The sequence below is a fragment of the Colias croceus genome, chromosome 25 (assembly GCF_905220415.1).
Source record: "Colias croceus chromosome 25, ilColCroc2.1".
NCBI classification, from domain to species: domain Eukaryota; kingdom Metazoa; phylum Arthropoda; class Insecta; order Lepidoptera; family Pieridae; genus Colias; species Colias croceus.
The window spans coordinates 1,289,903-1,397,926 of record NC_059561.1 but is presented as its reverse complement, the minus strand read 5'-3'; the positions used below and the strand labels follow the sequence as shown (position 1 = coordinate 1,397,926).

Genomic DNA, 108,024 nt, shown 5'->3' with positions numbered 1-108,024 from the left:
TAATTAACTTCATGAATTACAATAATTACCTAATGTAAATTATCTTTGATTAAATATTAGTGAAATATGCATTGGTTATATATTTGATATTCTATTGGTCAATTCGATTAGACAGCAATTTGGCTATTACGTGATTGGCTTATTTTAAATGTTTAAACTGGCCTTGAAAATTTTCTTTGTTACACTGTTAGGTCACAATTTTATAGTGATAAATTTTTACATTTTAAATTATTAGTAAAAGAGTTGAGAAAATAAGGAGACAGTATTCGTGCGATCTAAATAAAAGTAGGATCGACTCAGCGCCATAATGCGTCATAGTTGTGAATTCAAATTGAAAAACAAAGGTAAATCCTATTTATCAAAAGAATTAATAGGTATTTCACACAAAGGCGTTGACGTTCCTATTCTAAATATATATTATAGATCGTTTTAAAAATATCCACTCACCAAAAAATCCTGCAATTTTCATTTAATTTATATTACCTATGTAGTTTTGCCGCCTAAATTCAAAAACTGCAAAACGATTTAAAATTCATTATTTCTACAAAAAGTGATCAACGTAAAGGCATCACAGTATCAGTTAGTGAGATTTATTTTACTATTTATTTGATTTGACTAGTAAAAACTTACTATATCTTACATGGGAAATGGGAATAAAAAGAGATGAAATTCTAAAAAAAAAAATATATGAGCTGGTTAAAATGAATTGGTTTATTTTTTTTAAATTCCGAATGTTGTTCAATTTTATCAATGGTAAATGTCCGTCAATTTTATACATTTGTGTTGGTTTTAGATGGCTAATATTGTTGAGCCGTTTGAATAATATGCCTTATAATTTCATAAATAAATATACAATATTATTTTAGACTAAGCATTTATGTGTTTTATTGATTGTGCCTGAATGGTCCTGACAGAGACCTATGAAGATTTTTTTTTGAGTGTGGAATAAAGGATTTTTTTTTATTTTTCATGCTATATCTATTCTAATATTATAAAGCTGAAGAGTTTGCTTGTTTGTTTGTTTGAACGCGCTAATCTCAAGACTATCTACTCATATCATCACGCTAAGACCAATAGAAGCTGAGCTACGCGGCCGCGGGTGAAACCGCGGTGCGCAGCTAGTTAACTATCAATACAAAAATAATAAATAGAACTAATCAATATTCAATTTTCAAATATGAGGCTACTGGCCAATTCAAAGGCCGGAAAGATCGCTCTTATCGACACAGATAATAAACCTAACATTATTTTCCTAAAAGGAAAGACACTTCCGATTTCCGGACGAAACTTGATCTAATTAACATGTTGAGTGTAACGAAAATCTTGATATGTAATTACTCATTAGCTGTATAACTTCATTTGCTTCAGTTACTGATTAAAAGCATAATAATATGCAGAAACGCCAGTTATTTCTACTAAATTATTTAAATAAGTGTTTATATACAAATTTGATATTTTGAACATACATAATATATTTTTATCAATTGACACTATAAATAGATTCAACATGGATTCAACAATATACCTACCTATTTAAACTTCATTGGACAGTGTTCCATCTTCTATTCAATTTAATAAAATACCAAAATAAACATAATATGACAACCTTAGATTACAAAATAAAATATTTTGTAATCTGAGGTGACAACATTACTAAAGCGGGAAAACCTTGCACAGGGTTCACAGCGTAGACAGAGAAACTGTTCACAGGTAATTTTTTTAGACACCTAATAGGTATATTTAATAGGTAGGTATGTTATTGAGAAAAATAGGTATATTATATATGCTGTACCTATGCATCGTAGACCATGATCGACGATCGTAGAACATAACGTATACTTTCAGTTCCTGAATTTAATGAACCTGAATATCTAATAATTAACAAGGTGATTGCACTACACGATTAAAATTGAAGTTCGATTACTTCATATACATAATATCCTAGTGTTAAATCATTATTTTAATCGTTATGCAATTATGCTAAATTACTTACCTTAGTTAAACACAAGCTAATATCGTCTCTAAAGCTTTCAAGATAAGGTTGAAACATTTAGCAATGTTTTGGTTACGGTTTGAGTAAAATTTTAACGAGTGTGAATGATTAGGATGCGAAAAACGACGCTAGCCTTGCAGGCTGAATTTCGATGGAAACTTTCCCTTGAAGTCTTATTCTGGTTTCTTATAATAGCAATTGAATAAATGTGAAAGTTTGGTTGGTAAGATGTTTGAATATTTGTCATATTTTATGCATGCAAAACGAAGAATCGATTTGGATGAAATTCGGTTTGATTATGATTTAATATATAATTTTATGAGTGGATTTCCGCTTTTATTTTAAAATGTAACGTTTCGTTTCACTGTGCTTATGCACCTAAGTACCTAGTGTTTTTTTTATTCGATTTTTATTTTTTACTAGCATCATAATGAAAATTTATTTTAGTATCCAAATGAACACGTGGACGCCACATGACATTAATTAAATAAAATCATATTATCTTCATCGACATCTTAATACAATTATTAGAAAAATAATCTTAAGTTATTTTAAAGTAACTTCAATAATGCGTAACTATAATAGACCAAAATTATTACCCGCGATTGTCCACGGTTACCCGTAGCACAGCGACATAGAAACGATATCGCATCCGCATTGCAATAAATCATCAGAATAATGCAGTTTTATAATAATTTACAATAGAACCCTAGCTTATATGAAGGGAGTATGATTTGCGCGGGCCAGTGTACTTTGTAGTTCATTGGTTATCACTCGCCATGAAGGCTTTTATTTTTGTAAGTACATGTTATTATTATTAAAATCTGTTAATAAAAATAGTTAAAGTCCTTTTTTAAAAAATAAGTGTAAGTAGGTGGTTCGTTCGTTATTTCGTTCGTTCGTTCCAGCCTTTCAGGACCGCGTTCACTGCAGACAACTGCAGACTTATGAAGTAGGCAGAAATAAAATTCTCATTGAGAATTCTTTCTAAGTAGGTATCTAAATATATTCCTATGAGAGTTGTGTTAGTTAACTACACTATATTTTATAACTGAAGAATGGCTAAACCGATTTAATTATTTTTGGCATAGAATTTATACTCTTTTATAAGTACTTTTGGTTCGTTGGTTCGTCTTCGCGAGTAAAAAAACTGAAAACATATTGAAAAACAAAAAATAAAAATGGTATATATACTACCTACTAATAATTATTTGTCCGTGTTAGGATATTTAAAAAAATTGTAAAAGTGCCCTTAAAAATAAATCGTTATTTTGTGCATACCTTTTTCTTCTTAGAGCAATAAAATGCTCTAAGTTTTTATTTATGATAGTTTTATAATTATTGTAAGTACCTACCCATATCATTTAAAAATGTTTCGAAAATAAAAGCGGCAATGTTCAAATTCCTATAGTAGTATTTTAACTTGCCATATAATTTTTTTCAAAATTTATTTTCATATAAATCGTTTTTTTACAGATAACTCTATTGCTACTACACCTAGCAACATGCCACCTGCAATTCGATAAAGTTGCTGAAAAGGTTCAATCCGGGCTGAAACATCTAAAAGAAAAAGCCGTGTCCAAACTGCACAGACTGACAGCTGACCTGCATAAACAGCATAAACATGTTCCGGTTCCATACGCAAAGCATTATGTTAAGGAACATTATACAAGGAAGACTCCTTTCGTCATTGATCCTTACCAAATTGAAAGATTGAAACATTATTTCGAGCCCCCACATAAGCCTGTGACGTATCATATCCCACACTATCCATAGATAATTAACTGTTAAGGCCTCTTTAAACAGATTAATTTTTGGATGAAACTTGCGATTTCTATAAATTAAAATAAAACAACATTCGTGAGTAGTTCATTAAAACTTAATAAATAGACGATATTATAATACGGATGTCCGTATTTTTAGAAATTGCAAGTTTCCTTACCACATGGAAGTCGTTTATAATAATTAAGAATGCTTAATTTCTAGGCATAATAAATGGGGCAGTGATTTAAGAAATAAGTAACAACGTATTTAAATAGATTTAACTTATTTCATTATAGTACCTAATGCTTTATAGATTGCATTCCAATTTTGTATTATTAATGTACTATCTCTGTACCATGAGAGGATTTAATTTCAATTTGACTTATTTAAGACTGGAATAAAATATCGATTCTTTGATAATAAAATGACAACCAGGGGACAACAATGTTATGGTAGACTGTATAATATTAGATATGGTTATGGTGTAGTATTGTGTGTTTGAAATATCTTGATTGGTAAGAAAATAAGTACAAAGCTCAAAGTGATCATCCAATAAAAGTCTTGTTAATGAAACTGATTTTAATTTAATTACCTCCATTATTCCAAAAAAATATCCCAAGGACAGATTAAAAAGTCGAAAATTACTCATTAATATTTTATTTAAGAATAATAATAACATATAAACATTTATTTATCACACAATCATAACAAATTCTTAAACTATTGTATATTCAAATCACTCAGCAATTTATCAAATACGTCATCATTCGAGTCTTTCGAACCGAATTCGTTCATTCCATTTTGAAAATCGCCAAAATCGTCCTTCGTGTCCGCCAAACCTAGTTCTGTCAAAAGTGACAGGCTGTCTGCTGTCATGCTGTCATTTTTGGAGCTGTCAGTGTCATTTTTGACGTCTGTCAAACCGGGGAGAAGTTGTTCTGTCAGATCGCTGTCAATGTCTTTCGTTTGCCGCCTGTTTGATGGTTTCGTTGTATCCTCGTCAGAAAGATCGTGGTATTCTTTTAGTTCTTTGCCGAATTCAATTTCTTCTTCGTCATCTTGACTGTCCTGTATGAAAATAGCTTTGATTACTTACTTATTATTATTTAGATTTCAAATTATTTATTCATAACATACATATAACATCTTTTATTATTTAGTCTATCTGTGTTTTCTTTCTATTTTATTATTTTTACCTGAATAATCTGCGCCGTGGATTTGTACTGAAAAGCATTTTGTGATAAATCTACTTCGACTGGGAACAATGAGGCGTTCTCTTGCAAATGTTCTACTGTTTCACTGAAAGTAGCAAAAATTATTATTAATTTATGTTTAGTCATTTTGATCATTACTCCATCCACAAAACTTCGACTAGATTATTTATTAACACACGTTTAATAGCTTCACTTGTTTGTTTGTATGTAACCGACTTCTGTAGAATCGATTTTGACCCCCTTTAAACGGACAGATTTAATTCAAACTTTGTACATTATCAAGGAACGGACGTGACAATATAATAATTCATGAGTTTTAGTATTTTCAATTTTTTTTAATACCTATCTTTTTTAAGCTTTTGAAGTGAAACTTCTTTATCGGGGTTGGAAAAAATTTAGTGTCACATTTTTTCGGTACGCGCCATCTATTTCTTATCCCTACCACGCGTGATTCGACGTATTTCTGTAAAGTTGCATATAGTAAATTATTAAAAAAAAGGGTTATAAAGAAGTTTCACTTCTTACGTGTGTACACTAATACACGCACACATTTTTTTAAACTACATACATAAATTAGGTAAACTCACTTATGATAAACAGCCAGACCCTGTATAAACCTCTTCAGCTGATACGCCACGTCCTGTGTCTTTTTATTGTCAAGGAGTTCCAATTTAACCAGAACATCGGATCGAAGTCTGGCGAACCTCGTTCTGGCGTCTTGACGGCAACGGAGGATTAGTCTGGCATGTAAAAAGTGTTAAAAATTATTTTAAAATACTTTTATATTTAATATATACTTGATTCTTATCAGTACAGTGTAAAATATTGAAAACAGAATTGAGCAATAATCTTATAAAATGCCATACTAATAGACTGGAGCGGTTTTTTCTATGTAGATGATACAAAAAAATCCTATAATTTCTACAAAATCTTAGCCATATAATATATACGAGATATATGTATCAGCAAAAAACAACAAAAAGTAAAAAAAAAATCATAAAATACAACAAAAAATCCCGCAAAAATCTCACCTATATTCATAATTCCCAGTTTCCACTCTATACAAAGGTTCCTGTAATGCATTATATCCATATTCTTCGTCGTCCATTTCTTTAACTTTCAAACAGTAGGATAAATACTCGAATTTCGTATCTGCGTACTTGCGTATGGTAAGTTTGGTATCTGGTATCGCTTTATGTAGATATGTTCCCATATCCGCTAATATCTGAAATAACAGTTATTTAAAAATAATAGGACTTTTCGATATTTTTACCGAACACACATTTTGAAACAAAAATAAAACAGTATTTTCGTAAATTTTTGCACGTCCTAGTGTTGAAATTTTTTTAAGTGTACTCTATATTGTTAATTATTTCGTACGCCACAGAACTAAGTGAAATTTTTCACTATAGTAACAAAAAATTACAGGTACATTTCAAAATTTTTTTTAAGAAAAAACAATTTTTTAAAATCAATTGTATTACCAAAATTGCATTAGCATATTATTCAGTTAACTAGTTATAGTTAATTATAATTTATATTATGAATGATACTTTTTATAAATTCCTCTAATATAATAACAACAGTTTTATTTCAATCAAAAACTTACAGGTTTCAAAGTCTTCAGCATTTTAATGCCATCTCTTTCCAATAGTCTATGGTATTGACCGAATTTAGTGAACGCCTCAGACGCTCTCGCTTGCGGCTCTCTCACTCCGATGGACGCGAATATGTCGCCAAGAGATTTAAATGTTTGGAGCAAATCGAAATAGGATTTTAGCATTCTGAAATTTATTTTATTTGAAAGTTGTGAGTGTAAATAATTTGATATCAACGTTGAGGGTGGAAAAATTAACGACACTATTTTAATCGGTGAAAGAAAAATTCGTTACCTCAATAATGAAAACAGAAATAGGTTGATGAATGATGCATGATTATCTATGCTTACAAAAATAAGTGAAATTAACGATTACCGAAAAATTAGGAATATTAAAAACAGTTTTATTAATAGGAAAGGTAATAAATAATGTAGAAGTACTGTAAGTTAAAAAGTAATAAAATAGAATCAAGATAGGACAGTACCGAACTAAATATGTATTATATAGCTAAAAATAACAATTTTCGAACACACTTTTCCCAATAAATATACGAACGAAAGAATGAATGATAGACCCAACGAGTGACCATAAAGCATAGAGCGAAAGACCAACGATCCAATTTTTAAATCATGAAAAACAAATAACCATACCTTTTAGCCAACTCCACAAGTCGTTTATACGTAGTTTCTGTATCTCTCATTTCATTTAGTTTCGCTACTAAAGTATCATTGCAAAGTATAGCTCTAGATAATCCTAAGGCATCAGCCGTTCCAGACGACATGTTTTCAACTAAGCGATGTTTCATTTTCTTCATTATAATGTCTAGAGATTTGCCTTGTTTTGGATCTGCGTGTAGTTTGTTGTAGTTTATTGTTACTTGGTCCTGTAAAATATTTATTTTGTATATTAAATAATGCTATATTTGTGGACTAGTTAAATTCAACAGAGTTATGTAAAAAGTACTTACAGAAATAATTTTTTAAAGTATAGAAAAAAATGCGATCAGCGGGATTCTTACTCGCATCACAGTATTACCACAGTATTACACTAGCCTCGCGACCACCCGTGATCTCGCCAGAGCAATCGAATTTATTCTACTCTTTCTGGATTTTATGTGCTTAGGTGACATTAAAAATTTCTCATTTATAAAGCATTTGAAATTTAAATGCTATAAAACTAAATATTCAATTTAAGAGAAACCTGGTTGTCATTTATAAAAACTAAAAGGCGGGTTAAATGCCATCCAAGTCTTCCAACATATGAAGCATTATAAATATTACGATTATAATAATTTTAGACTATGACTATGTATGACTATGACTATGTATGACTATGACTATGATATTTATTACCTTAGCAGCTTGTATCATCTTAGCAACCTCCACTTTAGTCTTTCCCTTCACAGTCTGACCATTTACCCCTACAAGTTCGTCCCCACTCTGTAAAGTGCCATCTTTGGAAGCCGGCGTGTTGTCGAATATCTGAAATGATTTATAGTTTTTTGCAAATGTAAATATTTTGTAAGTAGGTACGTACTTATATCTTAGACTTCTTTTATGTCTCATTTTAAACATGGTCATTTTTTAATTACATATAAAAAATTGCGCCTCACGATCAATTTTTTCCATTTTTTAATCTTTTCATTTATTGCTGTATAACTAAAAATTAATTCGAATTTACCTGTACAATATAAAGACATGGGCACAACGGAGCGCCGCCTCCTATACTAATTCCTATGAGATTTTTTTCATCTTTTGTCAATACAACGCTACCTGATGTGACTGTCATTCCCCTGGAATGGAAAATATTATATAAATATTGTATTTTCAACTCATTTTTCTTTAATGCAAATCGTGTGTCAATCGAGCTTAATAATATTATAATGATCGAGAAAGCTAAATAAATACATATACCTATTAATCGTGTGAAGAATAGGTGATATTTTTCGAGTGAAAATAAAAGGATCGTCGCCTAGTCTACACTCAAGTTGAATATTATGACGTTTAGTACTCAGAAGTCCCAAATGGAATTTACATAGAAATAGTGAAAAACTAGGCCATATAATCCCGCAACCTTTATTCAAGTTAGGTATTTCATTACATACATATGGGAGGTATGTACTTGATAAAATAAACTTTTTTTGGGTAGGTACTTATTGAACTTTTACTAGGCGATAGTGTAGGGTAGTGTCATGTTCATTATGTATACAGTATGTATGTAGGTATGTATAATGTTTTGAATTTATGTTATAATAGCCTAGATGATCATAGCTTACTTAAATGATGTATTAGGGTCAATCAATTTTTAAAGGTCCCGATCATAATTTTCTCGTATTTTTTTTTTTACTTAATTTTCAGCATTTTACTATTTCATTTAGAAGATAATTCTTCGTAGATTAAGATTATATAAGCAGCAGTGATGTTGATTAAATACATTTGTGGATTTAACTTCACGAACCGATCTATTCACGGGAAATAATATCCTTTGGACAACTTACACAATAGTACTTTTTTAAATGTTAAATTCCCTTAAGAATTAAAACAAATTCTTCTAATATTAAATAATAAATAATATTTTGATATTTGTTCTATTTACACCCAAAATACGAAATATTTTTATTAAAATTGAAACGAATGATGTCTTTTGAACAACCAAATAATGTTTCATATATAAAAAAGTTTCAGTAAAGCGGAAATAGTGATATTTTTTACAAAAAAACTATTAAGGCGAGGTTGTTACGTATCGTATTATTGATTTTACTTAATTAAAATGAACTGATTCTCGATAAAACTGAATGAATGAAGTATAATGTGATTTTCATATGGGGACATCTTAGTTGTAGTAGTAGCGTCTTGATTTTTGAAATGTTAAAATTACAATTAAACTAGACATAAAATCGCGTAATAAAAATGTGTTCCCGAAACAGCCGAGTAATAAACAAAACATGAACTATTTAACTGTTAAAGTATAAGTTTTATATAATTATTGTCCTAGGGACAACCAAATTGTCCATGGTACAACCACTTTGGTTGACCAAGTGACTGGTTGTCCGCGGGACATTTTTTAAATTTTGAGCCGCCAAGCAAATACTATTGTTATTTTATATATTAATCTCAGCTCACACTAAAATATAGACGAAAGCTCATCTCGTGTAGTATAATTGATAACAATGCATCAAGTACTTACGTTTTAATCACAGTTGTCTGACGGACTGACAAAAAAGCCACCCCACACTCACCAACAACGCTCGGACGACTATTGCCGTGATCTTATACAAATCAAAGTGGCGTTTGAGCCCGACAGTTAATTATTGTGTTTAGCTTGTTGTTTAGGAATCTACCGCGCCATATGTGTTTTGGTTTCATAACTAAATTACGGTTGTCTGTGAGACCTGTGTCATGTAGGTGATTTATGGGGACAAAAGTAAAATGCCTGAAAATCGTATTATATCCAATAAAAAAAAAATGGTTTGTATGTTTGGATGTGTTTGGATGTCAATAATTATGTACTGAAACAAGGAGTGTATTTGGTATTTATGGTCGTGATAGTATGTGTTCGTGATGCGAAGTTTGTTAATGCATTGTGGCATGGGGACAAATGTGATAGTACTGGAAAATTGCATTTAGTCCCTCGACAACCATGAAACAACGCACAAATTAATAAAACAAGTAAAATATTGTTCGCAATAATGCTAGAAAATATTAAAAGGAATATAATTAAAACGAATTTAACTCTTTATGATTTCATGTTTATTAATTATCCTTCAGGGACATGATCCGTACACGTCGGACCAATAAAAGTTGATCGACCCATTAGCTTATTTTTATAGCATAAATCGATGATACATGAAAGGGTAAAATAATTAAAACACAATAGCTTTTCCATACGTTTTAATACTTTTGAAATATTTACAAGAAATAATTTATGTTCTTTACAACAATAAAACTATAAATCTAGCCTCTAGCAATTAGTTACAAAACTCGTAAGAATATACAATTTTTACACTATTTAGCTAGTAAATAGCAATGAATGAATGAATGAATGAAAAATTCTTTATTTACACCTTAAAGGACAATTTAAAACACATAATAACTTATTTAGCAATGTCGAATGTATTAATTTAATATAATAACAGTTTTCTTTTTCATTCTTCTACTATACTATTTTAAACTGTTTACTTTTTAGGCCGGTTGCAGAGCTTCACCGACCATCAGACCTTCAGCGTACGTCAGTCGCGCTTGTCATATAATTATTATGTATGGAAATTCATAAAACCGTTCATAGCTAGACCGACCATACGCACGCGTATTTCCATACCTACATAATATTATGAAAGCGCGACTGACCGCTGACGTACGCACTGATGTTCGGTGAAGCTCTGCAACCGACCTTAGGTTGCAAACTAGAATATAAAATAATTGAGCTAAATACTAGGAAATAATATTAGGTTTTCTTTGGTACTAGCAATAATGCCCTAGATTTCAACTTACATAAGATTCTGGTACTGTAACATGTATCGTTCTTTTCTTAAATCGTTGTAAATACATTCTGTATTTTCCGTATCTTCTATTCTGTAGAAAAGCTCTATTAATTAGTACCTACTTTATTTATTGTTATCCAAGTTAAAACTAAGTTTTTCATAGGTAGGTATTTATTTTGTACGTTGAACGATGCCAGTTGCCACGCGGCTTCGTTCGTAACCGCGGATCTATCTTCGTGCTACATTTCATCTCGATCTGTTCAGCTGTTTTGACGTGATTGAGCAACAGACATTTTTCACTCCATTTGAAATTAGCTATTAGGAGGAAAAATTCATTTGCACTACACGGGCCAGTTTCACGACTTTCTGATAAAATTCACTAATAGCGTATATTATCTGACACTTTTTTATAATTATCATAATATCTGTTAATTTAACTGATAGTTAAGCTAATCAGAACATATCCAGACTTAGTAACCAGAACTTGAGACTGCCTACTTTTATAATAATTTATTTAGCCAAATAATTAAGCGATAAATACTTACATTTCGAGTCGTATTGGAATATCTGGTATTTTAACATCTTCAATAACCACAGAAGCACTGAATAGGTATAACAAATATAAAAAAGAAAAATAAACAATAAATAATTGTAACAATGAAAAGAAAATATAAGTATAATAATAAATAGAAAACAAATTGTTACCTTTCATCGATGGGAATTAAAAGATTGGTCGTTTTCGGTAAATCCGTTTTAGGTTTGCTAATAAATAAATAAACAAACAAAAAATAAATAAAATATTATAGAATATTTTTCCCGTAGGATTGTTGGCCTATCTATGAACAGCTGTTCTGTGTTTATGCAGAAAAAAACAATAAAAATAATTACATTTTATCTTCAAACATACTGTGTCCAATAGTCAACATTTTCGGCGAATAATTAGAATCGTAAAAAGGATGGATTTGCACTCTCTGGGACATAAGCCTGGTCACAAAAACATGAACTAAATAAACAGCCAACTCAAATAAAACATATTCTGCAACACAAAAGGGAAGTACACTGATAAACATTGATAAAACACATTTAAATAAGTGTGTTGTTTAAATACGCACATTTTGTCCTCTTCGAAAAAAAAATCGTCGTCATATTCTTGCATCATTTTTTAAACTTCTCGTACAAATATAGGTATTATTTTATGAGTAAAACTAAGTACAAAATACGGATTGTTGCTTGACAGTTTCATCGATTTTATTTATTTACGTGGGACTATGTCGGTAAAACAGTTGCGCATGGCAACGAGCAGGACACTGAGGAACCAATCAAAAATGGAATAGCAGGACGAGCAGGACCAATGTCAAAATTTTGCGCGCTTTTTGTATGATCACTGAAATATTTTTTTTAAAGTTTTTTTTTTTAATTGAGTTTAGTGTCACAGATTATGAGTAGGTACTGACAATATGAAAGAATATTATTTTATTATATCAATCATTCGTAAAAGAGATATCTGTGTGGTGATAACTGATAGATGTAGTAATTATTTTGATAATTTCATTTAAATGGCTAGTTTCACTGGTTACGCACATTTAATTTCTCTGTACGAGCTGTGCAACTGTTGAAAGTGCAACTACTTAATTTGCAAATCCTGTTATTATGTCTAATACGTGTTTAGAATTAACCATGTTAAAAATGTTAAGCGAATTGAGAGAAACTCATAATGTTATGCGCTTATTACACTACACTGAATTTAGTTAATTCTGTGAATTTGATAAAAATAATATAATAAAGGAGAGTGATCAAAAGCTCCTTATATTTTCTAAAGGTGCGCGAGAATTTAGCGAATTCTGAAGTAAATTGAATGAAGTAATAAGTGCTCTACAAACAACACGTACAAATAGATTTTTGTAGCAGCTCTAGTAATTTTATGACTCTACCGTTTATAATTGTATGCAAACTAAATGTATTATTTCATACAATATCTCGAAATAATATCGCAGTCCGGAGGTATGAAGGTTCTTCTATCAGTAAAATGCTAATTTTAATATTTTTCTCAGTTGCAAAAACTGCACTCTGACCTCTATTTAGCTTTCTGTATAAATTAAAATATTAACCTTATGTCACGGTTACATAGCTTTAGTATGGAGAGGTATGCTATTTAAAATTAAATCCTTAATATTATTAATGTGAAAGTGTGTATGTTTGTATTTCTTACACGATTTTATCTCGTCAAATTTTACACAACGTTGATCAGATTTCAAAATTACATCTATGATATAAAAATTAATCACAAAATGTGATTGTATATAACTCGAGAACAGCTGAATTCATTTCGTTAATTATTTTTTTGTAATGTTCTTTGAAGTACGAGGATAGTTCTTATGGCGAGAAAACGTAAAAATGTACGGGAGGAGCCGGGGCGGACTGCTACTTACTTAGAAAGAAAAAAAAAACCATTTTGACTTAAAATGTTTAAACCATTACTAAAAACCGTATACAACATTAAATCATAATGTTTAAACCAAAATTTCAAGCCATAAAAATTAACTTGCGGCAACTCCTACAGTCATTGTCATGCCACGAAGTTAACATTCATACCAAGACAATTATGTCACAACGAACCAAATGACGGACTATATTATTTTGGCGGTCGAGTGTTGCAAGTATAAGTAATTCGACATTTTAATCCGGTTAAGTAAGTCCGTTTGCAAACAGTTGTATATCTGTTGGTGGAGGGTGTTGACGTTGAAAAAATGAGAGCTGTTACTATAGTGAGTGTAGTGTTTTTTTTGTATACCGTGTATATTTTATATTTATTTTAAAGATTTCTCCATTCACGCGAGAAAAATGATTTAATAATGTCTATAAATGCGCTTTCTATTATTTTTTATAAATTCATATTAAAAATGTGTTCTAAATAAAGGCCATTGGGCGAAAATATTCAAGCGTTTATGATAACAATTTATTGAATTGGATATCACACGAAACTGTTTCGGTACCAGTTAGGTACCACACTCTTAGCATTTACCTAAGTATCTGATATATTATATTTTATTCTTTTATTACACTAAATTTACCTTCATGTGACATGGTACCTTTGCCTGACACAGTTCTAAAAAAAACAAATTTGAATACCTAATCGTACTTAAGCTGCTTAAGCTCACGTTACCTGAATATTTTCTTACAAATATCGTTAAATAATTTCAGATTTTTTAAATATTTAGTAACTGAATTAATAAAACTAAAACAGTGTTAAATAAGGTTACAGTTTATAACTACGAATTACTATGCCATATAAAATATAGATGTAGACATATTTAGACATTAGACAACACATTTAGTGAGGTGCTAATACGTCGATAATTTCTGATTGTGGACATAATATTATATTATTATCAATTTGCAGTACATTGTTTAACATTAATTTGGATTTAAGCTTTTACTTTACAGAATTTATTAATCATGGTATTCAATTACTTAATTATGTATATTAATAATTATTTCTAATGGAGACAGAATTTATTAATCATGGTATTCAATTACTTAATTATGTATATATTAATAATGGAATAATTAGTAGATCATTAATTAGGCACTTGAAATGAAAATACCTACGGTAATTTTTTCATTTTAAATATTTACAAAAAATAAATCATTAACGTATTTAAACGATAATTTATGATATGTAAGGTTGAAGTTAATTACTTAGGTAATTATTTATTTTCGTAATAAAAAATATTTAATTCATTCTAAAACTGGCACATAGTCATTTCTTCTGCCATGAAGAAAAAAAATCATTCTAACGTTTCCCGCCAAAAATTTGACAACTACAAGTTAATATCTACTCTCCCACAGGTGGCGCTCCTGTGTGTCCTGTTTTACCGACATTCGCTAGCTGCCGGGCCCATTGGAACTTTCATACAAACGAACGCTATCGGATTCCCTGTATTGCATGAACATCAAACATGGATATTTGATCCGGACGTCGGGTTGAGGAGAAGGAGGGAATTTATCGAATTAAATGGAGATAAAGGAGAGAAGTTAATTGAAAGACTAGGGTTGGGCATCGATGGGTATTCTGAAGAACGGCTTAGACAACAGAGGTTGCGGGATCAAGGACATTTGGGAGGATTGAATGCGCTAAGGCCATAATTTTTTTATTGTTACAGATGGTTTGGTTGTCTTGTGATGTAATACAATATTATGCTAGTTAAGTGTCATCACACTTTTATAGAGCATTTTTGAGAAAAAAGAATATTTTAGTCTGGAAAATGCACGGCCAAACAAAAATATGTATGCCTTCAAATACCTATTTAAATTTTGTTTTTGTAAGATCTAACTCAATTATGTGTAATACTCGTACATTTTCGTCAGAGTTGGTCACGCTCTGACGCATATCACCACAACACGACACTCATCCGACCTAAATTGTTACTTTTAAAAGATTTTGTATTTAAAAGATAGGTAAATTGGTAAAATCTGGTGGCAATAGAGTCTAAGTAAAATAAATAATGTAAGTACATTAATAAATTTAATGGTTTATACCAAAGAGAAAGGAAACGAAGAATCACTATTGAAACAATAAATATTTTTTTATTTAAAAACTTCAATTATCTACCTAACTATTATGTTACTTGATTACCGAATAGTTTTTTTGTGCCTATTTATTTTCACAGCACGAACGGATACTTCTATTTGTATACGTAGTATATTATTATTAGTCTGTGCTTCTATATTATATTTACTTAATTTTGAGAGCGTATCATCATGACATTGAACTAGTTAATAAGAAATAAAACATGAATCACATAAATGGGTATTTTACATTTATATTTCTTCGGAGCAGTATAGAAAGGTGTTTGAAACCGACCTTGCAATGTAACCTAATAGGTATGGTATCTATGATTGTTAGTTAGTGATTTAAATTATTATAAAAATACTAGGTTTGCTCCGCGTCTGCGTAGTTTTATGTAACTAAAACATTTTATTAGATGGGACTTCGTTTAGAATCGAAACGTCTTTAAATATAAAAATTAGTAAGTAATTAGGACCGGTTCGAAATAAATGTGATAGACGGCCAAGTTCGAGTTAGCCTGTTTTTTATGGGTTCTATAAAGTAAGATTTGCAAAAGTTTAAAATAAAATGTAATTATAAATATTGTCTTTTATTTCATATACCTACCTAAGTACCTAGTTACGAATCACTTCGATACACATTACACAGTCGCATTACATTTTGGAGTAAGTAGTATAAACTGTACTACGTAGTGTGTCTTTAGTATATCGATGATCGATCCCTTCAACAAAAGAAATCCGTATGTATTCAAGTCTAATTCATAAATTATTAGGTATATATTATAGCAAAAAAATATCTAGATACCTTAATAATTGTTTCCTGCTATAAGAACCCTCAACTTACAAGTAATAGCATTTATAGTTTATACTATGGTATTTAAATAGATAAATCTGTGACTGTTTCTGATAATCAATGAACACATATGCAATAAAAAAAAACAACAATGGTCTCTTTTGTTTTACAACAATCAACCCTATAGGTATTTTGTTGAAATCCCATGAAGGTTTTGCCCGTGGTTGCGTGGTGTGTAAACTACGAGTTTATATAATTATGTTATGATAAAACCACGTAAATCCAACTAGAATATGCTTTCTGTAGGTACCTTTTGGCTTTCTGTTTGCACAACATCTTGACTAATTATACGAGTGGTCCTTCTGAATGATTTGTCAATGTTATCATAAATTGATTGCGGGTTGGGTCACATGGCGTGATGCAATATTATAAATACGGTAAATGAATATTTATTTTGCTAAAGGTATGGTAAGTAGGTATGTTGTATAAATATTGTTGGGATAGCATTCTATCTTTTCGTTTATATTATGATTTATCTTTCAATATTTATATTATTAATACTGCTATTATTTTACAACTTTATAGAAAAAAATAAAAATAAAAAAAACCAACTGCTAAGGCCCAGGAAAAATAAATAGAATTTTTTAATTAGGTATTTATGGTTTAGCAAAAATTAAAAACAATAATTTCATAGTTTCTGAGCCAAATTCGTTTATGATTGTAGGAAGGTTTAAAAAACGTATTTTTACTTTGAATAAATCATAAAATAACTATGAATCCATGGTAGCACAGACTAATAATAATATACTACGTAGTACGTATACCCTGTTCTGTGACGTATATGTACAAGTGGTAGACCGTAAACTCTGTTATTGATTTGATATTTAAAATACCGCCATCTATTGGTGAAAACTTGAACTAAGTGTAATCGGTCGTAATAAAGACAACTTTTAAGTAGTACAAACACAAATATAGAGATGGCGCTAGTGATTTATTCCAAATTGCACATTTTCCTCAAAAATATAAAGTTGCGAATACGATGCAGTAGATTGATATTTATTTAAAATTGAACACAAATTATCATAATGGCTTATTAGGATGCATCGTATGAAAAATAGCGAATACATAATGTATTATATATTACATATTTTATTATTATGCGAATAAAGTTTTTAACGTTCGTGATTTATTCCACTCAACACTAGATGGCGTGCTTTCAATACAAAATTTTATTTATTTGAAAACTATAGTAAAGAAATAATAATATCATAAGCTACATATGTATGTCTTTACATCACAGTTAAATAGTATATTGTGTTGGTCACCATATATTAAAAAATTAGGTAAGGAGTATGAGAAATAAGACACAAAATATAATTTGTATTTCTGTTTATTCAAGTATTACAATATCGAGACTATTCAAAACTTATTCTAATGACAGGTAAATATAAAAAGTAGGTAATTAAATCAGGGAACTTAATCTACGGAATATTTGGAGTATAAAAATTATTTTTGTGATATTTTCTTTGCTTTTATGTTTATGCACCTGTTTCATTTGATTTGAGAATAATATTCAAATTTTATTTATATAAATTTCAAAAAAAATTCAATGTTAACTTTATTTTCTTTTATTCATTTTATTTAACTTTTCTTACATTACACAAAAATGAATTACTAACAAAACATTAATTACTGACCGATTAAAAATGGTTTGTTAAACGTATAAATAAATTCAAATATTATTGTCAAAACAAAATAGTACCACAAATTACAAATTATAACAGAATTGAAATAAAAACGATAACTTTGTTAAAGATTCAAAAAAATAATTAATTACAATATTTGAACCTCCAAGAAAATTATCATTGTGTAACATCTAATAGATATAACAGTATTTTATAGATTTTGATAAAATTCGTTAATATTGGTTATTAATTAAGACAATTAACAATTTTATCAAAAACTATAATCAGCTCTTAAAATACATTTGTTTTAAAATACCATAAATGCATATTAAAGTATTACAACTATAAAATTGTGACTCATTTAATAATAAGATTAGACGAAAAGGTGATTTTAATTTATCATAATATAGTAAGGCACCTCAAGATTTTGGTATTTTGAAAATACGATTAAACATTAAAAGGGAAATATACTAGGTATTTAGGATAATTCTTAACGCTAAGAACACCGAAGCTTTACCTTAATATGGCATTAATATAAATAGTAATTATTATTAAGAGATCAAAATGTATTATCGGCCATATTGGATGATTTTTTTTCGAACTGTCAAATTTGAAATTTTTGACGTCCAACTTCGAAGCGACTGTCAAATGTTTCTTTTTTCGGTAAGAAAATAACAATTAGACATTTAATATAATTAGGAATCTTTGAAAAATAAATACCAATATGATTTTACAATTTGACAGTTCTCGTCATTTTGGGTATTCTTTAGGCCTTTTGTGAAATGTCATGTTACGCGTTCGATTACAGGTAGGCTAGGTACAAACGAGGCGGAAAAAGGCAACGTTTTATGCGCGTTTTCTTTGTTTCTTGGGATACGATATTCATTGCAATGTTTCAAAAAGTTATTAGGTATCTCAATATTATAAAAATAATTCATTTTAACTCACATATACTAAACAGCGACTTGTTTTTGATCAATCACTCTATAAATTGAATTTCAATCAATTCAATTTACTTTGGTGGCAATTTAGTAATTTTCTTATTAAATTCTGTAAGGATTTAAGTATATTTGCGAATTCACTGATAAAGTTGTACTTTTTGTACACAACATAATTAATCTCGAATGCAAGATGTTTAACAATTTTTGTCGCTATTTAGTACAGTTGAACTAATGCCTAAGGATCTGTCTGCATGCAGTATGTTGCTCCTCAATGGCTAAGGGTCTGTATGCATGGTTGCTCCAAAACTTCACACGCAAATCCCGCTCGATGTACCCATAGCCTTATAAGTGTCGCCCTTGTTATCCCGCTCCATGACGTGTCGCCTATGACAGCGTGGACCTGTAAGTAAAATGAATTAGAATTAGCTTAATTTTCGAAATTTGTTTAATTTTAAAATAGACCTTTTTTTTTGGTTTTAATGGGTAAAAAATATTTTAATTACATAAATAAATTATAATAGTGGCCCCTTACAATATTTCCAATACGGATTCGGGCAATAAATAAAAATATGAAGCGAGAAAATTTTCCAAAAAACGTCGATAAAGACAAAACTTAGTTTAAAACAGATTCGTTTGTAACCTTCTTAATAATAAACCCTTTTATACCTAAAAATTATTGCCATTTAGATAAAGAAACCGTTCATTCTTTATTTTTTTTTCTTACATCCAAGACATTATTAAATATGCATTCTACTTTGCATAATTAAAAAATATATTTTTGACGTGCTAAAATAGTTGCTCATAAATTATTGTTTGTTTGTTTTATCCTTGAATATAATATTAATGTGTTAATATTATTCACTATAACATTATGTGCATTGTGCCTGAAATTCTTTCAACCACACCCGTAGCGCCCGAGGCAGAATATAAATTATTCATTCATTTCTTAGTACATGCAAGTGGATGTATTAATTAATTTTTTATTCTGTACACGTGTTTGTTTTTTGAACATGCAATTTCAAGGTATAGATAATCTATGGTAACTTGTAATTCACTATAAAGTTATTTATGGTTATCCTAACCTTTGCAAAAAGATATAAAACCTCTTTCGTGGTGCGGAAAAAAAATAACTATTTTTAGCGCCATAAAATATTTTTAATCTGTATTCCGTTAAACGGTAACCCATGACTATAAGTAATAAAAACAAAGGTGTATGCCCTATTATACAGTATACCCGATACGCGATTCAAACCTTATTTATAGACGTTGTGCTGCCACATTTATAAAAAGAACGAAATACAGTTCCATAACTCCATTGCTGCTTTTCTTACTACGTTTAAAAGGTATCATGGTTCGCAGCAAGCAATGTATATTACGCAATGGTGATGACACAAGTTTGCTGGCTTGATAGATAAAAAAAAATATTGAAACTTTTTGTTGGGTGGTTGTAACTATTAAAGCGTTACATGCAATATGATTTTTATGATATGAAACATGTTCTCGACGTATAGGATTACAATTTATGTGATGGCTTATAAAGTAGCTTGAAGGAAGTTGGAGGTGGTATTTTATGTAATAAGTTTATAGATATAATTGATACCGTTATGAATACCTAAGTTAGAAATGAATGAAAAACATCGTTATTTTTAGTGCAAAGTGCACCAAAAATCTCAAATATTTATTTCAAGCAATACGTTTCCAATTTACCTAGACTTCTTTTAAAAGCGCATATGAATCTGAATAAATATAAATATTTACCACTGGGTTTGCAATAATGTACAGTGCACACTAGTACACGCACACATTTTTTAATTCTAGTATTTACGGACTGTAATTTACGGGGTGAAACCGCGCGTCATAGCCAGTCAATAATGAAATTCTACTAGATAGATATTTGACTTTATACAATGTTATTAGCATATGCATAGGTACTTAGTAAATGTATTTTTCCATCATAAGCTCCTCCATAAATTACAATAGCGTGATGTTACACGGAAAGCACAAAAAATCTTAGGCGTGGTTCGCATGTAGCCGCACCTCTGACAATTATTAGTCCCTTAATGGATGGTGATGTAAATTACTTGGAATTGCGCATTTTTGTCAATATTTGAAGAAGGCTTGGTTGACCGACTGTGGAAAGGGGTGGTTTATTTTTGTTCGTCGATGACGTAGGTATGAAAACATGAAGTGGGGAAGAGATAATCAGATTAACTGCAGAATATGGGATTAGTAATAAATAATAATATTAAAATAGCATTGTTTTTTAAGTGTAATAATATTGGACAGGTTATGTAAAAAAAAATGGCGGGCGAAAACATTTTCCCGCGTATTAGGTACAATCACGAACGAACTACCGTGTTGATAATAATTAATGTGTGTTAATGTGATTGCAAAACAACAAACAATAATATTCAAGAAAGTATGTTAAATGGAAAAAGTATTCGTTTATTTAAATAAAACAAGCCACAATATTAATTAACATTGTTTTCATATAAATTTGATTTGATTTGAAGGTTCGTGATATTAATGTATCAGTAACTTTATGATAGGATGCCATATCCATTCTACGATAAATTATTGTTTCGCGTTACTATGATATAGGTACCCTAGGGACAAGTATAAAACTGTTATTTAGATTAAAAAGTAATTTATCACTCAAGTTAATAAAATAATAATTATGTGTTTTGTTTGTTTTTAAGGAATTACTTTGTGTTGAGTTTATTCTTAGAAGGGAATTACAATTGGAAAAATGGATCTTTGACTTTGTATCGATTTCTGTCTTTATTTTTTTAAGTATAATTAATTATATTATTATAATTTAACTTAACTGCTCGAAATAGGTATATTTTTGGATACTGTATCTTTTACTGTAAAGTTTTTAAACCAGTGATTTTTTCTCTTATTTTAATGGTTGTCTGTATATATATCCAATATCATTCGATACTCGTACCCATTAGATTATTATTTCTGTAAGGTAAGTATTGCTATTTACTTCAATTCTATACCTATCACTATTTCAAACAAACTAAGATAACTTTGTAATAATTCGACGAATCGAAAAGGTTCATCCTACGTTTTGCAACGGTCGTGATATGCCATGTATGCAACTAAATAGCTAAATGTTACTAACGATTAAATATAGCTTTGACAAGGCCGAAAGGAAATGCGTGAAATTCTATTAATTGATACTGATTGATACGTTTGGGCATTTTGAGGTTATAAAAAGCGCGGGAGATTTGACGCGTTCTTTTTTTTTCAGTTGACAGTTTTTGAGGCTATGGAAGTTTTGCGTATGTTTTTTTTTAATTAATTGACTATGGAATTGTTTTCTTTTTTTAATTTAAACTTTATAAATTGTAGATACAAGTATATCTTTATGGAGTGGTAATATTTTTGATGTAGAAATAGGATACAAGTTTTCGCGTGTTTTTTATAATAGTGAATATTAATTCAATTATGAAGCGCGTGAATTTCATTAATGTTTTTTTGTTTGTTAGTTGTTACTAAATGATACTACATATTCAGTTGTCGGTAATATTTCACAAAACGGTTCTGGCTAAATGTATTTTAGATTAATTATAATATTATCCTCATCAAATTGTTTATTAACATAAATTAATGTCAATTACATGTAAATTCTACATTAATTTTCATTATATTATTATGTTATAAATGACTGTTTTATTACATTTAATTGATTTACATTACGTTCTTAGCCGATGAAACTACTAGGTTATACTTATAGATATGTCTATGAATTTAAAATGATAGTTAGAAAATGATAGAACTTACCAGAATAACTAAAGATACAGCGTGGGAACTCTCTTCTGCGCTCCCAGAGACAACTTGTTCCCAAGTTTCTTGTAACCCTCGTTTTTAATTCTACATTTTGGTTTCTCATTCGTTTCAACGGGACAGCCTTTCAGCTCCCACACTAGATTCGTCAACGACTTTGGCCTGCTCAGTTTGCGCGAACGTTTTTCTGGCAATTTTGGCCCGTTGCCAGAATCACCAGACGTTCTGCCGCCGGAGTGACTCGAGTCCAAAGTACCATCTAATTCCATAGCTTGGTGTATGTTCGACAGACTTTTGTAACGTATATTAAATATCGGGGAATCACCTTTCGTCAACGGTCTTATTGGACTAGTTACTGGACTAGGGGTCTCTTTCGTCGGCGAATGACTCTTCTGTGTGAACAACATTCTACTCTTCGTGTTGCTCACGTTGTTCTTAATGTACAGCTTAGGTAGATTCGGTACTGGCGCTAATACTTTCTCCTTTATCGGCGTGGGCGTTATGGCAGTTTTACGAGATCGCTTCTCTGCTTTTTGGTTCAGCGGTTTCTTTGTTGGTATTGTCTCTATGGGCGGCGGTTCTGGTTTTATTTCGGTTATTAGAGGCATGTGTATAGGTGTCGGAGCGGGTGATGACGGTGCAGATTCGTGACGAGATATATCATTGCAATACGACGCTTTTATAGTCTTCGGCAGCGGGGCAAAACCCCGTACGTAATCGTAGATTTGATCTATTTCATCGTACTCATCGGGGATGCTATTCTCGTCTCTATGGCTGCTGTAAATATGGTTGTGTTTGTTCATGTGCTTGTGGTGATTAGCTGAATCGGAGGAAGCGCTTCGTCGTAAGAAATAGCCAGTTTTGATTAACGGTGGTGCGTGAAGGGGCGCGTTCAAGAGCCTCTTAGGATCACCGAGTTTTCCGTCTAGCACGTGGATTCTATCAACTACATCTATTAACAACCGATTGCACTTTTCCACCAGCCTCGAAAATTCCATGAAATTCTTAATTTGCTCCTCGTTTTTGCACCTAAGCATTTTCAAAGGTGCCGCTAGAGGTAAAGCAATGAGCGAGTTGCCTTCTTTTTGCAAAGGCAATGCGAAGACGTGGTCTTCTTCGAATATGGATAAGAGGCGTATCTCTGGTACGAAATGACTGGCACTTTTCAAGCCTCTTGGTGGCGTTCCGTGAACTAATCTCACTGTTATTGGCAATCTTTTAGTCAATAAAGTTTTAGCTGTGTGAACGCCACTTATGTTTTCTTCTTTCGCAATGGCCGAGAACTTTCCCCGCTGATCCAAACTTAATAATACCGTATCACCTTTCGAGTCAGTACATTTCAAATATTTACTCTTTCCTAAAAAAACTTCTCCTCTGGGCATTAATACTTCACCAGCTGGCAGATTCCTCGCGCCATCAGCTGTTATGTTTCCATCTAAATCTGTTTTAGCGCATATAACTCTCACTGGTTCTCTTACTAAGCAGCCGTCGTCTAGTTTTCGTCTAGCTAGTTCTGATACTGACTCTATACACCTCACAGCCCTGCCTTCTTCACTGAGTAGTTCGAAATATCCTTTATACGTGTCGGGGATAGCGATTCTCGGTCCAATACTGACCATGCGTCTGCCTTCTTTCAATTTAATGGCTTGAGCGATGATCTTCTTTCTTTTTCCCGCGGAGACGACGAGGGCTGTGCTCTGAAGGCCGGGGCTGGGCAGTGTGGGTACACCGAGCCCTCCGTACTGTCCTTTGATGATCTTGGCGACATTTGGGAGGCGGTTCTTGACGACGAACTCCCGGAGGTAGAGGCCTTCCTCAGACCAGCGCGATGCTGCAACTACGACTTGCCCGTCAGTGGCTGCCATTGTTATGTCACATCTGGAATGGAGAAAGGAATAGTCAGTAAATTGATTTGATATATTTATAACTTAATCTGTTGGAAATGAGAAAGTACGAAATAATTTTTAATTGAATTCTCAACCAAACTGCAATGCGTATGAACGCATAAATTATAAATATAAATCATAATGATGTTTCATTAATAACGTCACCGAAACTATAAAATATGTAAACGTAAGCATAGTTATTATGGCGTACGGCCAATACAAAGTATGGTAGAGTTACAAATCACAAAGTAAAAGAATTCAACGACTCTTAAATTAACTAACAACTTACATAGACAATATAAGATAAAAGATACCGTTCGAGAGTCTCAAAAGAAAGAGCAGGTTCTTTATTTCACGAAGGTCAGTGCTTCGCCAAAGTGTTCAGAGATTTAGACCAGAGATAACACTCGAGACAATATCTTTTATGGTCTATGCATCATAGAGCTGAGTGGACTTAAAGTCATGGCCGTTGATAGATACAAATTGAAAGAGGAAAAATATTCAAGACTTGAAACTTATTAGATTAAGTTTTCTGAGAGATGAATGTTAGAAATAAAGAGAGATGGTATCTAGTAAAGTAAAGGATTTGCGAAATTAGGCCAATTTTTATCAATGATACTATATAACTATATTATTATGATTTATGTTACTACCGTCTAAAATTAAATAGAAATATGTCTATACAGTGTAAGTCTATAGATTTTTGTGTTTTAATTTCACACAGATACTATATGCGTCGTGTTGCAATGATACCGTTTCAGATTGTTAATATGATGAATATATGAGATGTAATAAATTAGTTGATACAACAAAACATAAACTATTGATATTTTCATGCTACACAGACCTCATTTTATAATCTTAAATTATGTAGGTTTTATTATAAAAAATTACTCATTAGAAAAATCAATCTACCATTCCAGCCAAATGATTTATTTACACGTAATATAATACAACAGTAATCCAAACACAAAACAGTTACATCAATTTCATAACAGTTAGGGAATGCACGTAAAACCGCGTGAACCAATAAGTGTGGACGGACCGCAATGTTTTTATCCATTGCTCTGATAAAGTACAGTTACGTAAAATGCAATGATTCACTTCTAAAAAGTTGTGCGTATGCTGGTGGTACAGTGGGCTTAATTTAACTAATTTAAGAAACAAGTTAATAGATTATCTCTGGAGTAAGAAATCCTGCACATATTAAAGTATCTTTTTTTACAGGCTGCATTTACTCCGGTCGGAAGTTGGAGTGTAAATATTCATAAGAATTAGATCATTTATTAATACCATCCTAAAAAGAAGAAGCAGTAGTGGAATATTAACCAACACTCTGCTACTAAATATACCTAGTAGTAGTTATAATTTTCCTAAGTTTGAGAAATACATATTTATAACTAGATCGGAGTTTTATTTATTAACTTTTCCCTATTTACAAATTTTAGTTTAAAGAATTAGATTTTTATTAAAACTGTTTTAAGTCCATGACATTATTATTATTAAAAAATTATATCAATATAACACGTATCATCCAACATTTTTGTCTATTTATCGCACAACAAAACTCAGACAACATATGAATAAAGTATTTATTAATATCAAAACTGTCAGTTAACATATGAATAAAATATTCATTCATTCATAAATATATTTTTCTAAGCCCTTGATCCCAGTGTGCCACCAGTGTTACGTAATGCGGAACGTAATGTTATTCGGCATAAGCCATTGTTTCTGTACGTTGAACTTCATACGTTATATAACCGTTTAATTAAGCTTTGCCTTCTGTGGGGGGTCATGTGCCATAAGCAATGTTATCTATACTGGTATTATAGGAGTTTGTTTGAACGCGCTTATCACGGGAACTACTGCACCGAATGAAATTAGGTATCTTTCGCCATTTAATTTGTTTGTGATCCCTGAGTGGTATACTAGTCATGGAGCGTGACGAGGGAAGGAAGATATTATGAATGTTTGTTTGAATTCAATCCTAAAAACTACTGAACATAGTTGATTTTTACGAGCAGAAAGCTAAATTATTACAGAGTGACTCTTCGTACGTCCAAAGTCACCACTGCCCAACAACGATTCAACACCACGGCAATACATTATTTAAGTCGCTGCTTAGTTATTTTTAAATTCTTATACTATAACAAAATTAATCATGTTTATGAAGTCATTATTCAATGAATTGTCCAGCTTTAAATCTTTAAATTGCAATAATCACAATATCAATTCTACGGACCAATTATTCCTACATTCTACAAATTGTATAAACGATATGAGATTAGACATATCTATTTTGTTCTTTCAATCAAAAGCAGATGATACGGCTTATTAATCAAAAAACAATTGATCGCATGTAACGGTTATAAACTCTGCACAAGTGAATCCGTTCACACAAGCTAGTCCACAAACACTGTCCAGTCATCCGTTATTGACAAAACAAACGCCTGTCCATTTGATTCAGCGATATCGACACAATAGGAGAATCGATAAAAAAATATAATTTTTCGACTCGATCACGACTCGATGGCACGATTAGTTTTGTACCTCGGGGTATAATATTGTAGATAACTGTACTGGAACTCAGTTAGACAAATAAGGCTCGTCTGGTAGGGCTCTTGCGTAAGCGGGAATAGAAAAAAGATACCTAATCTATATACTTAATAATATTATAAAGCTTGAAGAGTTTGTTTGTTTGTTTGTTTGAAATCGCAGGAACTACTGGTCCGATTTGAAAAATTATTTCGGTGTTAGATAGCCCATTTATCGGGAAAGGCTATATTATATCATTACGCTAAGACCAACATGAGTGGAGCCACGCGGGTGAAACCGCGAAGCGCAGCTAGTCAAATTTAAAGTTGGTTCAAACACGCGATTTTTCGCGAAACTTAACAAAAGTACATATATGGAACCAAAACTAGTAAAACAAACTTATAATCCAGAGCAGTGTGAAAAAAGAAAGATTCCTCTTTTTTGATGTTGGTTAAAAAGTTATGGACATGCCAAGATTTATGTAACCTATATATTAATGACAGAGTTATTTTAAGACAGCGTTCGTTAAATATATGCTATCCATTAATTTAAGTTTTAATTTATTTTAGCCATTAAAATTCTTGCGCTAATTTAAGTGTTTTGAAAGGAACCAAATTAAGATTTGTAGACTTTTTCTTTTACATCATTAGTAATATCACTTGCATTTGATAAAGAAACCAGTTTTGAATCCCAGTGATTTGGTAAAATATGTTTATTTCTTTATGTTGGGACAGTTTTATTATGTATTTTTAATACGTTTTTATTAGCTTCGAGTGTATGTTTGTGACTCCTCCTTTACACTCGATTTTGTCCAACTTTAAACTGTCAGATTCAATTTAAACATTGTACACTTTTCAAGGATTGGTGACAATACAATAAGATCATGTGTCTATGCGTGTTTGTTAAACTCTATTTATTATTAGCTTTCCGCCCGTGTTCCAAAAAACCCGCATAGTTCCCGTTCCTGAAGATTTTCCGGGATAAAAACTATCTCTATATGTGTGTGCAAAATTTCATGATGCCGTATTTGAGTGAAGGAGTAACAATATGCAATCTTTCTGACTACGAGAATTTAAACAGGACTTTACATAAATAAAATTACATTACCCATTTTCTATGACTATTAAATAATTTATCATTTAAATAGCTCGTTTTCTGGCCTCCACCGTCTCCCTGATGGAGTCGCATTTCCCATGTTCTTGTTATTGATGTCGGTTCTGTCTCGCCTTGTTAGGACAAGGTATATTACAGATCTGATTATGGGAAGTATTTTTAATATGCTTACAAAACAATGTTTATATCTAAGTATCTATTTTGCTTAATGTTATCGTCTTTATTAGTAGTGAATTTTATCAAGATAGAGCCTCCTTAAGTTATAAGCCTTTTGTGGATTTTGCCAATTTCTTTACGATACGATATTTATTACAGTTATTTATTACTTGAACTACGCAATATGCAGGCTAATTTAAAATAACACTCGTGTTAATTTCATTATTAAAGATTTGTGTAATTATCTGCATATTGTCATAATTCCAATCATAATATTGTGTAGTTCAATTTACCATATTTGGCCAGAGCATGGTAGCCGGTAGGTAATGTCCTAAACTATCCTAGGTCACTGTAGAAAATAATAATATTTATTCATAAAGAACTGTTAGTATGTATATAGAAAATATATAATCGTATTCATTCTTATAGTAAATGTTTTAAAAATAGCAGCCACACAATTAAAAATACCTTTATAAATAAATAAAACATTTATAAAATAAACAATGATGAAAAGGCAGAATAAAAAGTTACATTTGAGACGATAAATAAAATGGACCAAATCGTAAAAAATGTCGTCCAATTAAAGAATTGTGTTCGTGTGATAATTGGACAAGCAAATCGTGATGTTCTTTAAAACAAAATTACTAAGATGAGTTGCGTTTTAACCGACTGCCGTTTAAGAGAGTAATGTTTATATATATAATACTTATTTAATACGTTTATTTTCACGAAGTGTGGTTTGTTTGTTTCTGTAATTCGTTACTTAAGTTACGAATAAGAGGATTTATACTGTAGCTGTAGCTGAAAATAATATGTAATGCATTTTTGTAAATTGTCTTCTTGTTTTTTTAGAAGACTAACCGATATACACGCTATCGCAATAGAACGTTATGTGAAGAAAGTTAAATCATAATTTATAAAATGCATACAAAAATAGTTCTTTTAAAATAATTGTAATTGATATAAGTGGTTTTGCAAGTATGCGTGAATGAATCTATATTATATCGGAAATAATGAAATAATAATCTTATATCACGAATAAAAAATACATTAATTTCACTGTTGTGTATAGTGCGTAAACGTCACCTAAATCGAATAGAATTTCTTGAAATAAATTGATCAGCCGCTGAAAGGCGAGAACACTTCGTGACAGTTGATGTAATGATAGCCCAATTAGTACATTTTATTACAAACTAGTTGGTTGCCCCGGCTTCGCTTGAATAGATTTTTAATTAACTTGGTTCGAAATTTGTATAAAAAATCAACACATAAGCGATGCAGGGCCAAAAAAGCTACTAGTTTTATTAAAAAATCGACTCATAAAAAGTTAAGGATTTTCCCATGATTTTGCTAGCTTGAGAAACATGCATGATCATGATGTATAGAAGTTAATAGGAAAGATATAAATAGGTTTAGAACCTATTGCACGCCTCATAAGCGAAGCGTTGAGGTGGGTACTACCATTATCTGTTCCGTGGGTACTACTGTCACTTCGTGCAAAACATCTGATTTTTCAAACTTAAAATGTCTTTATGTATCATACATTGCACTTGTAAGATAATACATACACACACATATTAAGAAAAAACACTATTTTTAACATTCATGATATTTTTGATGTCATTTTTGTTATTTAAACTAGTTAAAAAACAGTTTAAAAAAGTTCTGTCTTGGACGTCCGTGTGTCTGTATGTGCGGAGGATTTTCTTGTTAACACGATAGCGACCGAAATACTTTACTAATCGAGTCTTTTTTTTTCTCTTACGCTTGAGTATGCTCAGGATTCAGGAATAGAACCCTTTCATTTTTCAGGGTCTGATTCGATGTGGTTTAATTGTTATTAAATAAACAAAAAAAATATCGACTTTTTTTTATATTTATAGTGTACTCAAAATTCACCAGGTTTAAAAAAATAAGTTGGTAGTCAGTCCCTTAAACCTGCGCAGTTTCACATCTAGGTGGGGCCACAAGAAAAATAGCTCAATTATTACGGTACCGCTTTCTTTACTTTTCCAACTGTTTTGAGACAGTACAAGAGCATTGGCACATGAGAACAAGTGTATCTACATACTTATATTATATACACCTTTATAAATAATCAATTTTATTGTAAAGGATGAGATTATGAGGCGTGCACTTTTGGATTTTCCAAACTTTTTATATCTTTACGGGCTGATTTTTCAATCCTTGGTTAAAACTTATTCGTCGAATAATGTATAAAACTACCATTTTATAAACGCAAGAAGCTTATATCTAATACACTGGAGATTTCGGTATGAACATTGACGTGTAACAAGAAAATATTGCCCAGTTTATGTTTTTTATCACTTTCACACCTAACTTGGTATTGCCACTGTTAATACGAAGTTTTCCCAAGGCTACTATGTATGCTGTAATATTCTGTGCAAAAGGTTAGTTTTTGTACATGAGTTTGTTGATAAATTGCCAACAACGTCATTCAGAAGCATTGTTGGATGAGACAATTATTATTTCAAACTCAAACTCAAACTCAAACATTCATTTATTCAATTAGACTACTATTTAGTAGCACTTTCGAATCGTCATTACATAATTATTTTAACATTTACCACCGATTCGGAAAGCAGTATCTATGGAGAAGAATCGGCAAGAAACTCCATAGTTGCTCTTTTAAAATCATGTCAATATTACATAATATGTAACTTATATCTAACTTATACATAATATATCATAATATGCCAAAGAACTGTCCTGTGGTTTTTACGCGACAACCCTCCATGGGTCTTTATCGTCCATATTATATTCCTGAATACTGTAGTACGCTCTCTGAACTAGTACATTTTTTATATAAGTTTTAAATTTAGAACTACTAAACTCTTTAATATTGAGAGGAATTCTATTGTATAAGCGTATACCTTGACCCATAAATGAATTTTTAACTTTAGCTAATCGGAAAAATGGCATTTCAATTCTATTCCTGTTCCTTGTGCCATAATCGTGTCTATCTCCTACTCTTGTGTGTAAGTCGGCGTTTTTGTGAACATGCAAAATATTATTAAATATATACTGTGATGGTACAGTAAGGATACCAGTATTCTTAAAATGATCTCTTAGTGAGTCCCGAGCACGTAAATTATATATAGAGCGAATGGCTCTTTTCTGTAAGATAAATATAGTTTCTATATCTGCAGCCTTGCCCCACAGTAGAATTCCATAGGACATAATGCTATGAAAGTAGCTGAAATAAACCAATCTAGCCGTATCTTCATCGGTGAGATGCCTTATTTTTCGGACTGCATATGCAGCTGAACTGAGCTTACCTGCAGCGGTGTTGACATGGGCTCCCCACTGTAGTTTCTCATCCAATGTTAACCCTAGAAATACAGTAGACTCAGTAGGATGCAATACCTCCCCGTTCAAGGTAATATCTCTGTTCAACTTTTTTACATTAGGAAGTAAAAATTCAACACAAGTGGTTTTTTTGGCATTTAATAATAAATTATTGGCAGTAAACCATTCAGATATGTGTAAAAGAGCACTGTTCACTTCGTCAACATTTGGGTCATGCCTATCCACATTAAAAATTAATGAGGTATCATCTGCAAACAGAACTATTTCACACCTATCCTGCAAATAATAGGGAAGATCATTGATATATACCAAGAACAAGAAGGGATTTATGCTAGATAAACAACGTGATTTATGCTAAATAAACTAAGTATCAAAAAAGTGATTTATGCTAAATAAACTAAGTATCTGAACCAATTATTAAAAAGCGATACTCCCTGATTATGGGCAGTCACCATAATAAAATTGTAGCAACTCTCACTTTGTCAATATGGCATGTGTGTCAAAAAAATTGCGTCGCTTCGAATATTTAAGTTAATATTGTTGCTTATTTAATGAATATTTTCCGAATATAAAGAATGCATTGTATTGTGCAAAATTGCAGAAGTCACAAAATTCTGGCATAGAATTTCACAGGCAAGTGTATATTTACGTTATTTACAATATTCCTCAATACTCCTGCATTTACCTGTTTAGAATCATTTCAATGGCAAAAATTGTCTAATTTAGCATCATTTTAGTAAGCAGTCATGTTAAATTTGTTATTTCCCTAATACTTTATCATTTTTCAACAAGTTTTCAATAAACAGATTTAACAAGTAAGGTAACCATGATGACGAGTTTTTATGGATAGCGAAGAGAATATATTGTAATAACAATATTATGATGAAAATTTAAAAGATTGTTACTAGTAATGAAACAACACATGACATCGGTATTGCACTCACAAATAAGATTGTTCGTTTTTACATTGAAATTTATACTTTTTTAACTTACCTCATATTTTTTTGTTTTACGTATTTCAGCTTTCCAAAAAGTAAAATAAAAAGAAATATATGTGCCCATCAAGGTTACTGAGGATTACGACCCAGAAAAAAATACCTTTTGAAAAATAAACTTTGTAAAGTTAGCTGAAATTTGTGCAAGGCTGCTATAAACAGTTTTTCTTTGATGATTCTGGCTTGAAATTGACCCGTCGAAGCAACGCGTTTAAAAAGAAGATCTGAGTAGCTAACAATTTGGTAAACAGCATCTGATGCAAAACACAACTTTCCTCTATTTACAAAGGATGTTAATGCTATATATCGGTTCATATCCAAGCTTTGTAGCCAAAAGTTATTTATAACTATCATTCTATACCAATTAAAATTGTATGTACCTACCTATAAAGTATGACCATTATATTATAATATAAATACTGTTAAAAATATATGTCGTTATTATTTATAGACCATGATTTTTAATTTTTTCTATTTTGAAAAATCCTGAATTTACAAACCAGCGTGGTCACTCGACAGAAAGAGACAAATAACATGACTGACGTCATTGAATGTCATAGTTTCTTGTTTCAAGTTAATGGTCATAGTGCAATCTCCAGTGTATTAGAGGATATAAGCTTCTTGTATAAACGTATTCTAATTGCCCGTATTTGACAGTTTAGGTGACATTTTAATATTATCGTGTAATACTTTATTGGACGGATAAGTTTTAACCAAGCATTGAAAAATCAGCCCTTAGTCACATATCATCTATTTTATAAATAAATATTTAATTAAGTAAGCTTTTTTTCGTTTTACAGTAGGTACATAGTAAAGTCTGACTCCTAAACTAGGAAATATCTTGTATGTAGGTACATAGTGCAATTTCTATTTGTGACATATTTTCTCAATATCTTTAGCACAGATAATATACGCTTTGGGAAATATTAGTCACTAAATATTGTTTAAGAAAAACACAAACCGTTAAAACTCAAATTCATAACCGCTAATTGTTTTGTTAATTGACAAATAAAATTTAAAAGAGTTTGTCAAGTGTGATTTAAATAAGTACTTATGCATTTAGGCTTTATGTATTTTTATATTTATTGAAAAAAAGTTTTAAGAAGAAAGTATGGTGTATAAACGAAGGAAGGATATCTTCATTGAAGTGAAACTTCTTTATCTCTTAAAAATTTTCCATACACATTCTCCATAGAACCAAAAGGACAGTAAACAGACAGTATTGACCACCTCGTATCGACATATTTGACCGGTTTTTTACGCTATTTCCATACAGGAAGGGAAGTACCGTTGATACCGTTATGTTTCTAAACCTGTGACATCCATTTACATTCTGAACGCGTAGATGGCTAACGAGACTGGTTGGTGCCTGGCTTATGTATAGACTAGCTGTGCGCCGCGGCTTTGCCTGCGTTTTTAAAGAAATGCCCGCATAGTTCCCGTTCCTGTAGGATTTCCGGGATAAGCCTAAGTCTTATTCCAGGTCTTCAGCGTCAGCTTCAGTGTAGCTAACACACCAAATTTCGTTGTAATCGGTTCAGTAATATTTGCGTGAGAGAGTAACATTCATCCATACATTAATCCATCGAACTTTCGCATTTATAATATTAATAGGATATTTATCTTAATATATATAAATCTCGTGTCACAATGTTTGTCCTCAATGGACTCCTTAACCACTTAACCGATTATAATAAAATTTGCACACCAACTTGAGAGATAGGATAGTTTAAATCTCAAATCGTTTTAGGGAAAGCGGGCGAAGCCGCGGGCGGTAAGCTAGTGTTGATATAAAATTTGTTGTAAATCCGTACAGTTTGAGTTTAACCCGAACATACCGGCTAACTTTAGTTTTTACCTAATGTTTCAATGAATTGCCCAAAGGCGCGAACAGCCATTTAATGAAACAGCTAGGCAATCTAGCTCATAATCATATTGCACCTTCTAAAATCAATTATCTTATAAAATCCTAATATAATCTTTGATAAGCACGGAAGTTTATGCATAGAAATAAGAAAAATATTCAAGTTTATTTACCTTGACCTAACATTTCCAATTAATAGATATAGATATTTGATAAAGAAAGGTCAAATGATTGACTTTTAAATTATTTTTTGTATAAACGGATGTCGCTATGGTTAATGATATTATGCAGTCAGGTATTGGAAATAGGGTTGTCATCTGATTAATTATAAATTATAGGGTTGTCACCAATTTTTATAAAATATATTAAAATTGGTGACAACCCTATACTTTCCTATTTTACAGTTTCTTAAAACCTATTAATGGTATCTTATATTATTGTTAAAGTCATATATAAATTTAAAATAAAAGCAGAGAAATTGTGATTTATTTCTTATTTACAGATTTAAAATTTAAATTAATCTTTTAATATTTCGTAGGCAATACCCCTTTCTTTTATGAATTTCACGTAATATTTTTAACTAACTTATGTTAATAAGTGCTAAAAGGCATTAATTACAGCCAAACGTTACATATTCCTCGCTTTCTACCATAATCAAGAAATATATACCAGACTAACAAAATCACCGTGAAATCACCGTTTTATCTAACACTTTGCGGTTGCTTAGCAACGGTTAGCACATAAAACAAGTGTTATAACGTGTAAGCCTAATTGAAGTGCTAAAACTATATGAAATTACGTTATATTTAGTTGTTAAAACCGTTATATAAACTTGATGGGGTTGTTGCGTACAGTTGCGTGCATATTAATAGAAAGAATAAAAAAATACCTATATATTTGCTAAAAACATGGTAGGTCATGAGACAGAGTAGACATGAGATGTCAAAAAATGTAATTGGCCATCATGTTTTGTTTAGTATAATTATAAAGCATGCAAATATGCGTAAAATTAAATTACATACAATCAAGTATTAAAGTAAAATTCCAGTATAATTAATTGAAAAATCATTCAATATTTATTAGAACTTTTTAAATCAGCAACACTTTAATATTAATAAATAAGGTAAAAACACATCATTAGACTATAACTAATCATAATAACGAACAATGAATAGAAGACATTAATGAATCGTAAAAGATTATGTTTTTGAACCTAAATATCATAATATGTAAATTATATCCTTAGAAGTATATCATACATTCTCGTTCAGTCCAACGCCATAGAGCTAATAATAATACGCCAATCGGCAATCAGTTCCCTAAAAATGCTGTCTTATCCAAAACTATGATAATGTGATTGAAGTATTTTTGTTATTAAAAAATAACATTACATAAACAATAAATTATTAAGTGGAAATAAATGATTATATTGCAGAAATAAAGAAACTTTTCTTTACTTGTAAATTGGACCTTAGGACTTTCTTCTGGGAATACCAGAATTTAGAAAATAAACAAAATTTGCTTCTGCCATACTTGAAGTGTAAACTTTTATATTTAATACAAACTTATTAATATCTCTTCCAATTCAATATCAAACAATTCTGTATGCAATAAATGTGTCAGATTAACTTCGATACTTTTTCTTTTTATCACGTGTGAATAAAGCTTCTTTTTTATACATTTAAGTAACAAAAGGTGTCCCAATAAGTTAGTTCGAACTGTAAATCTTTCTCATGGGTGAACGTCCTGCCAGGACCTACTGAGATTGAGACAAACTTGCATTTTAATGGCGTGTTCCGTTATTTACGGCCATAATTGTAAATTGACGAACTGTTATTAATGATTGTAAATACTTTATTAATTGATTTTATGATTTGAAAATGATGGAAGGTTATTCGGCTTTGAGATTTGTTTTTATTGTTTTTTGATGTTATGTAAAAAGGTTTATAAATCACATTCATAAATATGAAACTTACAAAGATTATTCCACCATCTTACTTGGATGGAGTTTTGCTTGAAAAATACTTTTTACATACACTCGCTTTTTGACAAAGTCGGGTAAAACTTACCATATATATTATGTCTAGAACAGTAAATGCTAGTGCTAATTGCGTCTAGTTTTGTATGTATGTTACTCAATTACGCGAAAACAGCTATAACCAGAAGTAGGTCTATTATTAGTCTAGACATCATCATCAATCTATATGTTTGTTTGTCTAGATGTAGATAAGGAACGGAAATGTTCATAACATCAGACATGCCAATGTTTGATTTATGCAAATTTAAATTATTGCTGGCGCCTAATATAAAACGAATTAATACAATTATAATTATACTAGCCTTCCGTTGATATTTTCTTACATATGCCAGCATAAAAATGTTATATTACAGATTTCAAAATACACATTAATGTGAAATTTCTACCTTTTGCTAATTAAACAAAAAATAGTTCAAATACTTCATGTAATTATGATCACTCTAACAACTCATATATAAAAAGAGATCACTCTTTAGCTTCTCTTTAGTGATAAGGCCGCCCTCCGTGCTAGTTTAGCTATAAGTTTTAGTTTTATGTTATTTGTATAACTAGCATAGTAAAGTGTCATAAATAAAATAAAATAAATAAATAAAAAATAACTTAAAATCAATAAAAGTAAAACCAAACATATTCAAGGCGTTACTTTATAATTTTGGTCACTAGATGGCACTGAAACCAAAAATGTCAAAAATCGAAATGTTCGTCACTACGCTCGTGACTTGCGTCGTAATTGATTGAGATGGTTAAACCGCGTTAATTGAACTGGAGTTTAACGGATCGCATTAATGTGTAGTAGCGTTATAGTGGCTGTGAAACGGGCGATTAAGTAAACGTTTGATCTGACTTTGTTTGGGTTAAAAATCAAAGAAACTCCTCAACCAAGGAACATAGGCTAGTATACAAAATGATGGTTAGGTTTTAGAGATACATAATTCGTAACAAACAAAAAAAAAGACGTGTGGCACTCGGGGACTGCCGCGGTAAAGCTATTGCATGCTATGCCTTCAAGCCACACCTCCGCCCGTCGGAGTGGGGAGCGTGAGGTTTTTTCGTTACGGAATTTCTCGATTCGGTCCCCGCGCTCAAGGCCCGCGATAGAAGCTATGCAATAGCTTAAAAATAATATAGCCTATGTTACGATATTGCTTATGGTTATGGTTTGTTGTCTATTTATTACAGATACATACAGTATTAATTTCAAAGTTACGATTCATTCATATAATTTGTTTAACTGCATCAATAACGAAGCAAATAGTTGAAAAATGTGAGCTTTTTTACTATTAAGCTATTGCATTGCTTCTATCGCGGGCCTTGAGCGCGGGGACCGAATCGAGAAATTCCGTAACGAAAAAACCTCACGCTCCCCACTCCGACGGGCGGAGGTGTGGCTTGAAGGCATAGCATGCAAATTACAATGCTTTACCGCGGCAGTCCCCGGCGGCCGGCAGTGCCCGTGTGGCAACACGTCGTTTTTTTGATATAATAATTATTGTTGCTTTAAAACGCCCTTTTACTGGCCTATTATTATACATCGTAACCATTACGTGTATTAGTCTTCATGACTAAAGCTTAGTTCAAGTGATTTTTAATTTATTTCAATTTTAATTTAGATTGATGATAACGTGATTACATATTGGTTATTGGATGGATGATTACATAATCGTATAGGAATAGGTATAAGTAGGTACTTGGAGTCATTGACTCCGAACTTATAAGTTTTATGTATTTTTTTTGTTAAGCTTCTCTAGTATCTATTGTTTTTATGACTAGAATTTCTGTTTTATAAAATAATTATTTTTTTAATTGTAATTAAAAATTCGATACAAAACTAGTAGGTACCATTTTCTACAATATTCACACCAATATTTAGGAAAATAGATCCTGTGTAGTGTATACTGTACGTAATTATTGTAACGAACCTAAATATTTTTATACCTTTTAAATCTATATTACATAAACTATACATAAATCCAATAAATTATGTCCTTATATACCTGCAGTAAGTTGTACATTAAATTAATCTAATCCAATCAAATAACTACAATTTATCAGTTAAACGCATTAATAGTAATACGATTAAACAAGCAGAATCAAGTGGCGCCAGGGCGGCAAGCTAGTTAATAAGATAAAATCTAATACATTAGCTTAGATTAAAACAAGTCCGGATGTAAGGAACATCGATCATTTACACTTATAATTTAACCGGTTACACCGTTACAAATGATAAGGTTTTAACTAGCTTGAGCCCGCGACTTTGCCCGCGGAAATTCTCATGGGAATGCGATTCCGAAAATTATTAGTAATAGGTATCAATTTCTGGCATCCTTATTTCGAGACACAAAAACCATATCATCGGTTGCGATATGAAAGAAAGACAAATATACAAACGCCTTTCTACGTTTATAGTATTTATTTTAGATAGCTGGAACCCGCGTTTTTTAAGTAAATTTATGTTTGTTTTCCTTTATTATTTTTTATTGTTATCGACGTGACGTAATGTATGTTTAACTTACTTTATAATCAGGCTTCTCAGGTTTATATCCGATATCGTAATCTGAAACAAATACAAGTAAATTATTAAATCGACAAATCATGATAATAATTTTTCATTGAAACATCTTTATGTTGGGTTATTTTTGTTTTTCACAACTTTAAAAATTACAAAAACGATTTTTTTCATGTACCTATTTTTGGGAGAATTGTAAAAGACTCATTAAATGTTACCTAATAAATCTATCAATATTCAATACTAATATTATAAAGCCAAAGAGTTTGTTTGTTTGTTTGAACGCGCTAATCTCAGGAACTACTGGTCCAATTTGAAAAATTATTTCGGTGTTAGATAGGCCATTTATCGAGGTATGCTATATAGCTATATATCATCACGCTTAGACCAATAGGAGCAGAGCAATACGGGTAAAACCGCAGGGCACAGCTAGTCATAGTATAAGTACATGAAGCCTTTAAACACGCAAAGAGAAATTTAAACCACATAAATAATCTGCAGCTATTTGTACCAAGAATGCAGCAAAATATCCATCATTATGTACATGATACATAGCGAACATTATTTAGCGCTTGGACCAATCTTATCCGGCACACGCTTGACCTTATTACGTCTGGTTCGGGTCATAGGTTAGACTAGATTGTCTATCATTTTAGTATACGAATGTATTGTAGATGAAGAAGGTGTTTAATATTTTTATCTGCATTGGAAATGCATTGTACATAATATGTGATAATATTACCTATGAATGGAAATCGACTTTACTTTACTAATTTATGAACTTTACCAATTAGTGGTGAATTAAATTTAATCGAACTTTACATACCTAGTTGATACATAAAACTTATTCCTTAAAATAGCAGGTGTAATAGAGGTTGAAACATTTCTTTTGACATTTTGAAATTAACATATGTAGTAACCAAAGTGCTTACGTCAAAATTACGCTACGTAAAGCATTCTGTTATTCGTGTTTATTCCGAGCCACGTTGCTGCTTAAATAGTACCTTATTTTATAGACTATTTATCTATACCAAATAAAGTTGAATCTATAGTTTAATTAAAACTAATTCCTTAATAAAACAAATAATTTAAATCCAATCATTTACTAATTACGGGATCAAAGGTCGATCGACTTTCTCCCGATTGAAGATAATTTTGTGAATTATTTGCGAATTGATAACACGACCATTCGGAAATTACGTCGGTCACACACGGCACGAGTAATGGAGTAGGGTTGGAAAAAAAATCAATTACATATCTAATAAAAATCCATTTGCAAAAAAAAGAGCGTTTGTGCACACGTGTCAGAAGTGAAACTTCTTTACTAAGATTCAAAAATACCGAAATCGTCGCCTTACTCCATGACAGGACGGTAGTGCTATGACGTGAACTTGAAACTTTATTCTCAACGCGCCTGAAGAAGTTTCACTTCAAAAAAAAAATATCCGGCATAAAAAGTATAAAATAAGACTTTTAATGTTACATATTATATGGTTGGAGTCAACTAGCTATCATAGGAAAGAGTTTCTGCAGTGGCAATGATAATACATTATTGATACTTACGTGAGAAAAAATAACATATTTACGCGTGCTTTAATTCAATACTCTCATAAAACTGGTATTTATAAACTGAGTAAGGATAATAATAACAAATGAAATAAACAAAACATTAATCAAGGTGAACGACACAAGTTGTTTTGATTCGGTTATGAGCTCATTCGAAATAATGATGACATAATAATGCATCATGATGAAGCGTAAACATTACTTAATGTTAAATACACTATTTATTGCATAATTTACTTCTTGCATTTGGAAGAAGGTAGATAATCTTTTAAACGTGTATCTAATTAAATGGATTAATGTAATCCCATTTTGATATAGACGACATATTTCCAAGTCATTTATTCTTATTAAGATTATATTCGATTATTTCAAGATGGATTAAAATAACAGCGTGAGTGCCGAGCACACGTGTCAGAAGTGAAACTTCTTTGACAACATTCAAAGATACCAATAATCGTCGCCATACTCCATGACGTGGCGGTATTGCCTTGAAGCGATCTTTTGATTTTACCCTCAAAGCGCCTACAGAAGTTTCACTTCAAAAAAAGTCAACTTATTTTTCTAAAAAAAATTTAAAGAAAAAATTACCTTTTTTTGTTAACGCTACAATCCAATATCCACAAGCAGAACAAAATTACTAGTATTACAATCACGGGCAAAGTCAAGACCTCTCACCCGGTCAGCTGTAACGGTACGTTCGTTTGTATGTTACGCGTCACCTCGGGAAGTGCTGTGTAGAGTATTGGTGTAGAGTTTGTTTATAATTTGTGTGTGGATAGATTTGAGTTTATTAGGTTATGATCTATGTTCTGATTTCGTTATATGTATATATCTTCTTCTTTATAATAAAAATGAATCGTCGAAATTGTTGCTAAGCGCAAAACTCGAGAACGGCTGAACCGATTTTGTTAATTATTTTTATATAATATTCCTTGGAGTACCTACGGGCTACGAGGATGGTTTTTATAGGGAGAAAACGTAAACATGTACCATAGACGAAGCCGGGGCGAACCGTAGTTTATGTTATAAATTACATTTTCATGTTGTCATTATAAGTTTAAATAACTGATTTTATTATTTTATGTAAGCACCTAAAATGAGAGTTATTTATTTTGATTGAACTTAAGTGACAAAATTGTAATGAATAAATTACCAAATTATTATGAAAAAATTATATTCAAAATTGTCATAGAATCCAAACAAGTGAGTGGAAAACTTTAACCACCTTTACGCAGTCGGTAACAAGGTAAATATTAATTGAAAGATTCCTAGAGACTGTCATGTGACCTTATGTCTGTCATATTCACGACCTCTTAGTTCATTGACCCACATCTAAGTGTATGATATTTAATTTTTATTGTGTTTCGACCAATTTTAACATGTCAAGGGGATACTTAATTATGAGCTGATAAAACTAATTGCAAAGATTGTGTGAGACTTTAAATGTATATATTATATTGTATTAAAAGCTAAAGATTTTATTTTATTTTGTTCGTGTATCTCTGTGATTTGACTCACTTGGGTATAGCGCTCGGCAAACTTCTTGGCCAAAAAGTAGCGTAGTGGGGGAAGTATGCGCATCAAATTATAGTACATTTTTATAGGCGCCACGCTACTTTTTGGCCAAGAAGTTTGCCGGGTGCTATACTAAACGTATTGTTTAAACCTAAATATTTAAATAACAATATAGTTTATTTATAAATTGTATTGAACTGGCCTATTCAGAGGAATAAAAAATAAACGTGGTTATGGTAACTTTACCATAACCACGTTTATTTTTTTGTCCACTTGGATCTAAATCATCCTAAAACTATAAGATACATCGTTTATGCCCAGATGGAGATTATCTAAAGAAAAAACTAGATTTTACAAAACTAAGAATATCAGCCAACTTTTAGTAAATTAAATAGACGAAATTATTCTAACCCCATACAAAAAGCGATACAGGGTATCATAAGAAGAATTTTCATAAAATTTACAACCAGCTCCCCGACTATAATTTGAAGAATTTACTCTTTGACCCCGTGTCATCGCTGACGCAACGCAACAATCATCCGATGCGTTAGGATTACGCAAGTGACAATTGACAATTTTGCAACTGTGAAGATGAATACTAAATGCCCTTGGTTTGTCTGTGAATTATAAATGGATTTTACTCCGAGAGACCGCTGGTAATTTTGTTGAGTATTAAATTTTATGGGAATTTAAACGTCAGTTTTAGTGATGATTGGTGGAATTAATTAATGGCTAGATACATAACTGTCTATGGATTCGAATTGAGATATTATGTATCTACAATATTATTGCAATAGGTCAAAAATTAATTGTTCATTTTCTATGGTTTTTTGGATTTTCTCAAAATCCATTTATCGCTTTTTATTCATATAATTTATGTACCCTATAATAATATTCCTAAAGAGAAAAAACGGTTATGTAGTAAAAGTCTACGTTTAGGTTCCAAACAACAATATTCGAGAAATTTCCAGCAGTGTCAGAAAACAATATAATATAAAACGCGTACCTACTGTATGTTTATCCGACATAGACCGAGAGCCGGCGACATTAACGACTTTAACATAGACAATGCTTTAGTTTATGGCATCGTAAAAAGTGCCTTCAAATGGGATTGTGTGGGATAGTGGGATGGTGGGATTTGTTATTTTAAGATAGGAATTATGTATAATGTGGAATACAATGCAGTACATTTTATAATATTTTTAGGAAAATAAGGAGGTTTAGGTAAGAGATATTGATATATCTATCATTGTTTTATTAATCAAAATACTGTTAAAAAAATTCTAAATAATATTTAATTTATGAATTGAAATGACCCACAACTAAAAGAGAGACTATTATTAAAGACTGAACATTTATTTAAAGCAAAAAGACTCGAAAACTTTGTCTAGCGAAGTCGGTTAAATAGTCTTGTGCGAGGGCATAACATAAATAAGCAGCATAAATATATTCAAATGATACCAATTTACGAAGATACTTCAAGTAGTGTATTTCACACATATTATAGTATCTTGTTTATGCATAGTTATTCTTTATAGGTTAGAATGTAAATAAGTTATTTTTTCTTATTTATAACTGACTTTTGTGGTAGGATGTCGGTTTAAATAATTATAATATATTGGTTTTAAAGCTTATTAATATAATATATAGGTGTTTAGTTTTTTTCTTAGATTTAATGAATATTGTAATAGGATTATTTAATTTCAATAGCATTGATTTTAAAAACTAGTAACATCTTCAAGTCATATTATTATCAGGTAAAAACTTTAACCAAATATAAATTTGAAATCTGTTTTCGCATTTTTATAAAAAACCCATTTAGAAAGCATATAATTACGCATTGAAAAATGTGTTTTATAAAATTAAAATGAAACAAGAAACAACGTTTTATATATTAACCAAAAATCAAACTTGCATACAAATAGAACAAAAAATATACACTATGGTATAATTATTATGATGTTTCTTCCAAACGGTACTTGCTATAATAGCCGGTTCGATTCTCGGCCAAGAGAAAGATATGAATCTCTCAAATATGGTATAATATTGGTAGTATACCATGTTTTACGACCATTTACGTTATTAATGGGAAAATTTATGAGTGTGTTTATGTCAAAATGGTTAAATTGGGTTGAAATTTTGTTTGTAGATAGATTATGGATGTATTTGTACTGGTTTTGACGTCTATTTCGAAATATAGAGTTACTTTAAATAATAAGTTATTGTAATTTGGTTCAAATTTATACATTTTTTTATAAAATAATTACTTTAACAAAACCAACTCTCAAATATCCTTTTAAAAATAATCTTTAATGTTAATAATGATAATGATAATGATAAATGTTAATAAGGGCCGATTTTTCAATGCTTGGATAAAAATTATTCGTCGAATAATGTATAAAACTTCCCTTTAAAAACGTATTCTAATTGCCCGTATTTGACAGTTTACGTGAAATTTTAATATTATCGTGTAATACTTTATTGGACGGATAAGTTTTATCCAAGCATTGAAAAATCGGCCCTAAGTAATCTAAATAAACATAACCAACCAGGGTCAACAGTAGAAGTAGGTTTTGACACCTAAATTGCTAAACATAATTCGATGCATCGCACAAAACATAGAGACAAAATTAATTAAACTCAATGACTGCAGATTCCTCTTTCTAAGGTCAGGTCATACCCGCTAGCTACAACGGTTACAGGCATGCACGCGGCCATACATACAATTTTGTGTGCCATTGTGGTATATGATTACTCAGACATTTTCTAGTAATTTGCTGTTTCGAGTAATAGTTTAGAAGAATCAAAACTGTGAGTTAAAGAAACTTCACTACGTCGCGTAGTACAAAACAAAGTCGCTTTTTCTGTCTCTATATGTCTCTAGGTATGCTTAAATCTTTAAAACTACGCTACAGATATTGATGAGGTTTTTTTAAATAGATAGATTGATTCTTGAGGAAGAATTTAGTATAAAATTTATGACGTTTTAAACAATGTGAAGCCACGGACGGAAAGCTAGTTTGTTATAAAAACTATACCATTCGCAGCTCAAAGAACTCCATTATATGACGTCACAAATCCAATATGGCCGACTAGAACATATAATTATCTGACTTGTCACAACTGGTCTGCCTGAGGCTCGACAGACAAACGGACAGACGTGTTATTATGTAAATTGCTTTCCTCACTGTATTAATTAGGAAAATTACGAGAAAAAAGTATAGTATGCAAATTTAATTTATGAGATGGTGGGAAAAATTGTTTGCATCTCTAAACTGATATCACGTTTAAAATCTTACATTTTAAACATCTAACATTTTTTTTTTAATAATAATTTTCAAATCACTACATAGTATCAAACAAAGTCACTTTCTCTCTCCCTATGTCCATTTGTATGCTTAAATCATTCAAACTACGCAACGGATTTTGATGCGGTTTTTTTAAATATATAGAGTGATTCAAGAGGAACGTTTTAATATATAATTTATTAGGTTTTAGTCAAAGCAGGCGAAGCCGCAGGCGGTAAGCTAGTATCAAATAATACGGAAAGATATAACGACAGCTCTTAAACTAAAATTCATTACTCCATAAAAATATAGATAAACATAAGTTAATATTAAATTAACAGAAGCCTCTTTTTGGCGTGGTCAGCCAAAAATAAATAAACGTTAAAAACAAATAAAAACAAATACTTAAGAATCATATTAGCATTTAAGTATGGTTTGGAAAAATTATGGTTCGTACATATAAGGAATTCCGTATTAAGTGGTAGTTAAGCAAAATTAAGTGAAAGCCTTCTGTGCTTATTGAACTGTATCTTCTAGAAATCTGTATCACTAGAACTAATGAGTTAGCTTTAAGTGGTTAGGATGATTAATTACATTTCCAATTTATTATTACTGAGTTGTTTGCTTATGACCCAGAAAAATGAACTTATTATTATTATATCTATACTAATATTATAAAGCTGAAGAGTTTGTTTGTTTATTTGAACGCGCTATTCTCGAGAACTACTGGTCCGATTTGAAAAATTCTTTCGGTGTTAGATAGCCCATTTATCGAGGAAGGCTGTTAGGCTGTATATCATCACGCTAAGACCAACAGTAGCGGAGCAATGTGTAAAACCGCGGGGCACAGCTAAATATGTATAAAACTATTTTGTCTGTTTGTCTTCGCTGTGTTATAGAAAATGTGTTAATAAGTAATTACTAGGAAAGAAATAATATTTATTAATTAGCATATAATTCAAAGGTACAATTTGTATTTCTGACTGGTTGTATGTTGTTAAAGCCAAAAATTTATGTTAATACATAATTAGGTAAAAAAAAGTGAGTCACAGGTACATAGCCTGACCATAAAAATATAAAATATGTAAAAAAATAACATAAACAAACGTATCCTTGTCCTAATAGCTCTAGTGATGTGCATTATGTATCGATAGATTTTTATTTATTGCATGAGGTAATTAAAATGTAATAAATAAAGAACTATCGATAGAATGAGGGTGATGATAGAATCAGCAAGAAACTTGGAAAGTTTTCAATTAAACTGTATTATTTTTGTCTTACCTATAGGTAATTACTTTACATACATGAACCGAACATAAAGACATCTTTTGTGGACGCCATAAACCCCGCTATAGTTATGGACCAATAAACAATCGATAGTTTATTGAGACATTTATCGATCTAGTGATTTATATTATCCCGATTTCGAAGAGCTTTCTATTGCGTCATTAAATGGAGTTTATTGCTAAATGCCCGTGGTTGCATTTCTTAGAACTTATATAGCATGGTAATAGTTTAAACCTTCGGGTTGGTGACATACTGTATTACCTTTGTAGAAGGTAGCTACCCCTAAGGAATAACATAACGTGAAATGTACGAGAACAAAGTATATAGAAAGATAACCAAGCAGTAAGCAGTCTACTAAACATTTATTTAGTTACGTAGATTTATTGTAGAAGCGCTTTTTATAGGTCTTATTACATATAAATTACTTACCTCTATTAGGCAAAGCAGTCTACATGAAATGTAAAGATAAAATTCTTTATCACAATAAAATAAAAATATAAATGTATTATGCAACATTCGTAGTGTAAATGTTTTATGTTTGTCTTTCTTTCACATTATAACAGCGAAAGCTAGTATTGGTTAACAAAACTAATATTTAACAAAGCAAGAGGACTCGTTAAACGAAAAATAAAGCATTCAGATGGTACATTAAGAGCAAATACGTGTAATAGATTAAGTTAAATGCCGCTAACAATTTTATTTTGTTGATAACTTTAATATATTCCGGCCGTTATTCTTCGATGGCAGTGTTGCTAGTCATTAATGTAGGCAGTACTGCTTGTAAATGGATAACTATTGTATTCTATGTTGTTTGGATGTCAGTTTGTGTTTGGATTTCCGCAATGGTTTACATGGAAATTTTTAATGAAATTTACTTATCTGAATTGTGGATAGAATATAAGAAGGCATTTAATTATGTGTGTTGCATTATAGCACTTCAATCAATCAGTTAATAATCAATTACGATGTTCGACGTTCGACGATTTTTCATTTAGGGACTTTTTTACCAAAAAATTAATTCTCATCTCGTAGTGGTCAAATTTAACAATACATATGTATGTATTTACGTTTAATGTAATGAATAGAAAAAAATGTTTGAGTATACAAAAGACATAAAAGTTTAACAACCATTTTGTATTAAAATTATATCTTACAAATGAGAAAATTCGTCAATATAATAAACGTCCTTAAAAAACAAATCTATCGACAAATTAGAAAAACAATTCCATCGACACGCACACATCACTAGCAAGCGACACGTCTAGCACCTACGCGGATTCCTATCGTCACAGCCTAGATAACCTTGGTATTGTGACCTGGATATACGGGACATTAGCGACTCTAATACACTATGGTTCATTATTCTGTGGCATAGAGATGGAATTAAGAAATTAATGAGTATCATTTATCGATTCTTTTTAAACCGACTTCCAAAAAAGGCTCGTCTGTGTGTTTTGGTTTTATTGTTGAGGTAATGTTAAGAACATATACATATTTGAATATTTTAATAATACATAATTAATACTAGTGATGTGATAACAAACCGGTTAACAATTTTAAAATTAAGTGTGTTATATTGTCGATATTTTCTTTTACAGATACGCAGAACTGAAGACATAATTTTTTGTTATTTTTTTGGAGAAGAATAACTTTTGGAAGTTCCTTTATACAGGTCCTAACATAAAAACTGTACACTTCTAGATACGAATCCTTTAGTTTTTATCCATACTATTCAAAGCGATTCATCGAGATTCTAGTTAAACAAGTGAATGTTATTACATCATAATCCAACCAATTTGAAGGATAACCCAGCTTGAGAACAGTTAAATAGCTTTACTAAAATATACTTGAACGTCACTTTGTGGAATCTTCACACATATTTATGCAAATGCATTGACATTAGGTACAAAGGTCAAACGGTATATTGTCATTGAATACAGAAAGCTTAAATTGTTATTATTTGTCCTAGATAATGTGTTTACTAGCTGTTTGCGAATATGTGAGAATTTATCACTACGTATTAAAAAACAAAGTCGAAAGTCGCTGTAGTATAAAAAGTAGGTTATATTTTGTTATAAAGATTTCTCTATCTTTTAATTAAATCCCATTTATATTAATTTAGCCTGTAACGAGACCCAGATGAAAAGAAAGACATATAAATATTTGAAATCGTTTCATTATGGATATTTTGTAATCACAAATAGACACTTCAATTATATGCATAAGCATAGATTCACTCAATAATAAGTAATAACTAATTTCAAATTATAAAATCATTTTTATTGAAGAAGATCTAATCTATATAAGTTTATACAAATATTATAAAGCTGATGAGTTTGTTTGTTTGTTTGAACGCGCACAGCTAGTGTATTATATTACCTGTGGTGCTATAAAGTATATTAGCACTAAGCCACTAGTGCATTAAACTTTTACAATCTAATTTAAATTATCTATCATCTCCTAATGTAATCCACCAATACATAATAACGGTAAATATCTATAAAGAGAATAAATTAAACTTTAATCTATGCGATCTTTAATCTAGCTAGATTATAATTAGCAAGATTATTTAAAAAAAAACGCATTAAAACAAGGGCTTAATATATTCTAAGCGTACAGCTAAGACCATAAAAATTGTCCACATTGCAACTGGTTTTATAGACGATTAATTGAGGTTTTTTATGCACATGCGTATTGAAAAAAGGCTAAGTGGTCGTTGCGCTGTGTTTTACTCTTTGGAAGTCGTAAAACTATCCTTATTTGCATTTTATTAGCGGGTCGTTTTATTTGCAACGCATTGTAATGCAGTTTCGCTTACAGTGTACGTTATTATTCATATTTATTGTTTTGCTGGGGATTATAATTGGGTACCATGATAGGTTTTGCTTTATTTTTCATAGAATAGCTATACATAATAAGTTATACAGTCTCCTCGTTACAATGGTTAGGGTTCATAAATTCGTTTTCCAAAAAATAACTTGGGCGAGTTCTTTTGCAAGTTATTCGCATGCAGAAAAAGATAAATAGGTACATCGTATTTAAGATGCATTACAAGTATTATATACTTATCACGGACACCAGTCTCTCACAAATGTTAGTTATTACTTATTAGATATAAATAGATTAACAATGTATGTGTTAATATATAACTATATCTATTAGTATATCTATATACCATTTGTGATGACAAAAAAAGTCGTGAAAAAGTAATAAACATTTTCACACAACAAATATTTATCCTTTCCTTTATTTTCTCTCCGTACGTCTGGTTGTCTGGAAGAAATCGCTGCATAGCGATAAGACCGCCCATTGTTTCAATGTATTCTTGGATTAAGTTTTATTGTAACACATTCTCGGAGCAATAACGAATTAATCACTACATAGTACAAAGTCGCTTTCTCTGTCCCTATGTCCCTTTGTATGCTTAAATATTTAAAACTACGCAACGGATTTTAATGCGGTTTTTTTTAATAGATAGCGTGATTCAAAAGGAAGGTTTTAGTATATAATTTATTAGGTTTTAGACAAAGCGGGCGAAGCCGCGGGCCCGGGGTAAGCTAGTAAATAAATAAACATTCTTACTTTCGCCTTATAATACAAGTAGTATTTTTACTTAGTCAAGTGTCTACATGATTCCACTAAGACCTAGCCTAACTTGTTTGTCTAGACTGCCGTCCATTTAGGGCTTACTGTTACACCACGCAATAATATATGCTACTGCTAGATGTTTGGTAATCCGAATGTGGCTTTAATCCTACTAATATTATAAATGCGAAAGTTTGTGAGGATGTGTTTGTGTTTGTTACTCTTTCACGCAAATACTAGTGAACCGATTACAATGAAATTTAGCACACATATAGATAGTAACTTGGATTAACACATAGGATAGGTTTTATCCCGGAAATCTCACGGGAACGAGAACTATACGGGTTTTTCTTTGAAAACGCGGGCGAAGTCGCGGGCAGTAAGCTATAGTCTACACTAATATTATAAAGAGGAACGATTTGAATGTTTGTTTGTATGCATTGAATAAGCTACGAAACTACTGGACCGATTTAAAAAAAAAATTACCATTTGAGCCCTACATTATCCCTGATGAACATAGGCTAAATAATTGAAACTTATCTATATAGCATATTATCTGCTGAAACCCGGTATCTATGGGTACGCAGACGATAGCACTGTTGTGGAGAGATATGTATCCAGCGCACGAACCAGTACGGCACAAATCCAGTCTCTACGAGAGTCGATGGTCGATCGCATGAACTTGTCCTTACAGGCGGTCTCCGATTGGGGCGATGCCAATCTGGTCAAGTTCAACGCGACGAAGACCCAGGCGTGTCTATTCTCCGCTAAACGGAGTCCATTCCACCTGACTCCGACTTTCCAGGGTGTGTCCGTGCCGATAACCAACCACCTCGAGCTTCTTGGCATTACCTTGACGCCTACTCTGAATTTTGGTTCGTATATAGAATCCAAAGCCCAAGTAGCCTCTAAAAAGCTTGGCATTCTGGCGAAGGTGAGACAGTATTTCAGCCCGGGACAGCTGCTCAACCTTTATCAAGCACAAGTCCGATCGTGCATGGAGTACTGCTCTCACCTCTGGGACGGTTCCGCCAAGTACCAGCTGGAGGCGCTTGAGGCGATAGAGAGGCGTGCCAAGAGGCTAATAAACGACGATGAGCTAGTAGGCAAAAAACTCCAGAGCCTCGCCCACCGTCGCAGAGTGGCAAGTTTATCGGTTTTTTATCGGATACACTTTGGTGAGTGCGCTGCGGAATTGCACGATTTAATTCCGCCATCCCCGTTTTTCCATCGATCGTCGAGGCGCACAGACTCTAGGCATCGCCATATGGTGGACGTTCCATGTACCCGGACAAAGCGGTTCGGATCGACATTCTTCATCCGAACCGCGAGGGACAGGAACATGCTTCCTGAGTCTGTGTTCCCCGACGAGTACAATATGGGGGTCTTCAAGCGAAGAGTGAACGGGTACCTTCTAGGGAAGCGCGCTCCATCTTAGGCCACATCTCAGCTTACCATCAGGCGAGATCGTGGTCAAGCGCTTCCCTATCACACAATAAAAAAAAAAAAAAAAAAAAAAAAATTGAAATTATAATGTGTTAAATAATAAACAGTGTTTAATAATTGAAATAAATTTATATAATGAGATTAAAAACTGTACAAAATTGGTTTAGTTGTTTTCGAGTTTATTCATAACATACGAGCAGACAAACTAATATTTCACATAATAACATAAGTGTGCTGAATCTACTTTAATTTACCGCTATTATGATAAATACACTAATTATGATAATTTAATTTTAATGGATTAAAAGTAACTCTTATATCTATTATTTTATGGTTTAAAATGTATTTTCAGAATTATTTTCTGTTCGACATACCTTCACTTTGCTGTGTTCATATGGTTATCTGTAATAAAAAGAAAATATAAATATTTTATTTTGAACAAAGTATTTGATAAAGGATTAATTTTACAAAATAGATATGACCCGCTTCTCTCCCTGGGTGTAATCATAACCTTATTTAAAAACGTTTTTCTAATTTATGGAAAAAAGGAAATGACGGGATGATTTCAGAAAAAGTTAAGATAGTTATTTTTGTCAAAAATCAAGTATTAATGGGATATGAAAATGTTTAGAAACCGCGGTATACATAAGTATTTAATTTATTTGTATAAATGATGAACCAAACTTTCCCGTTACAATATAAAAGTAGGATACAATTTCACTACAAAATATCATTCGTACTATTAGTTCCGCCATACATTTTATCATTTCACACCATTTCCGTTTTAAATACAATAATAACATAGGTGTTTTTCCGTAACACATTAGCTCGATCGTGATGTTAATATGTTTATTGTATTAAGACACTTATTGCGATAGGTGTAAGGTCTAAATTAGTGTGAAAAATTTCGCTTGTATTTCGGCAGTTTGTCTTCCGTAACATTTATGAGTTTAGCGTTCATTTATAAAGGTTTTACATGTTTGCGAAAATTTATTTATTACGTGCTTTTAAATATTCACATTTAGGTATATATAATTTTTATTAGATCGTATAAAAAAGAATTGCAAAGATAGCATTCTAAGTGTAAATTGTGTTAAATTATTCATAAAATATAATTGCCGGGTAAAAGTAGCAAATAAAAACGCGCTGTCTATAAATTCATATATCATGTGAATATTGCTAATGAAATACATACCGTAAAACGTTGATATATGGTTCAAATTACTTTGCTTAAGTTAAGCATGGGGTGGGTATCGAAGCAAAACGTCATTTCATAAAGTGGCTCAAAAAGAAACATATGATAAGGTCATTGAACTGCAAATTGCATAAAGACATCATATACCTACATACTAACTTTTGCCTGCGGCTTTTAAAAGTAAAGTCATTTCATTTTACTATATTACTAGAGAGATAATATATTTCATAATATTAATTGAAGAGATATATAAGTACATGAAGAAAAACTAACCATTATCTATGCATTTTTGCTTAATCGAGTGACAAACACACCAAATTCTATAGTTAGTTGGCGACGAAGTGCGACGTAGTTTAATACCTACTATTTTCATTGCATTTTTTCAACTGTACCTACCTATTTTAGGTAACTAGTACGAACTACTAAGTAACCTAAGTCTTAGAAAAAGTCAATCAACTAATACAATTATCTACTCAAGTGAAGCCAAGTAAAATAAAGCTGTATTATGTAACACGTAAGGACAATGTCATATTAATCTAGGGCTGTCACTATTTAGTATGTTTTTCTTATAGTATAAAACAAAGTCGCTTTCACTGTCCCTATATCCTTATGTAATATGTATGCTTAAATCTTTAAAACTACGCAACGGATTTTGATGTGATTTTTGTATAGAAAGAGTAATTCCCGAGGAAGGTTTTAGTATATAATTTATTAAGTTTTTGACAAAGCGGGCGAAGCCGCGGGCGGAAAGCTAGTATCTATTAAGTGTAATAAGTGTCTGGTGATTGAGGAAAGAAGTAGATATATCATATCATAATACAGTAAAGTATTAAATGCTGAATATTTTAAACCACACTTCGTACCTAGTAGGTATTTATTTGGTACAAACGCAAATGCAAAACTAAATTCGATGTCATTATGACTGTCGTATAAATTCAATATTCATAATGACACTCAATATTCTTTTACATATGCCGAGTCAATTTGAAGAAATAAATCTTACGCAAGTATATTTTATATTTATTTTAAAGCAAGTGAAAGCCCTAACAACGGACGTCCGCTGACCGGTCGGTCATGATAATCGACATATTGTTTTCTCATTAATTTTATAATTTACGTGAGTCTACATAATATACATTGTACAGTCATGAGGTCATTGACATTGCCTTTTGCTTCCAGAAAGTTCATCCATACTTGTAATCGAAATTCGAAACTATAGATGGAATATTTCACATATCCTTATAAATTAGGTTGTAAAAGAGATAGTTTTTTAACAAAAAGGCTTTATATTTTCATCTATTTATAAAAAATATCAATTACCGAATATGCAGAACTTCCGAACGAGAATGCATTAATTAAGATAAATATTTTTAATTGTGAACTATAGTAGTTCTTTTTTACATATTATTTTGTTCTCGTTAGGACAAACTTTGCGCAAATCTCAAATATTCGACGAATGTCAGTTTTGTCGCTAAATTACATGATTATTAAGATCTACTTATTATAATATAATACACAGAAGGTACCTAATATAACACACCATAAAAGAGCACTAGGAAGACAAAAACTCCAAATAAATCAAAAATGCATTCCTATGAATTTCCGACGCGTAAATACGCTAAGTGGTGGTAAGGAAGCCTTTGTGCCTTTGAGTGTTACTCAAATGAGTTGAGTATACCTTAACAACTCACACTTAACCTGTTTGTTTAAGGGTAGTGCTGACACGCGTCTCTGTCTGTTTTTCTTTGTAGGTACACTTATCAAGGATTGTACTATTTCTTTCTCATAAAAACCATGAATTGATAATTCATACCAACAAACAGACAAAAATAACAATTGTTTTATTCCGGTTACTATCTATCGAAAATAAAAGCATTTTAAAATTTTTATGACATAATAATATTATGTAATCAATTAATTTCCAACCTTTTTTTGCAGTCGGTTAAAAAGCTTATTCCTAATTTTAAAATATAAATTTAGGTAAGTAAGTACTTACATTTAATTTTATTCTTAATTTTAAAATATATATTTAGGTAGGTACATTATAATTTAATTGACGTCATCGAACCTGTACTTGTTGATATTTATTACTAAAACCATAACTTGTATGTGCAAGACAATTATTTTTATTTATTACGTTAATTAATTATTTACGATGTTTTATTCGCGTGCTTTCCTACTTATTTGTTGCTATTTTCAAAGGTAAGTTATATTATGAAAGTCATATATTGAATTTTTTATTTTTATTCGATCGAATATTTCACCGAATCGGTGGTAAATGTTAAAAATATGTAGTACTTCTAAGTTCTAGCAGTAGTCTAATTGAATAAATAGTTTGAGTTTATTGCATTTTTCAGCGTTTTTAAAATACACTTGCCAAACTAAATTGCATCTAAAATTGTTTAACCATGCCTTCAAAAATGAAAAATAAAAAATAGGACAGAATGGAAATTTCTACGAAGAATTAATTTCACGAAATACATAATGTGAAGTACACACGAGAAACGCAAGAGCAAAAAGCTAGTTTATAGCGTTAAGCTATAATTAATGTAATATATTGTATCTTCTATTTTAATTATCGATTCAATTGAACGTTTAATTACTATTGCATCGAGTAGGTACATAGTTTCGTAATAAGCAATCCTAGAATTAGACCACACAGCTAGTTTGTACCTAAGATTTAAATAATAACATTTTTGTCTATAAAGTTTAATAATTGTAACTTACCTTCATCGTATATTTGATCCCAGTAAAATAATAAATAAATTATTAAAGGGTTTCTTATGCCGATACTTTTTATGCGGTTTTTCATTAATAGAATGAAAAAGAATTGAATTTGCAAAACTTACGTAAAAATCGATTAGGTATATTATTAGCAGTCATATCAGTTGAATTTTTTGTATGAAAATAATTAATGATTACGATTTCTATTCAAAAAGCAACGAAAAATATGTGACGGACCAAGCCAAAATGAAACTTAACGAGGATTTTCTATCGAATCGGCTGCTTCAATTCCCAATAAAAAAAAATACTTGACCAATTTTGGGTCCGATATAAACCTCTTAAAACGCGTTTTAAACCCGTTAAAAGTCAATCAACTCAAAGTTGAACGAACCATAATGAATTTCCTATGACATCATGGGAGCTAGAATTGCTGTCATAATATTAATATGCCATGCTTGTCGCATGCGTTGGGCCATGCATGCGTAGTCATGCTAGCTATATATCGATAATAAAATGAATTAAGAAAAACTGTTATTTTTTGAGACCATTGCGAACAATTTCAAGGCAATATTGCTATATTTTATCAATTATTGTATGTTAGTATTGCTTAGAAAAAATGTTGTTTGTAGATTTTTTTAAAAAACTCCTCACAATTTCAAAATTATCCTTATCAATATGATATTTTTTCCTTAAATTATGTCAAATAACAGAATAACGACCTCCTCCTTGGTACAGTGGTTGACGCGTTAGCGTAGAACCGAGGGGTCCTGGGTTCGATTCCCGGTGGAGACGAAGAAAAAAATGTCTCGGTCTGGTAGGACACAGAAGGCTGATCACCTACTTGTCCTTAAAGAAAAATCGATCAGTGAAACAGATGTATGCTTAATGCATCTGCCCCTTACCCCACTACGGGGACATGGGACTTCACTTATGTCAAATAACACGCACATAAAAATTGAAAATCGGTATGCAGACTGCAGACACATCATAATATTAAACTTGTTCTTATAACCTCGTCAGTTTAAAAAAACTTAAAAATATTCGTATTACATGCAAATTTATTCTCGAATTAAACATAACCCGTCCGAAATAAATGTATTCATGTTATTTGCGTATAAACAAGTGATTTTAATTATTTTTAATTAAGTCGATTATACTCGGTACATGATCGAACAAAAACCAATCTATCGAAACATGCAATGGTCAAGCTCTATTTATGTTTAACCTAGTAATACACTTTGTTGTTAAATTGTCCGTGATATATGGAAATTGCTGGATCGATTTTGGTGAGACTTCGTAGGTTTGATTTTTGGTAATTTGATATTTGCGAAATTTTAAAAAATCTGTATTAGGCTATGTTATATCCAATATGTAAGGTAGTTTTCGAAAACTAACATTACAATTTAAGAGCATAAAAATTCTATAATATGAGTGAACTTGGATATAAATGAACCTATACTATATAATTATGCGTACTTACCTATAACATAACATGCAAAATGCACCTAATTTATTATATTTTTTGTAATTTAATAAGGATAAATGTCAAGTAAAACCGGGGCTTAAGTATAGTATAAAAATAATCCTTACATTGTAGCATCACTTTATCCTGTCTATTGGGCGAAGTCGAAACGCATTAGCGTTAATCTCTACATTCCCTAGTGATGTACGGCAATTGCTCTTTTATCGATAGATTTAGTGATGTCCATTTTTTAGCATAGTACTTTGATATCTTAGTGCGAAAATAAGTATATCTAATAAATAAGTGTATCTTTTACGGCATGGCAAAGTGTTGTGTAATTCTTATAAATCTAATAATATCGTGTGGACGTTGAGTGTTTTCTTCACGTATCGCGATAATACATGAATCGTTGTTTTTGTATGATAATGCAGATTTTTTGTAAGTAGGTTTAGTGTTAGTAGAAAGTAGTAGAGATTAAATATCTTATTTTGTTTAATTAATAGACCTAGATGTTAAATAACGCGTACAACATGAGAAAAAGTACGTGAATTTACTTTCTAAAAAAGTTGGTGTTTTACATGTCGTAAAATATATGTAAATATAGCTACAACTGTACCTTTATTAAATTAAACGATAAGCTCCAAATAATATTTTAATTTAAGACTACAAAAAATACGCTATGAATTATGCAGCATTCTCTTTGTGAAAATGTCGGTTAAAACATATTATACCTTAAACACGTGTGCATTTAAACATTGCAAACAAACCCGCATTCATTTACGTGTCATAATAAAATAATGATGAAGAACTTAATTAGATAATGCACAGTTCTAGCTAAATACCAACATTAATTATTAAAAGTTACATGCATACTGTGCTCATTTTGTAGCAAATCCTGCAACGAGGTTGTCATACTTTGCCTTATGACTAGTGTACTAGAAAACCACGAAGATGCATTTAATCTTTATGAAACCACTAAGGATAAGGAAAAAGGTTAGGTACTTCACTGAACAAAGAATTTGCGTACTTTATAATGAATTATGACAAAATTTGAAATTAATGACGTGTTTATACAATGTTGTGTAATTTTCTCCTAATTGTTTCGGTAGGAAAATGGTCTTAGTTAATTAAGTGTTATTATGATCATATATTTTAAATAATGAAAATCGAACTTCTCTACCATATCAATTGTCACTTAAAACTTTAAATTAAAAAATTCAAATAAGCTATTGATCTGGCTAAAAAATAGGTAGAGATTTTTAATATGTATTCTTTAGTTATAATCGCGTGAAATCAAGTACAAGAAATAAATCAAAACAATCAAAGAAACCTGAAAAAGAACAAAACGTTACAATGGAAGCATAAATAATGTTGATTGATGACGTCGCGTTATAGCGTTCTAAAAATAATATATCATATAATATTGACGAGGAAAATTATAGTTGTTATAAAGAAATGCAATCCTTTCAAGAGATGCAACGTCCTGAGAAAATATACAGACACTAGATAATGCCAAGACGTGTTTTGAATGTTAACAAGTTGCAAGCTTATTTTTATTGCTCAGAACTTCAACTGCACATACACTTATTCTTTAGAAATATAGTGATGGGGTTGTATCGATGAAATGGTCTAAATAATGCTGGTTTATATTTTATAACAAGCTTCTTACTATTGTGATATAAAATATATAGGCATCCAACGAGAAAAGATCTCTAGATAAGAATATAATTTATATAGTAAGGCAGATATCATAATTATATTGTACTAGCTTTCCATCCGCAGCTTCGCCCGCGCAGTCAAAGAAAAACCCTATCCTATTTCCCGGGGTTAAAAGTAGCCTATGTCCTTTCTCGGGTATCAAAATATCTCTATACCAAATTTCATGCAAATTGGTTCAGTATTGAGTAACAGACAGACAGAGTTACTTTCGCATTTATAATATTATAGTATGAATTTTATAATTAATCGTGTGCAATAAATATTCATTATTTAAAGCTACAAAGCAGTTAATAAAGTGTGATACATTTACACCTGCCATAATGTAAATTTACAAAATAAGAACCAGTTTTAATTAAATTCGCATCATTAATAATTTATAAAATCGTTTTAAATTTCAATTGGCATCTGTGGATAAAGATATTTTACTTCCTATTATTGAAGGTATATTTTCCAAGTGTGCATTAATTTTTATATTTTAATAATATATGCCGTTTATGTACACGTTACGTTTTCTAACATCGAACATAATATAAAGTATTATATTACAAAACGGTACATAAAACTCATAATAAACAATCTAAGACTTACTTGACCGATTTATTATACAGCGAATTAATTAAATATCTATCGTGATGTCGTACTTTCACGACACACATTTAAATATTCATACGTAAAAAAACTTGCAGAAAATTAAAATAACAAATTTTGTCGATACATTTCACGCGTACATCACTAGCCTGGAGTCTTTTAACCCTTCCCAGCCGTACGTCGTTACGGCCCATATTAGTCAAGTGTCGTTTTTATTCCAATTTCTTTCAATGTTTTCTTATTGAGTGTTTCGAATGAAGTTAGTTGTGATTGAGCGGGCTTTGATTGGTTGATTATAGGTATTCGTACATGTCTATTTCTTTGCGATAGTATTTCATAAATGTTTCTATAGATATTCTTAGGTAGTGCTTGTAGGAATTGAAGTTGTACTGTAAACGTAGCCACAGTATTACAATACGACGTAGCTATGTACTTGTATTTTAAGTTATAATTAAAATTTTAATAACTTCATATTTTTGTACAATAAGACAAGGTTATAGGAGATAAACAATTTAATCTCTAAGTTCAAATTATTTTGATAAATAGGAAGATGTAATTTTAAATTTAAATCTATCTCTATTCTATCTATTAAATGTAAGGATATTTATAATCAGTGACAAAAAAGCTCATAATGCCAATCAAACTACGTAGATGTATGATTTTTTCACAGTTAATAAAAAATCGAAAGTTCTTCGAAAGTTTATTTTCTAAAAGGCAAACAACGACTTCACGAAACAAAACAAATAGTTTTGTGTAAAAGTGTGAGTACATAAATAAAACACAAACTGAGTATCATTGACATTACATAGTCAAATAAAATATATTTATTTGATGAATCATTAAGTTTCGTTAACACATAACGTTTGTAAATAAAAGATCCATAATTAGCATTTTATTACTTCGTTTATTTTTCAAACAATTTAAAACATTTGTTTGTTTTTGGCTAGACACTTTAGAGACTCGTAATTTAAGGTCAACATTCTACTAAAAAAACCTGTATTTGACCTACTGTATATTGAGCGAACGATTCAAAATCATCACAGGACATCCATTTTAAATATTCATTGATTTTTCGAATAATGACATCATGATGAGCGATTGAAGAAATGGATTGTGAAATAATATCTATAATACGTGCGTCTAGTCTTGTATATGTTCAAAGTCAAACATTATATTATGTATATTGTAGGCTTATTTATCAACATATAATACGAGTATGGATTACTAAATAATAACTACTACGAAAATAAGTTTCATATAACATATTTCTTTTAAAAAGTAAGTTTTAAAATATAAATTAATATAATAAAAAAGTTGTGTGGTTTTATGAAACCACGGTAAAAGTGAAACTTTTTTTCACACTGTAGACATTTAACTAAAAATTATCGTATTTGTACGATAATTATCGTACGTATCGTGCGTCACGCGACATGCGCTACACAGACCAAAAAGTTTGAGACGATGTAATAAAAGTTTCACTTTAATAAATGTTGCATTATTAAGAATATCAATTTAAAATTCAAGAATTACTACACGAACGCGGCGCCAGCAAACAAAACAAGACTGCTAAAAAACCGGTACCAAACTATCATGTTTTAAAAAAATAGTTTTACATTAATATTAATGTTTAAAACATCGTCCCAAATCATTAAATTAATATTAGTCGACAAGTCAACATAAAGTTTGTACAGGCTACTTCTTATTTAGAATTTATTCATAAAAAAAACGTTACCTACTGACTTCGTAACACATCAAATTGATGACTATTTCTTTATTTACTTTCTAAACCTCCTTCAGTAAGCATTACTTCTTAAGTTTCGTAAAACTACAAAATTTCAACAATATATTTTGTTAATTACTTTTGTAGTTAAGCATCGATAAACATCAAAAAATATTTATATCGTAACACATATACATAGTAACAAAAAGTATTTTCTCTTTATAATATTTATAAACAATTTAATATTATTTTAACATAAATCCAATCCAAATTTCGACTTTATAGTAATCGTTTAACCCAACTAAGGAATTTCCTGAATCATGAAATTCCTCTCCATAAAAACTTAATATCGTTGTCATTTAAATGTATAATCAATTCCTGGTATAATCTATACCATACGCCATTTCAGGGTTATTAAAATCGTATCGTATGACATTTATTCACTTTTCCTTTGAAATTCCCTACAAAGAAGGCATTTTATGATGTCCCTTATAACTCGTCACAGTAAAACCAACTCTATTCCATATGAATATGATTTAAAATAGAATGAAAGTGGAATAGTTTATGATATGTTAAGCTTGACAATGTGCGTGTGTGACCCCGATGGGGAATCAGTTACTCTTACTTACGCAAGGATTTGTCGGGCTAATTTGAACCGTATCGCACAGGGAATAGGGGTGAAGGGTTGTTTTATAAAATGTCAAATATTTATAAACATTTTGTATGACTAGATATTTTTTGACACGTCATACAATGGTTCACGCACCTCGGAAGCCGCTTGAATAACAATGAGGATAATATAAGAAGTGATTTTTATGTATGTAGGTAATAAAGGTATTTATGTGATGGTGTCATATTAAGATGTCAATATATATTGTGTTAATGGGTGATAATTACTCGTTACATAATATAATATTGCAGGCTTATTACTTTTATTGTATACTAGCTGCGATTCGCGGTTTCACCCGCGTAGCTTAGGGTAACGATATATAGCCTATAGCCTTCCTCAATAAATGGGCTATATAACACTGAAAGAATTTTTCAAATTGGACCAGCAGCTCCTGAGATTAGCGCGTTCAAATAAACTCTTCAGCTTTATAATATAAATTATAAACTATAGATTGTTCGACACCAGCCAAATATTATTATACTCACACTGAAATAATTTTATCTAAATATTTTTTAAGCTATTGCATAGCTTCTATCGCGGGCCATGAGCGCGGAGACCGAATCGAGAAATTCCGTAACGAAAAAACCTCACGCTCCCCACTCCTACGGGCACGGAGGTGTGGCTTGAACTTTGAAGGCATAGCATGCAATAGCTTTACCGCGGCAGTCCCCGAGTGCCACACGTATTTTTTTTAACCGACTTCAAAAAAAAGGAGGAGGTTATCAATTCGGCCGGTATATTTTTTTTTTTTTTTATGTATGTACACCGATTACTCCGAGGCTTCTGAACCGATTTACGTGATTCTTTTTTTGTTCGATGCGGGATGGTGTCGAATTGGTCCCATAAAAATTTTATTCGGATAGGCCCAGTAGTTTTTATTTTATGAGCATTTTTGTCTGTAGGTATTTGTAAATTTTGCAAGTGCAAGTTTGAAGTCGGTTGTTTTTAACGCAGTTATCACTTGTTTATTTTACCGCTTACAAACTTTTAAGCTATATCAAACAGATGCAAATATGCACCATAAATACTCAAGGGTTTAAAATAAATAGCTCATGTAACACAGGGTGCATTTTTAGCATGTTTCCTTGACGTATGTACATGTAACATCAAACATGATACAGTAATTATTGTAATGACAAGATTGGCGTGGGTGTCGATTCTAAGAACGCGCATGCCTTCGCTCTATTTATAATGTAGGTGTGCCTTAAGAAATTTAAATAAGACTAATTGCTGAACAAAAGCACAATATAAAAGGTACGGCTTAGGGACAATTTTTCAATCCTTGGTTAAAACTTATTCGTTTAATAAAGTATTACACGATTGTAGACTGTCAAATGCAGGTACCTAACTAGAGTAATAAGTTTTAACCAAAGATTGAAAAATCAGCCCTTAGAGTATGTGATATGTGATAGTTTTTGTGGTTTTAATGACTGAAGTAATAGGAGGATTTTTAATATTATTACAATTTTATTTAGCACACATATAGATAGTAACTTGGATTAACTCATAGGATAGGTTTTATCCCGGAAATTCCACGGGGACGGGAACTATGCGGGTTATTCTTTGAAAAAGCGGGTGAAGCCGCGGGCGGAAAGCTAGTATTCTATAAAGACTACCAACTAACTAGAAATGAATAACCGTATTAACGCCTTAACGTATATTCGACACTATAAATGTTAATAAGTCTATAAAAACTGTATCATCCCCATTATATCTGACATTCTCTTAATATATTTAAATTTAATCAATTAAAGGACAGCCAACAGAAGCTAATTAATACGCAAAGGACGATTAAGTCCAATGTCACCTACATTTTATTATAATTAACGTTTCTCTGTTTGTCCTTCTATAATTGACCAACATTTGCGTTAAAGTATGTAGTATTTTAGACCATTGTTCCCAATGCTGGGACTCGGGCCTCCTATGAGAATACAGGCCATCATCCACCACGCTGGACAAGTCCGGGCAGATGTCATAATATGTCGAACCTATAATATATAAGTATTATGTCACTCACGTAGTTCCTGGGTAAAAGTGTCCTGTTTTTATTTTTTTTTATCTTATATATAAAAATAAATCGCAAAATGTGTTGGTAAGCGCATAACTCGAGAACGGCTGAACCGATTTCGATAATTCTTTTTTTGTTATATTCCTTGAAGTACGAGGATGTTTCTTATGTAGAGAAAACGTAAATATGTACCACGGGCGAAGCCGGGGCGGACTGCTAGTTTGGTATAAAACAAATATACAGATCGGATCGGCTATATTTTATATTATTATATTTTCTAAAAGTTTCGCGTTTTTAAAGTATGTAGGATTAAATAATGGTACTTATAATTTGACAAAAACTGATTACGTAATTTAGTTATGTACGTCATAATATTATTTGACTTTTAATAATAAACAAGCGAAGCATACACATAGTCGAACCACACCAACAAAGGAATGTCAATATTCATAATAATGCAAATTAAAATCTCGAGCAGATAGAATAATTTAGTACAATATGAATAACTTAGTGTTTGATACCTAGGAAGAGCTGAAGTCAAGGTTAACGCGTGTCAGGGTGAACTGGACACCTATGCTGGATTTGGTGTAAGATGAGAGCAGAAGCGATTAGAAATAATTCAGTTTTAACATATTATTGAAGAGTTCTTTCGATTTTTCTAGTCGTTTAGAAGTCGTCTTTTCTAGGATAAATCCAGACGTCTTAGAACATACATAAAAAAATATCCGACGAATTGATACCCTTGTTCTTTTTTGAAGCCCGTTAAAAAACGTATATACATATATATAGAAAGAAGCTAATAAAAGCGTGTTAAAAAAATTATTTTGTCGAAATTAAAAGCTTGTTGATCGAAGTTACCAATTATGAATATATTTGTAAGTGGAAGATATTTTTATTAAATATCGCAATAAACTTCAAATATTTTTTTCTTTATTGAAGGAAAATAAAACTGATTTACATTCGTGTTGATTATAAAATGTATTCTTTCTTTCTTCACGCGCGGTAACTAAGTAGGTAACACCTTTTACTAAAGCTGGAGAAATTATTAAATATTTTCTTTAAAATTATATTATTAACCAACATGCATATCATGCTCATATTTTTATAAATATTAAAATAAAAAATCATAGCGCAGTTGTTTATAAATTGAACCACACATACATTTCGTAAGAACTGACTAAGCCGAATTCCATCTTAGAGAAAACAATATTATTATATGATAAGATCTCTTATCACTGTAATAGCATGCTTACCGATTTGTTGCTCACGACTGTCTCATTAACCGACTGTGACAAAAGGGGGGTAATGTTTCATCATCTTATGATATAAAGTTTTTTTTTTTAATTCAAGTTGGTTTGTTGAAAGCGCTAATCTCGGAGCTTCTTGATTATTCTTTGGTATGCACGTGATCCTTGATTGCTATGGGCTACATAACTAGTACGGGCGATGCCAGGTGGACCGCTAGTATTAATCTTTATATATAAACTCAAAGGTGACTGATATAGTGATCTATCAACGCACAGCCCAAACCACTGGACGTATCGTGCTGAAATTTGGCATGCAGGTAGATGTTAGGACGTAGGCATCCGCTAAGAAAAGATTTCCCGAAATTCTTGCGGGAACGGGGAAAAACGGGGATGCACGTACAAAGTCGTGCAGCTGTACGCATTTGAATGAATTTTGATAATGAATTTCTGAATTCTTTGTCTTTCTTTGTTTGTTATTGTCAGCTAAAAAAACTTTTTAAAGAGAAAACTTGCAAATAAAATTGCACGAAATATAAAAAATATTACAATTTATTGACTATAATATTATAATCTTCCTGAAAAAGCTTGTTTGACAAAAGAAGCGTGTTCCAATCCGCCTCATGGTCGAAGTATTTATATTCTAAAAAATGTTTAAGTAATGTGCTTGATATGTGGGCATATAAAAGTTTTTTTTTTCATACAAATGTACAGACAGACCCGCACTATATACCTAGTTCAATTGCAAACTTTCATCATCGATCTCAAATACGATGGAATTGAGATGAAATCAACTGGACAGGCGGAATTAGGGCGTAAAACTGTAAGCTATTATGATACGTATTGTGTATATGATAAGTGTTATATTCGTGTGATTGATGTGAAAATTTCATGTGTGCAATATGAGTTGACATAAGGAATTTTGTTGCTAAATTAATTATGAAATAATAATTAAAAGTTTAAGGTTTAATGAGTATCTAATCAAAGATTTATATAAGTTTTGCAGAAATATATTATTCTACTGAGTATGCATTTTAAAGAAATACAGACAAAATAGTCGTGTTTATAGATTTTTCGAAGAAAAAGTGTCTATTTTTAAGTTTATATAAATCTGAATACGTTCATACGTAATGTTCATACATGTTCTGAGAAAATTATTGTATAGAAGTTGTTTCTCCAAATAATAAATGATTTGGCTGCCTAACACACTAGTAGGTATAAAACATGTCGCTTTCCACAATATGTCCATCTTTTTCTTCTGTCCCTATATATACCTACCTACATAGATGCTTTGATCTTTAAAACTGCTAAACTGATTAATTGATTATGATAAGGTTTGTTGTGAAGATATGTTTTTATACGGAAGTGACACCGCGCTCTAAAACTAGTTAAGATTCGTCCATTGTGTATAAAGTAAATAAATAAAGTTGACATAATACTGATATACTTATTCAAAGAGTAACTTGGTTAGTTCACTAAGTTTCACTTGGAATCTTGCCCAATGCTTATCGATAAAACTTTAGCACGCGACTGCGTTCGCCTTTTTGTTTATTTTAATTATTATTTTCTAGGGTTGTGTCAATATAATTCCTATAGTATAGGGCTGGCACAAACAAGATTTATGATATCAAAAATGAATGACAAACAAGGAATTCTGTTAAAAAATGATTTTTTCTTGTTCTGTCTGTGGATATAAATAAAAATGTGTTTTTTTCTTCTTTCCTGATTTATTCTATAACAACTAAATACCTATTATTAACATTTATATATATTTTAAAAGTAACTCTTTATTTATATAACTAACCAAAGGATATTATACTCATATCCTGTTGTTTCCTAATTATATTGAACTTCAAATAAAAATAAACATAGTTAACTACAACACATCTTATTGGATTATTTTTTCTATTTTTCTGTCGCGTATAACAATTCAACAAATTAAATAAATAATAGCGGACATTTTTTTCTGTTTGTCTGTCTGGCATCTATACATATAATAAATCTGTAGAAGGGTCAATTCTGTACATTGAAAATATTGAAAAAATAGATAGCAGGGGGTGTTACTGGATCGATACCAAACCCAAATATGTGATTAAAAAAATTTTTGTCTGTCTGTCTATCTGTCTGTCTGTCTGTCTGTATGTGAAGGCATCACGTGAAAACTAGCGGTTCGATTTCGATGAAACTTGGTATAATTATACCTTATTATCCTGGGCGTAAAATAGGATACTTTTTATCCTGAAAAAATACGTAGAAAAAAATTAATCTTAATTTTTCAGTTTTATCCATAGACGTTGTTCCGTAGAACCGCGAACACACGTTGCGTATTATTATAGGCCTAGCCGTATTTGGGAATTGGGTCCAATAGATATTTATAAGATTTTATTGTCAGAGGTACCAAAATGGAGAAATAAACCATCCACGCGAAGACCGACATCCGCGCGGACGGAGTCGCGGGCGGAAGCTAGTTAATAATAAAGTTGTATGACCGTTAAGAATGAATTAAATTAAAATTCATGTATGTTACTACGTTGTATGGGTGCGGAATACTAGTTTTTTTTCTGCGTGACTCCTAGACTATTATAATATACTCTCTATTATTATAATACGCAAGCTTCCGCCCGCGACTCCGTTCGCACGGAAAATTTTTTTTCTACGTATTTTTTCAGGATAAAAAGTATTCCATTTTATGCCTAGGATAATAAGGTATAATTATACCAAGTTTCATCGAAATCAAACCATCAGTTTTTACGTTTTTTTTATTTTTTCAATATTTTCAATGTACAGAATTGACCCTTCTACAGATTTATTATATTTATTATTATAATTTAACCTTGAAATCTTTAAAATATTTTGGATATTCTTATTCTTTTATTAAGTGGAAAATCAACTGGTAACAAGTAAAGCGCTTTTCAGGGAAGGAAATTATTTCCCAATATTATGTATTACTAATAGGTAACTTAGTTACTAAGTATAATTAAAATTTGCAAAAGAAACTTTGTTATCTATACTTAATATTATAAAGCTGAAGAGTTTGTTTGTTTGAACGCGCTAATCTCGGGAACTAATGGTCCGATTTGAAAGGTGTTAGATAGCTCATTTATCGAAGAAGGCTATAGACTATAAATCATCATGCTAAGAGTCTAAGACCAATAGGAGCGGAGTGATGCGGGTAAAATCGTGGGGCATAGCTAGTTTGTTATATTTTTGTACTTTTAATAATACCTACTGTAAAATTTAACATTAACTAGGAATTTAGGTATTATAGGTTCAATAATTACAGGTAATAATTATAAATTATTATGTTTTCTGATTTTCGATAATCGTTTTTACAGAAATATAAAACGATTTTAACCAGTTTTTAAAGGTTGAACTTATTTTGTTTAATTTTTTTTTTCTTTTTTTATTCTTTTTTTCCAAAGTCTTGTATTTCAATATTAATCCTTTATTTACGCGAATTTAATATCACGGAAGTTTATAAACGTTTTATGCTGTTCATTTTAAAAGGGTTTTAAAAGCACCTCATTTTAATACGGTTATATACATCGAAAACTTGTTTTTATGTACATAATATTATTATTATAAACACTAATAACATTATGTAGAATCTATATGAGTATAATTCAATTCTATTTACATGTAATATCAAGATGAACTTGAACGACTGGATCGATTTTGATAGGACAGCCAGTTTGTTTTTGTTCTTTTTATTTTATTTGTTACTAGCTTTCCACCCGCGGCATCGCCCGCGCAGTCAAAGAAAAACCTGCATAGTTCCCGTTCCCGTGGGATTTCCGGGATAAAACCTATCCTATGTCCTTTCTCGGGTATCAAAATATCTCTACACCAAATTTCATGCAAATTGGTTCAGTAATTAAGGTGTGATTGAGTAACAGACAGACAGAGTTACTTTCGCATTTATAATATTAGTATGGATTATGCGTGTATTTAATTTCTGTCTATTATAGTACTAAGACTGTTCTTCCTACAGGGCACACACCCATACACACACATACACATCTAATAATATAATCTTATGTTTCAATGTTTTTCTAATGAAATAATTTTAAGAAATGATGAGATGATGTTCATTTTTCATCTTCTTTATAGCAAAGAGGGTCAAACTTACTATACCAATATTTTACCTGTCCTAAATCCCTAACCACTATCAGTATATTTTACGGTATCCACAAAGTAATTATTTAGTGTCGGCAAGTCGCGTCGGTAAGCTATGTCGGTAAGTTATGTCGGCAAATTTAGACATAGGCATTGCTATCAGGCCATATCATTGGGAATGCGTAAAATGTAGCCTTACTGGATCTATTGTAGTTCCTTATGCCATGTGACTCACCTTTTAGGATTCTTCGATTGTGAAATTTAACAGTTTTATATTTGGTTATAAATTTTTAACGGTTTTAAATCACGTTTTATTTTTCACATATTTTTTGCTTTAGGAAAAACATATTGTTTTTCCTGTTTATTTTGTTATCAACAATAAATTATAAAATGCTTTAAATCAAGACTTCCAAAATTGACATTTTATGTAGTGTCTGCATGTTTGCTTATTCTGGATAAAATGCACAACTATCAAAATAAAAAACCCTATCCCAATCTGTAAAGCGGTTTGCGTTGAATTCATTGCACAAATAGAAAATTATCAGATTAATAGCATACAAGATTGAAAATCATTAATCCAATGTCAAAACAAGCTAGAATTACTAATGTTCTATCGTCAGTGCCTAGGCATATCATTAGTTAGAACGACATGATAATCTAAGTCTAGATACAGTTTACATTACTCGAATATTATTGAATAAGGAAGTTCAATCCATCATAGATATCAACACGGTGTTTGGATACCCTTACAGCAGTTACAAAACCTATTCAAACTCAAACTCAAACATTTATTTATTCAATTAGACTTCTTTTAGAAGCACTTTTGAAACGTCATTACATATTTTAATTTTTAACATTTACCACCGATTCGGAAAGCAGTATCTACGGAGAAGAACCGGCAAGAAACTCCATAGTTGCTTAAAACACAAAACAATTTTTACTCTTGTTTTTTTAATCAGTCACTTCATTATAGATTCCTAAATTCATCAATGATGTTAAGTAAAAGAAGTAGAGAGAAATGTTGCTAATTAGCCACTATTTACCCAGTTGTTATTGTTTACGATAGTTGAATCATGCCATCTTACTTTGACGTCTATATATAGACGTCTACTATACGACTCTATATATAGACTTATAGATATATAATAGTGTGTGCGTTAGTGCGCCGTTTTTGAAGATCGAATGCTGTGCTGGTAAAGTGGTAACCTTTTTAATTAGGTATAATATCATTGGGTTTCACCATAAATTTTCTAAAATTATTGTTAGTGGATAGAGTTTTTCGAATTTGATCCATATTCAAAATTAACAATAAATATATTATTGCGTATAACAATCAAACCCAAAATCTTGCCAGTAATTTACAAATCCTTAAAACATCTAAACACGTCATATAATATATTAAACAAAATAATTATTTTACTCCACATTCGCGGAAGTGAAGCAGTAAGATAAATCACGTTGGTCATGATATATGAACGTTACCATGGCAACGCGCGATCGCCATATTGTAGAATACCAAACAACGACTGTAAATCAAATGGGTGAACAAATTTAGTAATGCTTTATTTTTCGTATAAAATTAATATTAATTTTGTGACTAATGAAACAATTTACATGGCAATGCCAGTTTTTACGTCAACAAAATTGGAATTAAAATTGATTAATATTTAATTCATAGCTAAAAATAAAGAATATAAGTACCTAGTTAAAAGAGCATAAACACACTTTAATAAAATAAGCACTTGGTTACATACAAACATACTGCTGATGCTATTTAATAAAAGCATATTAGTAAAAACGAAAAATCATCAAGATAAGAATGATTGAAGTATTCTTGGGTTTACATTTGTCAAAATTATGATTTGCAAAAAATGGAACGCGCTGATTCGAATTTTTAATTCCACATTTGTCAAGCTTTACAAATCGGGAACAGAACTGGCCGGTTGTCAAAATTATGATAGATGCAAGAAGCTTATATCTAATACACTGGAGATTTCGGTATGAGCATTGACGTGTAACAAGAAAATATTGCCCAGTTCATGTTTTTTATCACTTTCACACCTAACTTGATATTGCCACTGTTAATACGAAGTTTTCTCAAGGCTACTATGTATGCTGTAATATTCTGTGCAAAAGGTTAGTTTTTGTACATGAGTTTGTTGATAAATTGCCAAAAACGTCATTCAGAAGCATTGTTGGATTAGACAATTATTATTTATGCTAAATAAAATAAGTATCTGAACCAATTATTAAAAAGCGATACTCCCTGATTATGGGTAGTCACCATAATAAAATTGTAGCAACTCTCACTTTGTCAATATGGCATGTGTGTCAAAAAAATTGCGTCGCTTCGAATATTTAAGTTAATATTGTTGCTTATTTAATGAATATTTTCCGAATATAATGAATGCATTGTATTGTGCAAAATTGCAGAAGTGTTTGGATACCAAATTCTGGCATAGAATTTCACAGGCAAGTGTATATTTACGTTATTTACAATATTCCTCAATACTCCTGCATTTACCTGTTTAGAATCATTTCAATGGCAAAAATTGTCTAATTTAGCATCATTTTAGTAAGCAGTCATGTTAAATTTGTTATTTCCCCAATACTTTATCATTTTTCAACAAGTTTTCAATAAACAGATTTAACAAGTAAGGTAACCATGATGACGAGTTTTTATGGATAGCGAGGAGAATATATTGTAATATCAATATTATGATGAAAATTTAGAACACCGTTTTAAAGATTGTTACTAGTAATGAAACAACACACGACATCGGTGTTGCACTCACATGTAGTTATAAGATTGTTCGTTTTTACATTGAAATTTATACTTTTTTAACTTACCTTATATTTTTTTGTTTTACGTATTTCAGCTTTCCAAAAAGTAAAATAAAAAGAAATATATGTGCCCATCAAGGTTACTGAGGATTACGACCCAGAAAAAAATACCTTTTGAAAAATAAACTTTGTAAAGTTAGCTGAAATTTGTGCAAGGCAGCTAAACAGTTTTTCTTTGATGATTTTGGCTTGAAATTGACCAGTCGAAGCAACGCGTTTAAAAAGAAGATCTGAGTAGCTTACAATTTGGTAAACAGCATCTGATGCAAAACACAACTTTCCTCTATTTACAAAGGATGTTAATGCTATATATCGGTTCATATCCAAGCTTTGTAGCCAAAAGTTATTTAAAACTATCATTCTATACCAATTAAAATTGTATGTACCTATAAAGTATGACCATAATATTATAATATAAATACTGTTAAAAATATACCTATGTCGTTATTATTTATAGACCATGATTTTTAGTTTTTTCTATTTTGAAAAATCCTGAATTTACAAACCAGCGTGGTCACTCAACAGAAAGAGACAAAAAACATGACTGACGTCATTCTAGGTCATATTTTCTTGTTACAAGTTAATGATCATAGTGCAATCTCCAGTGTATTAGATATAAGCTTCTTGGATAGATGATAAAAAAAATCGAATTCGAAATTTGAATTTTTTCCATCATTCATTAGTTAATTGAAAAGTAAAATATCGCGAATGTTAGAACTGTGATGTTAGTTTCAGTTAATTTCCGATACGTTGTGTTTTATAAAAATAAAAACTAAACCGCCTGAAAATTGTGAGAAAATTTTAAAAATGGGAAACACAAGGAGGAGCTATCAACTAAAAAAATAATCAACAATATCCAATGTTTGGAGGTAACAAACGCAAAAAACATTCAGACATCACTCTCTTTTTTGACGTCGAAAATGCCGATAGACAATTCCTTCGATTAATTTCCAATTCATTGTGTTTAAAAAAGAAAGATTCACTCAAAAGAAAGATCCTCACTCATTTTAATTAATAGGTACGCTATACATTACACGCGTGACAAAAGCAGCATTAATAAAGATTGATGCTACGATCTCGAGTCACGTGATCTGTCATAACCAAAACGACCATTATATTCGTATCAGATAATTATAATCAGGTTTAAGTCGCTTTTTAGGGTTCCGTAGAGAAATCGTTCGTCAACTTCGCTGTGGTTCGTCCGTAATTAGGCTGTATCTCATGAACCTTGCTAGTTAGCAACTACAAATAATTAATGTAGTTAAAAAAAAAAAAAAAAAAAACTATAAAACCAGCTGACTCATGAAATTATCCTTTTGCCACAAATACTGATGAAGTATACAAAGTTCGAATTAAATCTGGCCGTTAAAGTGGGTCAAAATCGAGTCGAAAGGAGTCGGTTACATACAAACATACAGGTGATGACAGGTGATGACACTGGCATAAATAGGATAAGTGACAATTTTTTTTGCAGTTAATCTTTAGCTTATTTGTACGGAATCCTTAGTATTGCGAGTCCGGTTCACACTTGACCGGTTTTTTAAGTTCCACATACCGATCGATATCGGGAATGAAAAATGTTTGAACTTTTTAAATTTTAAATTTGTAATAATGATGTACTTGGACTGGTTCGTTTTTACTCATAATTATTGGTTTTGAGAGCGAAATATTATGCAATAAGTAAAGAAAAACTTTATAGTTTATTCGATGTTTTTAAAAAATAGATGAATTAATTAGTTAATTATAAATGAACGTAAAAAATTGTTGTTCAACTAACAAAAAATGTTTTTTTAATTTAAGTTTTTATGAATCTATGCCATTCGTGACTTATTTTCGGCATTTATCCTTAAAATATAATATCATATTTATTATTTATATATAAAAAATAGAACTAATTGTATTGTTTGAAAACACACAACTAATTAAATTCACTATTATAAAGCCCGACATAAAAACTACTAAAGATCCGTTTACAATAAAAAACTAATTCTTCTTTATAATCTCCAAAATATTAATTATCATCTTCAAACGAGTGACTCATTCAAGGGCAACTGTTTATTAGTTTAAAATAAACTTGTTTTAATAAGGTAAAGACGCCGCCTTTTCGTATTTGATGTGTTATAATGACCCTTTTACATTTAGTGGTTTTAGGAATAAGGGACTTTTACATGCAACGAATATTGGAATGGTTTGAAATAAATATTTAACTGATGTTATTAAAGAAGACTATTGTTAGTTGTTTAATATTACATTTTAAATGCGAGTGTTTGTATGTTTGCTTGTTACTCTATCACGCAAAAACTGTTTTACAGATTTTCATGAAATTTGGCACACATAGATGGAAACTTGGATTAACACAGGATAGTTTTTATCCCGAAACTCCCACGGTAACGGGAACTATGCGGGTTTTACTTATATTATACATCGGATAGATAATGATTTTACCTTTTTTAAGGCCATTTTGAAGTTAAAATTTTTACCGCTTTCTTTCAAAAACAAGTTAACATGGAACTTTTATCAACACCAAAAAAAAAATTAGCTGAGATGATAATCTCGGAGTACCGAAAGACTAAAAAAAGTGACGTTTAATTAAAATGTCACTCCGCTGTCAATTTAAAAACTTTTTTCCGACTTTTTTTATACCTTTCGTCCGTCATTCCGGTTTATTTCACACAAATCTGTTTTACACTAATTGCAGATGATTACCATGTTATTTTATTAAGCATATATTTAAAAGAGGGTAAAGTTTTTATATTTGAACTAAAAAGCAATATTTAATTTTTATTTATCTTGGCGGATTAACTATTTTGGCAAAAAGACAGTACTCTCCTCTTAGATTTTTTTAAAGAATAGAAAATACTGGATAACGAGACCGGATTCGAACCCGCGTCTTTCGCGTATATTCTCATTTGAATGCTATAACATTAAATATCACACTCCTTTAACAAAAATCACTCTTTTTATCAGAAGAGATAGACCTTCTTCTCTTTTGTTAAAGGTTTCTTCTGAAGTGATTTTCAAATTACGTAAGTTTCATTTTATAGTATTTAATCCACCACGCTGGCCAAATGCTGTTGGACAGATATCACATATTGTCGAACTTTTTGACTGTATAGCATTCCGGTTTTTTGCGTGTACATATATAAGTTTAAGGTCAATAATGTAATTCTTTTACACATAAAGTACAAACACACACAAACATGAAAAACACAGGAAAGACGATTTCATAACATCAAATTAAACTTCCCTATAATAGGATAAATAGTAAGAAAATAGTCAATAATCAGTACGTTAGACGGAAACACGCACAATCAAACAATTTTTGTAAACATACACCAATGTAAACACACCTTAACTATACCGTGGCATGTAAACGGGCCCTAACCACATAGGCAGCTAATGTAAACAGGGCTTAAATACACGTGTAGCTTATAAATAGTGGTTAAGTGAACTTGGAGCTTAAAAGCTTAGCATGTGATTTAGAGGCGAATAGATGTTTGTTATGAAACTAGTTGTAACTCCAGGTTTCGTTCGGTAGTGACGTAAAATATTGGACAGACTAATTTTACAACAGATGTTGCATATTTTTTGTCTAGTATGGGAAATTGCAAACTGGTAAATAAATTATGGACCAATTGAAACAGTAGTTTGGTCGGTTTTGTTTAATAGCTAAAAAAAAGAGATATATTGTCAGTATGTTATTGCACAATATGAAAACTTAATATGTACAACGTTTTACTAAGTTTTAGTATCTCAATAATTAATTATAATAGAGTTATCACTACATAGTATAAAACAAAGTCGCTATCTCTGTCCCTATGTATGCTTAAATCTTTAAAACTACGCAACGGATTTCGATGCGGTTTTTTAAATAGATAGAGTGATTGAAGAGGAAGGTTTTAGTTTATAATTTATTATGTTTTAAACAAAGCGGGTGAAGCCGCGGGCGGAAAGCTAGTACTCTAATAAATAGATTCATCATTCAATAAACTCATAAAAATACCGTTAAACTTACTAAAATTAACGACTAATCAATCAGTAGGTACGGAAAGCAGAAAAAATTGCGTCACATCATCTCATTAAACCACACAGTTTACAGTTTTATTGAACTTTAATCATAGTACGGTCAGCAAAAACATTAACTTTTTTTATTCTCACGTTTATATCCTCTATTTAGAAGACAGTCTATTTATACACAAGTTATTTTAACATCAATCATATGAAATCAATTAATCCTCTAAAATTTTAACATACATTGCGCCCTCAGAACCTGTTTCACGAATCCAAATTCATACCAACTCTACAATGTAAAGCACACACAGCAATACATTGCTCAAAAACAGATCTTGAGCTAATACAACGTTCGGAAGCTGATTATAACACGATCCCAAGGTTATCTTTCGATAACGGATCGTGGCCCTTCCGTTAGGGTCGTGAGGACTATTTATCGGCACGATATCGTGAAATGTGCTAAAACACCAACAATACTAACAAGTATTATGTAAATAATGAGATTTACTGCAGTGCATTTGAGTGCAATACACGTGCGTTCTACATACATTTCTGACCCTTTAGATATTCCGTCATGAGATAAATGTAATGATGAGCTTTTGTCTTATTTTACTATATTATAATATGAGTATACTACCTACTTAAATATATAGGTGCTTAGTACTGAAATATTGTTATTGATGAGCAATAAAAACAAATATGTCTTAAACTTATTTTTAATATTTTTAAATTACTCAGTTCATGTATAAGTAATTTACTATGTTAAATAAAATAAAATGCTTTATTTTAATATTATTTTATTCTTCATTTTTATATTATAATGTTGCAAAAAATAAAAACACTTTTTTTGCTATCCATACCCATAATAGAGCGGTATAAATACGGAACCAATTTGATATGAGGCAGATAATTATGTGGACAGACGTACTCCATTTTGCGTTCTGCGTGAATGATAATAGAGATGGATTTAGCGTGACTAAGTGCTTTAGCTTAAGAGCTATGCAAAGAAAGATGTATTACCACGTTTTATTTTGTTAGAATATCGAATTATAAAAATTAGGTCGGTATTTTTCAAATATATGTGATATTTATGTAATTAAATATATTTCTATTAATTTTAATATAGGTACATAGTTTTCTGTCAATCTTTGAAAATTACGATTTTGATTTTTAACGTTTTGTCGTACTAATATAGAAAATTTGAATATACTTTTATTCATTTATGTATTTCTATTGTTTAATACCTATATTTCTTTAGTCGTAGTTATTGGCTGTCAGTACATCGTTTGAATATCGACTAAAGCTTCATACACAAGTGATAACTGCGTTAAAAACAGCCGACTTCAACCTTGCACTTGCAAAATTTACAAATACCTACAGACAAAAATGCTCATAAAATAAAAACTACTGGGCCTATCCGAATAAAATTTTTATGGGACCAATTCGACACCATCCCGCATCGAACAAAAAAAGAATCACGTAAATCGGTTCAGAAACCTCGGAGTAATCGGTGTACATACATAAAAAAAATATACCGGCCGAATTGATAACCTCCTCCTTTTTTTTGAAGTCGGTTAAAAAATATTTTATATAGAGCATTCTTTTCAACAGCTCTAAGACTACAACTCAAACTTATAACTTAGTACCGTTGATAGGTCAACATTACATAAGCGTTTGGGTAAGTAACCGTTTTATTTTACAACTATATAATTGTCCGTTACATCACTTTCGGTACAGCTTTTCTCACGGTACACTTTTGGACATGATTTTGATTTTCTCAACAAAGTTAATAAATCTGTGACCTTAACTTTACTTATTTAATTCACTTAATCAAGTAGTTAAAAATATTATCATTACATTAGAAACATAGATGATAAATTAATTTTCATTTTGCTAATTATTTTACTACAGCCTACTACAGCGAAGATCCAGAAATAGACTAATAGAGTAACATCTTATTAAAAAATTTAATTATTTAAACTTGAAATCGTCTCTATGTATTTTGGGATTTTTGTTACAGGAAGAAGTGAGTGTATTCTACACTATTCTGAATAACAATTAAAAAATGTTGTAGTTTTTAAATCTTTAGCTAGGCTACTTATAATTTTATCGGTGGTGAGCGACATTATTACAATATACTTAAAAGAAGACGTCATTTCAACACAAGAAAAAAAAAACATTCTTACAAGACACAAAAAACAAACTGACATGCCTCAATATTAGGACAAATTATAATCTAGTTTATCAGATCTTGTTCAGCCGTTCACTAGAAGTATTCATACAAAAAATCAATTAATTCAAACCACACCTCGGTCATTGGCTCGGTATTTGTAATTTAATGAGGTTGATTATGGTGCGACTTGCGACTTGCGACTGGTGACTTGCGACACGCAACTTGCGACTTAAAATTGCGGGAATCGTAATTCATCGAAGAAGAATGTAATATGCATATGTATATTTTTCTTCTTTATTTATATCTATTGATATAAGAAACGTGAAGATATTTGTTAATTTTAAAGCGTTAAAAATATGTGAAACTATAAAAAATCGATTTATTGAAGATAAGCTCCACATGAAGCAAATCATTTAATTTCGTTGCAGATACATTCAAAAGCGTTTACATGTATTATTTCTCCACTCAATGCCGGAATGTATATTTTTCATTGATATATACATATGGAGACGACACCGCCTACATCACTTATGTTGCGCTCAACATACGCTATATGGCGTAACTGCACGCTCATTTTTTATTTGTTTTAAAGTGAAACGCATCAAATATGCCTTCGTGTGTGTTACGATATTGCACACAAATAATACGGAAAAGTGCAAAGGAATTACTTTCATCGGTAAGTACCTAACTAACTAGATAATATTTTTAAAAACTTAGAGCAAAAAAATGGCGCACAGATTTTGTTCGTGGTGTCTCCTCCATACGAAGTAATATTATCTCAATGATATTTTTATAACATTTTACACGTTTATATGAAAACACATGGTATAAACACCATAACTATGTCGTGACTTAAAGTCGCATAATATGTTTTTCCTAAACACAACACTATTCAAGTTTGACAGATATAATGTCTGTCACCCTGACAGATATAAGCTTTAACTTGCTTTAACATGTGATATTAATAACTTAGAAGTATTAAGAAAGATTATGTTATTACAATTTTTTTACCCTTGAGGTTGAGACGTTTAATTAGAAATTTAAATGAGACCCAGGATAAAAAATTGTAAGGCGTAAGCACTTTCGTGCTTCGATACTCAAACTCAAACATTTATTTATTCAATTAGACTTCTTCTAAAAGCACTTTTGAATCGTCAGAACATATTTTTTGTATAGCCATTTTGCTACTATATTATCAAACTATTAAATTAAAATATAACGGTAACTTTACCGTTATATGTTTTCTAATCAAATTCACGTCATTTTAAATAATAATAATAATAGATTCTTTATTTGACAACAGAAAAAATATACATGTACATGCAATTATGGGATAACTTACATATAAGTAAAACATAAACCGTAGGTACAGTTAATTGCGCTATTTAAACAATGTCTCCTTTACTAGGGAATGTCCTGTGTTACAGGAGACATTTATCCATCCCGAAAAAGTATGTTATTTAATTAACAAATCCTCCGTACTTCATCACCCCAAATTTGCTTAGACCACCACCTTCGTATAACCTTTAAGAAAGTTCTAGACATTTCCACATTGACAATAATGTAACAATTATAACTTTCACCGTCGCAAGACAATAGAAGCATGGGCAATTGTCATGCCGGCTAATGTTACGGGTAAGTAAAATCGGTCACTTTTCATTTTGTCTGGCGAAAGTGTTTGTGACGTAATTATATACGTACACCGTGACACGTTTTATAAAATTATTGTCACATGTTTTTGAAGTGAAACTTCTTTAGACGCGTTGAGACTAAATTTCAAGGTCGCGTCATGGCAATGCCGTCATGTCATGGAGTAAGGCGACGATTTTGGCATCTTTGAATCTTTCAAAGAAGTTTCACTTCTGAACCGTGTGCTCGGCACAAGCTATTTTAACTAGTTTTTGTACGCGGTTTTTCTTGAGGTTATTGGCCTTTTGATGAATTGAAATAAAAGCTCTTAGTAAAAGCTTATGTGCGTTGATTTAAGTTTTCTAATTAGGTAATAAGCCTATTAACATATGTCTATTTTCTCAACACATATATCTAGAACCATAACATATTATTTCTAAAATAAAAGCGTATCTACACCACACATAAAATAAATGAATTATAGACGTAACATAACCAATCAATTCTTGTATCAAATCGATTTTGTTTCTGCGTAATATACCTACATTATATCTGACGTAAGCAAAATACTGAATATTAGCTCTATCGGAATTGTATACTTGTATAGTAAGAAAGATTTTTTTTTCGTATCAAAAGGTAGGTAGGCTAGGTAGTTAAAATAAATGGTACCAGTATCTAGAATTAGTTTTCTGTGTATGTGTAGGTACATTGTCTACGCTTTTTTTCTTTTTTGGAGTATCTCTTTACTTAAAACAAAGTATAATGAATAGCAAAAAAAAAACAAGCAATGTCACGGGCGGAAGTTAACATTATATTGTAAATGATTTTCAATGTAAGTTTATCTTAATGGCTTGTTAAACATTTTATGTATCCTAAAACTAAAGTGATTTTTATTACATCATTGATATTATATAAGGTGACCTCTGAAGTTTGATAGTGGAGATGCAAATACGATTTTGCGTGTGATAGAAAAAGATAGATGATATCTGAAAGGGGCAAAGTTGATAGTTTTTATGCGAAAGATTTGAAAAAATATCGTCTAGTAATAACCTTTGTTCTTTCACTTGCTCTAGTTTCTATTCTTTCTCATAAATAATGTATATTAATAATTATGTAACAAATAAAAGCATAGATGTATATTTTACTAAGAAAGCATATGGCACAATAGAAAAAATAATCGATAAACAAAATTAAGTTCAAAATATATTCGTCACAGAGATAAGTCATTCTAGTTTGAAAAATTTCAATATAAGTCTGTGCTTGTTATATGACAAGTACCTACACATACTTTTTGATACTCTTTTTAGGTTCATAAATAGCCGAAGCTCCATGTATATTAATCGCTTGATTTCCCTTTAAATGCAGTTTTATTTATATTTTTATGCTCAGAACGAGCGCCAAATGCTGTAAGCTGTATTAAGTTACGCAGCTACCGGTTTCCAATGTAATAGTATCGGTAGATAATAAAACAAAATGGAGATTGCTAAGGGCAACTACAGTATCTGTTCACTATTTTCATCTTTATGATATAGGTTTAATAAGTATCCTTTGGTGGGGTAAAGGGCGGATTTCACATTTGTTTCAAAGTTCGATTTTGATTTCTTGATTTATTTAGTTACGAAATGGGATTTAGGTTATAATTTTTTATTCCTTTTTTGACTTTAACCTTGAATTACGGCTCTATGTATGTGTAAATTTAATGAGTAGGCAAAAAAATAGTAAAGTACGCTTGATGTTATTGTTATAGTATTGGCCGTTTCATTGGCCTAACTTACATTGTCTATGTGTAAAGAGCAGTTGATTGTTATCAAAACTATTTTAACATAGAGATTTTACAAAAAAAAAATCATAGAGACGTTGCTCGCACCGTCTAGTCCATGTTAAAAAATTGACATTCACGTCTAATTTTGTTTTAACTGGACATTTCACAAAATGCTAGATATATAACTTGCGCTACAACAGTCTGATATAACAGCTGTTGCAAGCACAGTTAGAAATCTTGCATTTCAGACGCCGCCCACATTTGACGCCTTTCGACATTATACATTGTCTTCTAGTAATATTTTTGTGAGCTTTTGTAAGCTATGTAATGTACTTGAATAAAAATAAATATAATTGATTTAATTTTTTAAATAATTGCCGCGATTTTTTTCATTACCATTGATTTTATTTTTATTTGATATCACTATATAGGTACGTATGTATCCGTTTAAAATTTTATACTTTAAAGTATGTACTGTTATTAATATTTATCTTATATATAAAAATGAATGCAAAATGTGTTGGTAAGCGCATAACTCGAGAACGGCTGAACCGATTTCGATAATTCTTTTTTTATTATATTTCTTGAAGTACGAGGATGGATCTTATGTAGAGAAAATGTAAACATGTACCACGGGCGAAGCCGGGGCGGACCGCTAGTTGTTAAATAAAGTTTAATCAAATGTTAGATTTTGAGTTTGTTCTCGAGTTAAAGTTTAAGTTTGAGTTCTAAATCGATTTCTAGTTTTAGTTCAAATTACTAGTTTAATTATTAGTTAAATGTCAGTATTTAGTACCCATCATAAAATTGAACACAGTAAACTGTCCTTAACCTCAATGTTCTTAAACGATTTATCTCATTATATTTAAATTACGTATTAATTGTTATAATTACCAATACGAAATCGAGATAATTAGACAATCAAAATTGTTGCAAAATTTAATTGCTTCTATACTATTAAGGTTTAGAATTATTTAAATTTTACTTGTTATACTGATATAAATGCGAAAATCTGTCTGTCTGTTACGCTTTCACGGCTAAACTATTAACTATGAAAATAGAAGAAAAAGTATAGTATAAAGTCAAATATAAGTTATTGTTTTAAATTTATCTAAAACCGTACAGCAGTTCATGCGGGAAAGCTCTGGTAGCAAACAGACAGCCAGAAGATGTTTTCGCTAATTAATACTAGCTTTAACCCTCTGCTTCGTTCGCATAGTACGTGAATTAAAAGCTTATTAATTCATCCGTTATATATCCTTAGGTCTACAGGGTGTAATCGTTCAGTGTGCACAGGTGATTACTCCGTAACTATTGCAGTTATCAAAAAACTTTAAACTGATATCGAAAGCCCTTTAGCTAATGAGTATGAAAATAAAAACTTCAAAAAAATAAAACGGGAAATATCCAAAAATTTTACATCAAGCACGCCCATTAGTCCTGTATAGCCTTCCTCGATAAAAGGAATATCTAACACCGAAACAATTTTACAAATCGGACCAGTAGCTCCTGGGATTAGCGCGTTCAAACAAACAAACAAACTCTTCAGCTTTATAATATGTATAGATTTCTTCCATGTAGTTTTAGAGGTTTCGTAGTATTCTATATCTAAAGAATTGGTACTATTAATATTAAAACTTTTAACAGTAACTTAACAATAGGTGTGAATAAAATATTACATACAAAAGTCAATCAATCTCACATTATTTGCTTACAATAGCATTGAAAGGTGATCGAATAATAATAATTCATGCCTCCATTCAAGGATATTACGACATCGAGAAATAACGGTTTTAAATCGTGCTTTATTTTGTTATTTTGTTTTTGGTTCGTCTTTGTAGAAACTGTTTTGAACAGTGTATTATGATAATTCAACAACGCTTCTAGCAAAAGTGTTTATAAATAACTAGCTGTGCTCCTCGGTTTCACCCGCATTGCTCCGCTCCTGTTGGTCTTAGGGTGATCATAAATAGCCTATAACCTTCCTCGATAAATGGGCTATCTAACACCGAAATAATTTTTGAAATCAGACCAGTAGTTCCTAAGATAAGCGCGTCCAAACAAACAAACAAACTCTTCAGCTTTATAATATTGGCTGTAGTCTGTAGTATAGATTTGTCTATTTCACTAGGTTTAGTGGCTCTAGGCTCGTGCCGACCTCATAATTAAATAAATTTATGACATTTATATTTATTTCATTATACCTATTATTTAAAACGTTACATTGAATCACAATCTCAACAGGAATATGAGGGTGCAGGGGGGTTAGACAAGTGGCTTTCGTTTAGCGTCGTTTGATAGAATAGATTATGAATGTATGAGATTGACATAAGCTGTAGATAAATGTATCGACAGCTTACGTCAATCTCATACATTCATAATCTATTCTATCAAACGTTACGCTAATAGAAAGCCACTTGTCTAGGGGGGTAGGCCATAATTTACCACGCTACCCAAACGATATATTTGTTTCATCGGACAATGTAATTCGTTGTTTTCTTTCACCTTAAAATAATTAACGTAGGTACCTCTAATCACGTGAATGCATCTGTAACAAAAACATTTAATTTATTAATATGTGTAACTTAAATATTTATACTAAAAATCATGACTAGCTGAAATCAGCTTCATTCGCATAACATTACTGATAACTAGTATTTATTAAGACTGCAAAATTTCATCCAGATTGGTTCAGCCGTTTTAGCATAAATATAACTATCGACTACTCAAATATCAACATCATTTAAATCATGACAGCAGAACAAATCGGTGACAATCTATTTACTCAATTACGCATTTCTAATATACTAGCTTACCGCATACTAAAACCTTCCTCTTTAATCACCTTAATCTTTAACAACCGCATCAAAATCCGTTGCGTATTTTTAAAGATTTAAGCATACATAGGGACAGAGCAGGCGAGTTTGTTTTATACTACGTATTGGTAGTGAAGTAGGATTAGTTTAGCTCTTTCTAAGCTGTAAGACATAGTTTTTAAGTCAGTGGGCGTAACAGTTTTTTGAAGGACACAAATAAGCCATAGTGAAAGTGGCTAACAAAGAATTGTCTAGATTACAGCGAAAGCCGAGCAACGACGGATGAAGAAACTAGTTTGTTCCGAAAGTGAAGGTGTCCTAGATAAACACGTGGCTATTTGACTATGAATTAAATTACTGGATGCGACTTTTAAACAATGACAAATAATAATTATGATTATGGAAAGAAAATTACTATTAATTTATGTCTACCACAATTCTGATTACAACGACACTACATAAGACAAAATCTGTTATTTGGACTGTAGGATGTGCTAAAGAAACATACAAAGAAACATACATTCGAAAAACATAGCCCTCCTTCTCAATTGGTTAAAAACACGAACTTGATAAGTTTGAATTAAATCTATCATTTTAAAGTGTTTCACAAATTCACAATCAAGTCGGAGTCGATTACATACAAATATACAGGTGAAGCCAATAAAAGCGTGTTAAAAATACTACCTACCTAGTATTACAAAATATAGAGTAACTCTATCTGTTTGTCTCTTCTCACCGCAACAACTGAACGGATTTTGATGAAATTTGGAAGAAAGGATAGGATAGGTTTTATCTCGGAAAACCCACGGGTTTTCCTTTATGAAAAGCGAATGCGAAGTTTGTTCGTTTGTGTTTCTGTTACGTCGCAACGGAACGATTTTATCATATGGTTGTGTCTGGACTCTGGAGATAATTAGAAAGCCATAGATAGAAATCGCAATTTATCCTTTGACTACGCCTAGTAAAAGCATAGAACGTAAGTTCCGGTAAAAAACCTTTTTTGTGTTCCAGCTTGTAAAACTAACCTAGGCAAACATGCTCCATTATCGAGAATGTGTGCTACTTATAACCAACAAATAATGCTCTTACCAGATCTTGACATATTTTTTGGATCTCTCGCACAGTATAAGCATAAAATTATTCACAGTTTTTCCAGTAGCGTATAAAATAATGTAGTATATTGATTATGTTTTTCTTTAGTTTATGTTTAATTGTATAAGTCTTATTAATGCGAATGTTGTGTACACCTATAATTGATAAATACATCAGATACAATTAATTAGATAATGTCTTCTTATATATAATGTAATGTGTATTTATTGTTGTGTGTTCCATAAATTAAATAAATAAATAAAGTTATAAAAATAACGTTCTTTTATCAATATTAAGTACACTGTACAAATGAGTTAAAACGAATCTGATTAAAGACCAGATTCTCCAAAAAGTAAGACACATCAATGAATAAAGAATTAAGCATACTGAATCAAAACCAACAGCGTATTATCAAAGTAAGGAAGAACATTTTACTATCGCGATTCAACAGGAGTCGACACTGTGTAGGCGTCATCTATTTTCATTGATCGAAGTTACTTGTATCAGGGACTAGCGGTCCGCCCCGGCTTCACCCGTTGTACCTACATAATATTTACGTTTTCTCTACATAAGAACCATTCTCGTACTTCAAGGAATATAATAAAAAAGAATTATCGAAATCGGTCCACCCGTTCACGCGTGATGAGGTGACCAAGGAAAACCGGTTTTTATATATATAAATAACGTACCTATTCAAGGGTGAAACAAATTTTGAAACCCATTGTTCCTATGCTTTATAAGTAGATATAGATATAGTAGATTACTAGATAACTTAGTAGTAACTTCTTATCCGAAGCTTTCGCCCGCGGTTTCAGTCTGTTTTGTCTATAACCTAAATTATATACCTTTCTTGAGAATCTATGTATTAAAAAAACTTGGTCCCTATCGCACACACGATCCCATACAACCTACAGGTCAATGTCAACTGGTTATATTCAATATATAAATAAATAATCCATCAAATAAAGTTCATTATGATAACCTTATAAAACAATAGTTTTCGCAATAGATATAATCTGTAATGAAATGGATGTTTGGGACAATATTATCCGGTTTCTGATTGGCTAATTTTAATTTAGAACGCGGGGTGGACCAATGAGATTAGAACAAATTCGGTCAAGTGCGATCTGGTCACGAATTAATTACGATTCGTTTTTTAATTGTGGCTATAATTAAAAGTATTTCATGCTTATTTATACAAATTCTTATTGATATAATAATTTATGCGAAAGTACCGATGTTTATTTGGTTGTCTGTCTTTCCCGTCGCAATGGGTAAGTTTTTTGGCATGAAGTGTTTCTAAAGATAGTTAGGAAGCTAGAGATATATCTGACTATATCTTCCTTTGACGGCGTCTGCGAAGCCGCGGGTAACAGCTAGTTATGAACAATTGGTCATCTACAAATGCTTCAAAACAAATTAATAAGCATGAAACAACCCTTTAGTTTTATATAATAAAAAAAATTACTAACAACTAAATATTTTTTATCGAACCCACGATCCTTAAGATGATATCACCACGGTAACTACTTCCTTTAACCGAATAATTAGACACGCAATTTGAGGTTATGTTTAACACGCTTCATTTGATCACGATGAGTTTGAACTTGGCGAATTTTTAAATAAAACATTATTAAAAATATATGTATTGGTGGTGCTTGAACAAAAATATCATTCAAATTTCATATTATTTCTCTTTTGTAGCTACTAATTACTAAATGGATGGTAGGTTTTGTAAATATGTAGTTTCTTATTGCGTTGAGAGAAAACAATAAAAAAAATTAAAAATTTCTTATGTATCGTATTATGTCTATAGTATTGCTTCTCAACGAGTAGATTTGTGTGTTTTTTATAATGAGGCTCTTATTATATACTTTTTTATCATACAGAAGGAAAACTAGTTTAATATAAATAATTAGTAACATTCGATACAACGCAGATGTTTAAAAATATTAAAGCAAAAACCTTACTGACGTTATCAGGAAATACATTGCAATCATCATTTATAATTTATAAGTTGATCACGAATTTTACTAACGTATGAAATCATCAAAATAATAATGATTTTCAAGTGAATTATTGGTGAATCAATAATTGGGAATTTGGACTCAAGTTTTATAGATGCATCACGTTGAGATAGAAGCTAGGGTGTATAAAAAAAATGCTGAAGTTATAAAATATATCCAAGTTCTGAAATTTTATGACATGAATTGAGGCTAATATTTAATTTTTTAGCGTTATCTTTGATTTTTTTTATTTTTTTCTAGCTGTGCATTTGGTTTCATACTTTCAAATATTCAAATAAAAATGTAGAAAGTATGCAAGAGCTTCGTAGTATATAAATTTATAGATTACTAGCGGTCCGCCCCGGCTTCGCCCGTGGTACATGTTTACGTTTTCTCTACATAAGAACCATCCTCGTACTTCAAGGAATATAATAAAAAAAGAATTATGGAAATCGGTTCAGCCGTTCTCGAGTTATGTGCTTACCAACACATTTTGCGATTCATTTTTATATATAAGAAGATTTTAGTATATGACGAGCTTTATTCCTTGAAGGATGTGTTATTTATTAATAATCACATAAATAATTATCTAAGTTCCTAGTTTAATAGTTTTTATTAGTTAATGCGTTATTGAACATCACGATCTCTTAGATAGGAAGTATTTAAACATCTTACAGAAATACGTAATTTTTTACTTTGTACGGTAGTTACGTTTTTTCATTTATTAATATGTGCGGTAGTTTATTTAATAACCACCTTTAACGAGCTCATTTTTTTGTATTTGTAATGAAGTTTAATATTTTCTAATGGGTATGTCGCTACTAGATACCTTCTTAAATGGAATAATTGTTGTAGTGATTTTTAACGTTACAATATATTTGCTGTTTTTCGTATTTTGTATATTTTTGAAGTGAAACTTCTTTAGGCGCGTTGAGAGTTAAATTTCAAGGTTGCGTCACGGCAATACCGTCACGTCATGAAGTAAGTAAAGGCAATTTTGGTAACTTTGAATCTTGTCAAAGAAGTTTCACTTCTGACACGTGTGCTCGAAACCTTTTTTTTTCAATATTTGTACCTATTTTTTTTTATTCGTATGAAGGCACTCCAGCCTAACGACGTAAAGAAAAAACGAAATGAAAGAGAAAATGAAAGACAAATCTTCTAAAACGAAACAAACAAATCAAATATAACTATATTAGGTATAGACAAACAAGACTTTCCATATAAAGAAAAACATTCACACCAATACATAGCAACTGTAATACCATAGATGGACATCAAATTAGGATCTTTTAAGTTTTTAACACCTCTTCTTTTCTGTAATAAACTCTCAAACAAAAAAAAAAAGTGTAGATACGTGTACAGACTAGTGTACACACGTAAGAAGAGAAACTTCTTTATGACCTTATTTTTCAAAAAATAATTTACTATATGCAACTTTACAGAAATACGTCAATCACGCGTGGTAGGAATAAGAAAAAGATGGCGCGTAACGGAAAAATGTCACGCGTAACGAAAAAATGACTAAATTTTTTTCCAACCCCGATAAAGAAGTTTCACTTCAATGAATTAAATTTCTTTGAAGATTTTGCCTTCCAAGTTATCCAACTTATATAACCTAAGTTGAGGTCAAAAAACACATTGATTTGCTAGTAAATTGTTGTGAAAACCACATCTAATGCAATAATTGACCATTTTACAGAGTCTAGTGTTTCGAAGGTCTTAAATTGTCGAGTAATTAAATTATAGGTAACCTGGCTGTTTCTAATTGTCTCACGGATTAAAAAAAAACGATTTATTGGTGTTATTGATTCGAATAGTATTTTTTTTGACTAGCAATTTGCATGAGCTTTTTTGGATTTCGATATCCAATCAAGTTTTAGCTTTAAAACATATTTTTGCAAAAACTATAGGTAACTATAGGTACAATACTGGTATTTTCATCTGCAATTTTTATTTTTGAAAATTATTTGTAAAATTAAAATATCAAAATGTCTTAGTTTTATAGTTTCACTAGCTTACCGCCCGCGGCTTCGCCCGCTTTGTCTAAAACCTAATAAATTATATACTAAAACATTCCTCTTGAATCACTCTATCTATTCAAAAAACCGCATCAAAATTCGTTGCGTAGTTTTAAAGATTTAAGCATACAAAGGGACATAGGGACGGAGAAAGCGACTTTGTTTTATACTATGTAGTGATACATAATATTAGTCAGTTTTTAAATCGGTTTTGAAACTTTAATGTGTGTAAACTAAAAAGTCGGGTCAAAAGAATCATCTATTTTCCATAAAAGGTACTTCAAGAGAAATTGTACACAATGTGTGCATTTCAAATAAAACTGTACACGTGAAAATGGATCTTATTCCAAATTATTAAAGGCTTAAATCGCGTGTATTATTATTGAGTTGGAAAGTATTCTTTTGTCTTTTCTTTGTACAACTTAACATACTTTGTTTTGTGTCTTTTGTCGTTGATAAATTTATTTTCTTTGTGAATGTTATGTGCATTTGTGTCGTAATATTCTATGCATACAAATGACAAATAAAAAGAACTGTATGCATGTTTGTAATATGATATAGCTTTTAAAAATACATTTGAAATTATTTATGATATCTCATAATAATTTAATGAAAACAATAATTTAAAAAAGTTCGTCTCTGTGTTTAAGCTAATCTTTGAATCACTGGACCTATATTGATGGATTTAATGGATCTATAGGTACAAGTAAGTAGTTAGCGAATGTTATAAACTATAAAGCATACTTGTTCTACTTTTATTTGTAAAAAGGGAAAAGCGCGAAAGTCTAATGAATGTTAGACCGTCGCCGTCGCAAAGCCTTGAAACGGCTGAACCATTTATGATACCATTGTATATAGATTAATTAACATTCAAATCAATTTAAGTTAATAACGTTATAATCTCGCACCATATTATAGTTATAAGATAATTATTACCTTTGTTAAAATATTAACTTGCCCTAAAACCGAATAAACGCTAAAAACAAACAGACAAACACACATACGAGCGCATCACAAATTTATTTAAGCCTATGTCAATATTACACTAAGAAACAATCTTTTACTAAAGTATAATTAACAGGAATTATTATGTTTGGTTTAACCGGATTTCCAGAAACGAGGTAATGTAAATTTATAGTTTACTTATTAAAGAGCTAGTATATTTACTAGCTTACTACTCTCCATGTGGATAGATAAAAAAGTAACTAATCTATCTCTTTGCTATATTTCATCTCGATTGGATCAGCCGTTTTTGTTTGCGAGAGCATTTCTTATACTTAAAGCTCTGTAGTTAAAGCTCTGTAGTTAAAGCGCTAATAGTTAAAGTTCTAAAAGTTAAAGCTCTAATAGTTAAAGTTCTAAAAGTTAAAGCTCTAATAGTTAAATTTCTAATTGTTAAAGCTCTGTAGTTAAAGCTCTGTAGTTAAAGCCCAGTAGTTAAAGCTCTGTTGTTAAAGCTTTCTAGTTAAAGCTCTGTAGTTAAAGCTCTATAGTTAAAGCTTTGTAGTTAAAGCTCTGTAGATAAAGCTCTGTAGATAAAGCTCTGTAGATAACGCTCTGTAATTAAAGCTCTGTAGATAAAGCTCTGTAGTTAAAGCTCCTCATAAATGTTTAATATTAATTTCATTAATGTTCAAAATATATCCAGACCTATTTTTTTTTTTTTTTTTTATTCTTTATTTTCCAAGGGACTTTGTCGCTTAGATATAAATAAAATTATTGGTTTGACGTGAAATCGTAACATATACAGATTTCAATTCTCAATTTTAATATGAGTTCGATTGCACTTGCTCATGAAATTATCGGCCCTTGATAAGTGTACGAATTTTAAATTAAATCCGTCCGTTTAAAGTGGGTCAAAATCGAGCCAAAAGGATTCAGTTACATACAAACATATAGGGGAAGCTAATCCTGGCGATCCTTATAAGGATAATAAGACAATTTTTGAAATAATTGTATTGTCACCGATCCTTGATAAGTGTACCAAATTTGAATAAAATCTGTCCGTTTTAAATGGGTCAAAATCGAATTGAAAGAAGTCGGTTACATACAGTTATAGTGAAGTCCCATGTCCCCTAGTGGGGTAAAGGGCAGATGCATTATACATATTGTGTTTCACTGATCGATTTTCTTTAGGGACAAGTAGGCGATCAGCCTTCTGTGTCCTACCAGAGCGAGACATTTTTTTTTCTTCGTCTCCACCGGGAATCGAATCCAGGACCGGTCGGTTCTACTCTCACGCGTCCACCACTGTACCAAGGAGGCAGTTACACACAGGTCAAGCTTATAAAAGCATGTTAAAAACTTTTTTAGTTTAGTTTGAGTTCAAGTAGTTCCTCTAGTTATTTAGATAACAATACGAAAATAACCAATTTAAATAGACGCGTATTGCTTATATCATTTTAAGATTCATTTTAGATAAGCTTTTTACTCGCGGAGGCTGTGACGTCATAAGCGTGTGATCATATCTAAGATAAAATATGGCTGTTACATAATTTATAATTTTTTATTAGCTTCATTTAAAAAAGGGGCTATTTATTTCAATATGTACGTTTAAAATCAGCTTAATAGATATTCAAGAGGTACCTACATCATAAAAACTCTTATCGTCAAGAATTATCAATATTGAAGAAATAATTTCAACTTTTTTATACTTAGGTATTGTATCGAAATTAGCTTTTTAATTCATATCAGGGTAATAACAACTTATAGGTTAACAAAAAAATAAACTAAATTCATAAAATAGGCTTATATATTTAACCGAAAAAACAATGCTACTACAGTTTCCCATTATTATTCTCATAATAATAAATTATTATCAGACAAATAATAAACCAACTATAGCAAGCAAGTTTTACAATTTATAATTAATAATTCCAATCCAAATATCAACCGTGCCCACCGTAGCTTACCCTTATCGATCATCGTTCGGAAAATAAAAAATAACAATAGCTAAGGTCGAATGAGATCATTACATCCCATCCATTTCGATACATCAATCAATTTGTATGTCTATTTGTATCGACGGAACGCCCACGTTATATTTTTTGTCCATAATTATTATTTAATTATATGCTGTAATTTGTTTTTCATTAATGTAATGGCTGATCGATTGTTGGAATTAGATTTTTTTGTGTTAAGCCTATCTGCGTATTTATCTGTAACTTAAGATGAAACTTAAGTATGTGTTTAATCTCATTTATTAACTAACATAGTGTAATGAACTTTTTTAAAGTGACATCCATTTATTTTATACTAAAAGCTTATAGCTTATATAAATACTTATGTATTTTTGATATCCAAATTAAAGAATAATATGACCATTTTTCTGCGATAATTTTGACATCTTTTAAAAAGTAACTGAAGGTTTTTAAACGCGATTTTTTCATTTTTAAACCGAGGTTTTTTCGTGTCCAGGCCTATGTTCTGATTAAATAATAATATTATAAGCATATAACATCAAAAGTTAAGTTCTATTAAAACTAATTATAATGAACTAGCTTTCCGCCCGCGGCTTCGCCCGCGTTTTGAAAGAAAAACCCGCATAGTTCCCGTTTCCGTGGGATTTCCGGGATGAAACCTATCCTATATGTTAATCCAAGTTACCCTCTATATAAATAAATAAATAAATAAATAAATCATTTATTTCACTTAAAACATTTTACAAATTAGAGCGACCCAGGCTCCTAAGATAGTAAGAACTGTTTTTCAGGAGCCTGTGTCATATGTGTGCTAAATTTCATTGTTATCGGTTCAGTAATAGTAACAAACACACACACACACACACCCTCACAAATTTGCGCATTTTTAATATTAGTAGGATTTTCTATATCGGTAGTTGCATACAGATAAAAAGACGTCCTTTTTAATAACCTGTTCCCAGGTTCGAATCCGGGATAATCAATCGTATGCGACGTTAATTACCCTTAATGAGCTATGGGTCATTAACTCAGCAATTGGAAAATAATTAACTATATTAACATTCCGTATTTACTCCTCTTATTGGATAAATCTTTGATTGTTTTTTAGAAGCCGCTTCCTTAGATTTGTATGGGATAAAATCTATAGGTACTAATTAATACTATAAAGCTGAAGAGTTTGTTTGTTTGAACGCGCTAATCTCAGGAACTACTAGTCCGATTTGAAAAATTATTTCGGTGTCAGATAGCCCATTTATCCAGGAAGATTATATAATATAATCACGCTAAGAACAATATTTTATGTTTTTGATCAAACAGAATCCTCGAAAATATCATCTAGTTTGACATATATTTTATTGTTTCGATTTGGTCTTGAATATTACACATGATATAAAAGAATGGTAATTTTGCTTTATACCCTCTCTTAAGCGGATAAACTGTGTTTAAAGTATACATTGTATAAATTTATTTTTGTTGTTTTACAATTTCTTCTAATCTTTCACATAAGTTCTAACATCTAAAACCTTCCGTAAACCGAGGTTATTAACCAGGCATTGCATAAAAAAGTCACTTATTTTTTGCCACACAACGTCAGTCATGATAGATGTCCTGTGTACTAGATCAAGTTATTTATGTTCTAACTTATATTCTTCAAGTTATCTTCAAGTTATGTAACACTAGGTTTCGTCCTGGCTTCACTTGTGCAATTTATGTTAACACAAGTATAGAAATAAAATTAGAGAAGATAAGTTACATCAAAATTAATAAAAAAAATGTATGTTTTGTACTTTATAAAGATGAAGTGTTTGAAAAGAAGATATGATGATAAGATAAGATGAGATGATGATAAGATAAGATAAGATGATGTGTATGTGTGGTGTGGGTGTGTATGTTCGTGACTCTTTCACGAAAAAACTACTGAACCAATTACAATGAAATTTCGCACACATACATATAGGGGATAACTTGGGTTAACACATAGGATAGGTTGTATCCCGGATATCCCGTTAATCCCACGGGAACGGGAACTATGTGGGTTTTTCTTTGAAAGAAGCCGCGGGCGGAAAGCTAGTATTTATACATTTTATGTCGTTTCAACTTAGTCAGGTTTGTCTCCAATTTAGAGCATTTAACCATTAAAAAAAAGACGTGTGGCACTCGGGGACTGCCGCGGTAAAGCTATTGCATAGCATGCCTTCAAGCCACACCTCCGAGCCCGTCGGAGTGGGGAGCGTGAGGTTTTTTCGTTACGGAATTTCTCGATTCGGTCCCCGCGCTCAAGGCCCGCGATAGAAGCTATGCAATAGCTTAATAATATATTCAACTCTACCTTTAAATCACACACGATTCAACCTACACTACCTACTCCCCATCTACGATCATCACTATATCTTTTTCCAAAACCAAAACAAACCCAGCGATGTACTTTAAAATTCGTTGAACTAATTTTGTCAAGTTCACAGTTATATCGTTTAGTCATTAACAAGTGACCTCGATTTAAACAAAAGATTATCTTACAATGACCAAGTCATGTTTAGTTCTTTAGTTATGTGACCTACAAACAACTTTTACTAATACATCCTTTTCCGGAAAAGTATTTAAAAGCATATTATGTTTTTACGAAGCGCAAAAAAGCGAAGAGAATACTTCAAAAGCCTATGTTTTTATACCTAATTAAATTGTAAAACTGACATGATTTAAAAGATCAACTATGGAGTTTCTTGCCGGTTCTTCTCCGTAGGTACTGCTTTCCGAATCGGTGGTAAATGTTAAAATATGTAATGACGTTTCAAACGTGCTACTAGAAGAAGTCTAATTGAATAAATATATGTTTGAGTTTGAGTTTGAGATTAATAAATAGTAAAAAAAGTAGAAATGAGGTTGTTTTTAACATTTTTAGCATCACCTGTATGTTTGTATGTAAGCGACTCCTTTCGATTCGCTTTTGCCCCATTTTAAACCGACGGAGTTCATTCAAATTTTGTATTTTTCGAGGATCGGTTTCTATCTTAGGTGTCTATACAATAATTTGGAGAGTTTATCTTATATTTTCAGAATAATAAAATTAAAAATTAACATTTTTATAATCAGTTGATTCAAAAGATTACTGAAACACTTAACAACAAACTAATAATTTATTATAAGTCGCTTCACCCGGTTTGACCTGGTAAGATAAAAATATAAGCTTATAGCCTTTGTTTCTCGGAAAAGATGAAACTTTATAATGAGTTCTTGAGTTAAAACAAATAATCAATTCATTTTTATAATATTATTTAATACTATAGATAGATATAGTCTAGTATATAATAGTAGGTAAGCAGCATATGAATATGCAATCTTCCAGCTTTCACTTGACTATTTTTTTTACTGTATTTATTAGATTTTAAGCATTTAGACATTCAGTTACTTATTAAAGACAATACGAGAACCACTCACGTTTTCAAGACTATTATAATACAAGAACCACTCAAAGTATGAAAACAAAGATACGGCGGTCACGTTTTAAAACACCTCAATACATCGCAATTCGATTATCATATCAGCAATTACTGCGAAATTGTGTCGACTGATAACCCAAAATTTGTTATCAATACATTCTCTTGTGAAAGTCCCAGTTTTCAAGCACTTGACCTCGTTAAATTATTACGTAACATTTGGGTTATCTATACTTATTAACCATAATATCTATACTTAATAATCAGCTCTAGCCTCTAAGTATTATAAAGCTAAAGAGTTTGTTTGTTTGTTTGAACGCGCTAATCTCGGGAACTACTGGTCCGATTTGAAAAATTCGTGTTAGATAGCTCATTTATCGAGGAAGGCTATAGGTTATATATCATCAATCTAAGACAAACAGGAGAGTAGCCACGGGGAGTGAAACCGCGCGGAGCAGCTAGTGGATAAAATAAAAGTACCTACTTATTTGTTTAGAAAATAAACGATGTCGCTCTAATACATGTATACAGGCAAAACCAAATGATTATCTTGTATGCCAATTATAATTCAATTAATACCATTAAAACTATGATCTTTAGAGACCATTACATATAGAATCGTGACTCCTTTTTATTGTTACTCATCCATAACCTTTAGTATTTAAAGTATTTTAAAGTGGTTGCCGCATTGTATTTTTTTGCTGACTTCTTATTTCATCGAAGCATAAAAAACATGAAATTCGTGTTTACAATTTGGAGCTTTTTTTGGTTATTTTTGGGCCATTGTCTATAATAGAGGGGATAAATTAAATAGGATATTAGACTAACTGATTCCCGCGACTTCGTCTATGTTAAATAAAAAACTGTTAGTGAAAATAACATTAAAAATGGATTAGTCGTTTCAGATATTTATAAAAGGGGCCATCCATAAATTACATCACACGTTAATAGGGGGGGAGGGTATCATCTTTATGTGACATAATTTGACAAGGAGGGGGGGAGGGGTTGAAAGTTCTAAAATTCGCGTGACGTAATTTATGGATGGCCCAAAGTAATAAAAGTAATTTATTACACACTAGGTTTCCGCCCGCGGCTTCGCCCGCGCCGTCAAAGAAAAACCCGCATAGTTCCCGTTCCCGTGGGATTTCCAGGATTACGTCATTTTCCCGGGATAAAAAGTAGCCTATGTGTTATGTTTCCTTTCTCGGGTATCAAAATATCTCTATACCAAATTTCATGAAAATTGGTTCAGTAGTTTAGGCGTGATTGAGTAACAGACAGACACTGACAGACAGAGTTACTTTCGCATTTATCTATACATATAATAAATCTGTAGAAGGGTCAATTCTGTACATTAAAAATATTGAAAAAATAAATAGCAGGGGGTATTACTGGATCGATACCAAACCCAAATATGTAATTAAAAAAATTTTGTCTGTCTGTCTGTCTGTCTGTATGTTCAGGCATCACGTGAAAACTAACGGTTCGATTTCGATGAAACTTGGTAAAATTATACCTTATTATCCTGGGCGTAAAATAGGATACTTTTTTTCCTGGAAAAATACGCAGAAAAAAATTAATCTTAATTTTTCAGTTTTATCCATAGACGTTGTTCTGTAGAACTGCGAACACGCGTTGCGTAATATTATAGGCCTAGCCGTATTTGGGTCCAATAGATATTTATAAGATGTCATTGTCAGGGTTACTCAAAATGGAGAAATAAACCATCCACGCGAAGACCGACATCCGCGCGGACGGAGTCGCGGGCGGAAGCTAGTAGGCAGTATATCCATACTGCCTACTAGCTTCCGCTAGCATAATATAGCTATTGCACGCCTCATAAGCGAAGCGTTGAGGTGGGTACTACTGTCACTTCGCGCAAAACATCTGATTTTTCAAACTTAAAATGTCTTTATGTATCATACATTGCACTTGTAAGATAATACATACACACACATATTAAGAAAAAACACTATTTTTAACGTTCATGATATTTTTGATGTCATTTTTGTTATTTAAACTAGTTAAAAAACAGTTTAAAAAAGTTCTGTCTTGGACGTCCGTGTGTCTGTATGTGCGGATCCTTTATAAATCATCACCATTATAAATCACCACCATTATAAACTCGATTCTTTATACTATAAGCCAAGGTTTAAAAAAATAAGTTGGTAGTCAGTCCCTTAAACCTGCGCAGTTTCACATCTAGGTGGGGCCACAAGAAAAATAGCTCAATTATTACGGTACCGCTTTCTTTACTTTTCCAAATGTTTTATTTTATTTCATTTTTATATTTATAGTCACGTACTCTTTATAAATAATCAATTTTATTGTAAAGGATGAGATTATGAGGCGTGCACTTTTGGATTTTCCAAACTATTTTGTTTTATTTTGACCTTTCCTGTGCATTACAGAAAATATTTATCAATATTGTGGTAGAGGTATTTTGAGTGTAAGAAAAAGAAATCAAATTTGTTCGTGGAAGGATAATTACCTTGACTTTTAAAATCGAAATGATTTAATGGAAATTATGAAATAACAGCATATTAATAACACTTTCTAAGTAGGTATTTTTATGCGGTTTTTCCCTGTTTAATACTAAAAGGACTGACTAATAGTGGTATATTATAATGACCTTTAATTCAGACGTCATTATTGTGACGTCATTTTCTCAATAATTTTGCCTATTTCTACTTGATCGAATCCTGTTTCAAATACCTATGCTTTTTAAAAATAACACAGCGGTTTTACCTGCATTACTCTGCGCCTATTATTCTTACCATGATGATACTTACAGCATTTAGCTTTCCTCGATAAATAGAGTAGGTACATAATATAACAGTGAAATATTTTTTTTCAAATCGGACCCGTGTTTCCTGTTATTAGCGCGTTCAAGCAAACAAACTCTTCAGTTTTATAATATATGTAGGTACTAGCTTTCTGCCCGTGGTTTCACCCGTTTTGTCTAAAACCTACTAAATAAATACTAAAACCTTCCTCTTGAATCACTCTATGTATTAAAAAACCGCATCAAAAGTTGTGTAGTTTTAACGATTTAAGCATACATAGGGATATAGGGACAGAGAAAGCGACTTTGTTTTATAGTATGTAGTGATAATGAAGTATGGATAAGGAATTTCAAAACAGAATGACATATTTTATAACCTTGATCCAATTGTTATAACTACGAATTAGTCGCCAATTATCTTTGATTAGCCGAATCCGATTTCCTTTAGGTCAATGTTGAGTTGGATAATAATAATTGTTTGTAACACAATAATTTATTATGAAAGTATATGTTTACTAGCTTTCCGTCCGCGGTTTCGCCCGCGTTTTGAAAGACTGTCCTATCGCTTGGAGCGATTTCTTCCAGACAACCACAGATCAAAGGAAAACTATGTTAAAAGATGTTGAAAATTGCATAAAAATGTGTGATGTATTTATTCATTTTATTCTAGTACTTGCATGTGTAATGTCTATCACATTAGGTACTTATACGAGTCATAAAAATATATAGATGTTTGTTTCTCCATCACATCAGAACGGCTGAATGAATCTGGAGGAAATTTGACATAAAAGACAGACTAATAAAGTATAAAACTAATAACTACTAAGAAATAGGAATAAATCTACTATAGCTATTAAACCAGTTAATTTAATTATAATAAACTAGCTTACCGCCCGCGGCTTCGCCCGCTTTGTCTAAAACCTAATAAAAATTATATACTAAAACCTTCCTCTTGAATCACTCTATCTATTAAAAAGAACCGCATCAAAATCCGTTGCGTTGTTTTAAAGATTTAAGCATACAAAGGGACATAGGGAAATAGGGACATAGTTAGGGACAGAGAAAGCGACTTTGTTTTACCTATATTATGTAGTGATGATTTTCTATATTCAGTATAACAGTAACAGACGGCGCTACATATTTCAAGAATTCAAAATTTCGCAGTAAATGCAGAAATAAAAGATAAAACAAACACGAACAAAAATAGATAAAACCGCGAATAAACAGGCCAATCTACTTCAAGAATTTCGTTGTATGCAATTGTGTATCTTTTTACGAACAAAAAATTGTCAATTTATGAATATCGTCTTCGCTGTGGAATTTTTTAAAAGCCCCATTAATAGATATAAATACATTGTAAAAAGTATAGGAATGGCGTAACAATGCCAGTCTTTCTTGTTTTGTATTTGCGATACAAAAATATATTTCTAAAGATAAGTGTGTGAGATGGTAACATAATTTATAAAATACTAGCTTTACGCCCGCGGCTTCGCCCGCTTTGTCAAAAACCTAATAAATTAGATACTAAAACCTTCCTCGAGAATAATCCTATCTATTAAAAAAAACCGCATCAAAATCCGTTGCATAGTTTTAAAGATTTAAGCATACCTACATAGGGACAGAAAAAGCGACTTTGTGATATATATCATTTTATTTAATAAAATTGATTTATTCATTATGTTTGAGCAATTTAAAAATAAAAATTGATAATAATAAACATAGGCAATATTAATTGACTGCGTTAGTAGGTATATTTTATGTTTTGAATTTAGATTTCATTAATTAAATTTATCTGCGTTATATTGTGGCTATTACCTATGTTACTGCTATTACACAAAACGACAGAATCTTCGAAATTCGTAGCGTCTGTGTAATATGAACAATTATAATTTAAATGTTCTGATATTTAGTTACATTGCAAATTGCAATGAGCATTCACAACATACTTAATTGACAATGATAAAATATCAAAAACTAAAAAAATTTCGAAATAAATTAAAATAATAATTAGGTTCGTAAATGTACAAATTAACTTTGTACACTGTCCAATAGAATGTAGTGTGACCTTTTTATTGATAAATGCACTTAAACTCTTAAGTAATAAAAGTCTAATTATACTAATGTGTGTTTGTAATAAAAAATACACATTCAGCAGTCTTTCACTAAATAGAAAGCGATTCACACCTACTAACATAATATGTTTTTATTTTATTTAATGTAAGTGATAGGTACCACACCTACTTACATAGGTAGGTATATATTAGACATATTTATATTTTATTTAATGCAATAACTAGGTGTTTTTTGAAGTGAATCTACTTGGCGCGTTGAGAGTAACATTTCAAGGTCGCGTCATGGCCCTAACGTCACGTTATAGAGCAAGGCGACGATTTTGGTACCTTTGAATCTTGCCAAAGAAGTTTCACTTCTGTCACGTGTGCTCCGCACATACGTTCTTTTCTTAATTATGCGAGCGTAGACACGGTACAAACTTGTATTGTAAGAGATTAAACTATGATTTTGATACGAAGAATCTCGTGAATAAATAAATAAATTATAGAACTGAATCATCTGCGTTGATACATTCTTTTCCATGAAGATTCATCTGCTCTTTTTGCATTTACATACCTTAATTGGAATAAATGAATATGCATAATAATACTACGTTATATTTTTAATTTGTTTACTTATCTTTATTCTAATTTATCTTCCTGATTATTTTAATGTTAAAATTTAAATTGGTTTAGTGCGTAACTTTGAAAAAAAGTTTTTTTGTATTGAATTTTTTATAATGCCTCCAAAAATAGGGTGTTTTTTGTACGTAAATGTTTGTAAAAAACTTGGCTTTATTAATTTAATATGGATATTTGAATTAATTTAACTTCAGTATTGTAGCCCCTTGTAGCCCTACCCATATTTATTGAGAGAGCAATCTTTAATTTTTTTTAAACTGTGACAACAAAAACTTAGTTTATTTAATAACAGCATTAAATAAAATAGGTATAGGTATCTTAGGTAAAAATTTAGAATATGGACCGTCGATGCGGGGGTGGGGAGGGGTGGGGGAGGGGAGGGGGGGTCGGGGGGAACTCCTCGGTACCACTCCCCCCCCGCGCAGACCAGTAGTTCCTGAGATATTCAAGGTCAAAGTTTGAGGTTATAATTGGGCCGAAAGTGACAAATAATGGAGGGGAGGATAAACCTTTCCCTTCCCTCAATTCCCAAACTCCCTCCATAACCAAATTGTTGCACTATATTGCTTCTGCTTCTGCTCCAGCGCTGCGGGAAGTGCAGCCCTATCACCCTTGCGTATCTAAGTACAGGCACCTAGCTCGCCTACGCAGCTTCGGCTGTTTGGTCGCCTTCGGCGACCAGCCTCAGCCGCTTCTGCTTGTACGGTGCCTGCACTTAGCTACAGCGGGCGAGGGCTGCTCTCCCTCCGCGCTTCCGGATTTTTTAATACACTCTAGGGGTAAGAGCGGAAGGACCACGTGGAGTCGGGGTTGACAGATTTGGTTATGTGACTGCTCATCTTTTGTGTAATGGATTTATGTGGGTTACATTTTACCCATAATTGTATTATTATTATTAGAATTATTTACTTTTGTATAAATTAAATTATAACTAAACATAATTGAACTGAATTATTAATTAATAGTCGAGCAGCTACATTGCTGATGTGGCTATATGTAAACTAGTGTTTTGTGTAATTTCTTTATCTTTACTAAAATACTTTAGTTAACTTTGTGCATTGTTATTATTATCCAATATGTTTATATTTTAGAGGAAATATAATAAAACATACTTATTTTACATAATGAATTTTATATATTAATTACCAATTTAACATATTTTGACTTCTTTTATATACAATAACACTATAATAACTAAAATTATGTATTTTATAAAGTATTATTGTGATAAAAATATCACTAAAAAGCTGTATGAGTGAATCATTTGCTAGTGACAAGCATCTGTCAACGTCAAAATTACGAAAAGTAGTACAAATTAAACAAATTTGTTTATTTTATTATAAAAAAAATACGCGGCTGCGCAACTTGAAACTTCGTAAAATTACTTCTCAGAGTCTTATCTTATCGCTATAAAATCGCCGATATCCAACTCGACGGTCCATATTCTAAATTTTATCCGTATCTTATCCTAGAACCTCATAGCTGAAATATCGTTGCGCAGTGTTAAAAGTTTCATCAAAATCGCTTCATCACTTTACATGTCAACAAAACAAACTTATTTGCAACTATAAGAACGTTTCAAGTAAGTAGATAGGTAGGTAGGTATTTGTCCAAAGTTTTTAGGTTGTGTAGAGAAAACATGCAAGTGAAAGTAACATCTTTTTACTAAAATTTCTTTTGAATAATAGGTATGTTGTTTTAATTTGTAAGTAGGTAAGATCACATAACTGTTCATATACCTACCAATTTTAGTAAAAATAACTCTTTACTATTGCAAGTAGCAAATTAATGTCAGTATAGTAAACTATTTTCAGATCATAGAGATAATAACCTAATACATTTAAAACAAAACAGTTCTTCCTCATGTGACGCATTAAAAAAACATACAAAAATTATAAATTTTAATTACCTACCTAGTTGTGTATAATTTTTTAAAGCTGGTTCTGGTTTTGGCCTAGAAAAGCTGATCTCCTTAAAAAAAATCTAGTTTTTACTCTACATTTTATCCGTTTATCAATTCTAACCTTATTACAGTGTGGTTGTTAAAAAACACAAAAAAGGCCGAACATTAAAAACGCTATTTAAAACGAATTAATTACACATAATAAAGAAACAATAACTAAAACTCGAGTGAAATATAAGCCTTGCATTAAGTTATAAACAGCCAAGGTGAAAAAAAACAACTTTTAGGTTCACTTCAAGCAAACTTGCCGTACCAGATACCTACAATAAAAACTGCAAAACTCGTCTATTTTAAAACATATCCCTACGTAGGTATATTGCACCTAACTTCATCCAGGTAATTTTAAAACATTCGCAGATATAAAATTGACACAAACATACCTAATAACCTAAAAGTTCCGGATAGCACACATAATCACAAGCACTTTGGTTAATTTAGAACTTATATCACGATAAACACAGTTAACTTTTGCCTGATTTCACAGCGGTTTATAACACCCGTTATTTTTGAATTTGCGGGGCGGGACGTGCGTTCGAGTCGGCGGTCGACTCGGATCTACTAACTTCGTATTTTCTGACCTTCGCTTACAAATGCGACTGTCGGCGATACCGGTCTGGTTTAGGCAAAAGTGGTTCTACTTTTTCCCTCTCACTCACTCATGGTTTCGCGTTTTCGAATTACAATATTGATAACATTAAAGAGCATCGTTTGGTTTTTGTTTACTTTTACATAAGTTTTTATGTACATCTGTCTTGATTGTGCCCTGATTGTCTCTCAAACGAAACCTTCGGAGTCCTAACTAAATAGACATTATCATATGAAAAACAGAACCTTTCTTCGTAATAGTTTAATGTTAAAGTTCACAAATAAAAGTAATAAATGAACACGACTTGCTCCTGTTGAGGCTCTATCCTAAATAGCAAATAGAGAGTCATGTTTGGTTATGTAGAGTAATGACTCTACAATCTACAGTGGTAAATAAATATAAATAAATAAATATTTCGAGACAATTTTCACACACGGCACGATCATCCCATACTATAAGCTTTCGCTTGTGTTATGGAAATCAGATGGCTGATAAATATGTACATATATAATTTTAAATAAATACTTATATAGATAATTAACATGCAGACACAGAGCAAACACCTATGTTCATCACACAAATATTTGCCCCGGGTGGGAATCGAACCCACGACCAGTGGCTTGGAAGGCAGGGTCACTATCAGGCCTGTCATGGTAGAGTCCTTTATTTTTCCATCTGTTATGTTATCTCTATCTACTATAACTTGCAAATTGTAGAGGGATATATTTGAAATGTATTTAATATGTATTTATAATGATCTAGATATTTAAAATAAGCTTAATTTTTAAGCTTTTGCAAGCTTTTTCAAATATCGATTTTATTAAACTTATAGTCAGGATTGTATTCTAAAAAATAAAATAAATATATAGGTAGTTAAAGTTGGCAAATTCTTCCATTATGAATCACATATTATTTAAACGTCTCAGAACTTTCTAGAATCTAGAATAAGCGTGTGTTACTGATCTAAGATTACGTGATAAGAATATTATATTGATTTGAATTCATTCATTCCGATCGGGCAAATTGGAATTTTCGTGCCAATGTAGACTGTATACATTACTCTACTAACTCTACTAGACTCTACACTTAACTACTACTCTACTCTACATACTAAGAGACGATTAACTATAATAAAATACATGACAATTTATTTATTTATTAAATAAATAAATTTCTACACTATACTAGACTCTACACTCTACTACTACTCTACTCTACATGTTAAGCGACGATTAACTATAATAAAATACATGAAAATTTATTTATTTATTTAATAAATAAATTTCTACACTCTACTAGACTCTACACTCTACTACTACTCTACTCTACATGCTAAGAGATGATTTACTATAATAAAATAATTGAAAATTTATTGATTATATCAGACTCTAGACTCTACTATACTCTACTCTACCATACTAAGAGACTTTTTACTATAATACAATACTTGAATATTTTATTTAATAGTTCATCAAGAAACTACTTTTATAGCCTTATAACTTTGTTACACAAATTGATGTGTCTTTATGTCAATAACAGAAAAAAATATTATATAGATGGAATTTGGTAAAGAAAGAGATTAAGTAGTGTCTGACTAAGAATATCCTACTAATATTATAAATGCGCAAGTTTGTGAGGTTTTTTTTGTGTGTGTTTGTTACTCTTTCACGCAAATACTACTGAACGATTACAATGAAATTTAGCACAGATTTATAGGGTAACTTGGATTAACACATAAGATAGGTTTTGTTTCGGAAATCCCGGGAACGGGAACGGGAACTATGCGGATTTTTCTTTGAAAACGCGGGCAAAGCCGCGTCCGGAAATCTAGTTAACTATAATTGCAAATTGTTCCTGATTAAAATATAACTTATTCTTGGAAGAGTTTGATTTGCTTTTTGACTCAACTTAAAAGCTACCTATATAGGTATATACATTTTATTTCACAAGTGGAGGTAAATGAAGGGAATATCCAGTGACTAATTTCTTGGAAATAATTTTATTTATTTGTTTTTTATTTTAATAAGATATAAGGTACCTAGATTTCGTTTAAATTAAAATACGTATTAACTTTTAATGTTGTAAGTTAGACACAACATTATCTATACCAATATTATAAAACAGAAGAGTTTGTTTGTTTGAACTATATTATATTAGACGTATGTATTTTTGTTTGATAAAACAAATCATTTTAGATAAACAAATATCTAAAAATCGAAAATCCCACAGGAACGGGTACTATGCGGATATTTCTTTGGAAACGCGGGTGAAGCCGCGGGCGGATAGTGCACTATAGATTATATATATAAAAAAAACATGCTAATTTTATATTTATTATCTTACTAAGTACTTAATATAAAGTCTCCAGAAATAAAATTAACAGTTATCAACATAGTAATAAAAAAAAATTTTCGACCACCCATACGATGACATCGAGTGATATATTGAATTTTAAACACACGGACAACCGGTATGATTTAGAATATTAATATTTTGAAAACGTCTTTAGAATTAAATTAGTACAGTAATTTATTATTTGATTAATAATCAATGCAAAATTATCTAGTTTCCTTACGTTAGATACGTATATTATATATTGGATAAATATGATACATTATTGATTTTACATAGTCAAAAAAAAAATATTTATCAGAATTAAATCATGTTAGGAAAGTATGAAAATGAATTTCAATAATTTGTCCCAGTTCCACTAGGATTAGCTCGATATAACTAAAATAAATAAATAAATTGTAATTCAGTCTTTATTACACAACCTTAAGAGATTTGCAAACAAACCAACAAAAAATTTACTCTTTTCTTTAAGTGACATACTAGACTAGCTGCACTCAAAATAAATTCTCATCTCATTATTATTTTCGTAAAAAGTTTGTCTTATTTTACTACGTTATTATAATTTTTAACCCATAATAACCAAACATACATAATTCGTAACTTACACAAAAACGATTTTACCACTCAAAACAGTAAAACAGGAAACACAAAATAAATAAAAAAACATACACAGTAATTATAAACTCGCATCTTAAAATCTCCGGGACCAAACACCGACCTTTCTGAGAAAGGAAAAACGTAAAAAAGCCTTAAATTTTATACGGTTTATAAAATTTCCTTTGGTATTCGCTTGCGCTTCAAAATATGTCTGTTGCGAAATTCGCTTGGAATCTAATTTTATATTATTTTTATATGTAGCATCCATACAAATATTATAAAGCTGAAAAGTTTTTTTGTTTGAACGCGCTAATCTCAGGAATTACTGGTCCGATTTGAAAAATTCTTTCGGTGTTAGATAGCCCATTTATCGAGGAAGGCTATATACGCTACGACCAAAAAGAGTGGAGCCATCAGCCACGAGGGTGATACCGCGGCGAGCAGCTAGTTTAGAATATTTTGTGTTCATGATAGAGATTTCAGTTATTGTAATATTATGATTGTAATCAAGTATTTCAAATAAGCCAATTGCATTTAGTTAAGAAATAAATTACCATCTTTACTGAATTTTTTTAGTGGTTAAATTTGCTAACACTTTTATCTCTACTCTAAAATTTTAATTTATTTTCACAGGATAGTTTTGGCCGCAAAACTTGCTCCTTTATATTATGCAAAGACGACATAAATTAGGACTCCTAAACCTAATTTAGGAGTTATTTTGGTGAGAGACAAGGTTCAAATGACAACGTATGGGACCACCTCTGTAGTCTCTTTCGAGAATAAGAGAAATTTGAGAATTTATTTGCACCGTGCAGATAAATCGATTAATACACATACATTAAAAAGAGCTTGTGTGCCGAACACACGTGTCAGAAGTGAATCTTCTTTGGCAAGAATCAAAGATACCAAAATCGTCGCCTTAATCCATGACGTGACGGTATTGCTATGA

The 108,024-nt window shown here is 31.1% G+C and overlaps 3 protein-coding genes across 12 annotated transcripts; 1 reads left to right on the top strand and 2 right to left on the bottom strand.

Moving 5' to 3' along the window:
- Positions 1-2,722: 2,722 nt before the first annotated feature.
- LOC123703185 lies at positions 2,723-15,629 on the top strand. 3 transcript variants are annotated; one of them, XM_045651105.1, is made up of 2 exons: positions 2,723-2,790; positions 3,470-4,330. In XM_045651105.1, the coding sequence occupies exons 1-2, from the start codon at positions 2,773-2,775 to the stop codon at positions 3,767-3,769; spliced, it is 318 nt and encodes a 105-aa protein (XP_045507061.1). In that variant the 5' UTR covers positions 2,723-2,772; the 3' UTR covers positions 3,770-4,330. The 3 variants fall into 3 exon arrangements, with proteins under 3 accessions (XP_045507061.1, XP_045507063.1, XP_045507062.1); XM_045651107.1 differs by lacking the exon at positions 3,470-4,330 and adding an exon at positions 14,899-15,629 and having other exon boundaries at positions 2,727-2,790; XM_045651106.1 differs by lacking the exons at positions 2,723-2,790; positions 3,470-4,330 and adding exons at positions 13,485-13,814; positions 14,899-15,629.
- Positions 4,399-12,329, bottom strand: LOC123703184 (PRKCA-binding protein). Of its 6 annotated transcripts, XM_045651101.1 has the most exons (13): positions 12,162-12,286; positions 11,938-12,085; positions 11,755-11,811; positions 11,595-11,651; positions 11,060-11,140; positions 8,250-8,361; positions 7,922-8,050; positions 7,220-7,452; positions 6,581-6,755; positions 6,003-6,196; positions 5,559-5,711; positions 4,954-5,056; positions 4,399-4,825 (listed from the first exon to the last, which is right to left on the bottom strand). In XM_045651101.1, exons 2-13 carry the CDS (start codon positions 12,027-12,029, stop codon positions 4,478-4,480), a joined length of 1,734 nt encoding a protein of 577 aa, XP_045507057.1. In that variant the 5' UTR covers positions 12,030-12,085; positions 12,162-12,286; the 3' UTR covers positions 4,399-4,477. The 6 variants fall into 6 exon arrangements, with proteins under 6 accessions (XP_045507057.1, XP_045507058.1, XP_045507055.1 ...); XM_045651102.1 differs by lacking the exon at positions 11,938-12,085 and having other exon boundaries at positions 12,162-12,329; XM_045651099.1 differs by having other exon boundaries at positions 11,938-12,187.
- Positions 15,630-18,014: 2,385 nt separating the features above from the next.
- Positions 18,015-104,088, bottom strand: LOC123703156. Of its 3 annotated transcripts, XM_045651065.1 has the most exons (6): positions 103,921-104,088; positions 84,338-84,357; positions 52,319-52,346; positions 39,266-39,306; positions 22,830-24,710; positions 18,015-19,437 (listed from the first exon to the last, which is right to left on the bottom strand). In XM_045651065.1, exon 5 carries the CDS (start codon positions 24,695-24,697, stop codon positions 22,838-22,840), a length of 1,860 nt encoding a protein of 619 aa, XP_045507021.1. In that variant the 5' UTR covers positions 24,698-24,710; positions 39,266-39,306; positions 52,319-52,346; positions 84,338-84,357; positions 103,921-104,088; the 3' UTR covers positions 18,015-19,437; positions 22,830-22,837. The 3 variants fall into 3 exon arrangements, with proteins under 3 accessions (XP_045507021.1, XP_045507023.1, XP_045507022.1); XM_045651067.1 differs by lacking the exon at positions 84,338-84,357 and having other exon boundaries at positions 52,319-52,347; positions 103,915-104,088; XM_045651066.1 differs by lacking the exon at positions 84,338-84,357.
- Between the last annotated feature and the right edge of the window lie 3,936 nt (positions 104,089-108,024).

What these genes read in the sequence shown, in the direction of transcription:
- LOC123703156 (XM_045651067.1), bottom strand. Translation starts at nt 24,697, where the DNA reads ATGGCAGCCACTGACGGGCAAGTCGTAGTTGCAGCATCGCGCTGGTCT.
- LOC123703184 (XM_045651099.1), bottom strand. Translation starts at nt 12,119, where the DNA reads ATGTTTATCAGTGTACTTCCCTTTTGTGTTGCAGAATATGTTTTATTT. An exon ending in ATTCCAATACGACTCGAAAT is followed by an intron (nt 11,141 to 11,594) that starts GTAAGTATTTAT and finishes GCTTTTCTACAG; the next exon opens with AATAGAAGATACGGAAAATA. An exon ending in AGATGATACAAGCTGCTAAG is followed by an intron (nt 7,453 to 7,921) that starts GTAATAAATATC and finishes AATATTTTACAG; the next exon opens with GACCAAGTAACAATAAACTA.